We start from the raw sequence: 132,327 nt of genomic DNA, 5'->3' as shown, positions 1-132,327 counted from the left end.
GGGCATCATAGCTTTTAGCCTAAAATACCTAAATGCACTCAGAACAGTTGTATTTAGCCCACAGTTGGGCAAAATCATGTAACACAAAACCTACTTTATAGTTAAGCTCTGACTACCTCAGGCTACTGACTGAAAAGTACTGACAGTGTGAAACAGTCCATGGAGTCTCTGGAGTCCCCGTGTTTGCCCTTGTGAGGGGGTGGCTGCCTGGGAGCTGCTGCTGCTTAGCAACAAGAGTGCTTATGGTGGCCCAGGCAAAGGGAAAAATTCAAATTTGAATTATGTTTTTTACTGAATGGGCATCACTTTCACATCATAAAGTCAGAAAATTGTGAGGCTAACCTTGGCAGTTGGGGCCTACAGTAATAATAATAATGACAGCAATAAACTGAATGTTTAGCACTATAAGTAACAGGCACTGTTATAAAAGTTTTACACGTACTAGGGGAGGCTTCCAAAAAGCGCCGTGAGTTTAATTACTACCCCAGTTGTATATATAAGGATACTGAGGCAAGGAGAGGTTAAGAAACTTGCTCAAGGCTAGCGAGTAAGTGGCACTTCGGGGATTCAAACCCAGGCAGTCCAGCTCCAGCAGCCGTGCTCCTAGGCTTTCTGATGAGATTAGAGCTGGGACTGATCTTACAAGTTATCAGTAGCAATATTTCCTCATGCGCTCAGGACACCCAGCGGGCCTGGGAGGCTGCCTCGGACCACAGCGATAACCTGCCTGCGTGGGCAGCCACATGTGGGGAGGCTGTGAGGGAAGAGGGACGCAGCAGGAATCTGCCTACGTGATCAGCAACGTCCAGCTGGATGAAAGGTCACCTTAACTCTGTCCCCATCTCTCCCAGAACTGCCTGAGGCTTTCTAACATATTTGGCAAGCAAAGACCCTGAGGCACTGTGCTTGCTGCCTCTTCTCTCGGATACTTTGCTAAGGTGAAACAGCAGGGTGCAATGGGCAGAAGAGGGTTTGGATCCAGCCTGGAGAGGGTTGAAATTGAGCTCTTTGAACTTAACCTGTGAGTGAGCTAAGCAAGGGTCTAAACCTCTCTAAAGCCTCTCTAAGGCTCTTCTTCAGCGGCACAAGAGGGTAACACCCGGTGCGCACAAGCTTGCTTTATGGATGAACTAAACTAATGTACATAAAACTTCCAACTTACGAAGTCAGACGTCCCACTCCTATGTGGACTATACAGGAACAAAACAAAGAGTGAGCTGAAACCAAACCTATAATAAACCTTTGACGTATGACCGCAAACTGAGGCAGCCAGAGAAGTAGGGTGGTGGGCTGGGAGTGGGGGAGGGAGGGGACCCAATGGTGGAGGATTACTAGGGCCCTGGTGGTGGGTGTGGTATGAAAACACATGTTCGTAGAGGTTCAAACCTATAACCCACAAAGCAGGGATACGGCGCAAACCAACTTGACCTCAATAAACATAATGTGAGGGAAAAAAATCCACCATGGACATGGGGGATGCTCAATGCATTGTCATCTCTTCCTCCACCCTCCACTCTGTGACCGAGAAGCCCCAAGTGTCCTCACCGGACACATCTCATTAACTTAGTCTAAATCAGGAGGCTGGCTCATCAGGGATGACTGTAAGGATGAAGAGGAACGGCTGCCAGGGGATGATGTCAGGTCATTCCATACACATCAGCTTCTCCAAACCGGAACAGGACTGAGCCCGAGTCTATATCCAGGTTCAGTAGACATGACCTTGAGTAACACATTTCACCTCTTTAGACTCCTTTGTTCCCGTTGGTAAAGTGACATTCACGGTATGACCCGCTCTCAAGGGACTGCTAATGGATGCAGAGAGCAAATAGATGAGCTGATGGACGCAGAGAGCAGCCTAGGCGTGTGCTCACTCACTGCATCGCAGCTGCTGCTGTCACTACTCCTGTTTTTGATGTCCGGGGCTTCCCTAGCCTCACCAACTAGAAGCTTCCCTGACACCCTCCGAGCAGGTTCAAAGACACAGACTTAATACAATTAAGATGCAGGCTCTGCCTCCCACGTGCATCGCTTTAACCACGCCAGCACGGAACATGCCGTCAGCTCAAAGCTGACAGCCTTGCTGTCACCTTCCTCCTCCTCCCACCTAAATCTTGTGCCTGCGAAGCAGGAAGTGGCTAAGTCTGCTGCCTGGATTCTGCTGCTGGCTGGGCCGGAAAGCCCCCGTGGTGGGTTGCTTGCCCACAGCAGGAGCCTCGGCTCCCTCGACCCCCTTCCCAAGCAATAGAGGAAGTCTAGGATAGAGGGGGTGACTAGCTTCCACATACAAACTGTGTAAAACCTTACCATTCCTGCAACTCGGGGCTCGGACTTTTTGGGAGTTATCCCACTGAGCCCGCCAGTGTGACGATTAAAGCTCTCTCCCCCCACCTCTCCGGGTGCTGTCTGGTTTCTCTGGGAAATCGCCTTCACACTTGGGCTGCTTCTAGAGAAGCATTCATGGGAAGAATCCGGGGAGTGATGAGCAGAAGGAACTGGAAACTCTAAGAAATCTCTTGGTTTGATCCACCCACATCCACAACATCATCGCCTGAAAATAGCTTTCCCCTCAGGAGAAGCTAACTAGAGATGCCGTGTGGCATGTCACGGTGACAGAATGGGAGCTCAGACTGCAGAGAGGTCCCACGAGCTGAGCCTCCGCCCACAGCGCCCTGAACAGCCATGTCTTCGCACAGGCACAGAGACAGCCAGCAGGCCATGTCCCCCCATTTCCCAGTAAGTGCCCAATTCCCCCTCTACACCGCAGTCCTCCAAGCACGCCGTCCCATCCCTGTCGCTGCCTGCTTCTCCTCTTCACGGGTTACCCCGGCAGGAGAAAGAGAGAACCTGTTCCCTCATCCGAAAACCCCCAGCTCCTCCTGGGACCATCTCAACACCCCTAGCAGACTTGAATGATGCATAACTGGGAAGATTCTTTCTTCCATTTCTCAGTGGACTTCAGTGTGGAACCCACCCCACCCAGACTGAGCCCCCCAAACTCGAAGTGCCTTGAAGACAGGGTCGGCATCCACCCAGCCCATCCCACCCCTGGAGTCTAGCACAAGTGGCACAAAACGGGCCTCAACAGATCTTTGGTGAATGAATGAGCAAATGAGTTCAGAGAGTAGAGATAGTTTTTGGTTTCTGGAGCTTCCCTGACCTCACAAATGAGAAACTTTCCTGCCGCCCTACAAGCAGGTTCAAGGTCACAAACTTAAATACACAATTAAGATGCAGGATCTGCCTCCCAAGTGAGTCACTTACATCCCAGCACAGAATCACTGGGATAATGAACACACTCAGGAACTGTGCTGTCTGACACAATAGCCACTAGCCACATTTGGCCATTTGAATTTTAATTAACTAAATTAAACAAAATTTAGCAACAGTGTAATGTTACCACATGACCACATCACCAACCATTCCATTCCCATATATTGATCCAAGAAAAAGGAAACCGTGTGTCCCCATAGGCTTATTGATGTTCACAGCAGCCTTATGGAGGAAAAAACAAACCTTCATGCACAGACAGTTAAAAATACGGGGGGATATCCATACAACAGAATGCTAGTGAGTGACAAAAAGGAATGAACATTGATGTACAAAACATCATGGATGAGTCTCAATTATGTTGAGCAAAAGAAGCAGACAAAACCTAAATACTGTATGAGCCCAATTATATCAAATTCGAACTAATCTATTGGGACTGAAAGCAGGTCAACAGTTGCCTGGGGATGGGCGGGACAGCGAGGGGTCAAAGGAAGGGGTCACAAAGGTGCCCCTGTGGGGGTGCTGGATATGGGCACTGTCTTGATAGTGGTGACAAACACCACATCTTATAAAAACACCCTTTAAAGATGTGCAGGATATCATGGGTCAATTATATCTCATTTAAAAATTAGAGTGAAAAATTTCAATATAACTTAAAATTTAGTTCCTGGGCCTCCCCAGTGGCACAGTGGGTTGAGTGCAGCACTGTGAAGCTGTCCGCAGCCTCTGCAGCACGGGTTCAATTCCCCGCTGGCCAGGGAGAAACCCACAAGGCACAGCAGACCTCTCCTGTCTCGCCCGCTGCTCCCCTCAGCAGTGTATTTCGGTCAGTCTGCCTGTTCTGTTCCCTGCTCTGTCTCTAGTGAGACCTCTCATCCTCCCACACCTCGGGACTATACCCCAGCTCTTGTATAAATAAAAAATAAATCTATTACAAAAAACTTTTAAAAAAATAAATAAAATTTAGTTCCTAAGTCACACTAGCCACATTCCAAGCACTTAATAGCTACGCAGGACTAGTTACCATACTCTACAGCAAAGATCCAAGACATTTCCACCAGTGCTGAAAATATATTGCATAAGCACTGTGCTAGAACAAGAAAATCAGACTGGCAAGGGCCTCCGAAGCCATCTGCACAAGCCTCCACGGCAGCATAAATCTCCTCTAAAAGTCCTGGACTCACACGTACACCTCAGCCCCTGGGCAGGTTCTCTTTTCTTTTTTTTTCCACTGTCAAATGATCCTTTATTGTGATTTTCCTTGATTTTTCTTTTCTTTTTTTTTTTTAAATTTTTTTTTTTATAGAGGCATGTTTTATTTATTTATTTGTTTGTTTGTTTGTGTTGTTTATACATGCACTGGGTACAGTCAGAAGCGCGGGAGGGTGAGAGAACTCACCAGAGCCAGAGCGGGGAGCAGAGCAGGCAGAAGGACCGAAGTACACTGCTGAGGGGAGCAGCGGGCGGCAGGAGAGGTCTGCGCGCCATGTGGGACCCTCCTCTGGTGGCCGGGGAGCAGCCGGGGATCGAACTGGCGCTGCAGAGGTCGCAGGCAGCTTCCCAACCCAGCGCTCAACCGCTTCGCCACCGGGGAGGCCCTCCTTGATTTTTCTTAACTGGCAGGGCACTCCACTGTGCCGCTGTTGATGTCATTGATGATGTCGTGAGGGTGGCGGCCATCAACGTTGCAGCCCACGGACTGGGCGGTACCGAGGATATCTTCAATGGTGCCAGAGAGTTCTCGAGCTAAAGATCGGTGCCACATCTGCTGGGCTATGCTGACAATCTCGTGAATGTGATATTCCATTGTGCTTAATGTTCTTCTGCTTCTTCCGGTCCCTCGGTGGGTCCTTGAGAGCTTTGATGATGAGGGCAGAGGCTGAAGGTACCACCTCAATCTGGGCCTGTCTGTTTTGAATGGTGAGTTTCACTGTTATCCTCAGCCCCTTCCAATCACCAGTTGCCTTGGCAATATCATCACCAACTTTTTTTGGAGACAGACCCAGGGGTCCAATCTTGGGGGCCAGAGCAGACGTGGCACCGACTTCCCCACCGGTGCACCGCAGGTATACGACTTTGACTTCATTGGGATCGAACCTAGGCAGCATGGTGGAGGCGGCTGGTGTCGGATGAACCTGGATTCGGGACGACCGAAGAAAGTTGCACCTTGGCCTCCTCCCAACCGAAAGTGTAGGTTCTCTTTTCTATGCTCTGTACTCCACCTACCACCCTTATTCATCTTCTACTTTTCCTCCCCTAGAATTCCTTCCCTTTCACCCAAATAGCATTAGGTTGTTTCCATGCTGAAACAACAGCAAAGTAAACCTCCCGTCATCCTGACGGGCTTCTGGCTACTTCCCTCTTTCCCTTCACCGGCAAAGTTGTTGCTGAGCAGAAGAGTCTGTCCCCACTTCCTTTTGCCCTGTAGTTTATTAGAGTTTGGATTTCACTGCCTCCATTTGACCAAAATATCACACCTGAAGTCACCAGTGATCTTCTAAGTGACAAAGCCCCTGGACCTGTTTCCACCCTTCAAGTTACTAGGCTTTGACTTTTGTCTTTATTTCCAAAACAGAAACCATCAAATGGTTCAAAAATGAAAGCCACAGGGCAAGAGATACAGCAAGCATCTCACTCTGCAGGCCCCACTATTCTCACTGTCTGTCCTCCAATAAGTAGCCATTTCCATTCCAGAATTCACTGCATCCCCCCATTTATACCTTCCCCGCCTTACCCGTGCTGTGTGCCAGGGACTCTCCGTTCTGTTTGGCCAAACTAGTTGAGTTCTCACTGGATGTACAAGCCTGTTTGCGTGTATGTGTGTTTTTAAGACTTCGTTTTTATAGAGCAGTTTGAGGTTCACATCAAAATTGAGCAGCAGGCACAGAGAGTTCCCCAGTACTGCTTGTCCCCACATGCATGGCCTCCCGCTGACCAACATCCTCCCCCAGAGCGGGAGATGTTACTACTGATGAACGACATTGACTTGTCATCATTACCCCAACCTACTGTTCTGATGCCGTGCAGTCTATGCATCCTGACTAATGTCTAGCGACACCTATTTACCACTGCAGTATCACACAGAATATTTTCACTGCCATCAAAGTCCTCCATGCACCCCCTTCTCATCACGCCCTCTGCCCTAACCCGCAGCAACCATTGATCTTTTCACTGTCTCCATGCTTTTGTCTTTTCCAAAATGCATTATAATTGCAATCATCCAGCATGGAGCCTTTTCAGACTGGCCTCTTTCACTTAGTAATATGCATTTACACTTTCTCTGTGGCTTCTCATCTCTCTTTTTTTTTAACACTGAATAACATTTCAATGTCAGGATGCACCACAGTCCGTTTATCCATTCATTTACTGAAGGACACTTAAGAATAAAGCTACTGTAAGCATCGAGTGCTGGTTTTTGTGTGGACAATGAGCTGTCAACTCCCTGGGGAAGATGCCAAGGAGCACAATCAGGAGGGCAACTTTTGGGGTGGATGTTAAGAGTAGAGCTGCATGTTTTGACTCTTGGTCAACCCCCCGGGGGCTTCACATCCTTGGCTCTCTGCCCGCAGGCTCCTGGTTCTCCTCTCACCGCTCTGCCACCTCCTTTGGCTCCCTTACCTTCTCCTGATCCTTGAATGTTGATGTCCTCCCGAGCCCTGTCCCCCCCTCCCATGCCCCATGCTCAGCCCAAGACAGCTCAGACATTCCTGACTTCGCCCCCAGTGAGAAGTTCCTGGGGAAGCAGAAGCAGAGGAATTGAAGCTGTTTCCATCAAGTATGAGCTGTTTTGAGTAAATATGGAGTGATCTGCCTCCCTGGTAATCCCGGGGAGCATCTTCAGAGCCACCAGAAAGAGGATCTGAGAAGGGAGAAGCACAGCACCCAGTTAGTTCCCAGTTCCCACTTAGTGGGCCTTGTTCATTACCTGCATGACCCGAAGGTATGGGGAAGCACAGACTTTGCTTTTCTGCTAATCCAAACTATGAGCGCAACTAACCATACGCCAAGTAATCACGGGAGAGGAAGGAGAGACAGCCCACAAGTGAGGGTGACAGCGGTGCACTCGCGTGAGCTGGCTTGGGTCTGGATGGGCTCTGGCACTCACTTGGCAAGTTACCTGTTTCCACATTTGCACGGTGGGCTGTCGAGTAGTACCCAAGGTAAAATGTGCAGTGGGAGTGGCAGAGAATAAGTTTCCAACAACTACTAGCTACCCTCCAGTCCTCACTCTCCCCAACACCCAGACACTCCTGCTCCAGCTAGAAGGGGTCAGATGGTGGTGGCTCTGTGTCACCAGAGACTTCGTGTCCTCTGCTCTCACGTTTCTGCCTCTTGCTGACAGGTGCCAGGGAAACAGGCTTAAGGGTACCAGTTCATCTCAGCAACAATTAAAAGTGGGGAAAGTGAGCACTGTGGTCCTTTTGGGGGATACAGTTCACTCATTACAAACTCTTAGCTGAGAAACATCAACCAATGGAGCAAAACAACTATGCTGGCAAGCCCATAATTATGGAAAAATATATATTCTGTGCCTTGAGCACAACAAAACCATACAAACAGGAATCATGTAATAAATTCTGCCAAGAGATACAGGAATTAGGTAAAATGAAAGTTGATTCATACTTGTCACTTAGTGCTGTAACAAATTCTAGATCAGATATTTGGTGGAAGCGAATGAACCAACAGGAGATGTGCAAGAGTTTTGTGCTAACATATTGGAGGAAATCTGTCTACGGAGTCCTTCTGAAACACAACATACACGTGTCTCTTTGTTCACTGCTATATTCCCACTCCCAGCGCCTCATGGTCACTGCTCAAAAAAGATTTGGTGCCATGAATAAATTATCATATTTTTGGCTTAGTAAGTACTCTAATGAAGAAAGCTGTTCAGTTTTGACTAATTCATTGTTTTCCAAATTTAGTTGACCACAAAAAATACATTAACATCCAAAGAAGTAAGAGGAAACTGGTTTGGGGAAAACAGCTTGCAAGAAACATATGTTTATGGAATTCATGAAGGAATGTGTGTATCATTGACTACTGGGATAATAAAAAAAAAAAATGAGTGAAATATAGAAGGGTATAATCACAGGAACATCCAAGGATATTACAAAAGAAAATAATGAAAATAAGATTAAAGAAGCAGCAGTTAGGATGGGAGATATTGTGAGAATGGTGACAGATAAAACTTTAACATTTTTAAAAAATGTTTAGTTTCATTGATAATTAATTATGGACCTGCCCATAACTGGTATCTTCTAGAATTCCTTAGAAATATCAATGGGTCTCTGGCCAGCAGAACAATCTAATCTTACTTTACGCACTAAGGTGTGGTTCTGGGGCAACCCATGAAAACTTCTAATCTTCTGCTCCTCCACTCTGATGTACATTAAAGGGCAGGTTTTTTAAAGCCTATTGTACCCACTCTTTCAAACTATCCATGTATATCTTCTAAAATAGTATATAACTCACTTTACCAACTCTCCCTATCAAAAGGATTCAAAGCATTAAGAGGTGACAACTGACAAAGTTATGTAAACAAGGGTCCTTTTCTCTCCCCAAATCAAAAATGATTTGGAATCCTATGCAAAACGAAATGAGGCAAAAACAAAGAGGCTTTCCCAAAAAGACATTCTTAACATGATAACTGAAGTGTTACGTGCTGCAATTTTACGTGCTCAGATCAAGGGCAAATGATCACAAAGTGAACAAACTCATATAGCAATCATGAAGGTCAAGAAGTAGAACATCACCTGCCCCAGAGACTTTCGCCTTTATGGTCCCAAACTCTGCCTCCTTCTTCCACCCCTAATATCACCTAATCCTGACATTTAACACTATAAAATGCTGTGCTTGTTTTTGACCTTTGTATAATTTTACTGTTATTTTAGGCCCACTTTCCTTTGCTCAAAATTATGTTTGTAAAATTCATCTACATCATTGCTGTGTGTAGCTGTAGCAATTCATTTGCTTGCTTTTTTATACTGTAAATTATTCGTCCCGCCTATGTTTTGTGGACATTTGAATTGTTCCCATTCTTGGTTATTACCAACTATACTGTTATAATCAATCCTGTATGCCTCTTAGTGTACATGTGTACACATTTATTCTGGGTAGATACCCAAGAGTCAGGTTGCTGGGGACAGGAACCTAGTTTCAACTTTTTTTTTTTTTAATTTTTTAAATAGATTTATTTATTTTTATACAAGAACCGGGATACAGGCCAGATGTGCGGAAGGGTGAGAGGATTCACCAGAGACAGAGTGGGGAACAGAACAGGCAGACTGACGAAATACACTGCTGAGGGGAGCAGCAGGCGAGACAGGAGAGGTCTGCTACGCCATGTGGGATTCTTACCGGCCGTCCGGGATCGAACCTGCACTGCAGAGGCTGCAGAGAGCTTCACAGTGCGGCGCTCAACGGCCTGCGCCACCAGGGAGGCCTGTTCAACTTTTTAAAGGTAATTTACGCTGAACAATTTTTCAAAGCTGTATCTGTCTATGCTCCCACCAGGCACTGTGTGCGAGTACCCACTGCCCCACATTTTTGCAAATTTGGCACTGTCAGTCTTTTTATTTTAAACATTTCCAGAGGGTGGGATCTTATTGGGGTTTTCATTTATAGTTCCCTGACCCAAATTAAAATGTAGTCAAAGTACCCCCTCTAGTGGCTGAACTCTCAATTTTCCCCAGAGCATTCAGGCTTCTGCTATCCCTGGACTTCTTCTATCTCTCCACCTCTATGAGACTCTAAGCATAAAAAGTTGGCCATCTTTCATAAATTCATTGTCTACCAAATATTCCTTTCTTGAAGTGCCCCTTTAAGTTTCTTGCTCATTTTACTGAGTTTTTTAATTTTTAACTTGTAAGATTGCTTTTAGATTCTGACACAACTTTGCTAGTTACATGAATTGTTGCACATACCTTCCATCCCTTTAACTTTTAAACCAATTTTCTCTTTTCACAGGAGGCTCAGTGCAAGTTTGTCATACTAAGAGATGACCAGTAGATGGCGCCCTAGACTTTGGCTGTAACTAAATTTCGGTTAAATCTCCCAATAATTCCCGAATAAGTACTGTAAAGAGTGAGAAATTAAACTTCAAACCATTATACATCTAGATGGAATGCAACTCGAACTATATTTCTTGATGGAAACAATACATCAATCTTTTTTGCTCAGAAAAATGAAATTAAATGGTCTTTACCTACTGTCAGGCCAGGAAAGACAGGCAAGGCTATTCTGATGCAGGTGGAGCGCAGAAAATTCATGGAAATATCCTCTGAGAGTAACCTGCAGGCAGATTTAAAAAGAGAATTACTAGCATGAATGACATCTGGATGCTGTTTCCTGATTTACAAAAGGCAGGTTCCCCCCCTACCCTGTCCTCTCACCCCCACACCAGCACAAGGTCTGCAGGTGAGTAGAACAGGGGTTTGGTCAGGCTGCAATCCTCAAAGGACTTCACAGTTTCAACTAGATCCACTAGTTGTGGCGGTGATGGTATTTGTAGAGTGAACATACTTGAATCCTGAGACCTCATAGGTCACCAGCCATCTGCCTGTCTGTCTCCCCTCTGGGTGGATGCACCCAGGGGAGAACACACAGTCCTATAAGGTGACGCAGCAACTCCAAGAGGAAGCTGGGAGGGGGTCTAGTGTGATGGATTGGCTTGAGATTGGCTGTGAGTATAAACAAAGGAAAACGTCTTCAATTAATGAAAAGACATAAACCAGTGCCTAAGGCATATCTGGGGTGTGGCAAGGCGAATCCTTATTTCCAGCCGTCACAATGGTCATAAGAACATGGGGGCAGAGATTTAACTCATTTCCTGCGAGGAGCCAAAACATGATTTTACCACTACAGGTCACCACCTCTGGTGTCCCCGAGATCTAACATAAAATCTGGCACCCTTTGGAACGTGAAATGGATTCAATGGTATTTTCACTCTCCCTGTTCAGAAATGACCCCTGAAGCTCTCTTCTGTCCCACCTCCTTCCAGACCCAGCACAACCCCACTAGCTGCCCATAAAAATAAAGAGCTCCTCAGAAAAGACTTGGGTCTCTGATTTGCTTTCATTTTCTTCCTGCAGATGATTGAGCAAGGCCACTCTGAGCAATATGGAAGTTCCAACCTTCACAGGATTGCACACTCTCAAAGGTAAAGACCTGCAAAACAACACATCCTGGCACGAGGGGCTGCGAAGGTAGGCCAGGGCCTGGGCGGGCAACTGGACACCTCCCCACCCCCAGTGGGGCGCCAGGCTCTGCTTCTTCTGGGCCTGACCACAAATGGGGATACGAAGGCCTGCCGCCCAGGCCCTGCCACCCAGACTGACAGTGCCCCAGGCCCGGGCAGGGAGAGGATGCCAGATAAGAGTGCACATCAGTGTGAAAGTCCCCTAACTTTGGGGGTTTGGAGTCTCCCCCTTTTCTCGTGGCCCAGGTGAGACTTTGTGGTTTGCTGGAGCCACAGTTGTTACTACCTATAAGAGCTAACTTAAATTTCCAGGAATTTTGCAAACCGGTTGTTGAACAGCTGTTATTTTTTAAATTAAATTATAGAAACTTACAAGAAAATAAGTTATGTTTTTTTAAAAAAGTAATATTCAAAACTCACCCTTTCCTAGTTATTTTATACCTTTTGTAATCTTGCGCTCTCTGCCTGTTGTAGCTGAATGGCAGAAACAGGACGTGACAGGGCCCTATTGCACATCTCTTGCCAGTTCTGCATCCAGCAGCATGTTAGGAGCTAGAAATTGGTCACAACGGGAGTGTTGACACCACAGAAATGAATACATGCTACCAATCATGGACTCTTGTCCTGAGCACCAGTGATTCCACATTGGCTTTACCCACAGTTCACCGACCCTCGGTGTGTGGTGGCTGAGAAGACCCCTGGTCCAGCGTGGCTGCCAGTCCTGGACCTTCTCAGCCAAACCAAGGGGAGGGGAATGATGGGGAGCAGGGAGGCAGTGGAAGGAAGCTGGTAAACACCTTTAACTCCTCTCAGGGCACAGCTGGGAAGAGCCCCACTTACTGTGAGAGGCACTTTCTGGAGGAATTCAGGGATGGTGGGGTGGTGTATGAGGACAGCAAGAAATGAAGATGAGAAATGAAATGAAATGAGCTAATTGGCTAAGTTGAGGAGGAAGTGTAACAGTCCCCAGAGGCCTTGTGAAGACTCAGCAGGGAAGCCACAGAATATTGCCTCCTCTTGACCACAAAAGGGAGGTGAGCCAAAAACAGGAGGCAAGGCGGAAGTTGAACCTGGGGGATTTCAAAGGTACTCTACAGGGCGGTCTTCTCTCTGCTCTAATAATGGATTACAAGAGGTGGGAGCGGTGCTGGGAGGTTGGTGCCAACAGAGAGGGATCACAGGGCTCACAGTGCCCAGGTGGGAGCTCCTGGTGCTTCTCAGTCCTCCCTACTCTCTGCCTCCTCAGGCCTCTCCTAAAGTTCTTTTCTCTAGGATACCCCAGCCCTGCACCCACATCCTGCCACACACATACTTGCTCTGCATCTTCTCACTTACACCCAAGGCTTCCAGAGTCTTCTACGTCAGAGACAAACCAGTTTCTATCTCAACTAAATGTGCCCAGGCACCTAAACTCATCACCAAGTCCTTCAAACCTTTTCCTTCCAGAAGCTCCCAATCTCAGGGAAGGTGTCATCACTCCCCAGCTGCAACCCTAGAACCCTCTAAGACCTCCTTTGTCCAGCTACCTCTACAACTCAGGGGAACCCTGATCTTTTCCCCACATCCCTCCTCCTCCCCTCACTCACATCACAGGCCTCTGACCACTGTTTCCCACACTTACATGACTTTTTCTTTCACATGTCCCAACTTTTGAAAGATACCTGTGAAACTGCATTTATTAGATAATAATATCACCCACACTTAAAGCTGTAGCTATAACTTTCCATCAGAATTTCATCCTTAACAGCTACTGAGCAGCTATTACTTGGCAGGCAATGTGCTGGGCACAGGAACGTAAAGTTGGACAGGACCCCACCTGGCCCTCGGCCATGCCTTGTGTTTTTGGCTCACTTCCCTTTTGTGGTCAAGAGAAGGCAACCGCTCACTGTTGACTTGGGGGAGACTCATGGAAAGAGACAATAAATCTTAACAAGGGCCTCCCCAGTGGTGCAGACAGTTGAGCGCCACACTGTGGAGCTGTCACAGCATCTGCAGCGCAGGTTCCATCCCAGCATGCCGGCGAGAATCGCACATGGTGCTGCAGACCTCTCCTGACGCACCTGCTGCTCCCCTCAGCAGTGTATTTCGTCAGTCTGCCTGTTCTGTTCCCCACTTGGTCTCTGGTGAATCCTCTCACCCTCCCACGCATCTGGCCTGAACCCCAGTTCTTGTATAAATAAATAAATCTTTAAATCCTAACAAGATCCCTAGCAAAGGACAACAGTGGGATGCGCAGGGTCCTAACAGACCTCAGCAGTAAACCTGCTAGACCTAGACGCCTGGGCATCCCTTGGCCCTCAGTTGCCTTACAGTCATTGCCCAGATCGCTGGAGTGCATCTTCCTCACTCTCCAACATTTACAGTCTCCTATCCTCCACAGTCAGAGCTTGCATTCAGGTGCCATCCTCCACCACCCAGACTCTCCACCACAGCCAGTCTCCAGACAGATCCCAAAGGGCATCCTAGAGTGCAAAGCCTACCAGGTCATTCCTCTATTTAAGAGGGCCAATGGCTCGGGAACCCCTGCCCCCAAAACCTGCACAGCTGCAACATGGCCCAGGCAGCATGCAAATCTGTCTATGCCAAGGTAAGAGCACTGGGACATTTCACCTGCCAGCAACAGCTATCTGATCAATGGGTGCCACGGGAAACCCCACCTCTGAACCCACCCAGCTGCCACAGCAGCCCCAGCAGCATGGAGATCCAGTCCACTGGCCATCAGAAGGGGTCCACTTGGCAGGACCTGAGGGGAGAGCAGCAGGATCACCTGCCCCAGTCTCCACCTACTACCTGCAGCAGCCCAAGCTCCAGGTGGATCCATCCACACCCATATAAAAGCACACAGAAGTTATGCCAGCAGGCACCAGGGGCCACATGACCCTCCACCTAGAACAAACACGAAAGAAAACAATGGGGAGAAAGAAAAATATAAGTGGTCAAGCAAGCCCTCCTGGGAACAATACACCACAGAAAGAAAATCAGCTTCCAGAACCCAACAACACTGACACAGAAGAATTTCTCTGCCTGACAGATAAAGAATTCAGAATCATCTTAAATAAAAAACTAAAAGCAGAAAAGAAACAGAATGCTGTGAGAAACAGACTCAACAAACAGAAGAATGAGATTGACTCTTTAAGAAAACAAAGGAACTGGAGGATATTAAAAGATCAACACAGGGACTATAAAATTCTGAAAAAATCCACAAAAATAGAATCAATTAAATGAAAAAACAAATCAGTACTCTTGAAGATACAGATATAGGGCCTCCCCTGGTGGCACAGGCAGTTGAGCGCAGCGCTGTGAAACTGTCTGCAGCTTCTGCAGCACCGGTTTGATCCCCGGCCACTGGCGAGGGTCCCACATGGCACAGCAGACCTCTCCTGTCTCACCTGCTGCTCCCCTCAGCAGTCTATTTCGTCAGTCTGCCTGTTCTGTTCTCCACTCTGTCTCTGGTGAATCCTCTCACCCTCCCACAGATCTGGCCTGTACCCCGGTTCTTATATAAATAAATCTTTATAAAAAAAAGATACAGATATAAAAAGGGCCAAAAAAGATAAAAAAAGAGAGGTACAAAGGAAAAAGAATTAAGAGGGCCTCCCTGGTAGCTCAAGGGTTAAGTCTCAGCACTATGAAGCTATCACCAGCCACTGCAGCACGAGTTTGATCCCCAGCCAGGAAGGTGACTCACATTATACAGCAGACCTCTCCTGACTTGCCCACTGCCTCCCTCAGCAGTGTATTTCAGTCCAATCCTTCTATTCTGTTCCCCACTCTGCCTCTGGTGAATCCTCTCACCACCCTTGCACCTCTGGCCTGCACCCCAGCTCTTGCATACATAATAAAATAAATCTTTACCAAAAAAAAGAATAAAGAAACACCCTGAGAATTATCTGACACTGTGAGGAAAGGAAATATAAGAGTTACAGGAATTCTAGAAGGAAAATAGAGAGATGAGGGAACTGAGAAAGTATTCCAGGAAATAATTGAAAAGAACTTCCCAAACTTGAAGAAGGAAATGAAAATAGACATATGGGAAGCTAGAAGAACACCAAACTACCATAAAGAAAAGAAAATTACATCAAGACACATAATAAAGCTATCAAGAGTCCAAGACAAAGGAAAAAAATGAAGCTACCTAGGGAAAGAAACAAAACCTATGAAGAAAAACTAATCAGGCTGACATCAGATTTCTCTGAAGAAACACTATGGACAAGAAGAGCATGAAACAACATATTCAAAAAACTTGAAGACAAAAAATATCAGTCAAGAATACTTTATCCTGAAAAGTTCTCTTTCTTTTTTTCTTTAAAGATTTATTTATTTATGCATACAAGATCTGGGGTACAGGCCAGAGATGTGAGGGGTGAGAGGATTCACTGGAGAAATAGTGGGGAACAGAACAGGCAGACTGACTGAAATACACTGCTGAGGGGAGCAGCGGGCGACACAGGAGAGGTCTGCTCGCCATGTGGGTTGCTCTATGGCAGGCCAGGGATCAAAATGGTGCTGCAGATGCTGCGGATTGCTTCATAGTGCAGTGCTTAGCCCCTTGCGCCACAAGGGAGGCCCAAAGCTCTCTTTCTTTTATAAGGGAAAAGAAAGGACCTTCTCAAACAAAATCTTCAGAAATTCATTACTACTAACCCCACTTCAAGAAATATTACAAGAAGCCCTAAAATCTAAACCAACAGAGGAAGAAGCCAACAAGAAGCCCTAAAATCTAAACCAATGAACAGGAAGAACAGAACAAGGTAGTGAATAGAACCACAAAAAGATCACTAAAATGGCAATAACAGACTTCCATGTATCAATAATTACCTTAAATGTTAATGGACTAAACTCATCAATAAAAAGACACAAAGTAGTATACTGGATTTAAAAACAAATCCAAGCTTTGCTGCCTCCAGGAAATACACATAAGCTCTAAAGATAAGGATAGATAGAAGGTAAAGGGCTGGAAAACAATTCTACAAGCAAATGCCCCCCCCCCCCAAAGGCAGGGACAACCATACTTACAGCAGATAAAACAGACTTCAAACAAAAGAACGCAACAGGAGATACCTAAGGACACATTCTAATGACCAAGGGGACAATACACCAGAAAGACAGAACACTCATCAATGTATACACCAAATGAGAGAGCAGCAAAATACTATTGTACTGAAAACACACTGGAAAAAATGCATCTGTGGTAGGAGACTTCAACACCCCATTCTCACCAAGGGACAGATCAATAAGACAGAAATTAAACAAGGACACAACAGCCCTAAATGAAGATCTAGACCACATGGACCTATAGACCTACATACACATTTTTCTCAAGTGCACACGGATCATTGTCCAGGATTGACCAAATATGAGACCACAAGACAAACATCAACAAATACATGAAGGTTGAAATCATACCAAGTATCTTCTCTGACCATGAAGCCATTAAACTAGAAATCAACTACAAAAAGCAAGCAAGGAGACTGCCCACTACTGGAGATTGAATAACATGCTTCTGAGAGGCCATTGGGTTAATGAAGAAGTTGAAGGAGAAATTAAAAATCACTTTGAGACAAATGGCAAAGATGACACAACTTTCCAGAATGTATGATACTTGGCAAAAGTGGTATCAAGAGGAAAGTTATGTAGCAATACAGGTCCAATGCAGGCAAGAAATAACCCAAACAAACAACCTAATTTCCCATCTTGAGGAACTAGAAAAAGAAAAAAAAAAATCCAAACACCAGTAGAAGAAAGGAAATAACAAAAATTAAAGCAGAAATAAGGAAAAAAGACAATTCAAAAGATCAACAAGGGCCTCCCCTGGTGGTGCAGCAGTTGAGCGCTGGGCTGCGAAGCTGCCCGCAGCCATTGCAGCGCTGGTTCGATCCCCGGCCTCCGGACGCGGGTCCCACATGGCGCACAGACCTCTTCTGCCGTGCCCACTGCACCCCTCAGCAGTGTATTTTGTCACTCTGCCTGTTCTGTTCCCCGCTCTGTCTCTGGTGGATTCTCTCACCCTCCCACGTTTCTGACTGTACCCAGTGCTCGTATAAATTAATAAATAAATCTTTAAAAAAAAAATCAACAAAACCAAAAGCTGGTTCTTCTAAAAAAAAAATACACAAACCCCTAGCAAAGCTCACAAAGAAAAAAAAGGGAGAAAACCCAAATAAGTAGGATTATAAATGAAAGAGGAGAAATTACAACAGACACAGTAGAAATCCAGAGGATAGTTAGAGATTACTATGAACATTTGCAACAATGAACCTATACAAACAAGTTCAACAATCTAGATGAGGTGGACAAATGCTTAGAACTATACAATCACCCAAAGCTGAACAAAGAAGAAATAGGAAACTTAAACCAATTACAAGCAATGAAATTGAAACAGTAATCAAAACTCTCCCCCAAAACAAAACCTGGGCAGACCTCTCCTGTCTCAACTGCCGCTCCCCTCAGCAGCGTATTTCGTCAATCTGCCTGTTCTGTTCCCCACTCTGTCTCTGGTGAATCCTCTCACCCCCCACACATCTGGCCTATACCCCAGTTCTTATATAAATGAATAACTCTTTTAAAAAAGAAAAAAGCCTAGGACCAGATGGTTTCACAAATGAGTTCTACCAAACGTTCAAAGATGAACTAATGCCTATCCTACAAAAACTTTCCAAAAATTGAGAAAGGAGGAAAACTACCAAATATATTTTACAAGGCCAACATTACACCAATACCAAAGCCAGATGAAGACAACACAAAGAAAACTATAGACCAATCGCCCTAATGAATCCAGATGCAAAAATCCTCAATAAAATCTTAGTAAACTGAATCCAACAGTGTATCAAAAGGATTATACATCATGACCAAGTGGGATTTATCCAGGGGCACTGGGATGGTTAAACACTAAAAAATCAGGGCCTCCCTGGTGGCACAAGGGGTTAAGCATCGCACTATGAAGCAAACCACAGCCTCTGCAGCACAAGTTCCAACCCTGACCAGCCAGGGAGCAGCCCACATGGCGTAACAGACCTCTCCTGTCTCTCCCGCTGCTCCCCTCAGCAGTGGATTTCAGTCAGTCTGCCTGTTCTGTTCCCTACTCTGTCTTTGGTGAATCCTCCCACCCCTTACCCCTACCCCCAGTGTCTCTGGCCTGTACCCCAGTTCTTGTATGCATAAATAAATAAATCTTAAAAAAAAAATTTCAAAAATCAACCTAATTCACATCAAGAAAAAGAAAAGTCATGTGATCATATCAATACAGACTGAGAAAGCATTTGATAAAATCCAACATCCATTTATGACAAAGGCCCTCAGAAAACTCAAAGGAACTTATCTTAATATAATAAAAGCCACATATGACAAACCCGCAGCTAACATCATCCTGAATGGTGAAAGACTGAAAGCCTTCCCATTAAGATCTGGAGCAAGACAAGGCTGTCCACCCTCACCACTGCTTTTCAATATAATACTGGAGGTCCTAGCTAGGGCAATCAAGCAACAGAGAGACATAAAAGGAATCCAAATAAAGAAAGAAGTGAAACTATCATTATATGCAGATGATATAAGATATAGAGACATTCCTAAAAAAAAAAAATCCACAGAAAAACTAATTAAAACAATACACCAGTTCATTAAAGTAACAGGTTACAAAATCAATACAAAAAAATCAGTAGCCTTCCTAATATATATATATATATATATATATATATATAAACAATCTCAAGAGAAATAAACCTTTTAACAAAGGAGGTGAATGACCTATATAAGGAAAACAACAAAGCACTGTTAAAAAGAATAGATGACACAAAAAACAGGGAAAGATATCCCCTGCTCATGGACTGGAAGAATTAACATTATAAAAATGGTCACCCTACCAAAAGCAATGTACAGATTCAATGCAATGCCAATAAAAATCTCAATAGCATTCTTCAAAGAAATAGAACAAATATTGTCGAAATTCATATGGAACCACAAAAAAAACCTGAAGAGTTAAAGTTCTCCTAACTACAGGGGGGAAGATGGAGAATGGAGGCATTAAACAGACTTCAAACAATACCACAAGTCCATTATAATAAAAACAGCATGGTATTGGGACAAAAACAGATGCACAGACCAATGGAATTGAATTAAAAGCCTAGAAATAAAACCACACATATACAGCCAACTTATGTACAACAAGGGAGCAAAGATTATGACTGGAACAAGGAAAGCTTCTTCAAGAAAGTGTGATGGGAAAACTGGACTGCAATGTGTAAAAAAATGAAACTAGACTACTATCTCACACCATGCACAAAAATCAACTCAAAATGAAAAAAAGACTTGGATGTAAGACCTGACACCATAGAATAGATAGAAGAAAATATAGGCAAAACCCTCCATAAATCTCAGAAACATCTTTGAGGATTCTTCTCCAGAAGCAAGGAGAACAAAGGGGAAGACAAACAGCTGAGACGACCTCAAACTAAAAAGCTTCTGTACAGCAAGAAACAATAAGCAAAACATAGAGACATCCTGCTGAATGGCAGAAAATATTTGCATGCCATATAACAGATAAGGGACTTATATCAAAGATCTAAAAAGAGTTCACACAACTCAAAAAATCAAAGCAAATAACCCAGTCAAAGTGGGCAGAAGCGGGCCTCCCCGGTGGCGCAGTGGTTGAGCACTGGCTTGCGAAGCTGCCCGCAGCCTCTGCAGCGCCGGTTCGATCCCCGGCTGCTCCCCGGCCACCAGAGGAGGGTCCCACATGGCGCGCAGACCTCTCCTGCCGCCCGCTGCTCCCCTCAGCAGTGTACTTCGGTCCTTCTGCCTGCTCTGCTCCCCGCTCTGGCTCTGGTGAATTCTCTCACCCTCCTACCTTCTGACTGCACCCAGTGCTTGTATAAATAAATAAATTAAATAAATAAATCTTTAAAAAAAAAAAGAGGGCAGAAGAACTAAACAGACACTTCTCCAAAGAAATGCAAATGGCCAACAGGCACATGAAAAAATGTTCACCATCACTAGTTGTCAGGGAAATGCAAATCAAAACCCCAATGAGATACCACCTCACTCCAGTGAGAAGGGCCCACATTAAAAATAATAATAATAACGGAAACAAATTTTGGAGAGGGTGTGGAGAAAAAGAACACTTATACACTGCTGCGGGAATGTAAACTAGTCCAGCCACTAGTTTACACTCTGTGGAGTTTCCTCAGAACACTAAAAATGAGTCTACCATATTATTCAGCAATCCCACGCTTAGGAATATTCTCAAAGGACCCAAAAACATTAATTCAAAAAGAAACCTGTCTCTATATGTCGCGGGCCATGCTACCCATGCTGTCTGACAAGGTCCGGGCATGGGGGAAATTCCTGAAAACTAAGAAAGCTCCATAGCTGCTCCTGCTACTTCCTTTCATTTGTTTGTGGCAGTTATTGAAACCATGGAAATTTTCTATAAGCTTTAGACTAACACAATGAGTGCTGGCATCAATGCCAGTTTTGGTAATGCACACCTCAGTAATTTGAAAAAATGCACCTTCCAACATGATTGATAATCAGACGATTCCCACTAATTCTCTACGTCCTCCAATTTGTAATTCAGTGACCATGAGCCACACTGAGTTCTCTAACAAATCACACTTGATAGAATTGATGGAACTGAGACCAGTAAAAGTCCCCCCTAGAGAAGGCCCTGAGGCGCCCCGGGAAGCGAAATGGTCCGAAAGAAACACCCCACATATTGTTCCCATGGTACCGGGACCCCCTGGTTCTATACAGCAAATAGGAAGCCGCCTTCGATTTTACAATGCCTGCTGAGCTTTGTGTTAGTTACCTAGCTTGAACGTATAAATCACGTTGCGTGTAGCACCTGTTTCTATTTTCTGAAGAACATACATCACCTAGGGAAATATGTAACCATGTTAATGTAACCAAGTGACCAAGTGAACCATAGACTAGGAAAATTAGAAAAAAGGACTGTGCACTGTTAATGATCATTAATAATTTCTGAAACCATGTAAAAGTAAAATCAATCATGATTACATGATGTAATGATCAAATAACAATTTCTGATGTATAAATAAAGCTCAGCTGAGACCCTCAGTGGGAGATGTCTGCACCCTGATCAAGTGTCGGTGTCTCCTCACTACCTCATCTACCTCATCTCCCCCTCCCTTCATCCCTCCACTTCGCCTACCCCATCTAGTCCTTACGGAAACCCGGCCTGGGTGGGAGCTGGACTCCGGCATCTATGTTTATTGTAGCACTATTTACAATAGCTAAAATATGGAAACAACCTAATGCCCCAAAATAGACCAATGGATGAAAACGTTGTGGTATAGTTAGCCTATGGAATATTACTCGGTGATCAAAAAAGACAAACTGGTGCATTTGTGGCAACATGGGTGAAGCTGGAAGGAATTCTGCTAGCCGAGATTAGTCAGAAGGAAAAAGAAATAACGGATGGTCTCACTTACATGTGGAATGAAAACAGAGAAAACAAACAAAGGTTAAAAAAAGGGGGGTGCTCCCTGGTGGCGCAAGGGTGTTTTTTTTAGCAACGCACTATGAAGCAATCCGAAGCTTCTGCAGCACAAGTTCGATCCCCAGCCAGGGAGCAACCCACATGGCGCAGCAGACCTCTCCTGTCTCGCCTGCTGCTCCCCTCAGCAGTGTATTTCAGTCAGTCTACCTGTTCTGCTCCCCACTTTGTCTCTGGTGAATCCTCTCACCCTCCCGCATCTCTGGCCTGTACCCCAGCTCTTGTATGCATAAATAAATCCTTAAAAAAAAAAAAGGGCCAAAACTACCAGCTGACCATAGAACTGAGGCAAATCAGCAAAGGCGCGAGAGGAAGGTGCTGCAAAACAGGGGCGGGATGAACACAAGGGAATAGGGTGCTGGTTCACAGGTGAATGGTAGCAGGAGACCTATGGGGCCTACAATGATGTTAGATAAAAATTTTCATAAAATCCTACACTTGTTCACCGGCCTCGCAGGCCCCTCTCTGATGGAACCCATATTAACACAAGAATTATTTCTCATTTACATGGCGTGTTAACACCAATTTAACCAAACACTTTCTGGGTGCTAGACTGTGCACTGGGTGCCAGGATCCCGCAGACCACAGAGCGCACACAGGCATTAAACAGACACACAAACGCTTGTTACCACTGTGACCAGCACAGGAAAAGGCACATTTCTCCATCCAGCCAACCACCAGCGGGGCCTACCTTTGGGCCCTGGCCAGGCTGTCCCCACTCCTGAGGCGTCCCCTCCTCCTGTGTGTCTCCCCTGAACCCCCACGGTGGCCCTCGGCGCTTTGAGGATGCTGAGCACTGGCGAAGTTCAGGGGGGTTAGCTGGGGGGCATAATGTTTGCTGGGGACTGAGGGCCTGGTCCTCCCCTCCAGCAGGCCCCAGTGCTCCAGGGGCGGGTTCACGCTGTAGAGACTGTGTGTGTGGCATTCAGAATTGGTTGTCGCCAAGCCCAGGCTGCACAGGCTGCACCGGGCCAAGCAGTTCGGGGTCCTCGCACCCAGCCACCTGCCAGCACATCCAGCTGTTGTCCACTGGGTCGCGCCCGCGACTTGCCTCTTCTTGAGTTTTGGAATGGTTCGTTCCCTAGCCCATTCTCACCGCTGTCAGGTGGTATCCTGGTGTGGTTCATTTTTCTTTCTCTTGTAATAAAGGCTGTTGATTGTGCGTGTGCCTGCAGCCCCTCTGAAGGCCGTCTTTGAGAAGGGTGTGCTGAGGTCCTTCGTGCATTTACCATTTGGGTCACTTGTTTCTTTGCTCTTGGATTGTGGAAGTGCTTGTAAATTTTGGAGATGAACCCCCTTTTCGGGTGTGTGATAAGCAAGTGATGCTTCCCATGCTGCAGGTTGCCTTTTTGTTTTGGAGGTATGAAAGCTTTTAAAGTTTAGATAGTCCCGCTTGTTTATTTTTGCTTCTGTTTCCCTTGATGCTAGGGTCGTATTCCCAAAGTCATCTTTGTAGTAGGGGTCTGCAGTGGCAGGAAGGGCATCGTGCAGGTTTTCTATGATCCCAAGCAGATGGGTGAAGGAGGAGTCCTGGAGCCCTTGGTGGCTTTTGCGGACTTCTATTGGGATTTACCAGGTACATGGCTGGCAAGGGTGCCAGGGGACCAGGGGGCTGGCAGGCCTCCCAGCCCCAGCAAGTCTTCACTCTCTCTGGCCTCTCCAATGGTCTCTTGTGGCTTTTGCTTCTCTGCTCCTTTCGCTCTCGTTCTTCTGGCGTCCCGGGGATGCCGCCCTTAAAAGCCTAGTCTCAGCCCAGGTGCATCCACTTACGCATGCCCACACCCTACTCCAGGTGCCCTCCATCAGGCATGCATTCAGGACCGCAGGGCTCCATCATCAGTCCTGATGGCGGGAGGGCAGAAAACCTGATACTTTACTTATCCGACAGGATCCCAGATTGGGTCCCCTATATTTTCGTTCAAGTGCTTTGTGTTTCTGTTCTATGTCCAAGTTGTCAATCCACTTTGAGTGAATTTTCATTTATGGTGATATTCATTTATTTACTTTAGACAACATTTCATTTATTTAGCAAATAAAATCAATTCTGTTTGCTGATGGGACAGATTTCCTTTTGAAAAAAATGGATATATTTATTTATTTAGTGCAATTATTAATATCAATTTAATTAATCATTAATTTAATTATTTTAGGACATAGTGTGTGATTTTCTTCCAACTGGGGTGTTTTGACTTTGTGTATCATTTTTGATTCTTTTTAATTTGGTTTTTGGTTTCTCAGGTAAATCACCAATAGTTAATGTTCTTGTAGGGCAAATGATTGTCAGGCTTTTCTGCCCTCCCGCCATCAGGATTGACGATGGATCCCTGCGGTCCTGAATGCGTGCCTGAGGGTGGGCACTTGGAGTAGGGTGTGGGCATGCATAGGTGGGGTACACCTGGGCTAAGACTGTGCTTATAAGGGCTGCACCACCAGGACGCCAGCAGAGTGAAAGAGAGAGCATCAAAGGAGAATCAGCAGAGAAGCAGAGGCCAGGAGAGAACACCACAGAGCTAGAAAGAGTAAAGATTGCTTGGGGCTGGGCGGCCTGCCAGCCTCCCAACACCCCCCCACACACACACCCCTGCCCCCGTGTACCTGGTAAACTCAATAAAAGCCTGAAAAAGCCACCGAGGACCCCGGGACTCCCTTTGACCCCGTCTGCTCCAATCAGAGATCCTGCCTGTGCCCATCCAGCCGCTAACCGTTCTTTATTCCTTTTTAAAGGACAATTTTTGAAAAAAAAGTAATTTTTATGCTTCTGAAAACCAATAATGCTGTTATAACAATAATGGTAACTATTCCAATATTTTAATATTATCCAATTTAATATTATCAGGGTCAAGAAGATACAATATTAAAATCTTCCAGTGTAAAATAAAACAATTTCACATGTTTTATTCCCTTCTGCATTCTCACATAACTTTTTTTTTAAAAAACACAAATATACATCTATATGCTAACCTCTAAAAGTGTTTAATATGAGAAATTTTCACATAAATATGAATATACTCCAGGGAGTTGAAACCAAAGCATAAGAATCTTATTAAAACACTTTTTTAGTTATACATTTTCTTCTTATGAATACTTCTAACCCTAAATTGGATAGGACCGTGGTGTGCAGTTCGTGTATATGAAGAACTAAGAACAGTACCAAGCAGTTTAAACAACATTTAGAGCCGTCAGCAGTAACTGCCACTACTTTCAACACCATCATCATCATCACCATCACCACCACCACTACATTATCATTACAAATAATTCATCAACCTTGATGAGTTCTTTTTCTAGAAAAATGTCAATTTCATCAAAGATTAGAGAGCTAGATGAAGTAAATGAATAAAAACTAGTAACAATACAAAATTATTCCTACCCTAAATAACTTTAGTCAGTGCAATGTGAGTTTTTTAAGGAAAAGCTACCTTATAAATACTAACCAACATTTGAAAATAATACTGAGAATAACCTCGTTGATTTTATGAAATTATCATAAACTGTTACCAAAATCTTAAAACAATAATAACGTACAACGTTTTACTAGTTCCCCTTATCATTTGTATAACATCAAATAAAATGTTCACAAATCACATGCATTGGCGTATAAAGTCTTTGAGTCTTCAAGACAGAATAGAGTTAATTCTAGAAATATAAACTAATATTACTATTAAAAAATCAACAAATAAAATATGACACTAGATCTATTGAAAATCATTTGCTTATGTCAACATACATTAAAATTGCTAATAAGTGTTTTAAACTTACTATGATCAATTCATCCTCTATCTCAGTGAGTTCTGGAAGTCCTGGATAATTGAATTAGAATTAAGTAAGCTTTTGCGCGGAAAAGCGGCGCGCTTGGCACGCTTGAAAAGCAAGTGCAGACCGGGATCGCGGCTGCCCAGGTCCCTGCGCCTGCGACCTAGGCTTGCGGGGAGACACGCGGAGGTCCTCACTGAGGTGAAGGTCCCTCCCTGAGTAAGCAGCCAGGCACGGGAGCGGTGCAAAAGGCGCCATTCCCGCGCCACTGAACTGGGCTACAGCCCGCGTCCTGGAACTGAGGGCTTTGAACTGAGACCCGGGGCACGAAAATTCGGGGCGTGGGTTCTCCACGACGGTGGGGCACAAGGCAGACACAGCACCCCAAAGCTGTTGAGGTGTACCCTACCATTCCCGCTCTGTTCCCTGTCCCACGGGGTGGGGGGAGGCGAAAAACAGCCCCCCAAGGACAATAGGAGAGATCTCTGGCGGCACCTAGCGACCAGGAAAAAAAGTCACTAACACCCCATCGAACAGGAAATTTCTTAAGACTGCTTGAAAAGGGCAGAAGGCTTCTGGAGGACCCAGTGGCCAGCCGGGAAGTTAGCCCACGCCAGGCCCCTTCCGACCAGCAGTCTGAGCCCACAGAGGGAGCAGGCACCCACGTCCGGGGCAGACCTGGTGCGCAGAAGAGTGTGCCTGAAACCGGAGGCGCAGGGACTGCATCCCGCTTCGCCATTTTAGAACAGGGACATTTCTTCAGTAAAAACTGCCTAAAACCAGCAGAAAGCTCCCCCAGAAGACAGAGATGGCTCCTGGAAGAGCCAGAGGGAAGCGGAGAAGTTCACCCAAGATGCCAGTCAGTCCGAGCAACACAGTGTCCCAACGCATACGACAAATTAGAAAACAGACAGTAGGGAGTAGAAGAACCACACGCAACCTAACAACTCCTCAGGAAAGAAGCACACCACAAAAAGAAAACCACTCCCCAGATTGCAACGACAGCAACTTGGAAGAACTTCTGAGCCTTCCAGAAAGAGAATTTAAAATTGCCATGATTAAAAAAGTGATAGATCAGAAGAAGGAAATTGAGTCCCTAAAGAGGGAAGTAAAAGAAATGCAGGAGATCAAAGAATTAATGGAGGAACTAAAGAACTCTGGGAAAAGCAATGAAAACAGAATAGGTGAAATGGAAGAGCGAATAAGTACTCTTGAAGACACAGAAATAAAAAGAACCAAAACAGAAAAGGAAAGAGAAGTACGAAGGAAAAAGAATGAAGAAAGACTTCGGGAACTATCTGACTCCATGAGGAAAGGAAATATAAGAGTTATAGGAATTCCAGAAGGAGAGGAGAGAGATGTAGGAACAGAGAAAATATTCATGGATATAATTGAAGAGAACTTCCCAAATGCGAAGAAGGAGCTGAAAATTGATATACAAGAAGCAAGAAGAACACCAAACTTCCACGACGAAAGGAAAAACAGAGCAAGACACATAATAGTAAAGCTCCCAAGAATCCAGGACAAGGAAAAAATAATGAAGCTGACAAGAGGGAAGAAACAGATAACATTCAAAGGAAAACCAATCAGGCTGACATCAGACTTCTCTGAAGAAACACTACGGGCAAGGAGAGAGTGGAGGGACATAGTCAACAGACTCCAAGAAAACAGATGCCAACCAAGAATACTCTATCCCGCAAAGCTCTCTTTCCTCCATGAAGAAAGAATATGGACCTTCCCAGACAAAGAGAAACTCCGGAATTTCATTACGACTAAACCCCCACTCCAAAAAATACTACAAGGAATCCTAAAGCCAGAACCTCAGAGGGACGAATAACAACGAAAGAAGACCAAAAAAAAAAAAAAAAGTTATTAAGAGAATAAATAAATAAAATCAAAGGAAAGACAAACATAATGGCAAATACAGATGCTAACATATCAATATTAACTCTAAATGTAAATGGACTAAACTCTTCAATAAAAAGACACAGAGTTGCAGCCTGGATTAAGAAACAAAACCCAACCTTTTGCTGTCTCCAGGAAACACATTTAGCTACAAAAGATAAAAATAGGCTCAAAGTCAAAGGATGGAAAACAATCCTACAAGCAAATGGGCCAAAAAAGAAAGCAGGAACAGCTATACTTATATCAGATAAAACAGACTTCAAACTCAAAAAAATAAAAAGAGACCCCAATGGTCACTACATTATTATTAAGGGGACAATACTTCAAGAAGAAATAACACTCATTAACATATACTCACCAAACGAAAGAGCACCAAAATATATCAGACAACTGTTGTCCTCTCTGAAAACAGACATCAGAGAAAACACATACGTAGTGGGAGACTTCAACACACCACTATCAACAATGGATAGATCAACAAGACAAAAAATAAGTAAAGAAACTAAAGCTCTAAATAAGGACCTAGAGCATTTGGGCTTAACAGACATCTATAGAACACTAAACCCAAAAAAAACGGAGTACACATTTTTCTCAAGCGCACACGGATCATTCCCCAGGATCGATCACATACTGGGGCACAAGACAAACATCAACAGATACACCAAGATTGAAATCATACCAACCATCTTTTCTGACCATGAAGGCATCAAACTAGAAATAAATCATAAAAAGAAGGCAAGGAACTATCCTACCTCATGGAGATTAAAAGCCACACTACTGGAAGACCACTGGACTAACGAGGAGATCAAAGAAGAAATTAAAAAATTCTTTGAATTGAATGACAAGGAGGACACCAATATCCTAAATGTATGGGATGCAGCAAAAGCAGTAATAAGAGGAAAATATATAGCAATAGAAGCTCACATCAAAAAACAAGAAAGAACTCAAAGAAACAACCTAATCTCGAAGCTCAAAGATCTAGAAAAAGAACAACAAAAAAACCCCAAAACCAGGAGAAGAAAAGAAATAATAAAAACCAAAGCAGAAATAAATGAAACTGAAACTAAAAAAACAATCCAAAAGATCAATGAAACCAAGAGCTGGTTCTTTGAAAAAATAAATAAAATAGACAAACCCCTAGCCAGGCTCACAAAGGAAAAAAGGGAGAAAGCACAAATACACAGGATCATAAATGAAAGAGGAGAAATCACAACGGACACAGCAGAAATCAAAAGAATAATCAGTAACTACTATGAACACTTATATGGAAACAAGTTCAACAATCTAGAGGAGATGGACAAATTCCTACAACTCTACAATCACCCAAAGCTAGATAAAGAAGAAATAGAACACCTAAACAGACCAATTACAAGCAGCGAAATTGAAATGGTAATCAAAAACCTCCCCAAAAACAAAAGCCCAGGACCTGATGGATTTACAAATGAATTCTACCAAACATTCAGAGATGAATTAGTGCCTATCCTTCACAAACTCTTCCAAAAAATTGAGAAGGAAGGGACAATACCAAACACGTTCTATGAAGCCAACATTACACTAATACCAAAATCGAACAAGGACAACACAAAAAAGGAAAACTACAGGCCAATCTCCCTAATGAACACTGATGCAAAAATCCTCAATAAAATTTTAGCTATCAGAATCCAACAATGTATCCATAAGATAATTCACCACGACCAAGTTGGATTCATTCCAGGGGCACAAGGATGGTTTAACATCCGAAAATCAATCAACGTTATCCAACACATCAACAAAAAGAAATATAAAAACCATATGATAATATCAATAGATGCTGAGAAAGCTTTCGACAAAGTGCAACACCCATTCATGATAAAAGCCCTTGAAATTCTTGGGATACAAGGAACATACCTCAACATCATAAAGGCCATCTATGACAAACCAACAGCCAGTATCATTCTCAATGGTGAAAAGCTGAAAGCAATTCCATTAAGATCTGGAACAAGACAAGGATGTCCACTCTCACCACTGCTTTTCAATATAATACTGGAAGTCCTAGCCAGGGCAATAAGACAAGAGAAAGACATCCAAGGAATCCAAATAGGAAAAGAAGAAGTCAAACTATCACTATTTGCAGATGATATGATAATATACATAGAGAACCCCAAAATCTCCACAGAAAAACTAATTCAACTCATCAATCAATTCAGTAAAGTGGCAGGATACAAAATCAACACGCAAAAGTCAGTAGCCTTCCTATACACAAACAATAAATCTGAAGAAGAAGAAATCAAAAAAACCACCCCTTTTATTATCGAAACAAAAAAAAATCAAATATTTGGGAATAAATCTAACAAAAGAGGTAAAGGACCTATACAAAGAAAACAATAAAACACTGTTAAAAGAAATAGAAGAAGACACAAAGAAATGGAAAGATATCCCCTGCTCATGGATTGGAAGAATAAACATTATTAAAATGGCCATCCTACCAAAAGCAATATACAGATTCAATGCTATTCCAATCAAAATCTCAATGGCATTCTTCAAAGAAATAGAACAATTATTGATGAAATTCATATGGAATCACCAAAAACCCCGAATAGCCAAAGCTCTACTGAAAAAAAAAGAAGGAAATGGAGGCATCACACTCCCAGACTTCAAACTATACTACAAAGCCATAATCATCAAAACTGCATGGTATTGGAACAAGAACAGACATACAGACCAATGGAATCGAATAGAAAATCCAGAAATAAACTCACAGATTTATGGTCAACTAATCTTTGACAAAGGAGCAAAGACTATGCATTGGAGCAAAGAAAGTTTGTTCAATAAATGGTGCTGGGAAAACTGGGTCACTACATGCAAAAGAATGAAGCTTGACCACTACCTCACACCATACACAAAAATCAACTCAAAATGTATTAAAGAACTAGACATAAGACCTGAAACCATAAAATACATAGAAGGAAATATAGGCGAAACACTGCGGGATTTGCACATCAAAGATATCTTTACAGACACATCACCCAAAGCAGTGATAGTGAAGACAAAGATAAACAGCTGGGACTACATCAAATTAAAGAGCTTCTGCACAGCAAAAGAGACAATAACAAAAACAAAGAGAAACCCCACCAACTGGGAGAACATTTTTGCACCCAACACTAATGATAAAGGACTGATCACAAAAATCTGCAAAGAGCTGATGAGACTCAGCAACAACAAAGAAAATAATCCAGTCAAAAATTGGGCAGAAGAGCTAAAAAGAAACTTCTCTGAAGAGGAAATGCAAATGGCCAACAGACATATGAAAAAATGTTCAACATCACTTGTAATCAGGGAAATGCAAATCAAAACTACCATGAGATACCATCTCACACCAGTGAGAATGGCACATATTAAAAAAACTAGCAACAACAAATGTTGGCGAGGGTGTGGAGAAAAAGGAACTCTTCTGCACTGTTGATGGGAGTGCAAACTGGTCCAACCACTATGGAGAGCTGTGTGGAGATTTCTGGACCTACTAAACATAGAGCTTCCATATGATCCAGCAATTCCACTCCTAGGTATTTACCCAAAGGACACAGAAACATCAATTCCAAAGAGCACCTGCACCCCTATGTTTATATCAGCACTGTTACAATAGCTAAGCTTTGGAAACAACCCAAATGCCCAAAAATAGATGACTGGATCAAGAAGATGTGGTACATATATACCATGGAATATTACTCAGCATTCAAAAAAGATAAACACATGCAATTTGCAGCAACATGGATGGCGCTGGAAGGGATCATGCTCAGCGAAATAAGCCAAAAAGAAAAAGAAAAATACCGGATGGTCTCACTCATAGCAGGAATCTAGAAAACTTAAATAAGGGACCAGGAAAATGAATATAAGAAAGTGAAAATCAAAATTAACAAACAACTATGAACCAGAGACACTTTTTGGGGGGTGGGGGGCGGGAGGGGAAGGATTGGGGTCAGAATGGGGCGTTTGCAATTGTATGGGGGAATACAAAAATAAAATTTATTATTTAAAAAAAAATAGACCTAAAAAAAATTTTAAAAAAATAAAATAAAATAAAAATTAAAAAAAAAAGAATTAAGTAAGCTTTTAGCCTTTTCTTAAGTTGATAGAATAATTTCTGTATGTATTCATACACCAGTGGCAATTTCTTTTTCAGTTTTCACTGTTTTCCTCTGCTACTTCATGTTAGTTTCTTCCACGCAACATTCAATTTTTTTTTATTCCAGCAAAGTTATTGCATATAGAAATATAAATTGAGAGAAATTCATGAGGTGCTAAGATCATGAAATATAATTATATTAAATGACCTATTTGCAAACACTATGGCTCATGATTCAAATTTGAGGATTTTTTGTTTTGTTTTGTTTATTTATTTATTTATTTATACAAGCACTGGGCACAGTCAGAAGCGCAGGAGGGTGAGAGAATTCACCAGAGTCAGAGCAGGGAGCAGAGCAGGCAGAAGGACTGAAGTACACTGCTGAGGGGAGCAGCGGGCGGCAGGAGAGGTCTGCACGCCATGTGGGACCCTCCTCTGGTGGCCGGGGAGCAGCAGGGAATCGAACCAGCTCTGCAGAGGCTGCAGGCAGCTTCGCAACCCAGCACTCAACCGCTGCGCCACAGGAGAGGCCCTAAAATTGGAGTTTTAAAAACATTACATAGAGCAATAGTGCTTGAATGTATGGTCTATTTTACAGAACATAAATATTAAGAATGGTAAATTAAAGAACATCAATACCCACTTTGTTACCTTTGTGATCATAAAATAGTAAAATCATTTTTAAATATACATCTTAATATATTGTACATGTAATACATATTTACATGTGCATTTTAATTACATAGTTGTTGAAAAATATTCTACAATTCTTCAACAGATTTAAATATATTAATACGTTCTATCCAGATTTTCCCCAGGAAAATCACAGAGTAGTATTTAATCAGATGTTTCTTCTAGCTCCCCCAAAATCTCTTTCAATTATACTTCTGACACATGAAAGATAACTTCTCATACATAATTTTCTGTAAATCTGTACTAGTGTGTGTTAGTCCAGTTTTTAAGTGTTTATGGAAGTGTAAGTATTTAAAGGACCTGAACAGTATCAGTGAAACTAAAATTTTCTACTAAATTCTAGATATCAAATGATAGAATGTAATTCTGCATTCCATTCTTGGCAAAATCCATTCTGGAGTCAGCTGCTTATAGCAATAGAGGCTTTGCTTAAGCAATTATGAAATAAAGATGTACACTATCATATTTACATTTTCATGTCTACATTTTAAAAATCTTCAAAAGAATTAGAAAAGAAACTGATTCAATTACTCAGAATTATTCAGGCCCAGTATCCATCTGCCCTGGACTTCGTTCTCCAGGCTACTCGAGCTGGGGGAGAAAGTGGGGCAGCAGTGGGGTGATTGGGAAAGGATCGGATGCTCCGAGATTGGAGCAGCTGGACCCAAACAGCATCTTTCTTGTTGCGGGAGGACGACCCCCACCTCCCCAGCCTGTGGGGATGGAGTGAGCCTAGACAGACAGACAGACAGACACACACACACACACACACACACACACACACGCCTCCTGTCCCCTCTAAAGCAGGCTTAGCTCTGTCTGGAAGTCCCCACCCTCTGCAGTTTATCCATGAAACCCCAAGCTGCTGTCACGAGCTCCCTCCTTCCTTGGAATAAGAGAGTCCCAAGATCACCTGCTACACCTCTTTCATCACCCAGAGCCTGAGAGGGAATCTCGGCTCCTTGAATACGGGCAGGCACATCGCTGCTGGTGAGAGCAGAGACGTGATTTAAAATAAACAGGGAAGATGGTCTCCTGGGAAGACTGGTTTGAACCCGAAAGTAACAAGTGACGCCTTTCCAACTACAGAAACTTGCAGGAATCGTGCCCACGCCCACCTACATCCTCCTCCACACCCACTCTGCTCAGCTACCGGGATTACCCAGAAGCAGGGGACCAGAAGAGGGGACAGCACAATGCACACCACCCCCCACCCCCAGCACTCCCCTGGAAAGGAGTGGCTGGTGACAGCACCAAAGAAGGAAACCCAGTGCAGGTGTGCTGTTTATCTGCCTGCCTTACAGAAGCAACAGGACTCTCCCTGGATGACTGGGCAAAGCCCTAGAGCTTCCTTCAACCCTCCAGCTTCTCCCAAGGCAGCCACAGCCTGCCTGTCTGGCCTCACTTCCCACCACTGAGACCCACACTTTTTCCTGCCCTATTACCATCCTCACATTGCCCCACACCCTATGGGTCTCTGACCTTGCAGGTGCAATTCCCTCTACCTTGAATGTCTTCCCTGCTTCTCCATAAGGCACAGTCCTTCTGGTGAAGACTCGGCTCAAAGGTCATCTCCCCTTCTCTGTGCACGTGTATCCCTCCTCCCACCCCCATATGCCCACTTCTGTAGCAACTTCAGAGCATAATAAAGAACACACAAGGCCTGTGTCCCCTCTAGATTCTTAACTCCTGGTTGACAGTAATTTTGTCGTTATCTTCAAACTCCTAGTACCCAGCTTATTGGACACAATAGAGGAGGAAATTACTACATAAAATCAATATGTAGACTCTGGATTTATTCCAGAGCTACCCTGGGAAGCAAGTCTTTCTTAATTTTACACAGGGACTGTCCTCCAACCCATTTATTCAATAGCTATTTATAAAATATAAATAAATTTTAATATAAATCCTCTGAGCGCTGTGTAAACCAGGGACTGGGCACTCAAAGCTGGAGCAGACACAAGGGTCTGCTTTGGGGAGATACAATTTATTCACAGGTTGTTAAAGGCAGATTGTCACATTTGATCCTCCACTGGCTTCCCAAGGCACTTTTATCATTATTCTCACTTTACAGATGAGGCGGTTAGGCTTTCAGAAGTGAGAGACTTGTGATGTTATAATGCTAAATAGTAGAGGCAGGATTTGAACTCAGGCAGCCTCCAGTCCATACTTACCCAAGCAGAAAGATCTGGTATAAATATTTCATATCCTAAATTCTTAATTAGTGGCCTCCACCTCATCTGCACACTGCAAACACTTGGAGGAGCTTATAAAACACTAGGGGAGCTTATAAAAGCATTGGGTATCCACCCTCATCCCATCCAGAGGCTCTGACGTAGCTGGTCTGGGGTGCAGCCTGGGCATCAGGAGTTCTGCTATGCAGCCAGGGCTGAGAAGCCCTGCTCTAAGCAGAGAAGGCGGTGTCAAGGGTGTCGGGTGAGACCCACATGCAGCCTAGACACTCCCTGGATGTGTGGAGGGTCCTGTGTGTGGAGCTTTCATGTCCCCTTGGGAGGGGCCCAGACTGGTACTTCCTCCTTTCCGCAGTCTCTTGGTGTCTCATGACTTATGATCCTATTGTGTGACCTTGGAGTTGCCAAAAACAACACATTGGGGAAATTCCACGCAAGGGGGCGTGGGGTCTCCAGAAGGTCACCCAGTTTTAGTGTGACAAAGCGAAGGTCTGTGGGTAGCAGTGAAGACAATTGACGTGGGAATGCTGGGTGGGAGGCTCAAGGGCTGCAGAACTGACACTGACAGGAAGGAACTGGAAAAACATCTGTGGGCAGGCTCTGTGGACAGGAGCAACAGCTGGGAGAGCTGGCCCCAGCATCTTACTGCAGCCCCCAGGACCCCAGGTGCTCATAGGCTCTGGGGACAGTGAGAATCTTCAGTGCCAGTAGAGCCAGGCTGCCAGCATGCTGGGTTTCCCCCTTCTTGGCCCCAGGCAGTGACCTCAGGGATAATTACTGAGCCCAGACAGTGATGTCTGCCCCTTGTCCACCGGGGAACATGACCTGGCTCCAGAGCCATCTCAGGAACACAGAGAGACTGGGGTCCATTGGGACAGAGGATGGCAGCGTGGTGTACCTGTGGGGGACACAGAACCCTGCCTCGCTTCTCTGAACTTGAGGCAGCTGCATTTCTTCCCAGCTTCTCGGCTGCAGAGAGCTTGGGGCTTTCCCCTGCCGCATCACACAGTCCCTTGGTCAGCAGAGCTGGGTGCTTCCCTGGGGGTGCAGGTGAATGGACTTGGGCTATCCCCCAGATCTGTGCTTATTTTTAAGGCAGAGACTCTGTTTTGTTTTGTTTTTTAAATTTATAATCCTTCTTCCCACTTTACCCAGTACGGTATATGGCCCTCAACACACACTCCTGAACTCTTTACTCAGTGACTAAAGCCAGTGATGAATCCTTTTACAAACACTGTGCTGTCACTGATCGCTGCCATTCTTAAACTCAAGGTGTTTGAGGATTCATTCATTCCACAAATATTTATGATGCATGCCTATGATGTGCACAAACCAGCTGCTAGTGATCCAGATGGTGACTAATGAGCCTCACGGAGCTCCTTTCTTGTGGAGGAAGCGCTTCACTTCCCAAACACAGAAGATGACACTTGCGAAGGGAAGGGCCGGGAGACTTCAGGAGCACAGCAAGAGGGCCTGCTCCAGGGCCAGGGGAGGTTTCTTGGAGGAAGAGATTTGCACATCCCCCCTCCCACCCGCTGGCCATCTTCAACACATTCCCAAGTTTGCTTAGCAAGGAGCCTGGGGCACTTGGGTGGTTTAAGCAATTCCCTCTTGCTGCCTCGGAGTTCTAGGGGAGCAAGAGGAAGAACTGATGGCAGGGTTCTTCATCCCAGCCTCAAGCTTTCGGTAAGTTTTCTAGCCAAGAGGAAAGGAAATTTTCCTCCTTTTTTTTTTCTTTTTTTTTATGCAAAGCAGCTTAAACTGAAACTGACCTCACCTGGGGCGTGGAGCTTGTTCCGGTGAGCAGAGGAGGGAGTGAGCCAACTATCCAGACACCGGGAAGAGATGCACCCCAATTGCCAAATAACGTTGGGCGGTGAAGCACAGGCTCGTCCCAGGCCCCCTTCCTGCTCTAGCCCTGGGGCTCCGAGGGGGCACCTCTTCTGTGCCAGCATCTAGGAAGCCAAAGGTCTGGTGCAGTGAAATAGGACAGGCCTCTCTTCCTGCCCCAGCTGATAAGCATGCCTAGCTCTTGCATTTAACAAGTTTGCCTTCTTGCATTGTAAGGAAAAGGAAGGACATCCCTGAGAAGATAATAAGGTGCTGTTAACACCTGTTAACAGCAGGTGTTAACAAAGCAAGCTGTGCCCACCCAAAAGCTCCATATGCCTGCATCAAAAGGACATACCAACCCTTTCTGTCTCCCCTTTGCAACCCACACTGATCTCCCCCGCCTTATTTTTTTACTCCTTTGTATAAATACCCCTGCACTTTGCCAAAAAGCAGAACAGTGCTCTTTCAGACACTGGTCCGCTGCCCTCCTCAGTTTGTCACAAATTAAACTACTTTCCTTCTCCTCAAATTCTGTTTCTTTTTATTGCCTGAGGGAAACTGAGGCCAGCTTTCAGTATCTGGTCCACAAAGGAAACCCCCATATGGGACCCTCCCCAGGGCCAGCACAGGGTGAGGCCAAGGACAGGCCTGGCGGAGTGACCCTCAGAAAAAGCCGGCACAAATCAAACCAATCACCAATCAGGAGGCAGATGGCCACTCTGCCCTGGCATGTGTCTCACCTCAGCTGCCCTTCCCCCTTTACAGGGCTCCTAGCTCATAATCACATCCTTCTGGCTCTGGGCAGGCAGGATCTCCCTCACCTAGTCTTCTTTCTGCTCACTTCTTTTTCTCTCCTCACTGGCTTCTTTCCAGCTCTACTCCTCAGCAACCTGGGCTTTCAGTGGCCTTAAGAAGGCCTCTCAACCCCTACTTTTTGCAGGGGTGTTCATCTGATTGTAAGTCTTGTCAGTTGGGTCATCTCTACAGAGAGAAATGATGATGTTCTTAAATGTACACACATTTACCTCACATCTGAAATCCATGGTCCTCAGGGGGTGCCGGGATCAGAGTGAGCAGGCAGCAGGGAAGCCTTAGCTGAGAGGCACACCCCACCCCTGCTTCTCCATGCCCGAACCTCACCCTGCACTCCTGATCTAGAATATTACTGACTGGATGATAATTCCCCACTAATTACCAAGTGTTATGAGGAGCAGGGAGCTTTGGCACGATAGTTCTAAGTGTGATTCCTGGACCAGAAGCATCAGCCTCACTGGGAACTCAGCAAGACAAAAACTAGGGTCTTACCTCAGAACAACCAAAGCAGAAATTCTGGGCTTGGTGCCCAGCAATCCACATTTTAGGAGCTTCTGGTGCACAACTTGAGACAGGGCAAGCTAGGGTTATTAGGCAGTTTTAGGGATAGTGCAGGAGGGGACCTCTGAAAAATTTAGGGAGGCTTCAGAGATAAAGACAAGCAAGGGAAAGTAACCCATTCCATTAGGAAAAACAAACATGCCAGGACCAAGGACAACATTGTTAACGCTGGTCCTGGTTTCCTTCAGGTGGTAAAGGGAGGCGGAGATTGGAGAAATGGAGAATGGTTTAATTTATGGTCACATTAAAAGGGCAGCTGTTTAACTTCAATGCAGGGATGCCCATCCAGAAGACTGGGCCATAAATTTAAAGATGCAACTAATGGGGAAAAAGAAAGCTGTTAGATAAGAAACGCGAAGATCCCCACTCAGTAACAAATTAAGTAAGACAGGCGAAAACTAACCAATCACAAAAAGACTGGTGAAGTTTTAGAATAATGAGGGAAAAAAGGTATATATTCCCTGAGACACGACTCCACTTTGGCTTCCTTGCCCCTCCCAGGCCTGGTCCCCTGGCCTGGGAGTCCCACTTTATTTCTGCTCTTTTTCTCCTCAATAAACTTTTTCTTCTAAACAAACCTGCCTCTTCTCGCTTGCTTGCCTGAGCGTCTGCGAAGTTCCTGCTGCGGCTTCGTGAGACACCAACCCGTGGGGGGTCTAGCGGCTGGGGCTCAGCGCTGCCCTGCAGCCTGGGATCCGTTCCTGGCTGGGAGACTAGGCCTGACAATTCCGGTATCAAACTGAAGTTTGTGGACTGCCGTTCTTTTGAAAGAATTAGAATCCTAGGGCCTCCCCGGTGGCGCAGCAGTTGAGAGCTGGGTTGCAAAGCTGCCCGCAGCCTCTGCAGCACCGGTTCGATCCCCGGCCCCCAGATGAGGGTCCCACATGGCGCGCAAACCTCCCCTGCCACCCGCTGCTCCCCTCAGCTGTGTATTTCATCAGTCTGCCTGTTCTGCTCCCCGCTCTGGCTCTGGTGAATTCTCTCACCCTCCCGCACTTCTGACTGTACCCAGTGCTTGTATAAATAAATCTTTAAAAAAAAAATTAGAATCCTAGTGCAGCTAGGGAGGATTTGGTCTTGTGGCATGAAGGTTGCTTGCTCTCTGGGTAAACTCTGACAGACACCAGTGGTACATGAGCTGGTAAAGAACAAACTAATCCTCAAGTATAAACTTCTCCTGCCTTACCTGGTTACAGCCTTGCCTTGGAGAAGAGGTATTGCTGGGACAGTCTTGTTGCTATGGTAACTCTTACACTCTGCCTGGATCCTTCCTCTGTGGGGGGCCATATTTGCATCAGTTAATCAAGGCTGGGTAAATCCAATGTCCAAAGTCTGCTCCACACCAGACGCCAGGGGGGCTATTTGTTGTCACCGCAGGGACGGACTGAACTACAAGCCCTGGCCCAACTGCTCTGAAAAAATTAAAATGGGAGAAGTGTTCAGTGGTTGAGGTGACGAATTTGTCTCCAAAATAAGGTGCAACAATAGATGGTATTAACTCATTTCTCGTTTATATTGACAAGAATTCAGATAAGCAAAGTTAATACAACACAAGTCAGGTTAACTTGCCTGAGGCAATAAAGCCTTAATAAACACCAAGAAATACAATCAACTTCACTATTACCTACAACTAAGTAAAGAAAAACCATAGGCATTACCTGATATAAATACAAAAAAGTGTTTTTTAAACAGCATCCCCACTTTCAAATAAGCAGTAATTTATTGTATATGTGTTAGAAGCATACCAGGTAAGCAAGCAAATTAGTTTTAGCATAACAAGGGTTATGAAATTTAGGGAAATTCCTTAATTGTATTCCAATTTTCATTTTAAAACTAAGTAGTACGAGGCCTCCCCTGGTGGTACAGTTGTTGAGCGCTGGGCTGCAAAGCTGCCCACAGCCTCTGCAGCGCCAGTTCGATGCCCGGCCACCTGCGAGGGTCCCATATGGCGTGCAGACCTCTCCTGCCGCGCACCTGCTGCTCCCCTCAGCAGTGTATTTCGTCAGTCTGCCTGTTCTGTTCCCCGCTCTGTCTCTGGTGGATTCTTTCACCCTCCTGTGCTTCTGACTGTACCCAGTGCTTGTATAAATAAATAAATCTTTAAAAAAAAACACACACACAACTAAGTAGTACACACCTAGGCAAATGATGTAGTAAAACACTACCAAAACAAAAAGTCTTGTTTTCTAGAAAGAAATTATATTATTTCCTGGGGGAACTTTCTAAGTATGAGGAAATGACTTTGTAAGGGACAACCTTCAGAAAAAACGAATTCCATTCCTATTACTGTTGTAGGTATATGTACTCAACATCACCCTTCTTCCTTATTCAAACCACATACCATCATTTTTGAATGTGATAATATATGTGATGTGCTTGCGTGAATATAATGATTACTATAATATGAACCTTTGTTTCTAAGGATATACTTATATATCCCACATGTATAAGTAATTCTTTTTGCTATGTCTTTTCTAGATATGAGGTCATTTATGTGGCCACAGACACAGGGTTCTTATCTTTATGGTGTGCGCAGGCGCTGGCAAAGGTTTACAGTTGGGGTGTTGTGAACCCAAAGGTGAACCAGTCAACAGAAACAGATATGTGTGAATTTCAAACAGGCAATGTTCCCACATTGGAAGAATATAACTTTAAATACATTAAGAGCTTCCCACTTAGTGATAATCATTTTTGAAAGAGAGAGAAGGAAACATTTATTGAACAACTACTACATGTTAAAAACACCATGTTAGGTACTTTATAACTATTAATCTCACATAATCTTCACAACTAACCAAACCAGGGACAAATTAAACCAGCTTTATACATGAGGAATCTGAGGCTTGTCCAAAGCCACACGGGTAGGGAGTGGCAGAGTAATCTGATTTCTGAGCCTATAATTCCATTCTCTACTGCAAGGTTTTAACTAAAATGTGACAGAATTCCTCAAAGAAAATAAAAAATGATAATGAATGAAAACTTTGTTAGACCTCGCCCTAGCTTTTAGTGACATGGATTGATTTTTAACTTTTTTTATTCAGAAAGTTTCCACATTGCTTTTATTGCAGAAAGAATTATAGATGTTTGCTTAAGGCACTCTTTCTTCTCTGGGTTCCCTGACATGCCTCCTGGTTATCCTTCCCTAACCATTTCTCTCAGCCCCCATCCAGATCAGAGCTGATATTCTTTCTCTGCCCATGTCCTTCAGGATGATGTTCCTCTCTGCTCAGTCTCCATCTCGCTTTAGATGCACTCTGTCCTCTGTAGACAATGTCATCCAAGCCCTTGGTACCATTTTTTATGCAATCTTCAGCTCACACCTTCCTGCGGTTCTCCAGAAGTAATCTACCTAGATAAGTCACTGGGTTGTCCTAGGCAACAATTCCAAAGCCTAACCCACTTTATATCTTATCAACTCCTCCCTCAAACATTTCTCTTTTTTTTTCCCTCCTGTATTCTGTCCACCAATGCCAAGCTACTAAGGTGAGAAACTTTGAGTCATTTTGGACATCTCCCAGTTATAACCAATAAACCTTGAGGTCCTCTCACTTATTTCTTACCATTCTCAAATGTATCCTCCTTTTTTTTGGAGGGGGGCGTTTATCACGTTCCTCACCACCTGTAGCCTGGATCACTGACTGGTCTCTCACCTCCAACCATGGTCTCTTCCAGAGCACATTCATCTCTAGCTGCTATAGCCAACACCTACCCCCACAACTGTATTATCTCCCCCAACTTAAAACTCAGTGTACCTACAGGATGACAGCATAAAAAGCCCTACACATTCCATCTATCCTGCATCAATATTAAATTTCATGCATTAAACTAAGTTTCCAGAATGCCTTGCATTAAACTAAGTTGCCTTAATGCCTTGGTAAATAGGCGCCTCAACTTCAATTGCCTTGGTTTTTCAAGAAACTAGACTGATTAGTTGCTCCATCTTCTTTGGGAAGCTTTCCTTTGTACCATTTATTCATTTTCACCCTTGCTTTACCGTCACTCTATTGTTTTGACTTGTTTATAACTGCATTTCCCTTTCCTGTGTCAGATTCTTGAAGCCAGCACAATGCCTACCACACAGTGAGTGCTCAGTAACTGTACAAATTCTTAAGTATTTAAATTACATAAAAATGTGGTATTGTATCAAAAATTTTAAAAGTTTAAAGTCCACATCCAGGGCCTCCCCTGGTGGCGCAGTGGTTGAGCGCTGGGCTGCGGAGCTGCCCGCAGCCTCTGCAACACCGGTTCAATCCCCGGCCGCCAGCGAGGGCCCCACATGGCGTGACAGACCTCTCCTGCCATGTCCGCTGCTCCCCTCAGCAGTGTATTTCATCAGTCTGCCTGTTCTGCTCCCCGCTCTGGCTCTGGTGAATTCTCTCACCCTCCCGTGCTTCTGACTGTACCCAGTGCTTGTATAAATAAATACATAAATCTATGAAAAAAAATAAAGTCCACATCCAAGAGAATCTAATCCAGATCATATTCTGTAGAGAGTAGTTTTGGAGACACTTCCATGAGCACACATTTGTCAAGTACTCAGTATAGCAACCTAGCAACTAAATGCAACAAGTAAACCTTGCATTGGAATCTGGACTTAAAAATACAGCAATAAAGGAAACTATAATTTAAGAAAATGGGTTGTGTGTAAGGTGATATTACTGAATTAATGTTAATCTTCTTAGTGATGATAATAGTTTTAGTCAGATAAATGCCTTTTTTCTTAGGCATAAAAAGCTTTATGTGCCCTCCCTGGTATTACAGGGGTTAAAACACAACCTATGAAGTTATCCGCAGCCACTGCAGCACGAGTTTGTTCCCTGGCCAGGGAGCTACCCACATGGCGCAGCAGACCTCTCCTGTCTCCCCCGCTGCTCCCCTCAGGAGTATTTCAGTGAATCTGCCTGTTCTGCTCCCCACTCTGTCTTTGGTAAATCCTCTCACTTCCGGTACCTCTGGCCTACACCCCAGCTCTTGTATGCATAGATAAATAAATCTTTTAAAAATTTTTAAAAAAGCTTTTTGATGTCTAACTTATTTTCAAAGAGCTCATTTTTTAAAAAAGCATAATATACACAGAGACACAGGAAATGTGACAAAATGTTAATAAAAATGTGAGTACTCTTTGTACTAGTCTTTCAAATTTCTACAAGTTCAAAATTTTCAAACAAACATTTGGCAAAAAATGCCAACCAAAAAAGACATTAATAAATCTTTTTCTTTTTTTTTTTTCATTTCTAAATATACTTTTATTTTTTTTATAAATTTTATTGTTATATTCCCCATACAATTGCAGCCCCCCCATTCTGACCCCAATCCCTCCCCTCCCGCCCCCGCCCCCCTAAAAGTGTCTCTGGTTCATATTTTTTATGTTGATTTTGATTTTCACTTTCTTATATTCATTTTCCTGGTCCCTTATTTAAGTTTTCTAGATTCCTGCTATGAGTGAGACCATCTGGTATTTTTCTTTTTCTTTTTGGCTTATTTCGCTGAGCATGATCCCTTCCAGCGCCATCCATGTTGCTGCAAATTGCATGTGTTTATCTTTTTTGAATGCTGAGTAATATTCCATGGTGTATATGGACCACATCTTCTTGATCCAGTCATCTATTTTTGGGCATTTGGGCTGTTTCCAAAGCTTAGCTATTGTAAACAGTGCTGCTATAAACATAGGGGTGCAGGTGCTCTTTGGAATTGATGTTTCTGTGTCCTTTGGGTAAATACCTAGGAGTGGAATTGCTGGATCATATGGAAGCTCTATGTTTAGTAGGTCCAGAAATCTCCACACAGCTTTCCACAGTGGTTGGACCAGTTTGCACTCCCATCAACAGTGCAGAAGAGTTCCTTTTTCTCCACACCCTCGCCAACATTTGTTGTTGCTAGTTTTTTTAATATGTGCCATTCTCACTGGTGTAAGATGGTATCTCATGGTAGTTTTGAATAAATCTTTTTCTTTTCCTCTTTCTCCCTCCCAAACCTGCTGATGATACCTTCAATTGTCATATCCACCCCTTATTACCAAAGCTTTCCACTCAGATTGTGTTTTAAAGTCAAAAGGCATAGTCATCCCTCACAAAACCCTCAGCAATTTGCTCTTCTAGTTGGCCAACCAGCACTTAAGAAGCTTAAAGCAAGTAAAATTGGACTTCCTAATTAGTACAAGTAATTCCTTGAGATTAACCATAGATTTTCATCTGGGAAAACCTGCGGTGATAACTAACAAATGTTGGTAGAAGTAGTTGTGCTTTAATCCTTTCAGAATTGCCATCTCTCTAGCAAGAATAGCTTTTTTGGGGGGTATAATTTTTTTATTTATATATTGTTCATTTTTGTACAATGTATACTTTCTCCTCTCAGATATAGTCCCCATAAAATTCCCACCACCAATTCACCAGCGCACCATCACCATAGTCCCTTGTGATCTACCTCCCATTTTGATCCCCTCTGCCTCCCCTCCCTTGCAGAGTCTGATATATAGTTGCCTGCTCATTTTTTTATTGTTTTGTTTTTTCCTTGATCCCTTATTTGGTTCCCCTATATTTCTCCTATAAGTGAAACCATCCAATATTTGTCTTTTCCCTCCTGGCTTATTTTGCTGAGGATAATTCCTTCTAGCTCCATCCATGTTGTTGTGAATGGCATGAGTTTATTTTTTTTGATTGCTGAATAGTAAAGAAGAGTTTTATTTTTTATAGCGCTGAGAGTGATAAGAATTTAGCCCTTATCTTCAAATTTTACTATATTCAAATGGAAAATTTTAAAAAGACATTTAACACCTTTATCTGAGTTAAAAATGACCGCGGTATATACCCAAGGGAATTGGAAATGCATGCTCAACAGAGATTTGGCTGTACAATTTGTGTACGTGACTTCTCACAGCGGAATTATTCATAAGTCAAAAAGTTGACACAAATATAAATGTCCATCAACTGATGGGTAAGCAAAATATGGTATATCCATATAATAGGATATTAAACATGAGTTACTGATACATGGTACAACATGGATGGATTTTGAAAACGTTAAGTGGCCATACATAGAGGCCACATAGTGTGTGATTCCATTTATATGAATGTCCAGAATAAGCAAGTCCTTAGAGATAAGGTTTATTAGTATTTCCCTGGGGCCTGGAAACAGAGGGTTCAGGAATGGGGGAATGCATTAGTGGGTACAGGGTTTTTGGGAAGAGATGAAGATGTTCTGGAATCAGAAGGTGGAAATGGCTTCAAAACTTTGTGAAAACCACTGAATTGTGTACTTTAAATGAATACCATTGTATGTGAACTATAGCTAATTAAAAATATCTGAAAATCAAGTTTTTATTTGGTCCTGTTTTCAAGGACAGACAATCACCACCGGCCATGTGAAGAGTAGTCCCAGACTCTGGTGGATGCTGGAAAAGCTCTCCATTCCCCCCTGTCCAGTCCTCAGAGGAGCACTCTGTAAGCTTTGGCATCAGTAGGGCCAATGTTGGCAAGTCCCACATTTCTATTCACCACCAGAATCCCAGCACTTCCTCTAAGACTAAGCTTCATACATGTTTCATACTCATCACCACTTCATTTTCCTGATTGTACTTACCATCTTTTTTCATCTCTCTCCAAAATTTGGCTTATCCACCTGCATAAGAACAGTGTCTCAATAACAGTAGGTGCTAAATAAATGTCTGGTAAATGAACAGCATGGAAAAGTTTACACAGACATTTGCTTTGGATGTTAATTAAAAGATGAAGCTCCATGATTCAAAATGTGTTATTTTCCCCAAAAAAAATTTGCCTTCATTTGAGTGTGGATCTAGTCTTTAAGAAATCTTGTACAAGTAGTATCTTACTATAGACAAAATTACAAATCTTTATGCATTTTAAGGAAAACATTCAGGTATCATAAACAAAAAAAATTCAACATGCAAAATTCAAATTTACAACAACAACAACAAAAAAAACACGAAATACTTAGTTTTAGAATATGTTATTGCTATTGGTTATTGCTGCACACCTTTATTATTTATCCGCAGTCTGAAAATGTAGGCAAGCCCTAAAAATGTAGCAGAAGCATTTCCGCACACTGGTTTCCATAATCTAGTTTGTACAGAAATCTTTCCACTAGATTCATAGAGTTCTCATTAGAAGAAATGGCAAAAGTTGATCATTTGGTTGCCCTCCGAACCTTCTGCAACTCTTCAATGGGCTTCCATTGTTGGTTAATTGTGATAAGCTTTAAAAAAAGGCAAAAACAAAAATTTTTTGTTAGGACCTGTTCTTCACACCCACAACCATGTTAGGATTTGTCTACATTTCTCTTTAGAAAAAGCATCACCACAGCATCTGGAGTCAAAGAATCACCTCTTCCCATCTCTAAAACATGCACAAAATAGTAATACAGGTCGGTTTCTGTCACTCCTTCTTCTAAAAGCCTTACGGCCGGCGCCTGATTGTTTCAGGATCAGAGAGCAAGGTCATAGGCCTTTGTCCCAGATTCACTTAACAGATTCTAAATTTTTGAACTTCCCATGCCTTATGTGAACTGGAAGTTAAAAAAAATCTGGCTGCTCCCATTACTGGGTGGTATATAATGCCCCAAGGATGGGGTTTGGAACACTGTAGGCTCTTTACAAAATTTCCTCTTTGTAATATGCAATAAAGTTACAAATGAGCTAAGTTATGCAATAAAGGAAATGAGCAGAACCACAGGCAGCTCTTGATTTCCAAAGAACTCACATTCAGAGATTTTCATTTACCCTTATAAGTTTTCTATTACCCCAAGATCTAGAAATGTAGGTAATTTTAAAGATCATAAATGTTCTCAGTAGGTAAAAACCTACTATTTGAAACTTTGAAAGTTTTGTCTGAAAACATAGCTTTCCTGACAGACCTAAGTAGTATTCATTCCAATAAACGCAATGTTTCTTACTTTCAAAATAATAAAAATGTAAAAAGTCTTTAGGATAGTCATAAAAGTAGATATTAGATAACTTTGCTTAGAGGTTGCCACTCCTGTTTTCAAGAGCTCCTGTTATTATTCATGATAGACTTAGTATTTACTTTAGATAATGGGTAAAATGAGATAATATATTACAATCATGACAAAAGTTATCATTTGAGAGCTTACTAAGGGTCAGGTAATGTGCTGGGCCAGGCTCTATGTATTTTATCTTGTTTAAACCTCTTAAATCTGAGGCAAAGCCCCATTACTGTGCCCATTTAGTAAATTCTGAGAGCCTCAGAAAGGCCAACTCATCTAAAATCACCTGTGGCTAAAATCACCTAGAACAAGAATTTGATCCTTGGTCTCCAAAACTCTCTAACACTACACTAAATAGCATTACACCTATTTTGCTCACAAGGATGCTTAGTCTTATGCTAAATGAAGTCACTTTTTAGTTTAGCAATACCTTTCCAGGTACATTAGGATCCACATTTTCCCAAGGCTCTGGATTTTTTTTTCGATCAATGCTGAAAATAAAAGAAAACTGATTACATAAAAGCAAGCAAATTTAAACCAACTCGGATATTGGGTATATAAACTTGCTAGGGACTGACTGTCTGCATACTTAGCCATTCATCTAGTAGTTAACTGAAACTGATGGAAGATTCATTAAGGGAGCTTCACAGTTTGGCTTAAACATTAAGAACCAAGTCCCTTCCTAGGTAGGAGGTCTGTGGAGGTCCCTTTATTGTGCTGGACTAGAGAATGTTCCCATAAGCTGAACAGCAATGTGCGTAGAAGTCCCAGTCTAAGAGTAAGCAAAAGTGATCTTTCCCTGTTTTCTGGAGTGGGCTGAAGAGCTGGTCTTGAACTGTGTAGTAGTTGGTGATCTGCATTGTCCTAGATTCCTCTTCCAGATCTTACCAAAACCGCCCTTTCCAGCACTGACCCGGTCAAGATCATTTTCAAGTCTATCTCTTCTTCATATTCCAGGAAACACAGCATTTTACCCTTTTGTACCCAGAATGACACTATAGACAACTGAATGCATAAGCTCTACCACATTAGGAAAGACCTTTCCCATAAAACTGAAATTTGAAAATTTCATTACAATGATTTCTTTGATGATAAAAATCTCAAGAGACCATTTAAGAACTTTTCACTTCCAAAGTCAAAAAAAATCAAACCTCTGCAGAAGAGGTAGAAGGCCAGTGGATGAAAGGATATTTAAATACAAGGAACAAACTAGTGTTACCAATATCATAATTTAATAGTTCGGTAATCAGGATGCTTTCCAGCCCTGATTCTAAGTTCACAATTTGACATTCTTATCTTGGTGGTTGGGAGTGAGGACTAGGAAAATGACATGCATTTCATAAAACCGAAGACCAAACCTTGAAAAAGAGGTTTTTCTAAAAGAGGCCCCGTGGCGCAGCGGTTGAGCGCTGGGTTGCGAAGCTGCCCACAGCCTCTGCAGCGCCAGTTCGATCCCCGGCTGCTCCCCGGCCACCGGAGGAGGGTCCCACATGGAGCGCAGACCCGCTGCTCCCCTCAGCAGTGTACTTCTGTCCTTCTGCCTGTTCTGCTCCCGGCTCTGGCGAATTCTCTCACCCTCTCGCGCTTCTGACTGTACCCAGTGCTTGTATAAATAAGTAAATCTTTAAAAAAATAATAAAAGAGGCCTACTTACATCACATCGGATTTCTGAAGGGAATATACAGCAAAAGACGAAGCTCCACTCGCTGCGGCAGTCATGATCAGCACCAAAGGAATAAGCTGACAAAGAAGAGGTTGTGGGTGAACATCCATCCCCCTTAGCTACCTGTCATTTTCTACTTCGAGATCTACACCATCTTTTTTCATCTATAAAAATCAACATTTCCAGTCAAGATTGTCAATGAAAACTTACTTCCTTCTTTTTCATCAGGAGCTGGAAAAAGTTCATGATGACCTCAGCGGAGAACGCCTAATCTAGAAGTAAAATCCCAGATGCTGATCAACCTGCAGCCTCTAGAACCCAAGCTGGGGAGGGTCAAACCTCTCCACGGCCTCCAAGCGCCAACTGGGGCTGGTGCCACCGCGTCCTCACCTGGGCGGGGCGGCGCGCGCAGAGGAGGTTAACGCCCAGAATCTCGGGGGGCCGCAACCGCTCGGAGGGGCGGGGCGGGGTCGTCGGGTCACGCGGGCCGAGCTGCGGGTGGGGACCTGACTCCCCGCTCGCGGCCCGACTCCCTGGCGCCCCCTGGCGCTCCCCGCGGTTCTTACCCGCCTCGCGACAGGAGCTGAGGCTGGGCGTTGAGGGTCAAAGCTCCCAAGCTGCCTTTCCGCCCTCCAGGGGGTGGCACCTGACAACCAGGTGCTGCCGAAAAACAGCTTCTCTAAAACGGGATTCGGAAAGGGAGCCGAGGAACCGGGTACCAGGGAGGCTCCCAGGTGTAGCAGGTAAATTAGAATTGATCTAATCACATGAAAGGCTCCAAAAATGTGAGCTAGCACACAAATGCATGCAATTAAAATTAATTAAAAAAAGATTTATTTATTTATGCATACAAGAGCTGGGGTGCAGGCCAGAGATATAGGGGGGTGAGAGGATCCACCAGAGACAGAGTGGGGAACAGAACAGGCAGATTGACTGAAATAACACTGCTGAGGGGAGCAGCGGGTGAGACAGGAGAGGTCTGCTGTGCCATGTGGGTTTCTCTCTGGCGGGCCGGGGATTGAACTTGTGCTGCAAAGGCTGAGGACTGCTTCATAGTGCGGTGCTTAACCCCTTGCGCCAGCAGGGAGGCCCCTAAAATTAAATTCTAAAGTTCCTTTCAGCATTGCTCCCATGATCTCCTGATTTTTTCCATTAAAAAAAAAAAAATCAGGAGATGAGGGAGAAGAAACAGAAGGATCAGCTGGAAAGGTTTCCAAGAAAAACCTCTGAGACTACCCAAACAGAGTTCATCTTGAGCTCCCCTTTTAACTTGCCCCTAAGCTAGCAGCCTCACCTTGCACAGAGCATGCAGGCAGCTGCAAAACCACCGAAATAATGATTCAGCAACCCTGCTATGCCAGAACCTACGTGATGGACACTGTGCCAGAAGCTTCTCAACATTTTTGCAGGGTGAGTGTGTTATCTAGGCTCAGAGACACCCAAGTCAGTAAGAGGTAGAGATGTGATCAGAATCCGGGACTGTTAAGCACCCAACATCACAGGTCTTTCTGCACCTGGCTGTTAGCTACTGAATCTAGTTATTTTAAATCTAGTTATTTTAAAACAATTACATTTTTAATTTTTTTAAAGTGAAGTTGAAATCTTATTTTTTTATTTTTTTCCCCACCACCATCTCTTATATCCCTTTGCCCTTTTTTTCCCTCCCCACAAACTCCCTCTTTCTTAGCATCAGAAACCTCACTTCATTGACTAGCATCTTCCAGTTTTATAGGTATTTCGCTTCGTCCAATTGTTGGCTTTATAAATGTCCAGTGTTTGTCTTTGCTATTCTGACTTTAGGGCATAATTCCCTCCAACTCCTTCTGTTTTTGCTGTAGAGGCCAACATTTCATCTTTCCTTATGGCAGAATGATATTCCATTGTGTGGCTATACCACATTTTCTTGATCCAGTCCTCTATCAGTAGGCACTGGGTTAGTTTCCATGTGCTAGCTATTGACTTCTTTTTTAAAGGAAAAACCAAACCAAACAGAAAAAACACCCATCACCATCCATTATACCTCCTCCACACTTGTTTTCACTCACCAACACTCTTCACCTCCATTAACCTCATTTCCATTATCTGTGTTCACCGGTTTATTTTTATTTTGTTTTGTCCATTGTCTACTTTATTTTCTTACATAGCACAAACAGGTGAAATCATCCACTATTTTTTTTCTTCCTCATTTTGTTTTGTATGATCTCAAGTTCCTCTCTCTTTTTTTTTTTTATCATCCTGATTTCTGTAACTGTGCATCACTTATCATCAGATGCCTTCTCTTGGCCCTCAGCTGCAGTCTGACCCTTTCCTCCATCTCCAGCTTTTCTTTAGCTGTTCTTTTTTTAATTGATAATGGAAATACCACTTTTACTTTTCTTTCTATTACCATGTATTTGATATTTGAAGTATTTGCCTAAAGCTTCCATTTGTGGTGTTAATAAAAGTCACAATAAAACTGCTAAAAAGTAGCCCTTATTCTTAAGGCTTTTAAAAGATTCTTGAAACCAAAGGTCTAAAGATATTTAAGTCAATGGGTACAGAGGTTAGACTCAATTATCAAACAATAGCTAGAGTCTAGTATAGAAAATAATTAGTTATTTTATGAATTAGAGATCTACTTACAGGCTGAAAATTAAAGGAAAAATAATATGTTGACTTAAATAAACTGTAGGTCTTGATTTCTTATGTTAGTTTAATTGAAAGTGATGACTAAGCTCAGACCCCTGCTGTGAAAAGCAAGTGTGTGAAATTCTTACGCATTCATGAGGTCAGAAGAGTGTAATTTACTAATTAAAGCACACTAAATGGCTTTAATGAAGTCCATATACTTTTGAATCAGCTTTGTATACTCAGTTCAACATTTTATGTCATCTAATAATTGAAGTTCCTCTCATTTTTTGCTGCAAATGGCAAACTTTTATCTTTCCTTACAGCAGAATACTTTTCCATTGGATGGATGGATGGCTACATATCCTCTTAGATGGATACCCAGAAGTGGAATTGCTGTCTCATATGGTAGTTCTGTTTATTTTTTTGAGGAAGGCCCATACCACTTTCCAAAATGACTGCATCAATTTACATTCCCACAACAGTGTGTAAAAGGTTCCTCTTTCTCCACATTTTGCTAGCATTTCTTGTTAGCAATCTTTTTATTGTAAAACATTCTCACTGGTGTGACATGATATTTCATTGTGGTTTTGATTCACATTTCCCTAGTAAGTGATGTTGAACACTGTTCATATGCTATTGGTCATCTGTAGATCTTCTTTGGAAAAGTGTCTATTCAGATCTTCTCATTTTTTTAACTGAGTTGTTTGGTTATTAAATTAGAGATTGTTAAATTTGTTACTTGGCATATATACCTTGGATGGTAATTCCTTATCAGATGTGGCTTGTGCAAATACCTTTTCCTGTTCAGTGGTCTGTCTTTTTAATCTGTTGATAGCTTTTTATTTGCTGTGCAAAAGCTTTTTAATTTGATGTAGTCCCAATTGCTTATTTTTGTTTTCATTTTCCTTACTGTTGGGATCAAATTCCAAAGACATCTCTACCCTTGATGTCATGGAGTGAGGTCACCTGTCTTCTTTTGTATTTTATGGCATCAGGTTTTACATCCAAATCTTTACTCCATTTTGAATTACTTTTGTGTTTGGAGTTAAGAGTGATCCAGTTCCGTAATTTTACATGTGGCTGTCCAGTTTTGCCAGCACTCCCATATCATAAATCAAGTGCCTGTATAGGGTGAGATTCATTTCAGAGCTCTCAATTATGTTCCATTGATCCATTATCCATTTTTATTCTATGACCATACTATTTTTGTTGTTTTATTATGTTGTTTAAATTCCAGTAACATGATGCCTCGATCTTTTCCCCTCAGAATTATTTTAGCTATTTGGCATCTTTTATGGCCCCATAGAAATTTTAGTATTTTTCTGGGCATTGAAATCTGCATATTGCTTTTGGTTGGTCCTATAAAGATTCTCCCTATCCATGAACATGCCTCTGACTTGTTCTATGTTTTAACAGTGTCTTATAGTTTTTGTTATAAAGACAATTATTTTAAAATTGTTTGAAGTTCAAGCTATGAGTTAACATTAAAATAGAAACATTTTAATGGTTCTTTGGAAGGGCCAGACCCGCTATTTCACCTCCATTTTAATTTTAGACATGGCTTTACTTTCAAATAGACATGAGTTCACAACCATATTCACCACACTTTATTAGCTGACTTTGAGGGACCTACTTAACCTTTATGAGTCTCAGTTTATAAATTTGTAAAATGGGAATAAAACTAGCTCAGGGAAATGTGTGTAAGTCATTCTTGTATGTAGTAGGCATCCAAGAAATAATTATTTGCAAAGGCAGATCATGAATGCAACTTCTCCCCCGCTTATTCTTTTTTTTTTAAGATTTATTTATTTATTCATACAAGAACTGGGGTACAGGTCAGAAGTGTGGATGGTGAGAGGATTCACCAGAGACAGAGTGGGGGGCAGAACAGGCAGACCGACGAAATACACTGCTGAGGGGAGCAGCGGGCGAGACAGGAGAGGTCTGCAGCGCCATGTGCGTTGCTCCCTGGCCAGCCAGGCATCAAACTCATGCTGCAGAGGCTGCGGATAGCTTCATAGGTTGCCTCTTAACCCCTAGGGCCACCAGGAATATCCTTCCCCCACTTATTCTGACAAGGGTTCTTACCATGTATCCCAGAGCTGTAATTGCAGCTATTTGCCAATTGGTTAGATTTCCATCAGATGCTTCAAAGAAAGTTCAACATCAGTTCTCCTTGGTTTCTATTCAATAGAATCAGAGGAGCCTTTTAATGTTCCTTCTGTAGGATTTCAAGATACTTTGTGGATGTAAAAAAAAGTCTAATCTTTTTTGACAATTTAAAGATAAGTTATTCTGGGAAGGAAGGGAAGAAGGAAGAGAGGACAGAAGAAATCTTACAGGAATGTATTATGGCCTCCAAATTAAAATTAAAATGTGTAGCACTTGCCTACAAATGATCATCAACTCATCCTTGCTTCCCAATGTCATTTCTTTTCAAAATGCAATACTATGTTATCCTAGTCTGCAAGTTAAGGATGGAGGCACAGTAAGGTAAAAAGATTAATAAGACACAAATTCCCTACTTCAAGGATCTTACAATTTAGAACCTATATATAGCTAACTCCAGGCAACCTGGTGCTAAACACAGGTGACTAATTCCAACTAAGGAGTCTGAGAAAATTCACCAAATTGAAGGTATTTATTTGAACACAAAGACAACCCAATTGTAAAAAGGTATTTTGGGGGCAATTAGAGAAATCAAATACATTAAAATCAAGAACTTTAAGGGAGTGTTGTTAATTTTGTTAGGTGTGACAATGATGTTATGGTTATGTTAAAAACAAACAAAAAGCCCCCTTTTAAGAGACGGCATATTGTGGAACCAAGCATAAGTATTCTTAGCCATCACTTTGTCATTTTGTGTGTAACTGCCATTTTAGAATTTTAGGTTTTGCTGTCCCAGGAAAGACGACTGCATTCCAGAGATAGTTTCGACCCTCACTCCACCCTCGCCCTCCAGTCACCAATGAGGGCGAACTTGCTATAATTGGAGCTGCAGGCTGGAGCTGCATCTCGGGCAAGTCAGCTTAGAATTATAGCCGGGCAAAGTTGGAGAACGCATCCTTGTAGCCAATGAGTAATGATTTGTAAGGTCATTTGTAAGGTCAATGATTTGACCTTTCAAAAGACCCCTGCTTCCTTTGATCGGGGCTCTCAATATCTGCCACTGCATTGGTAGGTGCCATGAGCCCGGACTCGAGTCTGTAATAAACTCCCTTTTGTGTTTGCATCGGCCCTCTTTGGGTTCTTGGAGGCTATGCTCGCCGAGTCTGCTGATCTTGGGCACAACACATATGTGAATATTTAAGGGAGAAATAGTTCCTCTTGGATTTACTTGAAAATACTTTTTTAAAGAAAAATACCGGATGGTCTCACTCATAGCAGGAACCTAGAAAACCTAAATAAGGGACCAGGAAAAAGAATAACTATAAGAAAGAAAAAAATCAAAATCAACAAACAACTATGAACCAGAGACAAACTATGGGGGGTGGGGGGGGGAAGGAGGGGTTGGGGTCAAAATAAGGGGGTTGCAATTGTATGGGGAATATAAAAATAAAAAATAAATAAAAAATAAAAATAAATAAAAATAAAATACTTTTCTAAAAAACAAGACAAATTTGGCAAAATATTGATAATTATTCAACTTAGGTGACAAGGCATGTGGTAATTTGTTACACTACAATGTAACAAATGTTCAGAATAAATCGTTTTATAAAAAATCCACAAATTGGATATAGTTACAGGTAATGTGCCCATATAACCTTGAAGTTATGCTTATTTCTATGTGCACAAAGTCAAACCCAGAAAGCCAGCGCTTTTCCCCCCACTGGGTTAGTGCCCAGGTGTACTGAGCCTGTGGCAGAGGCAAGGATTGCAGCTTGGTCTCCCAGGACACAGGGGCACAGCCCCCACCCTTCAAACCACCACAGCCCCCAAAGGAACCTGCTCTGGCCATTTTCCAGCATCACCCCCTGTGGCTGTTCCGAAGCCCATTATTCCAATGCGGGAGCTTCCCTCCTCCCAGAACCTTCTCCAGCTGTTGCCACCCAGGATCGCAGAGACAAGGTTGCTTGGTTCCCACTACAGAGATGTTAAAGTTACCTCTTTGTCAGTCCAGCCCAGACTTTGTAAGAAAACAGGATCCAGTCTTCGCAGAGAGTCACCGTGATTTCCTGCTGTAACAGTGCTCGCCCTGAACTGGCTAGTCCTGCAAGCCTCTCCGGTGCCCTCGCAAGGTCAGCCCACCTCCACCTGCCCACAGCGCCCTGGTGGGGAGGAGGGTGAAAGGATACCCCAGCCCTGCGCAGCCACCAAGACCCCTGCACCCCACACGCTCCTCCCGGATGCTCCTGATGCTCCTCGTGCACCAAAGCTACCACCATCAACTGCCAGATTTCCCTTAAGCTCCAACCCTCCTGCCTGCCTGCCTGTCTTACTTCGACTGCAATGAAGAACTTTGCCAAGTCTTTCCTTCACCAATCTCAGGAGGAGAGGGAACATGCTGAGAAACTGATGAAGCTGCAGCACCAGCAAGGTGGCAGGATCTTCCCTCAGGATGGCAAGTCCTTCAGAATGCAACAGGATCTTCCCTCAGGATGGCAAGTCCTTTAGAATGCAACAGGATCTTCCCTCAGGATGGCAAGTCCTTCAGAATGCAACAGGATCTTCCCTCATGATGGCAAGTCCTTCAGAATGCAACAGTACGCGTTACACTCAGAAAAATAGCCTGAATCAGTCACTACTGGAATAGCTCGAACTGGCCACTGCCATAAGCCCCCATTTGGTGACTTCCTGGAGACTCAGCACCTGAATGAGCAGATGAAATCCATCAAAGAATTGGGTGACCTGACCACACAACCAAGTTGGGCAAGATGAAGGTCCCCCAATGTGGCATGAGGAGCACACTCTGGGAGAAAGTAAAGTAAACTAAGCCTAGGTTGGCTTCCCATAGCCAGGGGTGATTTCCCTAGTCACCAAGGCAGTGCATGCATGTTGAGGTTACTTTTATCTTTTTTATAAGTTGTACCAAAAGATCTACTTAAATCTTTCATTTGTACCATTCCTTCAAATAAAGTAATTTGGCACCCGACGGAAAAAACCCAAATATTACTGAATACATATATATATGTATAATTTATATGAAGACATCAGTATATTCAGTATATTCAGTATATTTATATGAAGACATTTATATATTTATATGAAGACATCCTTTAGTGACTGCCTACTTACCAGGTTTAGCAAATACTGGATTTGCTGAATTTTGCAACGTCTGGGGATGTACCATATTGCTTAAGGCTGTTAATGTGACTCAGAAAGTAATTTGAGTTTAGGGTACAGAGAAAGCTATTCATACTTCCCAGGTGCTTAGAAGCTAAAGTGTTTTAATTTTTTCACTGATTAAGAACAGTTTTTGTAACTTGCTTAGTCATCCTCAAATCACATTGAGTCAGAGAAATCCTTGATCTTGACCTCACTTCATCAATTATTATTTCAGTGACAATACATTGTTTTTGTCCTCAGGGGGCTTTCAAAATTCTGTGGAGAAGTTATAACAACATTTTCAAATCAAAACTCAGCCTCTAAAGTGTGGACACTAAATTTCCAGTCTGACCACTAGAAACTCTATTGGCGCGGGCCATGCTACTCATGCTGTCTGACAAGGTCCAGGCATGAGGAAGGTTTCTGAAAAGTCAGAAATCTCCATAGCAGGCTCCTGCTACTTTCTTTCACTTGCTTGTGGCAGTTATTGAAACCATGGAAATTTTCTATAAGTTTTAGACTAACACAATGAGTCTTGGCATCAATGCCAGTTTCGGTAATGCACACCTCAGTAGTTTGAGAAAAGTACCTTCTAACATGATTGATAGCGAAACGGTTTCCAATATTCCTCCACGTCCTCCAATTTATAATTCTGTTACTATGAGTAACACTGAGTTCTTTAGCAAGCCACGCTTAACAAAGCTCTTGGAATCGAGCCTGGCAAAAGTCCCTCACTGGAGAGGGCCCTGAGGCGCCCCGGGAGGCGAAATGGTCTGGGAGAAAGCACCCACATATTGTTCCCATGGCACCGGGACACTTTGGTTCTATATAGAAAGTAGGAAGCCGCCTTCGATTTTACAATGCCTGCTTAGCTTTATTTTATCTAGCTTGACTGCATAAATTATGTTGCGTATTGCACCTGTTTCTATTCTCTGAATAATATACATCACCTAGGGAAATATGTAACCAAGTTAATGTAACCAAGTGACCAAGTTAATCATAGACTAGGAAAAATAGAAAAAGGATTGTGCACTGTTAATGATCATTAATAATTTCTGAAACAATGTACAATTAAAATCAATCATGATTGCATGATGTAATGATCCAATAACAATTTCTGATGTTATAAATAAAGCCCCGCTGAGGCTATCAGTGGGAGATACTTGCACCCTATCAAGTGTCTGTGTCTCCTCATTCCCTCTCCCTTCATCCCTTCACTTCGCCTAGCGCCATCTCGTCCTTACGGAAACCCAGTCCCAGTCGGAGCTGGACTCCGGCACTCTATGAAAAAAACAAGAGCCCCATCAGGAGATTCCAAGTTATGAGGTTTTGGCCAGGATGCCTCAAGTCCAGAGATGGTAAAGGCTTAACAGCTGTCTTGTCTTAAAGAATCAGTAACCAAGAATAAACATGAATGAAAATTATCAAAATTCTATTATGTTTTCTAGCTATTTCTCCTAATATGCAAAAGGAGTCAGTTAGAATAATTTTGATTAAATTCTGTTAATCCCTATAAATAAAACATGTCTTTTCCCTATTTAATCCCAAATAGAGATTTTGCTTAATCAATAGTCCTGGCTCCAGTTAGAATAGCAAACTTTTCAATTGCTTACCATTTATGCCTTCACCTATTTCATGCACTACGCTCTTACCATTCACTATACTTCTTTTGAAGCATATATCCTTGTTATTAATTCATTGTATGGTATGTGTGAGGTCTGTGCTCCCAGCTGCCTACCAGTACAAATTAAGAGTTATAGTATCATGCCTTTTTGTTTTGAAAAAATATCTCCAGGGCCTCCCCTGGTGGCACAGGTGGTTGAACTCGGCGCTGTGAAGCTGTCCGCAGCCTCTGCAGCACCGGTTTGATCCTGGCCGGCTGGCGAGGGTCCCACATGGCGTGGCAGACCTCTCCTGTCGTGCCCGCTGCTCCCCTCAGCAGTGTATTTCGTCAGTCTGTCTGTTCTGTTTCCCACTCTGGCTCTGGTGAATTCTCTCACCCTCCCACACATCTGGCCTGTACCCGGGTTCTTGTATGCATAAATAAATAAATCTTTTTAAAAAATAAAATAAAATAAAAAATATCTCCATATGAGAAGAGACCAGAAAGTTAAATATGCAAGTGTTTTCTTCATATTTATTTTTTAGCATTCTAATTACCCTTGTTATAAAGGAAAAACAGACATATAATCTATCTCCTTAAAATTACTTTACACTTACAAAAGGAAAAATAGTAAACAGTGGAGAAAATGGACAATACCATAAACAAAGTCATCCAAATCAACATCACCAATATTGTGCAGATGTCACATGGGTGCCTTCAGCTGTGGTTTCTGATGACGTCTCCACTGGTGAAGGCTAACCTGCACCTATCACAAGGCAACATCACATAAACACAAATCAGGGACCAACTGTTCTAGATTCTGTATTTTTTTTAAAGTCAACAATATTCTCTTTACTGTTTTATTTAAAGATTTATTGATTGATTGCACAGAAGAACTGGGGCATAGGCCAGAGATGTAGGGAGTGAGAGGATTCACCAGAGACAGAGTGGGGAGCAAACCAGGCAGATTTACTGGAATACACTGCTGAGGGGAGAAGTGGGCTGGAGACAGGAGAAGTCTGCTAAGCCGTATGTCGGTTAGTACCCTGGCTGGGGATCTAACTCAGGCTGTGGTGATAGTGCTGAGACTTAACTCCTAGGGCAGCAGAGAGGCCCAGATTCTGTATTCTTAAAAAATGTCAAGGTCAGGAAAGAGTGAGGAACTGTTTTGGATTCAATGAAGCTATAGACATGGCAACTAAAGGGACTGTATAATCCTACACTGGATCTGTCATGGGGAAAAAAATTACTATTGGAATAATGGATGAAATTCATTGGATGACAGATTAAAATATATATCAATGTTACATTTCCTGAATTTGATAACTGCATATGGGCATATAAGAAAATAGCCTCATTTGTAAGAAATATGCATCAAAGTATTGAAGTAAAAGGGCATGATGTGTAAAATCTATTCTTAAAATAGTTCAGAAAAACACTATTGTGTATATAAGCAGAGAGACAGAAAATAGCGCAAAATGTTCAAAACTGGTAAGTTTGGATTAAGAGTACATGAGTTTTTGGTACTATTTTTGAAATTTTTCTGTAAGGATGAGATTGTTTCAATATAAAGTTTAAAAAAGCAATCAACCAAAAACTACTACTACCACCAATACAAAATCAACATACATATATATACACTTTCTTCCTAAGTTATGACACTTCAACATATCTTTTAGAAATAAGATGAAACTTAGTTTATCAAGCACAAGCTTTTTTAATTTACAGGGACTACACATGAACTCCAAAAGGGTTAAGATGCAAAACTACAGCGCAAGTTCAATTCTCAATCTGTGAGCAGGAATATAAGTTGTTTTTAAATATCCTCTAAGTTAGAAAATACTTGGTTCTGAAATAAATTTTCATATAAAGTCAAATCTTTCTGACTTAAAGATGGCTTTACAGTCTTAAGTGATTTTAGAAAATGTTCCTGTGTCACTGTGGTTGTATCTAGTCCATTTTCTTGCAGAGCCAACAAGGCAGCCTATAAGAGACAAACAACACAGAATCATTTGCTTAATATTTTTTTACAATATCGTAAAACTTTAAAATGTGAGTGCAAAATCTTAGACTTTATAGAATTCCAATATTCATGACACTAAAAAATTAAGCAAAAAAAAAATAAGTAATTTAAAGTCCTCTTAGTAGTCTATCTTCTCTTCTCCACCAAACATTAGTCTTAAATAGGAAAAAGAAAAAGCGAGCTACAAAATAGTATGTACATTGTTAGCCCATATAAAATTTTAAAGATGAGAGACCATCCTGACCTCAGAGTGGGAGTTTTAAACAGGACACAGCACTGATCATAAAGGAAAGATAAAAAAACATACTCTATGATCCAACAATCTTCATGAAGGTACATACATATAAAAATCAGACATATAGACACACATATACCAACAGACATGTAAGTTTGTTCAAGCAGTGTAATTTATAATAACAAAAAAGTAGTAAAAATGTATAAATAAATATAGTATATTCAAATTCTGAACTATTATAAAGTGACGGAAATGAACAAACTAATGTTATAAGATCAGGGATAAATTTCACAAACATAATTGAGTCAGAAAAGGAGATATGATTCCATTTATATAAAGTACAAAAGCAGGAAAACTAATCTATGGTGCTGCAAATGATGAGAGCATTTCCCTTTGGGAGGGAGATTGAGAAGGCCCCAAGGGAAGCTTCTGGGATTTTGACAGCATTCTTTTTCTTGACCCAAGTAGTGATGACTGTGTTCTTTTTATATGTTGATTCAGTGGATGTATCCTTATGATCTTTTTATTTTTCTCAATGTTTAATGTAATAAAAAGCATATGGAAAAGGAAAACCCTATCATGATTTCTTTGGCCTTCAAAATAAAATCTAAATTCCTTAAAGGTGCTTACAAGGACTTGTTTGATCTGGGCATTGTTCATGTCTTCAGTAATGTCATCTTTTATCTTGTATCATCTGCACATTTTATTCCTTCTGCCTCAAATACTCCCCTTCCCTCCCTTAGCCTAACTCCCTAATCATCCTCCCAATTTCAGTTTACACATGCCCTCCCTTGAAAAGTCTTCCTGATGCCCCCAAGTCTGGGTTGGTGTCACTCCTAGGAGCTACACAACACCATAAACTTCCCAGCCTCACTACACATTTTCAGGTGCCAATTCAGTAAGTATTACAATTTGCCTCTGTGTACCCCCTGTCCCTATAACCTATAAGCTCTATAAGGAAAAGGGCCCCATGTTTCACCTCACCTGGTGCCTGCCACACAGAAGTCTTTGACTAAACACTGACAAGAGAACAGATCTGAATGAAAAAATTTTTTGAACCACAGGTTTCTCCACTAATTGACTTACTTCTTTGCAGAGGTTTCTAAGATCAGCTCCTGAGAAAAAACAGGTTTCTGCTGCAAGGTTTTCTAAGGAAACATCAGGCCCAACTGGCATATTTTTTGTACAGACTTTCAAAATAGAAAGCCTGCCCTGGAGCAAAATAAAAAATGTTTATAAGCTTATGACATTTATGTTTGATATGATACTATATTAAAATATTTGTTTTACCACATTACAGAGAAAGTATATATATATTTAAAAATCAAATAAGAATTATTTCTGGGGAGTAAAAACATTAAAAAACATTAACTATTCAATGGCTCATATGACAGTAGTAAAAATAATGATACCCTGGTAAACTTTTAATACCTTTATAATTAATTGTTAAAGTAGCCAATCATAGATTAGCTTTTTAAAAGACATGACGAATCTCTCTTTTGGTTTCAAACAGTATCATCAGGCCTGGTTTACAAGTAAATACATGAATTATTATACACAACTGTAAAATATAATTAACATTAAAAGTTTTCTTTCATTTCTTCAAAATTTCAAAAAGTTCAAGGTAGAAAAACACTTCATTCTTTGTCTTTCACCACTTCCTGACAGTAGCTCTGGATGTGAAGAGCAAAGAATTTACTGTTTTGATACCTGTGGAGATATTACGCTATCTCTGTAATCTCAGATTTCTCCACTGCAAAATAAGGATGCTGACACAGATAATCCCCCCAAATGTTGTAAACACCTTTAACACTTTAGGTTTGTCCATTATAGTTGTAAAATAATGTTGGGTAAATGCAACAAACTCAGTATTTTGTGGCTGCCACAACACTGATAACTACTACTGTACTTTTAAGCATATGTTTCTCTGTAAACAGGGTCAGAGTATTCAGGAAAATCAGACCAAAATGATAATTTTTGAAAGGCTACCAGGCAAGGAAGAGGGCAGAACCCAGTGTAAGATGAACATAATCACACTACATCCATGTTGAGATTCAATTCTGCTGGGCTCCTTAGAGCTCAGACATTATTGTGCTATTAAGAATTCTCACAAAAGTCTGTCCCCCATTTTCCCCCCTTTTCCATAACCCCCCAGTGGATCCCTGGGGACAGTGCTAAAATTGGGGACAGTGCAAAACTGTTTGTTTTTATACACAGATATTTATGATAAGCTTCATTTACAAATTATGCTCAGTAAGACATTAACAATAACTAATAAAAGAATAATTACAACAGTATACTATAATAGCTCTATGAGTGTAGTCTCTCTCAAAATAGCTTATGGCACATAATATTTTCAGACCGAGGTTAACTAAGAATAACTGAAACCACAGAAAGCAAAACTGTGTGGGGTAAGGGGGAGCTACTGTAATGTATATGATGATTACCTTTTCATCAGGAGGTGGAATATATATAATCTTATCTAATCTTCCAGGTCGTAACAAGGCATCATCTAACACATGAGGTCTGTTTGTTGCCGCAACAATCATAACACTACGATTAAAAATTTCTTGACACTCTAACTGAGGGAAAACACATAACACAAAGGAATGTCAATAAGCTAATTATTAAAAAATTTTAAATTAAAAATCAGAAGGCTCATTTGATATTCTTTCTTTGGGACCAGAATGTTTACACCCACTATCCAAACCACCTTGATATTACCTTAGAAAAAAGTTAACTAAAAAACTACTTTGTGCACATGGTGAGGGAATAGCCACTCCTGAGGACAGATCTCGCTGTGAGAACCAAGCAAAAGCCTTAAACCACCACAGAGAACACCTACCTGGTGGCCTGAATGTACCTAAGCCCCAGTGAATGATTACAACCTAACTAAATAACTTATAAAGATAGAACCATATGCCTAACACACGGAGATGCACAGCTATAAAAAGACTTGGGGCTCATGTCCTGGAAGAGGAGATTTATTTTACTTTATATTTTTCTTTCCAAAGGCAGAAATATGATAATGTAAGTTGCAGGTATGTAAATCCTAGATGAAGATAATTAACTAAAAGCAATCATGGTCAGGCCTTGCACACATGCTAAATGCTCAAAATTATTGAATAATCAGTTCTCTAATGATTCAATACTTTGTTAGTTCTCTATATCTGCAAGTATTTTAGCAAAGATCAGGTGCATACCGGTCAAATGCTATAAGTAGAATTCCTGCATTATCAGAAGATTTGACTATGAAATCTCATGACTCCCTTCAAGTTCTAGTGCCTCATTTTCTAAGCAGCAGTAAGACTCGCTATGGAGCAATTTTTAAAATGGGAAACCAATGAGAATGAAAAAATACCTGTTGGATGATGTAAGCATACCAAACTCTCTTTGCAGAACAGAGTAGAAAGGGAGGAAGCAGACTTCCAAAGGTCTTTTAAATTTCATTATAACCAAGGAAAGCCATTCCTCAAGAAAACTGGAAATTCCAACTACTAAGATGATCGGAAATCAAAATGTGTTTTGTTCACATAAACATTTTTAGACAGGATGAACACTGGTTCTCCAGAATACGGAAGTAAGAATAAATTCCTTTTTCCATTAGTAACCTGTAAAGTTATGTTTCTAAATCTTAGGAAGTATAAAATTCACACTTTTATCTATTTAAAACAATTACTATAAAAGTTTACCTTACCTTTTCTAGCAAATCACAATTTTTACCAGCTCTATAAAAATAGAGAATCAAACTGAATTTATGTCATTCCTTCTATAAGATGAATTCAGCATAGGAAAAATTAGTGTAGTGTAGAAGCATCCCATTTAATGTTGGCTTGAGGTTTTTTTGTATATTCTCACTAATAAATACCTCTTCATTTTTTTTCAGCTCCTTATGTTTACCCTGTTGGTCTGATTTACTTCCTCTTCTCTCTGTAGTCTTAAATCCAACACCATCTAATTCATTCAGGAGGACAGAAAGAACACGATCTTGAACATTACAGTCTGTTCTGTCAACTGATCGAGATCCCAAGATTGAATCAATTTCATCCAAAAACACAATTGCAGGAGTATTTGCTCTTGCTTGTCGAAAAACCTTTTGTTAGGAAAATAAAAGTATTAAAAAGTTACATTTTACACATTATTGATGTGAATGTATGTTTTCTGCAAATTCATATTTTTTTAAAATGCAAAAAGAGAAAGAGTCTAAATGTTTAAGAATTGAGGAATAAATATATAAGTAACAACATAGAACTAATGTAGGGGTTAAGAATCCTATTTCAAATGACTGGATCAAGAAGATGTGGTCCATATATACCATGGAATATTACTCAGCATTCAAAAAAGATAAACACATGCAATTTGCAGCAACATGGATGGCGCTGGAAGGGCTCATGCTCAGCGAAATAAGCCAGAAAGAAAAAGAAAAATACTGGATGGTCTCACTCATAGCAGGAATCTAGAGAACTTAATAAGGGACCAGGAAAATGAATAACTATAAGAAAGTGAAAATCAAAATCAACAAAAAACTATGAACCAGAGACACTTTTTGGGGGTTGGGGGGCGGGAGGGGAGGGATTGGGGTCAGAATGGGGGGGTTGCAATTGTATGGGGAATATAAAAATAAAATTTATGATTTAAAAAAAAAAAGAATCCTATTTCAAGCAATATTTAATGTTATGGAATGTTTAGGTGATAATGTTAAATTCTAAAAATCACAATAAAGATGTAATCTACCCCAAATTATATTTAAAAAGGGAACACAAATGATAGTCACCAAAATATTAGCAATAGGTAGAGGGATTTCGCAGGATTTCTTATTTAGACTTTCCAATATTTTAAAAATTTTCTATAAATAAGTATAACTTTTCTAATTGGGAAATACAGTAATATTTTTAAAAATAAGGTTTATTCTTAAGACAAGACATGAAAATTCAAAAGTAAACTTAAAATGAACAAACCTGGGACAAGACTTTTTCTGAATCTCCAACAAAAGGTGAAAAGAGATCAGCTCCACTCACTGAAACAAAAGAGCAATGACAGCTTGTAGCCAGGGCCCGCACCAGTGTGGTTTTAGCACATCCAGGAGGACCGTACAGAAGAACTCCCTTTGGTTGTGTCAGGCCCATCCTAACAAATTCCCGAGGGTATTTGAGAGGCCACTCAACGCTCTGTAAGTGCACAAAAAGAGATAGCATACAGAAAGAGACAGTTGTGTTGTAATGATAAAAAACATAAAACAAGTCGGTAAAGTCATTCACTCATTGAACAACTCTAGGGTACTTATTATGAGCTGGAAATGCAGTCCACTATCCACAGAGGAGCCAGCGATCTTATACAATCTAAGTCGGGTCACTTCCCGCTTAAAATTCTTCAGTGACTTCCCATCAGAAGTGGAATAAAACCCAAATGCAAATTCCATGTTTCACCACTACTTACAAGGCCTTACATATCCTGATTATCTCTTAAACATCCCAGTTCAACCCAATCTCAGGCCCTTAACTCACTGTCCTCTCTCAGTCTGAACACTTCCTCAGATCTCTGTGTGGTTACTGCCCCTCATTCAGGTACTCAGCTCAAATGCCATTTCCTTAGAGAGGTCTTCTCTAGTTACTCTGTTACTACCCATCTTTTACTTTTGATACACTTATCTGAATTGTTTTTACATGTTAGGTTTGTCATTCTGTTCCTATCTTATGTAGGCAATGTTCACCTCTAATTTCCCAGCACCAAGAATGATACCTTCTCAAAGTAGGCACTTAGTCACAGTCAACTGAATAGTAAATAAGTTCTTACTACCTCTGAGGTGATGGTTTTATTATTATCACATTACAGAAGCAGAAATTCAGACTTAAAAATGTTGGGTAACTTGCAGAGATCTCACTGCTACTGAGGTGACAGAACTAAGACAGACCCCAAGCAGTGTAGGTCAAGGGCACGTTACTAAAATTTCTTTTCTACAAAAAAGGGATAAGACAAGACCCCTGTTCCTAAGGAACTGATATTTTGGCTGAGGACACAGGCTTGTAAACTAACAACCAGGCTGGGATAGGGCATTCCATGGAGAAGGAATAATATATAGAAAGGCACAGTAAACTGTCAAACATACCCTCCCCAAAGTGGCAGGAACAAAGGGCAGCAGGACAGGAAAAGCAAGGAGCAATGGCTTTGAACAGAGGTAGGAGTCAGATCACAATGGATTCTGACATGGTTAGTCAACATTGAGGAAGCAGTATGGGAAATGGACTAGAAGGAAATGAAACCACAGGCAGAGATTAGTAATAAGTCTCTTGTGATGATTTAGACTACCAAAATATAAGGCTGGATGTGTCACAGGCAGTGACAACACCAAAGGAATAGATGTGAAACATAAAAAGTGTGTTTTATGTAAAGACTAAGCTCTAAACCCAGAGTGGAAGTTACGAGCATGTATGACATGACCCCATGCATTTAGAAGACAGGTTTCTGGCTTAGGGGAAGGGTTGGCTGGTGATATGCACTGAGGTAAGGGATCCAGGTATAAAGGTAGAGTTGATTAGCTGAACTTGAGACATACTGAGGTTGAGATCCCAGGATTATCCAGTAGGCAGGCAGCTAAGAAGTTCTGATGATCAAAAGAAACATGCACAATGGATATTTTTGTTAAAAGCTTTCAAGAGACAGTTGAAGGCTTGGACATCAAGATTATACACTCACAGTTTAAAAAGAGGACTCCCTAGAGATTGGAGCACTAACACAGAAGGGAGAGAGAAGAGAGCTCAAAAAGGTAAGAAAGCTTAACACCTCAAGCAAGGAGAGAAATGTTTCCAAGAGGAAAGTGTAGTTAATCTTGTTCAAGTATCCTGTGAAGATCAAATGGAACTATACATATAAAAAATTAGGGCATGTTACAAATGCACTTATCCATTCACTCAAGGACTACAATGCTCACTGTAAATAGAGGTACTAGTTCAGATAAATAAATTATCATTGTTATTTATAAATCTGTCTTTTTGTCTTTGTTGTTAGAGAAGCCTCGTTCCTCAGGGTTTCTCCCCTACAGATGAATTGGCAAAATCAATTTATGAAACTGCAGTGCAATCAGAGGATCCTGTCCCTCAACCTCCACAGTGAGAGCCAGTATCAAGTCGCCATCTAGGCCATACTATTTATTACAATTTTGTGCTTTTTATCAGTCCCAATGCAAACTCAGGTCTAATACCTATATTTGTAAACTAAGAATCATTTTACATTTTTAAATGCTAAAAAAAAAAAAATCAAGAGTAATATTTTGTGATGTGAAAATTATATGATTTTAGTGTCCATAAATAGTTTCATCAGAACATAAGCACTGATTATGTATTATTTACAGCTGCTCTGATGCCATAATGGCAGTGTCAAGTGACTGCAACAGAGACTGTATGGCCCACAAAGTCTAAGATACTAACCAGTTCTTTGTTGGGAGAGATCGAGATGAGACCTCCACTGCATATAAGCTGGACTCAGGAAACTGGAGGTTCCTCACCTTCTCTCCTTTCCTTGGAATGTGTGTTTCCATTGCTGCTCCCTGAAGCTGCCCCAGAGACAGTAGTATAAGACCATCTGGAGAGTACTGTCATTGAACCAAGTTAAGGCTTCTATCTAAACTAATGTTTGGTGGAAGGGTACGGAAATCTACTCGTCTTGGGGTGTCCCAAGAAAGCTTCTTAAATTCCCTTGTTCATTAAACCCACCACCTACCAATCCTGTTTCTCTGGTCACTTTCTGCTTTCCCTGTGGCGGCTGGGAAGTGATTTCAGATTATGTTTGGAAGCTTCTGAGTTTGTGACTCAACATCTTTTATAGAAAAAGTTTGTTGATCTTTCTTCTAGTTTACAAACTCTTTAAAGTGAAAAACAAACAAAAAGAGGGTGAGGTAAGAAAGTATGAGAAAAATAGTTTTTGATGCCCACAGAAGTCTAGTTAAATTGGAATTAAAAGCAACCATTAGATTTAATGTGAGGATCATGTTGTGATGACAGCAAGAGCAGGTCCAGTGTAGCCTGTTTTCATATAAATGTATTCATCTTAAACTGTAATATTCTACTGACTTAAGTAGATTCTCTATCTCACCTGCTTTAACTTCAGTTTTACATTTTCTAGGCCACCAATCTCCTCCCAGTCAACAGGCTTAATATCCATCAGTCCAACAACACTTCGAAAAGATGAGGGTTGAATCTTTTTAAAAGCTTCAAGGAAGTCTTTTTCATCAATCACTGGATTATCCTGGTTCTGAAAAAATATACCCCAAAAAGCAAAATCAAAGTGTAAATTATGTGGGCCTTTATTTTGTGGTACACAAGCACAATCACTTTTTAAAAAAATACTCTTTTGAAATTTGTAGACCTATTTTATCATTACAAAGACATTTATACACACAGTACAAAACCATAAGATGTCTCTCCTCTAATGTCAACCATATCCGCCCCCAGAGGATGTCGACATTTTCCATATTCTCCTAGTGTTTTTTCCTCCCAGTTTTACTGAGATGTAATTGACATACAGTATGATTTGACATATATATTGGGTTGCTGGAAAAAATCGACACATTTTTGCTTAAAAAACAGAAAGAATATGTCATGACTTTTCTGACAACCCAGTAAAATCATGACAAGATTAACATAATAAGCCAATATCCATTATCTCATGTAGGTACAAAAAAAAAAAAAAGAAAAAAATGGGTTTTTTCGCTTGTGATGAGTATCTGCTCTCTTAATCACTTTCACAGATAATGTACAGCAAAGTTGATTACAGTCAGTCACCATGTTGTACATCACACACAACTGTATGAATGTATCATAATTTAATCAGGACTTTCCTGGTGGTGCAAGGGGTTAAGCACCGCACTATGAAGCAATCCACAGCCTCTGCAGCACGAGTTCTATCTCCGGCCGGCCAGGGAGAAACCCACATGGTGAGGCAGAACTCTCCTGCCTTGCCACCTCAACTGCTGCTCCCCTCAGCATTGTATTTCAGTCAGTCTGCCTGTTCTGTTCCCCACTCTGTCTCTGGTGGATCCGTTCAACCCCGCATCTCTGGCCTATGCCCCAGCTCTTGTATGCATAAATAAATAAATCTTAAAAAAATTTAATCATATCCAGTCTTCTGTTATTAAAAACTAAGTTGTAATTGAAGGTGCTTATTATGCACATGTTCACTTTTTTTTTTTTTTTAAAGATTGATTTATTTATGCATACATGAACTGGGGTATAAGCCAGGGGCGTCAGGGGTGAGAGGATTCACCAGAGACAGAATGGGGAGCAGAACAGACAGATCTACTAAAATACACTGCTGAGGGGAGCAGCAGGCAAGACAGGAGAGGTCTGCTGCGCCATGTGGATTAGCTCTCTGGCCGGCCTGGGACTGAATTCATGCTGCTGTGGCTGGTGATAGCTTGATAGCACTGTGTCTTTAACCCCTGCACCACCAGGGAGGCCCTGTTCACCTATTTTAAATAATCACGTGCTCAAAACAGAAATACTATGTTTAAGAGTATACACATTTAAAATTTGACAGCAATTATCTTAAAGTTGCACTAATAATATGAAGGAGCTGCTCTTCCCACATATCTCGGCACTGGATATTAACCAAACTTGAAAATTTTTGCCAATGTGACAGAAGAAATGGCATTCACTATTGTGCTAATTAAATTCCTTCTATCAAGAGTTATGTACAGGGAATGATGGAATTAGAAGGTCATTTTTTTTTTGCATCCATCATAGCAGAGACTTTTTGGGGCAAGAATAATCAATGGAAGTTAATTTAGGGGAGGAAAAGTTTGATGAGCTATAGGACATTTGTACCACTGTAAAGGGTTTCCCCAGAGATTTCTTATTAGTTGCAAAGGGGAGAAAATAGCAGCTGTCCATTCAATGGAGAAAGTGAGCAAAAACTGACTGGTTGTGCACATCAGTCACTATTAGGGACATCACTAACGAAGGGCTTGTGGACAACTATGCCACCACATGTGATATCCTGAAATGGACATACTACTGCTTATGCAATACTCCCAATAAACTCCTATAATCTTAATGTAACTATGAAAAAACACTACCTGTAGGAAAACCAAAGTGACTCATTACTTGTGTCAAAGCCATCTTAGCCTGTGACCCAGAGACATCCTACCCTGGGAAGACAGCCAGATTCCCCACTGTTTCCTTCACCTACGCTAACCTGTACTGTGAACCATACACAAACCTATTAATCTTAACAGCACAAAGAGGTACATAGTTTGCGGACCCCTGGTATCAATAGATTTTCACAACTCCTATCCTTTAAATACTAAGGTATACCTTCCAGCAAGGTATACGTTCCCTGCAAGGGTGGCTCCTGCCTCAACGGGAAGTCTGTCTACTGGCTCCAGCCCCAAGGATCCCTGCATGTACCTTGCCCTTAATAAACTTTAAATGGGATCAATGGATGTTCCTGCTTCATTCCTTGGACTCAAACTACTTTCTCAGTTTGCGGAGGGGAACTTAGTTGTCCCCCCACCCACACACTAGAAAACCCAAATTAAGAGACATTCTATAAATCACTGACCTGCATCTTTAAAAAACATCAATATACAACATTGTGTAACAACAAATGTGTAACCACAAAAAAGCTAGTAAGTATTCAAAATTAAAAGAAACTAAAACCAAAATGCAACATATTATCCTAGACTAGATCCTGTGCTGGAGGGGGAAAAATGCTGAAACAATCAAGACAAATACAAAATCAAAAAATGGAATGTGAATTTGGTTAACATTTCATGTTGTTGTTAAACTTTTTGCTGGCTGAATACAATTATACATAACCATATTGTGATCAGGTCTGGAAATATCCTTGTTCCTAAGATATATTAAAATATTAAGGGTTAATACCTCATGATATACATATATACATATATATACATACATATACACACACACACACACAATACCTGTTCCCAAATGGTTCAAAAAAAAATAAGACAGCAAGCTAAAGCTAATTTGGCAAAATGCTAAAAATTGGTAAACTCAGAAAAAGAATTGAGCAGTTCTCTATCCGGCAACTTTCCAATAAGTTTTAAATCATTTCAGAATAAATAGTTTTAAAAAGCTGAAAGGAGCTTATTTTTAAAGAAAGTAAACTTTAAGAATTTTATGTTTATTGGTCATTTTAATTCCTTTAATACCTGTTCATATCTCACTATCCCTGTTCTCTTGGATTGTTCAGTTTTTCTTACTAATCTGTAAGTTTTCTATAGCAAGGAAACTGATCTTTCTGTCATGAGTTAAAAATATTTTTACCAGGGCCTCCCTGGTGATGCAGGCGGTTGACCACAGTGCTGTGAAGCTGTCCACAGTCTCTGCAGTGCAGGTTCGTTCCCAGTCGGCTGCGGAGATACTCACATGGCACAGCAGACTTCTCCTGTCTCATCCCCTGCTCCCCTCCGGGGTATATTTCAGTCAGTCGGCCTGTTCTGTTCCCTGCTCTGTCTCTGGTGAATCCTCTCACCCTCCCACACATCTGGCATATACTCCGGTTCTTGTATGTATAAATAAATAAATCTTAAAAAAAAATATTTTTACCAGTCTCATGTCTTATCTTTGTTTATAGTATTGTTTTGCCATTCCCAAAGGTCAAATTAGTGAATCATTTCTTTTTTGATTATAATTAGAAAGGCTGTCTTCAATCTAAAATTATATTTTTTCCCAAATTCTTTCTTTTTTTTTGATATATCTCTAAGGAAGTTATAGACATCAGTGCACTTTTTAATTTATTTTATTTTTTTGTGCAATAGAACTGGGGTGTAGGCCAGAGGTGTATGGGGTGAGAGGATTCACCAGAGACAGAGTGGGGAGCAGACCAGGCAGATACACTGAAATACACTGCTAAGCAGAGCAGCAGACGAGATAGGAGAGGTCTGCTGCACCATGTGGGTTAGCTCCCTGGCAGGGAATCTTGAACTCAGGCCATAGGGGGGATAAGGACTTAACCCTTAGGCCATCAGGGAAGCCCCTAAGATGATATTTTGGAGACTCCTTTTTGCAATTTCCTTCATCTCTATAGTGATGCAGATTCTTTTTTGTCACAGTTAAAAAATTCTTATATTTCTATTTGTAATATTTGCATTATATTTAATTTGATCTCTTAAATCAAATTCTGAAAACTTGCTTGTATAAAATTTTTCCATTTTCAACGTTATTCTACCTATATAAAACTATACTTAATACATATGTACCCTGAACAGTACTAGTCTAAAAACATCCCAATAATTACAATTTCTTAGAGGTGAAATTTCAGGCAATTTTCATTTCCTTTGCAATTTTTTTTTCTTCTCAATTCCCCACAAACAACATTATCAAATGCTTTTTAATAGTCCCCCACTTTGTTTTTTGGCTGGCTGGCTGGCAGTATTAGACACTGGGTCTCTGAATACGAATTAATTTTCAGGTAACATCACTAACATAAAAATCCCAAGGTCACTTGTGTGTACGTTATTTCACTTGAATCTCATAAACCTTTCAGGCAGATAAAATTCTTTCCTTTCTGTGTGTATATCTTTAACTGTATATCGAATCAACAAAAAGTAAACAAACTTCCATGCATCCCTGTCATAGACAGAGGCAAAAGCAGCCCCTGAGCTGCTTAGTGGGGAAAGAAGAAAAGATGCAATCAGTACCTTCCCAGATGCCTCTGTCCCTTCTTCCTTTTTGCCTGTCTTCCTTCCACTTCCCCTGGTTGTTTATGAACTCAGCCATCACCTGTGGTAACTATACCTGGGCAGGACCCTCCTGAGGTAGCAGCTGACTGGTCCACCTAAGCCAACGAGCTTAAGGTCAAACCTGGAACTTCAAAGCAGAAGGAATCCTAAATGTAAATCTCCCATCCCTTGGTACTCTCATCCTCCCCTCAAAAGGCATGTATTCTCACACTTTTACACATGGGACTTGTCACTGACCCTTCAAGCAGTTTTGCTTCTAGATCCAGAAGATGAAGCCTTAGAAGTTTATATAATTCCTTCCTCACCTTCAGTGTTAAGAGTAAAAATGAAGAACAAGGAAATGAGGAAGAATTTTAGATTAGCTAAGGAAAAAGGTTCATTTAGGACAATGAACCATCCTTTTATAGTTTAAAAAACCCAAGAATTAGTTTTTAAAAATTGTAAGATCAAAGGGCAATTTTAAAGTTACTAAGGTTAAGAACTTTGTCTCCGAATCCTCCATGTACTGAAATTAATTGTTCTTTCTGAAGGGGTTTAGGAACTCAGGATTACTTATTACATACAAAATGTACGAATTTTCCAATTCATAATGTTGAAAACTTATGGAAATTTAAATACCCTAAATATTTTAAAGAAATCTTAAAGAAAATTTTTTAATATAAATTTTTTTATATTTTTATATTCTCCATACAATTGTTTGTTGATTTTGATTTTTACTTTCTTATAGTTATTCTTAAAGAAATTTTTTTAAGAAAGTCATGAATTAATGACTTGAATGTTAAAGACAAATCTAAATAAAATTCAAGGTTCCCAATCTACATTTAGGTTAGAAAAAGTTATTTTCCCTATGAGATATTTATTAATATCAAGGGAATATTAACAAAAGGAAAAATACTGGTTTGTCAGAAAAGTCGACGCATTTTTGCATAGGGAAAATACGTCATGAATTTTCCAACAATCCTGCACTATCTTGATAATGGGGAAATCTCAGACACCACCTTATTCAAAAAATCAAAGTTAATGCCACCAATTACAGGACACAGAGATATCATTTGCTACCTAGTCGATGCAATAAGAAGAACACAGTATGGTTTCTGTGATATTCCTGACAAAAATGCAACACCTGAATCAAATTTTGAATCAAATCCAAACAGTTAAATGTTAAAGTCAAAAAACAAGGACTGGCAAATGGTTCTAGATTAAAGATTAAGAAATCATGAAAAGTAAATACAAAGTGTAATCTTGGTCTAAGAAATGATTTCTTTTTTTTAAATTTTTACTATAAAGGAAATTAGTGGGACTAAGTGAATTCTGGATAAATCTATAGAGATTAGGTAAAAGTACTGTGTCTGAGTTAATTTCCTCATCTTGATAACTGTACTGTAGCTAAAAAACACTTAGGATTTCAAGGCTAAAGGGGCATCATCGCTATAGTATATGCTCAGGATGTTTCAGAAAATACATATATAAAGAATTCTTAGATCTCTCATTATATGTCACGTTCTCTGTATAAATATTTACACCTGAAGAGTAAAGCAAATGTGATAAAATGTCACATTTGGAGAATCTTGGTAAAGATCAACAGAAATTCTCTGTACTATTTTTGCAACTTCTTAGTCTGAAATTTCTTCATAATAAAACATTATTCAAAATTCAAAATGTCTGAGTCTTCTGGAGCCTGACCACTCTGGGTTTCAGCATTAGGGGTTATTATGGGAGTGGGGGAAATGCCTGGGTCGACCTAGAGGACTCAGCCCTCTGTCTCCACCTTCAGTCACATATGGCTTAAATGGAGCTGAGATATAAACAGCTGTTAAAGATATCAAAAATCCCAAGCAAATGTACTTACCACTTTTTTTTAAACACTAAAATTAATATGTTACAGCAATAAAAGATAACCACAGATGGTCATAAATCATTGCTTCCTACCTTCTCACTATGAAGCAAAGCATGCATGGCAGCCTCCCTACAGAGTGCTGTCAGATCGGCACCAACATAGCCAACTGTCATTTCTGCAAGGAGGCTCAAATTAACTTGACTGGAAATTGGCATCTTTGCGGTAATCACTTGCAGAATCTCCTTTCTTTGTTTAAGTGTGGGAGTTCCAATGACAACCTATAAGCAAAGCAAAAATATAAAAAAATTAAAATTTCAGTTTAAAATATTTTTATCCTGCAAAACATTTATTATGTACTCAGCATAGCTTAGATATGGATATATGCAGACTCTTACTTCCCAGAAGAATAACAACTAGAAAGTTGTACGATGGAAATTACATGCCACTGAACAATTTTTTGCTATTTTTGACAAGCTACCAAGTTCTAAGAACCAGGACCCAATAGCAAACCAGAGTCTAGGTCTCTGCCCCATGGAGATATTCAGAAGACAGGTACCAGCTGGTGCAAGGAAAAATCCACTCAAATCTGAAGCCATCATGCTATGATTGCAATTATCCTACCACTAAGTGCAAATATCACTTACATTAACCATTACTCAAACTAAATCAAAAAATAGGGACTGAAGCTTATAAAATTGTGTAGTTTTGAATACTCAAGCTTCAGTGAGCAATTGTGGGTACTTTCTCAATTGTGGTAAAGGATGCCTGGGTCCTGACAAAGAATGAATAAATCCAGAAGATTCAATGCCTTTGAGTTAGTTCTTCCCAACTTTCTCCCTTTCATTTCAATAGTTCTTTCTTTTTTTTTTTTTTAAGAGTTATTTTATTTATGCATACAAGAGCTGGGGTGTAGGCCAGAGGTTCTGGAGGTGAGAGGATTCACCAGAGACAGAGTGGGGAGCAGAACAGGCAGATCTACTGAAATACACTGCTGAGGGGGGCAGCGGGAGAGTCAGGAGAGGTCCATCTGGGTCCATCTGCTCCATCTGGGTCCATCTGCACCATCTGGGTCAGCTCCCTGGCTGGGGATGGAACTCATGCTGCAGTGGCTGCTGACAGCTTCATAGAGGAGAGATTTAACCCCTTGTGCCAACAGAGAGACCCCAATACAGTCATTTCTTGAGGATATACTACTTTAAATTCTCATTTCAAATCCGTAAGAGTTTAATATGCTTGTAGCGCACCTAATGGCCTTAAAAATTAACATTACAGATTACATACTCAAGTTTAGGACCTGTACAACAAAACCAATCCCACCTTGTTTCACAGGAACAATCTGACTCTGGGGGAAAAAAAAACAGATCCTGGTTCAAAGATCATAAATAGACAGAACACCTGTTCTGTTCTTCACCGCGCTCTAGCTTCACCGATTCAAAACCAAAAAAGTTCACTGTCTGAATTGACAAGCTGAAAGTGCAAATTATTACACCTCAGAATATGAAGATTTAGTACACAAAATGAAATGCAAAACATTATGTTAGTAACTGAAATAACATTTTGGATACACTGGCTTAAGTAAATTTATTATTTAATTAATTTTCTCTATTTTTAAAAATTGGAAAAAAAAAAGTGGCAAAGATTCGGGGCTGCCAGTCAGGACTGGAAGAGGCTGAAGCTCCAGAAGCAACAGGCCGACTAGCCGAGTCTCTTTACCTCTCGATCAAACCTCCCGGGTCTGCGCAGCGCCGGGTCCAGCGCGTCGGGCCGGTTGGTGGCCCCCACGACCACCACCTCACGGTCCCCACCGAGGCCATCCAGCAGCGTCAACACCTGGGCCACCGCGCGGCTCTCCGGGGCTCGGTGCGCGCCCCCCCGCCGGGGACACAGGGCGTCCAGCTCGTCCAGGAGGAGGAGGGCGGGTCCGCGGCGGGCCAGCTCCCGCGCGCGCTGGAAGACGCGCCGCACATTCTCCTCGGTCTCCCCGGGCCGCGCGCCCTGCAGCGCGGGGGCGCTCACCGCCAGCAGCTCAGCGCCCGTCTCCCGGGCCACGGCGCGCACTAACTGGGTCTTGCCCACTCCTGGGGGGCCGGCCAGGAGCACCCCGCGGGGCACGGGCAGCCCGAGCGCCGCCAGGGCGCGGGGGTAGCGCAGCGGCAGGCTGAGCAGCTCCCGCAGCGCGTCGGCCGCCTCCGCCAGGCCCCCCAAGGGCGCCTCCGGCAGCCGCTCGGGCTCCTCCAGAGGCGCGTCGCTGAGCGCGAGGCTGGTCTGCGGCGTCACCAGCCCCGCGGGGTCCGGGCTGGGGGCCCCGCCGAGGATGTGCAGGGCGGCCAGCGGGCCGGGGGCGCCGGGCGGGGCGGCCACCACGTGCCCGCGGCAGACCGGGCGGTTCCTGAGCAGCTCCTGCGCCGCTTCCAGCACCGCGGCGGTGTCCCGGGCGCAGGGCGCGCGCTCCGGCTCGCGAAACACCGGCCACACCGTGAGGCGCCGGAGCGGCGGGCAGGGAACCAGGCTCAGGCGGCTGAGGCTCAGGCGCCCCCGAGCGCCCCGCGCGCCCACGGCCGCCCCCGGGCTCGCGCACTGCGGGTCCAGCTGCACGAAGCCGTCCGCTCCGTCCCGCCGCGGCCAGGCGGTGCAGAGGCAGGAGCCCCCATCAGGCAGAGAGACCTTCACCGCCGAGCCCAAGTGCGCGCCCAAGGCGCGGAGGGCGGCGGGCCCCAGGCGACAGCGCTGGGTACCCCGGTCCTTAGCGTCTGGGGGTAGCAGCTGCAAGAGCGGCCCTTCAGGGCAAGGATCGGAGTCCGGAGCCATTGCGCACTGGGGCATCCAGGCCCAGAAAGCTGGGGGCGCGGGGAGTTCCACCCGGACGGGAAAGGCTGGTACACCGACCGCCTTGGCCGGAAGCAGGTGGCGCGCATGCGCCAGCCGTGACGCTGGGTTTGTCTGCTGAGTTGAGGCTAGAGGGCCCGTGGGGAAGTTGGGCAGCGTTTGAACCAGCGAGCCTAGTGGCTTGTGGTGTCGGGCCTGATGAAATCCAGTGGCCCGAAGACGAAGTTTTGGTTTCAGGTGCCTGGGAGACAGCTTAAGTGACAAAACTAGGTCATTAAGCCTGTGCTTTGGTGGTTTGTAGGACATACTTTTCCCAGTTCTGGAACTCGAGCATCATCACCTGAACTTTTTGCACATCAGCCAGTGGGCACAGTGGTTTTGTTACAGGGCAGGGAGAGGGGCAACCCAAACCCCGCAAACCTGCCTATTCTATATAGGGTTCTGCCATCCGCCGCATTAATGCAAAACATGAAACTTTAATGGGAAGGAACTTTAGTACAATTAGGAAACAATACAGGACAGGCAAAGAATCTAGTTTCTAAATGAAGCAGCCAAAGTTACCCATCCCCTCGTGGGTAAAACTCCATCCAAATGGGATTGGCCCAGAGCAAGGCCCCAAAGCCTGCCCCAAGTCTAAAGCATCTTCCAGTGGGGACCCACAAAAAAGGGTCAGAAACAAGCAGACAAGCCTGGAAGGAAAAGAGCAAAATCAAAATCAAGATAAAAGCTGCCATTGTCACCTCCCCTTGGGTCTCTCACCCACATCTGTCACCCAGTCCATGACCAAAAGACAAGTTTAGTTTCTTCACATGTCTCTAGGCTCCATGTGCCTCCTCCAGGTCTCCTTCTGGCTCCATCCTGCTTCCTTCCTTCCTCGGTCTCCTCTGCAGCCTCTTCTCTCCCTGCTCAGCTCCACTCCCCCTTTGGTGGGGCAGGGAACCTGGAGCCGCCCCCTTTCCTGGGGACTACCCTGTTACAGTTTGGAGTGCCCTGATGCCACTGTCTTAGTTGACTAGGAGTAGCCTTGGTGCCTTCGATAACCTGGCGCCAACCTTTTTGGAAGATCCGGATACTCAAACACCAGCATAGCAAGAGAGAAGCACAATGTAGTGTTTAAAATCCGTTAAAGAGGGAAAAGAAGGAAAAATAGGCAACTGATGTATTTGTGGCATACCAGTACATTCTGTTCAGACTCCAGATTTACTCCTATAATTGTTCTTTGACCACTTAATCATAACCTTTTCTATTCTTTTCATAAGTGCTTATTGTCTGCTTGGGGCACAACAGTACTACATCCTCTATTGGATGCAATGTGGTTTACTTTATTAAAATAATTACCTGCTATTCTCTTTCTGCCTTTTCTCTCTCCACTCCATGGGAAATATGCTGTTTTCTCTGTATAGGCTAAAATACATTTCCTATGTTTTAAAATTCTTGCAAAAGAATTCTTGCAAAAAATAGTTGCAGAGGGGCCTCCCTGGTAGCGCAAGGGATTAAGACACAACCTATGAAGCTATTTGCAGCCACTGCGGCACGAGTTCAATCCTTGGCCAGGGAGGTGATCCACATAGCGCAGCAGACCTTTCCTGTCTTGCCCGCTGCTCCCCTCAGCAGTGTATTTCAGTCAGTCTGCCTGTTCTGTTCCCCACTCTGTCTCTGGTGAATTCTCTCACCCCCCCACTTCTCTGGCCTGTACCCCAGTTCTTGTATGCATAAATAAATCTTTTTTAAAAAATAGCTGCAGATATTCAAAGAAAATGTCTTTTTTTTTTTGCCTTATGTCTTTCTACTTTTATTTTTCCCACCTTCACTACAACTCAAATCTGTGTGATTACAAAATTGAGATTGCATGCTTAAACCAGTGGGGTTTTCCCCTCTACTTATACAAATAATCAGTTGTAGATTCTAAAGCAATGTCCTTTCATTGGAAAGTAGTCAGACCTTGGATCTTTAAAATCAATGCCAGTTCCTGGTCTCACTCCACACAAACCTCAGCGTAGACACCATGACTGACTTCTGGATTCTACAGTCACTTATCTGGCTTCTGCTGTATATTTCCAGCTCCAGTAATGGAACAATTTAAAAGGCATTAGAAAACAGCACAGAAAGAGGGTAAGCCACTCACTACTTTCTGTTTTCTTCTTGATCGTATTGACGTTTGTTCTCTTTGGAGAATACTCTAAACTCAGAATTTCCAAGAATAGGTTTAGATTTTCTGAAATATAATGTCAATATTTCTATTGACCTCTAGAGGTGTGAATAAAATGCCCATCAAGGTATTCTATTTTGATGTCTTTACCTCACAGAGGTTCTTTTACTCTAATTCCAAGAAGCTGTATGGGTTCAAAAAAGGGAAAGAAGACTTAATGAGGATGTGATAACTGACTTAAATATATACATGAAAGAGTGTAAATTTATGCATACCTACAGTGGAGAACTGACCAAGAAGTGAAAGTTTAATGGAGAGAAAGTTAAGAGTCTTCTGCCTCATGGGCACATGGAAAAGGTTTTTTTCATAAGAGGTCTTTCTAATAAAATGGGTCTTTTTATAAGATACAGCAAGGAGCATAACAAAAGCCAACATAGGGAGGTAAATAAGGTTAAATCAGACTGAAGAGTTTCTTCATTTTGTTTAAAACAGCTGTAGCAGTTGCTGCATTAGGTTATGCTGTGACAGAAACTACCTGTTGCTCTGGGTGGGTCTAAAAGTCAAACCAGAATTCTGTGACCTTGTAGGACCCATACACCCATTCATTTTACATTCTCCTAAAAGTTCCAGTTCTCATTTAGGTTGCAAACTAAGGCAACCAGGATTCCTGTTCTTAGACCTTCAAATATTGTCTCAGCAAACTCACTCTCAGCAAAATATAAATGGTTTCTCCAACCAACCAATGAAATCTACTGCCTCTTTGGCCATTCCATTTGTGACACTATTATTTCAAACATCTTAATAACCACACTTATACCATTCAATGACATTGTCTTCTTTTCCTGGAAAACTATTCTAATAGGAGTTGTGTGTTGCTTGTTTTGCTTTCTTGTTTTTAATATGACCCCAAATTTGGTAATTCAGAGTACCAAAAGGTTGAACACTAGGGGGAGTCCAGAACCAAATCAACCTGAAAACTACAGGATTCTTGAGTTAGAGGGGTTGTCAAAGGTGTCTTCTACTAGATTTTCCCCAAGACCCACACCTTGTTGTATGAAACTGTATGTTGTCTAATAATATTTTCTCATAATTTCTACATGCCTCAGGTCATGTAGAATTCATTTTCCAGGTTATAATTTAATCACTGTATTAAATATTTGACTCTCCCGAAATCCAAAATTTAATGGTAGCACAAAATCCAAACAAACCAAATTTATCTTGTTATAGGTTAGGAATAATTCTACCTTTGAATTGTTTCAAATATACTGGCTAAACAAAACAAAACCATTTGTGAGATTTTCCTGCAAAGATGCATTTAACAAATAGTTTCTCTTGATTTTATTTGCTACATTCAAGGCTACAAGCTGTCTGATATTAAGTTAAATATAAACATTATTAAGTCTAAAATTCAAAATAAATAGTTGGAACGTCTTTCCTTTTTTGGAATAATGATTGTATATTATTTATGTGCCTTCAGCATCAATAATATTTCATTAGATGTTATATGTCAGGATATAAAACACACAATTGTGAAAAATCTAAAAAAATGAATAAACTAGTAGCTTAAGTACGTTGAACTAGTAGTTCAACCCTAATATATCTGAACAGTAGTAATGGTTATGAATTGTAATTGGTAACTATAGAGAGTCATTTAATCACACTTGAAAAGTCATGCTTGGCAAATGCTTTCATCTCAACATGTTCATACAGCTACATCAAGTGACTTATTTCCACAAATACTTAATTGCCAAGATTGTCCTATTTTAAATTATACAATGAAAATCCCCTAAAATATGACATTGTTAAAATTGTTCTTTAAATTTTTCCATCTCTATTCTTTCTCCTATATCAATGGTAGAATTATTCTTTACATAATACAGAGTCAGGGAAGGGGATTATTACAGCTTTTAGTCCATGAGCTGTAAATGACTTGCAGAATACTATTCTGAAAGTCTATTCTTGCATATTTTCAGGGAAACAGCTTGGTTCATAATTTTTTAGAAGTCCAAGATAATTATCCCCTTTGATGTTGCTTCAAATTGGTCAACTAATAAAGTTAACATTTATGTATTTATTATAATATTTATTGAACACTTTGTGCTATTTACTATATCAGAGGTTAAGCTTATAGTGATTTAAAAAAGCTCATCATGAAGTTTATATTCTAATGGGAAAGTCAGACATCAAAAGACTAAATAAGTGAATGAACCAGATAATTAAAGGTGATAAAAATTGTTATGAAGGAAAATTAACAGAAAGGTACTACTTTACATGGGAAAACTTGGAAGACTTCTCTAAGAAAGTGACATTTAAGCTGAAACATGAAGGATGAGTAGGAGCAAGGCAGAAGAACTGGGGGTGTGCAAAGGAGTAAACCAGTCAGACAGAAAGGGCCATGACATTGCCTTAAGCGTCAAACTTGCCTGATATGTTGAAGAAACTAAAAGAAGGTTTGTTTTGTCTGCACCACAGCTTTGTCACTTACATTCTATTTTTTTAAAGTGTCTTACATATAGATGGATATTTTATTTTCTGAGTAGACAGTAAGTTGTTTAAGGATAGAAACTGTCTTTTTTTTTTTTTTTTTTTTTAGCGGCATGTTTTATTTATTTATTTGTTTGTTTGTTTGTTTATACAAGCACTGGGTACAATCAGAAGCGCGGGAGGGTGAGAGAATTCACCAGAGACAGAGCGGGGAGCAGAGCAGGCAGAAGGACCGAAGTACACTGCTGAGGGGAGCAGCGGGAGGCTGGAGAGGTCTGCGCCCATGTGGGGCCCTCCTCCGGTGGCCGGGGAGCAGCCGGGGATGAACCGGCGCCGTAGAGGCTGCGGGCAGCTTCGCAACCCAGCGCTCAACCGCTGCGCCAGAAACTGTCTTCTAAAATATCTGTCATGGGCCTCCCCAGTGGTGCAGTGGTTAAGCACCACGCTGCGAAGCTGTCTACAGCATCTGGAGCGCTGGTTCGATTCCCCGCCTGCTAGGGAGAAACCCACATGGTGGGGCAGACCTCTCCTGTCTCGTCCGCTGTTCCCCTCAGCAGTGTCTTCGGTCCGTCTGCCTGTTCTGTTCCCCACTCTGTCTCTGGTGAATCCTCTCACCCTCCCATGCTTCTGACCTGTACCCCAGTTCTTGTATAAATAAATAAATAAATAAATCTTTAAAAAAATAAAACAAATAAAAATATCTGTCACTTCCCTGGTGGCGCAAGGTGTTAAGACGCAACCTATGAAGATGTCTGCAGCCTCTGCAGTACGAGTTCAATCCCCGGTCTGCCAGGGAGCAACCCACATGGTGCAGCAGACCTCTCTTGGCTTGCCTGCTGTTCCGCTCAGCAGTGTATTTCAGTAGATCTGCCTGTTCTCTTCCCCACTCTGTCTCTGGCAAATCCTCTCACCGCCACCCCCCCACACACACCTCTGACCTGTACTCCAGCTCTTGTATGCATAAATAAATAAATCTTTTAAAAATAAATAAATAAAATATCTATCTATGGTATACTTTATTATTTTTTTCCTTTGGAAGATTATGTTTATTTATCTTCAAAAGATATTTTTGAAACATTACCTTAATGCTTATTTAAAATAAAGAATATCTTTGGGAAATTTTTAAATAGTTTTTAAATCATGTGAAGTTACTTCATTAGGAGTATTTTGAGAGACCAGACATTTATATGAGAAAGATCAATAATTTTTAATTACGGAAGTAAGCATCATTACTTGTTCAAAAAAATGAAAAAATCAAATTGACACTTCATGAAAAATACAAAGATTTTTCTCACTGTATTATGGATTCAGTCTATTACTGATTTGAAATTATGAATCTACCAGGTTTTCTAATATAATTAGCAGAATAACATCATTTACCTTTAATCTTTTTTATGAAAACTATTATTGGTGTTGAATATTTACAGAAATGCCACCATTATATGGTATACTTTAAAGGAATCTATTAGTGTGATGAAATGTAGTTGTATTCAAGAAACACTTGTTAAATTGAATTTGATTGAAATTGGGGCATAGAGTCCGGTGTCCCATACTTTGTGGGTTAGAGCTCATTCTATCTAGATACATTAGACACTATTCAGGGCAGATTCAGGGAGGCCTCAAGGGTAATTTCAAGGAGGATGCCTACCTGCCACTTCTATCATTCAGCTCTCCCTCTTTTGAGATTTTTAACATTTTAATTAAATCAATCATTAAAATTCAGGACTGCCATCACAATCATTGCTTATGTTCAGATACTCTATCTAGAGGTTGACTATAACATGCAGCTGGGAATCCATGCACTGCTGACTTATCTGGACATGTGTCCTCCTCTTTCTCTTCTTGCTATCAATAGGAACACTTATCATTTTTTGGATTATTACAACAACCTTCTAAGTAAATTCCATTCCTCCAGTCTCTCTTCATATTACCTATAAAGTAATCTAGCCAGAAAACTAGAGTACTTGGACGTGTTTGGAGATCATTTCTATCCGAAAATCATAGAGCTTTCAAACACTCAAACTAGTCTAAGATGGGCCCAATATTTTGTAAGACCTGATCTTGGGGATTGAGCCAAAAGAAGCCCAGCATGCAGGGGCAGGGAGGACACTATTAGGGGATGGTTAATTCATAATGATTTCAAGGTAAGTTGATAAACTTTAGTAAACTCAAACAAAAAGTTGATTTTTAAGATTTATTTATTGAATGCTATTTAATTTTTCATTCCTTGTGTCAGGCAGCATGCTAGTGTGTCAGGGAATGACATCCAAAGCAATGTAAGGTAGTGGAGAACAGGGGTGATGGCATTCACTCCCTAAAACAAACTCTTTACTCCAGTTTTTTCATTTATAAGTAAGTCCTCAGCACAAACCTAACTTCCTCCACATCTTTGGATCAAATTGTTCTTGCCTTCATCTGAGGAGCTGTAACACTGCCCATAGATTTATGCATCTAGTTTCATTTTGTTTGTGTTGTTTGTTGTGACTTTGTATTATCTCTCTAGTGGTATTTTTAAGTGATTTCAGAATTTATTTCCCTCTTTTCTAATATTTTATAATTTTTGCTCCGCACCCTCAACATAGAGCAAAATGCGAGGTGTGTGATAACACATTTGTTCCCTCAATTACTGGAGATTTTACTTGGATTTAGGAGAATGAGTTTGAAGAATCTCATTAGGTATTATACCTGAGATATATTAAATCTGAGAATTCTTGTCTATCATAATGAAGTCTAGAGCTTCCACACTCTCAAACTTGTCTAATTAGCCTAATGTTGTACAATTATATTGTTTCTGTTCTTGTGGACTAAGCCAAAATAAGAGAAGACACCACCTGAAAATGGTTTATTCCATTGACTCAAAGGTATCTACTTCATCACAGTTTCCTCTACTGCTTTGCTACACCCCATCCAAGAATGAAGTGAAAACTTTAATTTCTATTTCCCAAGGCACCAAGAAGCTAGAGGAGACAGAAATATCTTTGCTAAAGAGGGGGTGTGGGTAAGGGATAGGGGGAGAAAAGAAGAAAGAGACTGACTTTTGCCTTCAAAAAGGGAGAACTGACTCCAAAAGAAGTTGATCCAGTGAGTTCCAAAGTAGCAAAACAGGATAAACAGGGGAAGATACATATTCTGAATCCTCTCGAGCAGATAGGGAACTTTCTTTGAAATAATCACATTGTTCACATTATCCTTGGTACTGAATACTTCATTTATCTGTTGAAAAAAAGGTCACTGTTTTCCTCCCACACCCGTAAGTGTGTGGGAGTGGCTGTGACCGCCTAGGCATTTTTCTAAGTTTTCTTTGGGCAACTTCTGTGTTGCTTTGTTACTCCCAGACCTTCAAACTTTCCTGACTTCAAATCAACTCCTCTGTTTCATTACCATGAAACAGTGTCTGACCTGCTTTGGTGATGCTGGGATAATTCTAGGCAGAATTACTACCCCCAGAGAGAATGTGGTTCTTTCTCTGACTTTCCTCAGTATATAAGCTACATTCTTCTTACAGAACATGGCTTCATTCTGCCTTAAATGAACTAGTGGTCAATGTTTATTATTATTTTATTTAATAAACCAAATAACTTCAAGACCCATTTCTCTTGTCTCAGCTAGACATTCTATTCAATCATCATTGTATCACTATTTTGTACCAGTCCCCTATTTCTATCGGAAACGTTTTTTTGTGACATTGTTCTATATATAGGATGTTGCCTTGCTATCACAGCAAACAAAATACAACAATGCAAATTTCTTTCCGGGCTAAGTAGACAAAGTGCTTTAAATGGTTACTTTTTTTTTTTTTTAAGATTTATTTTATTTATGCATACAGAGCTGGAGTGTAGGCCAGAGGTGCGGGGTGGGGGTGAGAGGACTCACCAGAGACAGAGTGGGGAGCGGAACAGGCAAAATGACTGAAATACACTGCTGAGGGGAGCTGCATGTGGTTAGCTCCCTGGCAGGGTGTAGAACTCATGCTGCAGTGGCTGCTGATAGCTTCATAGTGCTGACACTTAACCCCTTGCACCACCAGCTGCTTTTCTGATCCAAGGCCAGGTTAGGCATGCAATATGCTTACCATCAGGAATATGAAGTAAATTCCATGAATGTGACGATATAATGATAATCAAATATAATGCATTTGGGAAATGTATGATGAGGTCATCTTAGGAAACAAAATGACCCCACATTACATCTCACATGATATTTGGAGTCCAGCAACACTTCTCAGAATCTAAATAGGCACGGACGGCCTGCTGTGCTCTGCCAGGCTAGTCTGCTCTGTGCTTTACTGCTCTCTGGGTCCAACATTCTTGTGTTCATTATTATCCACATCCTGTGACAGTTTAACAGCATTTGCTAGGTTGCATAAGAGACACTATCTCCCTATATTTCTGATAATTAAATAAGATATCCATGAACTCACTTTAAAATACTAGACACACACACACACACACACAGAGTGAAGAATTTTGTGGAAGAGTGTTATAGACATGTATACAGAAGACTCAATGTAGGAACAAGTTGTGAAAAGTACTATTTCCCCCATTTCTGAACTTGCTTCCAGCATCTTTTTCTTTCTTAATATGACCAAACTTCCCCTTCTCCCTATCTCAGTTCCTAATAAAAATAACAACAGCAACTAACTCGTAGTGAGGGGTGTAAGTGCTTTACATGTATGTATTCATTTAATCATTGTAACAACTTTCTGAGCTATATACTAGTATTACCCCTATTCAGAAAGCTGAGATACAGAGGGGCAAATAACTTCACAAAGTCATAAGGCTACTAAATTGCAGAGTCAGGTCAAACCGAGAAGCATACTTCTAGAGCCCTTGCTGTTCTGTACTGTATCTCTCTGCCTAGAGCCTGCTACTGTCTTAGATACACATTTACCAAGATAAAATTTTTTTTCAGACACAGCTAGTGTTTTTTCTTTATATTTTATCATTCAGTCTATAAAATTAGAGTAATTTTGGTCAAAAATCAACCCTAATATAATATTTGTTACTCAGTCATGACGAATTCAGAATATAATCCATTGGTAATAATTCAAGCTATAAGTTGATTTTTAGTGATTATCTAGGGGAAAGGAGAATTTAACAATAACCCTGTGGAATATTAACTAAACCACTCATTAGCTTATAACCATTAAACATACCTATTCAAGAAATGAGGTCAAAATCTCAGCTATTTTTCCTCTGAAAATTATTTGGTATAGCATTGAAGCTATTATTTGCTCAAGGCTTGGCACAATCAGCTTTGCTAATGGTGTTAAAAACAGGGTGGGGACCTCCCTGGTGGCACAGCAGGTTGAGTGCAGCACTGTGAAGCTGTCCGCTGCCTCTGGAGCGCAGGTTTGATCCCCGGCCAGCCAGGGAGCTACCCACATGGCACTGCAGACCTCTCCTGCCTCACCCGCTGCTCCCCTCAGCAGCGTATTTCAGTCGATCCGCCTCTTCTGCTCCCCACTCTGTCTCTGGTGAATCATCTCACCCCCCGCACCTCTGGCCTGTACCCCAGTTCTTGTATGAATAAATAAATCTTAAAAAAAAAAAACCAAAACAGGGTGGAACATTGGAAATGTATGCAAAATATCTGAGCTTTTGGAATGCAATGGTGATAAAACAGAACTTGAAAAAAGTCTTGAGTTTGTACAGCGAGATGTAATGACTTGTCCAAATAGGTACTGTTATCAAATAGTTACAATTAGTGGTCAGGCTGAGGCTAGAATTCAGGCCTCCAGCTCAGTGTGCTTAGTGCTCTTTCCTTACCATATCTGACAAAACACTTTCAGACAGCTGTCATACATTCAACAATGTTAAAGCCTGCTCATAAAGAAATCCTTTGTTGCCTAAAAAAAGACTCTACATTTCACTCAGGAATTGCATATTTAAATCAGTAGATTCCATATGTCATTTTGGCTTAAGTTGAAGGCAGCCAAGGGTTTGGCTGCTATGACTTAGATTTTGAAGGACAGAAAAACTCCACCTTCTGTTTGTGAGAAAATAGTAGTAGAAGCAATCTAATAAAATGTACATGACTACTGTCCTAAACTCCTCAAGTGTAATTTTAGGATAAGAAACCTCAAGTTCTAGAAGTGGACTTTCTTTTTACAAAACCAATCTCTACATAATACTGGCTTATTGTCTTTTTTATGTGGTCTGGGTACTTCTTTTTTAATTTTTTCTTTTTAAGGCCAGAGGTCTTCCTGCATCCCCTTCCTGTGCACACACACCTATCATGCCATGAATTCACAGGGAATGGGCCCCAGCAACCCCTCTCCATTGGTTTGCACAAAATGTGTCCTCTGGGTGGAACAGGCTGGCCTTCAGTTGAACCCAAGTACCTTTCTCTTTGGCTTCATTCCTTTTCTGGTCATTTTCTCTCACATGTTTAAGGAAGCTATAGTGCTTAATATGCGATTTATGAACATTAATTCTCTTGGCAACGTTCTTTCCCTTTACTTGTCTCTTTATAACAATGCCAGCTTCATGCTGGGTACATTATAGAAGCTTCCAGTTTTGCTATGGTAACATCTGTAGGGCATTGCTGTTTGAACAGTGCCCATTCCCTTGATGTCTACAAAATCACTTCTCTTACAGATTCACATGTATGTGACCAAAGCAACAACTTCATGTTTCTTTTTTTAACTTTTCTTTCAGATTTCCATTCTTATTTATTGCACAGAAATACAGTAATTTGTTTATTCACCATTTGGTGGAATAATAGCCAGTTTCTGGCTATTATAATGCCACTGTGAAAATTACAATGTGTATCTTATGGTGAATATATGTACACAATTACTTTTAGCTATAATTTTTTAGTTAATTAATTAAAGCATTGTTTGAGGGAACATTGGTTTACAACACTGTATATGATTTAGAGTTATAGTCTCACACCCTTCCGGTGTATGTTAGCACACCACAACTACCACCAAGGCACACACAGTTCATGTTTTCTAAAAGACCTAAAGAACTCAAAGCAGGTACCTCTTCTCTTTCCATTTGTGTTTGTCATTTTGGTGATTTACTAGAAGATGGTGGTTCTGAACCAAAGGGTAGGTACTTCTTTTCAACATCAAAGGAACCATAGAGTAGAAGAGACATTGCCTTAAAGGTATTCCTCTTTGGAAGAGAATTCTCTGTACTTTGTTTGGCTTGGACTTAGAATGATTTCTCTATTTTCATCACCTAGTTTCTTTTTCTAAGCTTTGACTGTACTTGGTGAATGATTCATGTCTATTCAAAGCTTTTTTGCAGCATGAGAGAAAAGCTTTGTCCTGTTCTAGGAACTCCCTGGCTTCATGAAGCCCTGTGGTCAGCCAGACTACAAAGTGTGGTGAAAAGAGTTCTCTGGGTCTTTGCTACTCAAAGAATGATCTAAGAGTCAGCAATGCTGGCATCACTTGGGAGGTTGTCAGAAATACCTAATATCAGATTTGAATAAGAATCTGCCTTTTAGCAACTTCCCCTGTGATTCACAAGTGCTGTCCTGGATGCTTTTGTGTGAATACTTCTCTAGTCTAAAAGTAAGGCTGATGGGCCTCCCTGGTGGCACAAGGGGTTAAGATGCAACCTATGAAGCTATCCACAGCACTGCAGCATGAGTTTGATCCCTGGCCAGGGAGATACCCACATGGCACAGCAGACCTCTCCTGACTCACCTGCTGCTCCCCTCAGCAGTATATTTCAGAAGATCTGCTGTTCTATTCCCCACTCTGTCTCTGGTGAATTCTCTCACCCCCCACACCTCTGGCCTACACCCAGTTCTTGTATGCATAAATCAATAAATCTTTAAAAAAAAAAAAAAGAAGTAAGGCTGAGACCACTGTACTCCCACCTCAAGGTAAAAACCTTAAATTGAAAACAAGAAGTCTTCTCTTATTTGGAGATACAGCTTCATTAATTTTGTCAGATAGTTCTGAAAATTGGATTTAAAGAAAACTTAGAGATCTTCAACTATCTTCATTATTGTGAATTTCAGTACAGTGGTCAATTTTTATAAAATGGTTAAATTGTGTTCAGGATATTCTGTTAACAAGGGTAAAAGCATATGACACATCTTAATAAATCACTCATAAAAATGGGAGAAATGTATATATTAGAAAACTTTTGGTGATTAAAAGAATAAATTTCAGTTATCTGGAAGCTTTATTATATGAAATAACCCAGCCATGGTGGTATCCCCCCAAAGAGGGATAATCTCTTAAATTCACATCCTAATACTATATACTTATGTTATAGCTCTCAAAACTTGTCTTACAATCATAATTTCAGTTTAACTTCTCCCAAATTGAAGAAACTACTATTATCTATTAAACTAAAATTTCTATAAAGGGGGAGAAAAGGTAAATTTCCTAACAAAAGAATTCCAAATAATATATGGAGATACACCTCTCTCCCCTTCCAGATGGTCTGAGTGATTTATTTCCAAAGAATAAATATTGGAAAGGAAAAACACTGACTTCATAGTGGAGAAAGCTGGGAAATACCACCTTAACTAAATGAACAGGGTTAACATCACCAGTGATAGCACTGGGAGATCCTGGTATCATGTGTTGAGAAGGGCACTTCACATTTGTGGTATTCTTTCCTTAAACCCATAACCCCAGTATAATCCTAAGGAAAATATAAGACAAACTTAATTTGAGGGGCAAGCTATAAAATACCAAATCAGTACTCCTCAAAACTGTCATGATAATGAAAAACAAAGACTAAGAAACTGCCACAGGCCAGAGAAGACCTGACAATTAAATGTAATGTAGTGTCCCAGACTGGATTCTGAAACAGAAAGAGAACATTAGTGGGAAACTGGTGAAATCTGGATAGAGTCTGAAGTGTAGTGAATAGTAATCCACCAGTACCAGTTCCTTAATTTTCACAAATGTACCGTGGTAATTAATATGATAAATCTGAGGAAATTGAAACTGGGTGACAGGTATCAAGAACTCTATAACTTATCTATAAATCTAAAGTCTATCATGAAAAATAAAAATAAAATTTCCTTAAAACTCATGGAAATTGTTACAACATACTAAAGTAAGATTTGTCTTGATACATAGCTTCTGTAAGTCCAGAGGGCAGACTTGTGTGAAACACCACCTGTAATATCAACATTTAAGACCTTTCTTGGGGCCTGTAGTATCATTTTGCTAAACGTAGAAGTTAAAGGTTTACAGATTTGGATTCCCAGAGCATAAATCAAAGTCCATTTTCCTAAAGCTCATTTAACTCTTGAAACGAGAATTGCACTGAGGAGTGATCTCAGCAATGCGTGATGAATTTAGAGGAATCATTTGGCCTTGCTGAGTCATGGTTATCCCATCTACAAAAATGAGGTCCATTCCAGTTCTAAAAGTCTATAAATATAACGCTCAAATAATTTAAACAATGTTTTGCAGTATTGCATCAATTCTAGGGAGGAAATTAATCCTAAGTTAATCAAAAGTAAATTTTTATTAGGCAATCAATTCTGTATTTATTAAGTAGTAATTGCTGTGCTAGGTACAAGAGTAACAACCCTTACTCTCTCAGTCTGGTGAAAGACAAGCTGTTACAGCCATGTGCTAAGAAATGTTTTAAAAAAAGGGAAAGAAAAGAAAGGTGTTAACAAGATAGCCGGTGCACAGGGAGAATTGCTTCTCACTAGTAGGCTTTGGACCCAAGAAGCTAGGAAGACTTTAAAAATTATTGCTGTTTGATCTAATCAGACGGTCATACAGTAGTAAATTTTTATTTTAATTGGCTGTGTATGAAAATTTGGGATTGGATTTTCCCAGCCATAAATTGGTTACTGAGTCAGAAATTCAGTTGCTACAGAGCTGGGCTAGAAAAGTACAAATGTTTCATGTAGCAGATGCATTCCCTTGGAAATGTTGATATGCATGAAATCTTTCCACTGAGGTAACTTAATTACTGTCACATGAACAACATTACTTTCTAGAAAAGGCCTCATGTTGACTATCATATTCTGGTATTTCTAAATCTGGCCTTCATAAAAAATTCATGCTTCTCAGATCATTCCATTTTCATCTTACAGCTGAATATTTATTTGTGGCTCAGGCCTTGCAGTCTTCAGTCTTTGTATACAATTTTGTTTTCAAATTCTGAACAGCTTGGTAATAAGAAAAATTTAGGATTCCTAAGCAAAAGATCAAAATTGGCTCCTACATTGGTCCTCAGCTTACAATTTCAGAATAATTTTATTTGAGCAAACTTTTCCTTAGTGGGGAGAACTTGACTGTGGGAGAAATTTTTCCACTTAAGTCATGCAGATGAGTGCTTTTCCCCAGGTTGTTGCCAAAGCCAAACAGGAATACTGGAGAGAGGTACATAAAACTATCAAATGTGATTTCTCTATTTCCCAAGGCCCAACTAGAGAAGTGGCTTTTGCTGGGAGAGACAGTTCTGGAAAATTCTTGACCAGCAACAAGTGAGACAGACAGGAATGAACAGTAAGCACAGAACTGAGCAAGTGGGGCAAAGGGCACAACAGACAGAAACTAATCTCCCCATCCTACCAGATCAACTCATGTGAACTGAGGGGAGCCAGGTGGCTGTGGGACGTTTTCTCCCAGAGCAGTGGCTACAGTTTCATTGGGCAGAGCTGCAAGGGAAAACATCTGTGGCATCGGTGCTATAACCGAGATGAAAATGCATACACTGTACAAAAACAAAAATTGATATAAAAATATATAAAATAAAATAATAATTTTTTAACAAGAGAGCTTACAATAGTTACATTTATCAGACATTACTATTTCTGTTAATATTTACTTGGTGTGTATTTTTTCCATTCCTTTATTTTCAGACTCACTGTTTTAGACCCCTCTCTCACACAGTGTGTAATTGGCCTTCTTATTAAAAGGGCCATTTGGAAAGTGTTTTTATTTTAATTAATGTACTAAGTCCTTTTGCATTTATGGTGAAAAAACATTAAACTTGGACTTTTTTCCCAAAAAAATGTGACAGTAAGAGCTCTTTCCAAGCACAGACAGAATTTTTGCTTCTTTCTTTAAAAGTGGCATTGATATTTTTTCTAATCATACATATAATAATGGCTCATAGAGAAAACTATATAAGTTAATAAGAACAAGATTATAAATAATGGGCCTCCCCGGTGGCGCAGCGGTTGAGCGCTGGGTTGTGAAGCTGCCCGAAGCCTCTGCAGCGTCGGTTCGATCCCCGGCTGCTCCCCGGCCACCGGAGGAGGGTCCCGCATGGCCCTCAGCAGTGTACTTCGGTCTTTCTGCCTGCTCTGCTCCCCGCTCTGGCTCTGGTGAATTCTCTCACCCTCCCGTGCTTCTGACTGTACCTAGTGCTTGTATAAATAAATAAATAAATCTTAAAAAAAATATAAATAATACCTCATATATCTCTATCTAAAGAGAGTCACTATTTAAATTCTGGTGAACGTTTTTCCAGGACTTTATATACATGTTTTCAACATGCTTGAGAGAATACTACATACACAATTTCGTATTGTGTTCTTTTTCTCTTAATGCTATAAGAATTGTCCTAGGTTACTGAAACTCTTTGTAAATATAATTCTTAGTAGTTGCATATTTATCCTATAATGAAATTATTCTATTTCCTAAATTTATATGCTCATTTAATAACTACTTTGTAAGAAAAATGTATGATCATTTGAGATCCGGACATTTTTCCAAATGCTGAATGTGCTGTAATTTAAGTAAGTAATCTCTAGAGGTTGGCCATTCAATCCATTTCTTATTTCATTTATTTAGGATCTAGGCCAGAAATTAAAATCAGAAGTCAGCTTGAAGAAGGTTGAAAACACTGGGAGAAGAATTTGGACTGAAGGGACGAGATGAGGGAGAGGGGACATGACAGCTGCCTTCCCACCACTAAGGCATGCAAGGGATATCTGCTGCAAAACCAGGAACTGCCTATGGGCAGAGGAATAACCTCACACACCAACTTCTGCATCATTTCTAGAATTGTCCAATATGCCTTCCTCACTCTTGGGTACTGACTACATGTGATCTACTTCTAATAAGAATTACCAGTGCTAGTGACTGTTGGGTTAGGAAAAGAAAGTGCTATCTTTGGGGAAAATGTGAGGGTGGGTAGAGTTATTTTAGCCCCTGCTAAAATTCTTAAGGTTGAACTCAAGTGGGGATGAATATGCAGTCTATTTTCAGAACCATCCCCTGGGACAGACCTTTCTGGAGCATTCTCCCTTGTCTTGATAGGCTCCTTTTTGATAGCAGGGCAGGGGGCAATAGCCACACTTATGCTAAAATACCTTCTTGCCTCTGAGGCAAGTTCTTGAAAAAGCACCTAAGTCATTCCTGCACTTGTTTAGTGGCCTCATGATATGTTCTGGCTTTTATCTTTAGCATTCAGTTGAGATATCCTAAAGGATAAACGGGATCCTGTGACACAACATAAAGCCTACAGGAGAGTATCTAATGTTGGAAGTAGACTACATATATATCTTACATTATACAATGAACATTTCCTTGAGACGTTGTGAGAAAATAAAGAAGCACAGGCTTTGGAGTCTTACTGGCCTAGGTTTGAATTTGGCTCTGTCAGCCACTTGGCAGCTGGATAAGTTATTTACCCTTTCTATGGCTCAGTTTCTTCATCTAAGCCAGAAATCTTAGAGATGGGAAAATGAGCTAACTGGCACATGGTAAGCATTCAGTAAATAGTAGCTATTATTGTAGACATGCTTTGAAAATTAGGTTATCCCAAGTATTAGCACAAATATGGGGCAGGGTCATGTCATAGACTCCCCTACACATGTAAATACATTTTATCTTTTATATAAACTGAGTTATACTGAGCTATATTAAAGTGATGACTTTACATTTTCAAAAAAAGAGAAAATTTTCTTCTTAATCACTGAGCAGGTAGGTAACATTTCATAATTTTTTTTAGAAATAAAGGGTTTTTTAAACCCTAGAATCCTAAGCAATATGAAGAAGTATCCCCCTTTGTATTTTATTATTATTATTTTAAAGATTTATTTTTATTTAGTTATGCATACAAGAACTGGGGTATACATTTCACACCGGTGAGAAAGGCACATATTAAAAAAACTAGCAACAACAAATGTTGGCGAGGATGTGCAGAAAAAGGAACTCTCCTGCACTGCTTTTGGGAGTGCAAACTGGTCCAACCACTATGGAAAGCTGTGTGGAGATTCCTCAACCTACTAAAGATAGAGCTTCCATATGATCCAGCAATTCCACTCCTAGGTATTAACCCAAATGACACAGAAACATTAATTCCAAGGGGCACCTGCACCCCTATGTTTATAGCAGCACTATTTACAATAGCTAAACTTTGGAAACAACCCAAGTGCCCAAAAATAGGTGACTGGATCAAGAAGATGTGGTCCATATACACCATGGAATATTATTCAGCATTCAAAAAAGATAAACACATGCAATTTGCAGCAACATGGATGGAGCTGGAAGGGATCATGCTCTGAGGAATAAGCCAGAAAGAAAAAGAAAAATACCGGATGGTCTCACTCATAGCAGGAATCTAGAAAACCTAAATAAGGGACCAGGAAAAAGAATAATCAAAATCAACAAACAACTATGAACCAGAGACACACTGGGCGGGGTGGGGGGGGCGGCGCAGGGAAAGGAGGGATTGGGGTCAGAATAAGGGGATTGCAATTGTATGGGGAATATAAAAATAAAATTAAAAAAGAAAAAAAATGATATAGAAACCTCAAAAAAAAAAAAAGAAAGAAAGAAAGAACTGGGGTATAGGCCAGCAGTACAGGGGGTGAGAGGACTCACTAGAGACAGAGTGGGGAGCAAAACAGGCACATCTACTGAAACACACTGCTGAGAGGAGCAGTGGACCAGACAGGAGAGGTCTGCTAGCCATGTAGGTTAGCTCCCTGGCCAGGGATTGAACTCATGCTGCAGTGGCTGCCAATAGCTTGACAGTGCTGAGACTACCCATTGCGCCACCAAGGAGGCCCCCTCTTTGTATTTTTAATCAGCTATTAATTTTACCTTACCTGAAAGAAGGTTAGTTCCTGGAAGTGAGCGTTAGTTCGTCCCTGAATAAAAGTATCTAAATTTTTCCCTGTCCTAAGACTGAGGTGACTCAAAGAAGATATACAAATGGCCAATAAGTACGTGAAAAAATTATCAACATCATCAGTCATTGAGGAAAGGCAAATTAAAACTATAATGAGTCACACCCTTTGTAATATCATACCCATAATTAAAAAAGGTGGACATGCAAGAGTTGGATAGGATATAGAGAAACTGGAACCTTCATACATTGCTGGTAAGAATGTAAATCTGGTACAGCCATTGTGGAAAACAGTTTGCCAGTTCCTCCGAAGGTTAAACATGGAGTTACCATAGGTTGCGGAAATTTTACTCCTAGGTATATATCCACGAGAAATGAAAACATGCACCCACAGAGAAACCTATACATGAATATTTGCAACAGCATTATTCATAATAACCAAAATTGAAAACAATACAAATGTTCATCATCTGATGAATAAGTAAATAGCAAATAATAAATATACAGTGGAGGGCCTTCCCGGTGGCGCAGCGGTTGAGCGCTGGGTTGTGAAGCTGCCTGCAGCCTCTGCAGCTCCGGTTCGATCCCCGGCTGCTCCCCGGCCACCGGAGGAGAGTCCCACATGGCGCACAGACCCCCCCTGCCACCCGCTGCTCCTCTCAGCAGTGTACTTGGGTCCTTCTGCCTGCTCTGCTCCCTGCTCTGGCTCTGGTGAATTCTCTCACCCTCCCGCGCTTCTGACTGTACCCAGTGCTTGCATAAATAAATAAATCTTTTTTAAAAAAATAAATAAAATAAATAAATATACAGTGTAATATTATTTGGTTTTAAAAGAACAAATCACTGATACAGGCTAAATATGGATGAAACTTAAAACATGTGAAAAAGACCAGCCATGTAAGGTCACATATTGTATAGTTTCAGCTATATAAAATTCCCTGAGGAGGCAAATCAATAGATTAAAAAAGATTAGTGATTGCCAGGGGATGGCAAGGAGGAGGAAAGGGAAGAGTCTGCCAGTGGGTCCAGGATTTCTTGTGGGGGTGATGAAAATGCACTGGGGTTAGAGAGCAGTGATGGATGCACACTATGAATTTATTAAAAACCACAGGCTTGTACACTTTAAAAGTGACATTTATGCTACATGAGCTATAACCCAGTAAAGCTGTTATTAAAGAAAAGACTGGGGTGAGACTTGAACAGATGCTGTTCTTTTTCCATTAACAAAATTTGCCTGCCATAAACTCATTATAACAATACACTATCAGATACAATGAACTTTGCCTTTTTAATTTAGGTTTGCTTAGGACCTAAAAGATGAGAATTGTGCTTACTGCTTTAAACCTAGAAGAAATAAGATTCCTTGAAGGAAACTCTAGATGTTGTTTCTTCAATTTGTTAAAGTCAGATCAGTTTGAATGCTGACTTAAGCTGAGATTATTTTAAATACTTGGAGAAAGAAGAGATTTTGCAGCTGTCATGTGATGAAAGAATTCACCTCATTGGGAAATGCTGGGCAGTTATAATAGGTAGTTATAATCCAGCTATTGACAGCTGCTAAAAAGCCTAAAAGCATCTGTAAGAGAATGGTGTGAAGTCTGCCTTCATAAGATTTTGCAATTTATTGGCTATGGAGGACTACATCAGGGGGGAGGAGACAAAGATGCTAGAGAATTTCAAGGACTGGTGCAAGTGCCACCGCAGGCAGGCTGAATTTGAGGTGCTAACAAAATACCATGTAGAAGCCTAGCATTTTTAGAATTTCAAGGGGCCTCGTGGTTTTTCTGGTGATTTGTGCCTTTACTTCAGATGAGAAAATCTCAGGCTTGGTGAAGGGAGTGATTTGCCCATGATACAGCAGAAAGTTGGCATTGAAGCTCCTAGGCTAACACGCTGACCTGCAGGTAGCTGGAAATGTAGATCTGAAAGAAAGTAGACAGGAAAAAGTGGTGCTAGAAATACTTGGAGATCATCTGAATAATAGGGATAGGTGAGAGGATTTCAGGAGATTTTAAGGAGGCTGAAATCAAAGACTGTGAGATAGATCAATGAGGGAGGTCAAGTTATTCAGCTAAGCTTTCAGAGTGGCACTCCCTTCATGGAACTATAGATTGAGGATGTGTGTTGTCAGAAGTTGTGCGAGGGAGACGAAGGTGGATAACACCGGCTCTTTGCCCTTTTGGGGCCAACAGCCCAGTGAGACAGATGGGCAGGCAATTCCAGGGCTGTATGAAAAGTGCTGTGAGTTAGGATAACTTGGTACTGTGGGAACAAGCAGGTCACCCAGCACTTCAGGTCCAGCAACTGGGTTTTCTCAGAATTGAATAGGCAGGCAGGACAAGGAGAATATTAAAAAGGGGAATATACTATGAGAGCAAAGCCTGAGCTATAACAACATATGCACCAAACTCTGGAGGAAAAGTTATGTTAATTTAATACTTTACAATGTAAAGTGGCTCCCTTCTAGGCACTAGGTTGCTGAAGCTCAGTCTTCAGGGTAACCCCTTCCCCATGTCAAGCTTCCCAAGAAATGAGAAGGGTGCTTGGTAACTTCAGAAGCTGCAAGAGGTGAATAGTCTTGAAGAATATTTCATTAAAATTCATGAAATGACTCTTCCTCGATAGGTTTTACCTTCCCAGGGACCAGAATATTCTCATTCCATCCCTAGATAGAGCTGTATAAATAGATCCTAGTAGATTGTACACTCTGGCTTCCTTTTTAAAAACTTCATTTTGATAACCACACATCAGTAAGTGCTGTCTTTTAAATACTCATTTGCTTTTTTACTAGGGAACTCATTCACATATGACCCAAAAGGGCAACAGGGTATATAATGAAAAATCTCCCTTTACACCGGGCCCAAGTAACCCAGGTCCCCACCCCAGGGGATCCCACAACTCTTAAGTGTCTTGTGTATCTTTCCAGAGACATTTTATTAATGTGGTGCAAATACTACTTTAAAAAACTTGCCTCTTCTTTTATTATATTCTAGTCAAACAAGTCACCTTGTTTGAACTTATCTCTTTTCTGACTTCAGAACTATACTGTACACTAAACTAAAGGTACAATTGTCTCTTAGAATGGGTGACTTCTGTATATAGCTAAACTCCTCCAGTGTGTGTGTGTGTGTGTGTGTGTGTGTGTGTGTGTGTGATATCAATTTCTCAGAGCATGTGTATCTCTAAGTTCTAGGAAAACATTATGATTGCTTCCTACGCAGATTCTGATATCAACCATGACAGTGAATTCTTACAATAGGTTCTTTTCATTGCTCATTTTGTTGACACCAATGACTTTACTAGCTTTTTGTTTTATCTTAAACTCAGGACTCAAAAACTCTCTACTTCATTGGTGGGAACCACGAAAAGTTGGACATATCACCACAGCAATAGTGATGAGGGAGAGGCAGAAAGGCAGAATAGTTTGCCAAGTTTCTGATGTGTTTTCTATTCCTTGTCCTTGACCCTTACTCTACCCTAAATTATGCCTCCAGATCACCCTACAAGAGTATAGCAGGTCCTGCAATAAGTTTCATTCGATATCATTTTGTTACAACACTGTTGAGAAATAAACAGCCCCAACAGACATTGAATGAAACCTGTGTTATTTGAAGAACTGCTTTCCTTCACTTAAAGTTGTAGCTCCCAAGAACCTAGTAACAGTTATTTGAAGGCTTTATAACCATTAATTATGAGATCTTTGAGATCCTAAAATTACTGGCTTGATCAAAGTTTTCATGTTAACTAACCTATTGTCAGTGAGGGAGAAGTCAAAATTACACAGTGTATTTCACTTCTGGAAAAGTAACAACCAAAGACCAAGAATTTGCCTGTTAGCCCCACTGATACTTTACAAAGTTGACCCAGTATTACACAAACTGTATGGAAGAACTGTGCTTTCACTGGATGAGGCTAATCTGAAAATTGTTACAGATTTTTTTCAAGAGACATAGGAAGGAAGGCAGGAAGGCAGGAAGGCAGGAAGGCAGGAAGGCAGGAAGGAAGGAAGGAAGGAAGGAAGGAAGGAAGGAAGGAGAGGAAAGTGCTTTGATTTGCTTTCATAGCAGGACACACTTTACCTGTATCCCAAGAAATGAGCGTGTTCTGTGTCCATAATAAGAATTTTCCTTTATACAAAGCTTAATGAGGAGAAAGAGTGTCTGCTTCACTTTCAGGCACTCCCAGTTCTTACATATCCCAAATTAAAAGTGTCTTTAAATGAGTGACCTGAGGATTGTCCTCAGATGTCAGAGAGAAATAGTACAGGGTAATGCCAAGTCTTGTTACCACACTCTTAAATTCTTTTGGGAGGAGGAACACATCTCTGACCACCCTAAGTCAGTACACTGAGACAATTAGACGTTAGAGGTGCTGTATTCAATCACTGGGAGAAGGTTATTTGTAAATTTTGAGGACTGTTAGAGATTTTTCCAGATCCTTTACTAGAAGTATGGTGCCTTCATTAGAAAAGGAATTTGGTTCCGGGCCACACAGCAAGTTAGTAGCAGAGTTAAGATATGAAACTTGACCTACTCCTTCCACTGTATTATTGCATTCAGAGGTCTCTTTATTGTTGGAACTGATAAATTATCATCTCATACTAGTATAGCTTTTAGTGCCACACCAAATTCTGCAAGTACAGAATTTTGGTCTCCTTTTGGTCCTCTCAACAACTGTGTGTGAAGGACAGTAAGCTAAAAGCAATTGCTCGCCCTTTGAGGATAAGACGATTGCAATTCAAGACTCCTGAGAGCCTATAACTGAGTCAAGAAGAAAAAGCCAGTTTTCCCAAGTCTCTCTCCACGCCTCCTCCATGACATTCTACTTATCTGGTACTTTCTTTCAACAAACTCTGGAAAACAAGTTTGAGACACCAGAATTGAAAAGCTTATTAAAACTAGTTACATATTTTCTAAGTACAAAAAAGAAATACTCAAGTCTCTCTACCTTTCTACCAAAAATGTAAAGGTTAACCCGAGTTCTCTAATTTCGGGCATTTCTGCAGCAATTAAGACTTTGCTTTGTTAAGGAGCTACTTTTCTAACTACTTGTATCTGATTCAAATGGAAACAAAAAATTAAAAACATAAAATGGAAGGGAAGAATATATCTGTAGGCCTCCCTGATTTCTGCCCCACATTTATCTCTATTTTCATGATTTGAGTTTCTCACGCCAGGGGCACATGGTCAGAGTACTTGAACAGTCAGGGGCTGTTGGGTGGAAAGCCTAGCACTCTGGGGAGCAGATGACCTGAGTTCCACTTAGTTCCCTATATTATCAACGCTGGTATTGCCCTAAGAAACTGTTGTAGGACAGCCCCGATATTGAACGGGTTCCTGGCTGTGGGTCCTCACCCGCGCGCTTAAAAGGGACTTATGAATACTCCACTACAGGCACACACAAAAGGTTAATAAAAGGTTTATTTACAAGGGAAAAGGAAATAAGGAAAATGTACAACTCAGGGAGAAAATAGGGAAATAAAGTCTTTAATGCGTCCTACCCGATCCGACGACCTGGAAACCCAAAGGCACTCTCAGAGCTGGTCAGACGCTGCGAGCTGGCGGAGAGTCAAAATGGGGGACCCCCCCCCAAAGCCCACGTGTCTGCCTTTATACCAACCTGGCTGCTTAACCCCACCCTCAGGTCCCAGCCACCTTCCCTTGGTGGTGGTGGGATTTCTCTTTCCCAGTGTCTTTGGCTTTGGCCTGGGGTGGGGGTGGAGTCCACGAAGCCTGTATGGAATTAGCTTTAGGACATCCTTTGCCCCCTAACAAAACCACCTTCACTTTGGAGTGACCGAGTAGGTCGATGCACCTGCATGCATGCAGACGTGTGGCTGTACTCATGCTTTGCATATTTAAATCCATAAATTATATTTGAAACAATATATGTATCTACTCTAAAGATTACAAGTCGGGTCTTCTCCATTCCCTGAGACCCTAGTGGGTCTTCCTCAGACCCCAGCCGGCTCAGCAGAGCGCATCAGAAGCCAGTCTGTGCACTGACAAGCTAAAAAAGGGCAAAGCCGAGAGACTTGACCCCGCTTCCCCCGACAGCTCCTAATTCGGGGTGGCCCTCTGAACCGGCCCTGCCACCTGTTCCCGGCAGCCAATGGGGCGCGGGAGTGGGGAGGAGGGGGTGGGGGAGAGAGGGGAGGAGCAGCAGGGAGGAGGGAGAGGCCAGGGCGGGGCGAGGCTACAAAAGGCCGCGGGCCGCGCGCCTGCACACCGCGCTCGGGGCGCGCTCTCGGGAGGTTCTCACGGGCTTGGCCGAGCGCCGGGACGTTCCGCTCGTGGACCAGCCGGGCGCGGGGCGATGCTGCGGGTGCGGTGTCTGCGCGGCGGGAGCCGAGGCGCGGAGGCGGTGCACTACATCGGGTCTCGGGTGCGTGCCAGCCCCTGGAGCGGCTGTCGCGTGCTCACCCCTGCGTTCCCTCGCTTCCCTGCGCCAGAATTGCAGGACAAAGACCCTTCTGATCCCCCCCCCCCCCCCCCCGTGGAAGCTCGGCTTAAAGAGCCTTTGCTGGCAGCCGGGAGCTTGGCGGTGTCCCCCGAAAGGGGGTGCATGCGTTGGGGCCCCACCCCAAGGGCGCAGTTGCTCTCGGCGGGTCTGGAGCGGCGTTGGCGGTCAGCACTAGGGGTGCCGCTCTCCCCAGCTGGAGCTTGCTTTGCCCCACCGAGTTTAGGGCCCAGGGGGAGGTGGCGTGGGCAAGAGTGACCCTTCTTAGTGGGGTTACTGTGTTTCAGGGTCCTGAATGGGTATAGAGTTAGGAAGCTTTGGGGGAAATACCTGTAGGGTTGATGGGTAGGTGGGGAGGCAAAGTGGGGCGTCCGGTCGGAGAGGGAGCGAGCAGGCCACTTTTAAGTATAACATGGAGAGCTGAGTCTCGAGAAGAGTTGGAGCGAGTTCTTTCGGTACTGAGTTTCTGCCTGGTCCCCACTCTCGCCTCTCTGGTATGTAAGCATGCGCCTGCAGACCCTCCCTAGGTGCTAGAACAAGAATAGAAGGGGAGTTTGGCTCCTCTTGGCAACTGGTTCCAGCACAGCTGTCATGCTCTTGCTTTGGTTCTCACCCTGGCTCTCTCCCCTCCTCCATCCTTCCTAAGTTTTTAAGAGTAGGATAGAGATTTGGGGAGGTGGATGGGGGAGTTAGGTTGCCCAGGGAGTAAGGGACTCTCCCTGTTCTAGATTTTTATAGACCCTGCATTTTCAAAAGGCGTTTTTTAAAGTTCTTAGATCTTCTATTTGTTTAAATTTGTGCCAGGGTTAATCCTTATCTTGGCAAGGTGCTGTGGACCATCTGGAAAACAGAGGCGAGAGCACGTCCTCACTCTCAGGATTGAAATGGGAAAGAATGGGAAGTGTGTATCCGTGGTGAAAATTTTTACATGGAAGCTGACTATCCTGAAAAATAAGATCGTGTACAGCTTCTGCATTTTTCATTTGGGAAGAAAAAAAGCCTCGTATTGGTAAACTTTGATACGAAAGAGAGGCTCTCTCCTGGAGTTGGACTTGGTAGGGAGGCCTGGAGCAACTTCTCTTGATTTTCTGGGAAGAGAGTGACCCATCATCTGCAGAAAAGTTATTTAAATCTTGGCTGCAGAACACGATTCTGAGATATAAATGGGGTTGTATTGTGTTGGAGACAAGATCTTCTGAGCGGGGTTTCAAAAGTTATGCTAATTAACAGAACAGATAAAAGGATAATGTCCAAATAAACAAGGTAAAACTCACCTGTAAGCCCACCACCCACTATATACTAACCCCCTCCTAAAGAATTTTAAATGTCTGACGTTGGTGTCCTAGGTTTTCATCCTGCCTCTATTTTTTCCGCCCCCCCCCCCCAAAGTACTGTAAGTTCTACACAATAATCTTTTCTTTGTTCTTGGAAGCTTGGAGGAACTCTCACAGGCTGGGTGCAGCGAACTTTCCAGAGCACCCAGGCAGCTGCGGCTTCCTCCCAGAACTCCTGTGCAGCTGATGACAAGGCCACAGATCTTCTGCCCAAGGACTGCCCAGTCTCCTCTTACAACGAATGGGACCCCTTAGAGGAAGTGATAGTGGGCAGAGCGGAAAATGCCTGTGTTCCACCATTCACGGTGGAGGTGAAGGTAAACCAGGGGTATTCTCAGGTCTGAAGTGGGTTCATGCTTCACTTTTCTGCACTCTGGCTTCTGCTCCCACGCGCCTCTATTATTGTTTTCCCTTTAGTTTGCTCTGGACCTCACAGATCGGGTGTTTGATTTTAAGTTATCATACTTGAGAGCTCCATAGTATTTGACACCATTTACACAAATGATAACATTTTCCTTTGGATTATGAGAGGCCTTTTGTGAAGATTCTAGTTCTTTCACTATTCTTTACATCTTCTTCACTGTCCATTGTGTTGGGATTGAACAGAATTTCACTTTTGGCCCTCTTCTCTTAGCTGGTCTCACAGTTTCAGCTCTTACCCCCCCTATGGTCCACATTCATGTCCTGAACTCTGTCCAGACCAGTGTTTAACTTCTTTTTTTTTTTTTTTAATAGAGGATTGTTTTATTTATTTATTATATTTGTTTGTTTGTTTTGTTTATACATGCACTGGGCACAGTCAGAAGCGCGGGAGGGTGAGATAACTCCCCAGAGCCAGAGCGGGGAGCAGAGAAGGCAGAAGGACCGAAGTACACTGCTGAGGGGAGCAGCGGGCGGCAGGAGAGGTCTGCGCGCCCTGTGGGACCCTCCTCCGGTGGCCGGGGAGCAGCCGAGGATCGAACCGGCGCCGCAGAGGCCGCGGGCAGCTTCGCAACCCAGCGCTTAACCGCTGCGCCACCGGGGAGGCCCGCGTTTAACTTCTTAATGGATATTGCCCCACGACCTCAAATTTGGTGCATCGTGTGTTCCGTTGCCAGCTACTCTGCTGAACAGGATCCTTCTTCCTTCCTTTCAGTTTTTGGCATTCCTGTTTACTCAAGATAAAATGCCAAACAATTATCTTTTATTTTTCTTTCAGTAGCATTATCCACATCTGTTCCCCAAGACTGAACAAATCTTTTGTTAAAATGACGCTTGCCTTCATCCCGCTGCTGCTATCTTAGGTCAGGACCTCATCTACTGTCTGTATTATTGCAGTTAACTCCTGTGGTCTCCCCCATTTACGCTCTTCTTTCCAAACCACTTTCCAGTTTCTAGCAGAGTGATTTTTTTTTTTAAGCTAAAATCTGATCTTATCATCAGCCTGCTCTAGTATGTTCTCATTCTACTCTGTCTCCCACTACTTGGTTCTCAAGAGCCTTCACAATCTGGCTCATGTCTGCCTTTCTAGGACTTCCCATTTCAGTTATTGCTCATCTTAAAAATACATATTATTATGGCAGGTTAGCAAATGTTCATTCTTGTTTGAGTTCTTCTCACCTCTACTATTTCACTGGTCTTTAGCAGACTTTATGAGACAATCATATACGCAACCAAATTAGACTGTCCCCTGTTCCCCAAACAAGCCTCATGCCTGTGTTCTCACCTAGGTCTCTTCCTGCACCCCTCTTGTCTGCAGTTTAAACCTACTCCTCTTACTACCACCAAGCTCCAATGGCATCTCCAGAAAGCCTTAAGAATTTCTCTCACAACAAGTAATGTCACCCTTTTGAAACTCTTAATGTTCTTTATGTATAATATTCTTATAGCCACGGCTTCTGTGAGCTAGTATTCGGTGTATACTCCATGTGGTCCCATATCTAAAGGAGTGCTGTCCACATAGAGACACGGACTAAGCTCCATTGTAATAGTTTACAAATATATTCTTCAAGGTATTTCAATTCTTCCTATTTATATTTTTATTTATAATGTGGATTAAAGAAATAAGTTCTGTTATATCATTATCATTATCAGAAATATTGTCTACCTTGAATTAGGGCTTCAGAAATATTAGCATAAAAGATATTCATAGAAATGAAGACTGATGCTAAAGTATTTTATTTATGCCAACCAACTTGCAAGATAGTTAAATTGAAGTGTCAGGAAGCTAAGAAAAAGTAATAACCAAGTCGGGCCTCCCCGCTGACGCAGCAGGTTGAGCGCAGCGCTATGAAGCTGCCCGCAGCCTCTTCAGTGCGGGTTTGATTCCCGGCCGGCCAGGGAGATTCCCACATGGTGAGGCAGATCTCTCCTGTCGCACCTGCTGCTCCACTCAGCAGTGCTTTCGGTCTGTCTGCCTGTTCTGCTCCCCGCTGTCTCTGGTGAATCCTCTCACCCTCCCGTTTCTCTGGCCTGTACCCCAGCTATTGTATAAATAAAAAATAAATCTTTAAAAGAAAAGAAAGTAATAACCAAGTGCTGCAGAGTTCGGAAGTCTTCAAAAAAAAAAAAAAAAGATTCTTGAGTTAGACCTTTAAGACAGGGGCAAAGGAAAAGTAACAAGTTCTTCTAGTTGTTCTGCCCTTGTTTTTCATACATTTAAAATTTGATGGCAAATTATTTACCATCCACATGTTTTTAAAAGGGCATGATCTTTTAAAGTCTTTTTTGAAAAGATGCCCCATCCCCTAGCCATTTTAATTGAGTAAAATTAAATTTCAAGTTCAAGCAATAGTTTATCCTTCTACTTGTTATTAAAAACACGGACTTTTATACCATGTGGTCTTAGGAAATCAGAATTCTCAAGACATTATTTTGAGTTATTTGTCACTTGATTTATGACTTTAGACTTTGTTATTTCATGGGCTGGTATAATGTATGGCAGATGGAAGTCAGGAGACTAGGATTGAATTAGGTATTTGATAAAAGCTTGATAGCAAGTTTCAGTTAATTAGATGTTTGACCTTATGCAAGATTCCACAAATTCCTGGCTTTAGTAAAATGAAGATGTTGGGAGGTTTGCTATCAACCTCACAAGATAAAATATGAAGGTAAAAGGTTACATGTTAAATATTTTAAAGAATGAAACCCCAACTCATATTTGTAGATAGTAGTAGCATTAACAATATTGATTTCATTAATTTGTCTGATTATTTCTGCATTATGCCATGTACTAAACTAGGCACTGAGGGAAAGGAAAGTATATCTAAGACATGCATGGTCCCTAGAAGGCAAGGCCTTAGTTTCTAGTGGAAAAAAATGGTACAGAAGTATTAATCAGTTTCAGAATAATGAATGATAACTTAATATAGTAAACTATTTATAGGAAATTAGAGTAAGCATAAGCCATGTTAAAAGATGTAAGTGCTAGAAGAATTTTATGGGAATGAGCACCATAGTTGTCAGGAAGCACAATTTTTAAAATTTATGTGACTTTTTATTTTGCAAAATATAGTGAATACTTTCATCAGATACACACTTTTTGTTTTGCTTTTGTCTTTTTTTAAAACAATGCCCTTGATAAAAGACCTCTTGTAAAAATACAAAGTCAGTCAAGGTTAATACAATATAAGTTTGCAGCTGGATAAATAAGAAGTTTCTATCGAAATTTCCTAGTCTTCTAAAAACACTATTTAAAATTCATTTGACAGCTCCTCCTTAAGGATTTTAGACTCTGAAAGACTATAAAGTTTCTAAGAATGCAGCTACAACTTGGTAATAGATTATTAAAAATAGCATATGCTAAGCATTTAATGTAGTTGCAGACAGTAAATGATTGCTAACTCATTTATCAGGAAGTGTAAATAATTTCCAATTATCTCTTGGAAAGTGTAATGTGCCCTGATCATTTGGACTTTGTCCAACCTCAGCAGAGTATGAACTCTACACTTGTTCAAACAACTTTTTGTTCTCAGGAAAGTTTACTTTATATTATCAGGCAAGCTTCACTCTGCACAAATACTCAGGATGCTTTGGAATGCATCCGGCAAGATCAACATGACTATGCATCTGCTTGTAATCTAGTGTTAACTTTTCAAAGCCTTCTTGTCCCTTAGTGGATTGTAAGGGATGTGCCTGGCATGAGAAGAAGAAAGTGGTGAATGGATGAGTAGTGCCAGGAAGTGTCTGAGAGGAATATAAAGAGTGGTTATTTTCCTCTCTTTCTGATTGCGGCTGCAGGACTTCCTAGGAGTAGAAAACCGTGGAATGCATCTTGTTTGACTTTGTTTTTTAAATGAATGGAATGATCTTAAAAAGTTTTCAAATGTGTAATACTGCTAACCAAAAATTGAGCCTATTGTTTGCCTGTAGATCTTACAAAATAAAGCAACTAATAGTATGGATAGGGAGTCAGCAAACTTTTCCTGTACAGGCCCAGATATTTCAGACTTTGCATACCATAGGTCTCACCTCTGCCACTGTAATGCAAAAGTAACCATAGACAATTACAAATAGATGTGTTCCCATAAAACTTTATTTACAAAAATAGGCTGGAGACCAGGTAGACCTATGTACTTAGTTTGCAAACCCCTGTTTTAGAGCTTCTCTGGCATCCTTTGTGTTGCTAAAGATTTGTTTTTCAAATTCTTATCCCTTATTGAGCAGGCTCAGTTCCAGTTAACTACTGAACTGATAAGAGAGAGGCCTGCTTTTCTGTATCAAACAGAGGTGAAAATGCAGGTAGAGGCAGAAAATCTGGAAAAGACATTGTCTTTGACATTAAAGAACTAGGCAGCTAGTCACACTCTCTTTACTGAGTTTTCGCCTTCTGAATTTCTCTCCTTTCTCCTTTCACTTACTATCTGAAATTGATTTGGAATGAAAGTCTTCTTATATGATTGATCAAAGCTGGTAGTTGGCCAGTTAATCAACGATATAATGAAATTTTTTTTTAAATGTCTGCTTTAAATGTTTTAACTTCAAATATAGAAAGGTACATTGCTTTGCCAATCTTTTGATGACGATCCAAGGGGTTTTTTTTTTGGTTTGGTTTGGTTTGGTTTGGTTTTAACATTCAAATCTTCTGCTTAGAATTCTGCTTCGTCTAGGGCCTCCCAGGTGGCGCAGCGGTGGAGCGCTGGGTTGCGAAGCTGCCCACGCCTCTGTGGCGCCGGTTCGATCCCGGCTGCTCCCCGCGCTTCTGACTGTACCCAGTGCATGTATAAACAAAACAAACAAATAAATAAATAAAAACATGCCTCTATTAAAAAAAAAAAAGAATTCTGCTTCATCTATCTTGATTCATGTATGCATATGAATACATCCATACGCATCATGTACATTTCCCAGTGCATTTCTTTAAATTGACTGAGAACTTAGGCATATGCAAAACAATCTGATCGAAGAATTCTACATTTTCACCCTTTCAATTAATTTAGTTGTTGTTAAGTCATTTTTAGCAAACTGATTGAACATTCAACTATTTTCCATGCATCATCTTTTAAAATGCATATAATTCATCTTAGATACTTGCTAAATGTTAAACTTTTCTCTGGCTACTGAAAATTGTGTATTCATTTACCTGATCACTTTCTTCTATGACAAAAGGACTTGAAGCAGTATGAGAGCTTGTCTGGATTTGGGGTGAGAGGTGTGGTTATGAGACACGTTGACAGAGAAGGGTGGGAAGCACAAAGGCCAACCTGCACCACCAACCCTGCTCAGTGCTGGGAATAACATGGGATAAGACATGCTCATATATTATACAAATCAGTGTTCACTGACTATGAATCTATTGCATGTTATATTTTTTTTCCCTGTAACTATTTCATTTACATTTCTTCTGCTTCTAGGCCAACACATATGAAAAGTATTGGCCATTTTACCAAAAGCATGGAGGCCATTATTTTCCCAAAGATCACCTGACGAAGGCTGTTGCTGAAATTGAAGAAATGTGCAATATTTTAAAAATGGAAGGCGTGACAGTGAGGAGACCTGACCCCATTGACTGGTCATTGAAGTATAAAACTCCTGATTTTGAGTCTACGGGTAAGCAATACCAGATACCTAAACTGCTAGTGTCTGAATTTTTAATTTTTTTAATGTGTAAGGAGATAACCTGGATGCTTTGTGAGCTCTATTTCTTTTCTTTAATAGCCCTTCAGAACTTTAAAGATTATTTAGGAACAGTTTGGTTCTTTTTGACATGGTAAAGGTGTACACATGGTTCATTTGCAGTCTCCTTGAAAGAAGCACTTTTTTTTTTCAATCTAAGTAAGTTTTATTCTTAATACACAGCCTTTACTTCATAGTTTTCTATAAATAATGGCATTAGCAAAGACAAAGATTGGATCAAAATTCTATTTCTGGACTTCTTGGACTGACTAATTTTTTTGTGTTTGTTTTCTCTTTTTTAATTTTTGTAATTTTATACATTTTTATATCATTTTTCATTTTTGCACAATGTATGCATTTTCATCTTGGTTATAGTCCCCATACAATTCCCACCCCCCCCTTGTTTTGATCCTACTCCTTCCTTCCCCCCCATAGTGTGTCACTAGTTTATAGTTGCTTGTTGATTTTGATTTTTACTTTATTATAATTAGGTTTTTTTCCTGGTCCCTTATTTAGGTTTTCTAGATTCCTGCTATGAGTGAGACCATCTGGTATTTTTCTTTTTCTTTCTGGCTTGTTTCACTGAGCATGATCCCTTCCAGCTCCATCCATGTTGCTGCAAATTGCATGAGTTTATCCTTTTTGATTGCTGAGTAATATTCCATTGTGTATATGTACCACTCTTCTTGATCCAGTCATCTATTTTTTGGGCATTTGGGTTGCTTCCATAGCTTACCTATTGTAAACAGTACTGCTATAAACATAGGGGTGCAGGTGCCCTTTTGTGTGTGTGGTTTTTTTTTAAAGATTTATTTATTTATTTATACAAGCTCTGGGTAGAGTCAGAAGTGTGGGAGGGTGAGAGAATTCACCAGAGCCAAAGCGGGGAACAGAACAGACAGACAGATGAAATACACTGCTGAGGGAAGCAGCAGGCGCCACAGGAGAGGTCTGTTGAGCCATGTGGGAGCCAGCTGGAATCAAACTGGCACTGCAGAGGCTGTGGACAGCTTCATAGCATGGTGCCCAACCCGCTGTGCCACTAGGGAGGCCCGGTTTTCTTGATTTCTTCTTCAGATTTATTGTTTGTGTATAGGAAGGTTATTGATTTTAGTGTGTTGATTTTGTATCCTGCCACTTTACTGAACTGATTGATGAGTTGAATTAGTTTTTCTGTGGAGTTTTTGGGGTTCTCTATGTATATTATCATATCATCTGCAAATAGTGATAGTTTGACTTCTTCTTTTCCTATTTGGATTCCTTGTATGTCTTTCTCTTGTCTTATTGCTCTGGCTAGGACTTCCAGTATTATATTGAAAAGCACTGGTGAGTGGACATCCTTGTCTTGTTCCAGATCTTAATGGAAATGCTTTTTAACTTTTCACCATTGAGAATGATATTGGCTATGGGCTTGTCATATATGGCCTTTATGATGTTGAGGTATGTTCCTTGTATCCTGAGAATTTCAAGGTCCTTTATCATAAATGGGTGTTGTACTTTGTCAAAAGCTTTCTCAGCATCTACTGATACTGTCATATGGTTTTTATATTGCATTTTGTTGATGTGTTGGATTACACTGATTGATTTTCAGATGTTGAACCATCCTTGTGTCCCTGGAATGAATCCTACTTGGTCGTGATTAATTATCTTATGGATACACAGTTGGCTTCTGTTAGCTAAAATTTTATTGAGGATTTTTGCATCCGTGTTCATTAGATTGGACTGTGGTTTTCTTCTTTTGTGTTGTCCTTGTTCGGTTTTGGTATTAGTGTAATGTTGGCTTCATAGAACGTGTTTGTTATTATCCCTTCCTTCTCAATTTTTGGAAAGAGTTTGTGAAGGATAGGCACTAGTTCATTTCTGAATTTTTGGTAGAATTCATTTGTAAATCCATCTGGTCCTGGGCTTTTGTTTTGGGGGAGGGTTTTTATTACCATTTCAATTTCACTGCTTGTAATTGGTCTGTTTAGGTGTTCTATTTCTTTATCTAGCTTTGGGTGATTGTAAAGTTGTAGGAATTTGTCCATCTCTTCCAGATTGTGGAACTTGTTTGCATATAACTGTTCATAGTAGTTTCTGATTATTCTTTGGATTTCTACTGTGTCTGTTGTGAGTTCTCCTCTTTCATTTGGATGAAAGATGTCTGTTAAGCCCATGAGGTCTAGATCCTTATTTAGAGCTTTAGTGTCCTTACTTATTTTTTGTTTCATTGATCTATCCATAGTTGATAGTGGTGTGTTGAAGTCTCCTACTGCATATTGGCTATGGGCTTGTCATTTATGGCCTTTCTCTGATGTCTGTTTTCGGAGATGATATTAGTTGTCTGATAGATTTTGGTGCTCCTTCATTTGGTGAGTATATGTTAATGAGTGTTATGTCTTTTTGATATATTGTCCCTTTGATCATAATGTAGTGACCATCTGGGTCTCTTTTTATCTTTTTGAGTTTGAAATCTGTTTTATCTGATGTAAGTATAGCTGTTCCTGCCTTCTTTTTTGGTCCATTTGCTTGTAGTATTGTTTTCCATCCTTTTACTTTCTGTCTGTTTTTATCTTTTGTAGTTAAATGTGTTTCCTGGAGACAGCAAAAGGGTGGGTTTTGTTTCTTAATCCAGCCTATGACTCTGTGTCTTTTTATTGAAGAGTTTAGTCCATTTACATTTAGAGTTAATATTGATATGTCAGCATCTGTATTTGCCATTTTGTTTGTCTTTTCTCTGGTTTTATTTATTTAATTTTTTATTTTTGTCTTGTTTCATTCTTATTCATCCCTCTGTTGGTTCTGGCTTTAGGGCTCCTTGTAGTATTTTTTGGAGTTGGGGCTTAGTTGTAATGAAATTCCAGAGTTTCTGTTTGTCTGGGAAGGTCCTTATTCTTTCTTCATAGAGGAAGGAAAGCTTTGTGGGATAGAGTATACTTGGTTGGCATTTGTTGTCTTCGAGTTTGTTGACTATGTCCCTCCACTCTCTCCTTGCCCGTAGTGTTTCTTCGGATAAGTCTGACGTCAGCCTGCTTGGTGTTCCTTTGTATATTATCTGTTTCTTCCCTCTTGTCAGCTTCATTATTTTTTCCTTGTCTTGGATTCGTGGGAGCTTTAATATTATGTGTCTTGCTGTATTTTTCCTTTCATCATGAAAGTTTAGTGTTCTTCTTGCTTCTTGTATGTCCATTTTCAGCTCCTTCTTCATGTTTGGGAAGTCCTCTTCAATTATTTCCTTGAATATTTTCTCTGTTCCTATGTCTTTCTCCTCTCCTTCTGGGATTCATATAACTCTTATATTTCCTCTCCTCATGGAGTCAGATAGTTCCCGAATCTTTCTTCATTCTTTTTCCTTCATACTTCTCTTTCTTTTTCTGTTTTGGTTCTTTTTATTTCTGTGTCTTCAGAAGTACTTATTCATTCTTCCATTTCATCTATGCCACTTTCATTGCTTTTCCCAGAGTTCTTTAGCACCTCCATTAATCCTTTGGTTTCCTGCATTTCTTTCACTTCCCTCTTTAGGGATTCAATTTCATTCTTCTGATCGTTGATTATTTTTTCCATATCATTTTCAACTTCTTTCAGTTTTTTAATCATGGTGATTTTAAACTCTCTATTGGGAATACTCATAAGTTCCTCTAAGTCACTGGTATTTGATTGAATTTTTGTGGTGTGTCTTTTCCCTGGGGACGTGCTTGGCTGCTTATAATTTTTCTTTTCCCTGCTGCTTGTTTTGTAATTTGTCCTATGCATTGGGACACTGTGTCACTGGTACTGGCCGGCATCTCTTTGGTGTGCTCTTTCTGGGATGTTGGGAACTGGTGGTCCAATCGAGTCCAATACCGTTATACCAGAAGTCCAGTAGGGCAGTGGTATTATGGATATGTTAATGGTCGCTGTCCCTGAAAATCTCCTCCTTCTGTATTTGTTTAATTCCAGAGGTGGGTCTTGAAGTCCCACAGACTACCCTGGCGGTGGCTGGATCGCCTGCTGGGCACCAAATTGCTGGATCCCCCTCTGGGCTCCAACTCGTTGCCAGGCAGAGCTTGGCTGGTGGGGACCTTCAGCTCACTTCTGACTGTGTAGACAGCCCTTTCTCAGTTCCACACAAGAGCTTTGGTGAGGTCCAGACGGGCGCAGAATTTCCTGTTTAAATATGGCGTGTCTCGAAGAAGCGCTTTTTCTAAACCTTATGGACATTTCCTTATGTTAGAACAGTTCTTTGATTTTCCTCAAGAACAGAAGTTAGGAGGGGAACAGAGACTTTCCCATTTTATTATTAATTGACAGTGCTACAAGATTGATTTTGTGCCTGAGTTTAGTTTTAATTTATTGCTCTAGAATTGATCCCTGGCCCAATTTCTATCTTGTGATACTGACATTCTCTGAAGAACTCTATTTCTGTGTTTCAAGGAAGGAGCTTACTAAAAGAGAAAACCTGGTGGTTCAAGACCTCTTTTGAACAAAACTTTATTGCTTCTTTTTTTTTGATTCATCATCCCTACACTGAGGTTGCTATGGATATTTTTGGCTCTGACAGGTTTATATGGGGCAATGCCTCGAGACATCCTGATTGTTGTGGGGAATGAGATTATTGAAGCTCCCATGGCGTGGCGCGCTCGCTTCTTTGAGTACCGTGCATATCGATCCATTATCAAAGACTACTTCCACCGTGGAGCCAAGTGGACAACAGCTCCTAAGCCCACAATGGCTGATGAGCTTTATGACCAGGTAAGTTTCTAATTAGTAATTTCCTAAATAAAGTTTGAGATATTCTCTGATACCTTGTATTTGTTATATATTCAGAAACTGAGAACATTACCTACTTCTAAGAAAATGATTGTTTTGGGCCTCCCCAGTGGCACAGAGGGTTGAGCACAGTGCTGTGAAGCTGTCAACAGCCTCTGTAGTGCGGGTTTGATTCCTGGTCAGCCAAGGAGATACCCACATGGCGTGGCAGACCTCTCCTATCTCGCCCACTGCTCCCCTCAGCAGTGTATTTTGGTCCATCTGCCCGTTCTGCTCCCTGCTCTGTCTCTGGTGAATCCTCTCACCCTCCCACGCCTCTGGCCTGTACCTCAGCTCTTGTATAAATAAATAAATCCTTAAAAAAAAGAAAATGATTGTTTTATGATTAAAATAAGAGTAAATAATACTGTGATAATAATAAATAGTAATAATAGCTAACATTTTATTTGGTGCCACCTTGTGCCAGGTGTTGAGCTAAGTGCTTTATTTATATCCTCAGCCTTGTTTATTTCTCACAACAACCCCATGAGGCAGCAATATCATTTTATTCCAGGGAGAAAAACTTGCCTAAAGGCACACAGCTATTCATTGATGGACACAGCAAAGTATCAGGAAATTGCTATCATGCCTACTATTAAAAATATTTTTTTATTGTTGGTCTACTCTTTCCTATGTGTGTCTAAGTCTAGGACAGGATAGTAGTATTTTGAGAAGTGATGATGTTGAACTAATTTTCTTAGTAATGAATCTCCTGTAGAATTTCCTTACAACCAGTGCATTGTGTGTGCTCATTCTTTTTCCAATTAGGATTACCCCATCCATTCTGTAGAAGATAGACACAAATTGGCTGCTCAGGGAAAATTTGTGACGACTGAGTTTGAGCCATGCTTTGATGCTGCTGACTTTATTCGAGCTGGAAGAGATATTTTTGCCCAGAGAAGCCAGGTTTGATAAAGGCTGCTTTTGAAAATGATTTTGAAAAAATAACATTCTGGGTTTTTTTTTAAATATTCCAGTTAAAATACTTTCATCCTAAATATTTTTAGTTTTCTAAAATAGAACCAAATCTTTATAGATTTGTGTCTTCCTTTTACTTGCAGGTTACAAACTACCTGGGCATTGAATGGATGCGTAGACATCTTGCTCCAGACTATAGAGTGCATATCATCTCTTTTAAAGATCCCAACCCAATGCATATTGATGCCACCTTCAACATCATTGGACCTGGTCTTGTTCTTTCCAACCCTGATCGACCATGTCATCAGGTAAGAGAATTCTTAGAAATCTCTTAAAGCAACTGCAATAATTGCCACTTATATTTTAAATATTTCCATAGTTCTTTATTGTACTGAATGGTTCAAAATGACAAATTCAGCAGTGTCAGCAGTGTCAGAATCATTATAATCAAACATTGGATTGCTTATTTACAAGATGCCCCACATTTGCAAATATACATTGTAGCCATGAGAATTAGTATGGTGTCATCAGACTTTGACTACTTCTCACTATTAAAGCCTCACATTTGTGTGTATGTACCTGTTTTTAATCACAGTGGTATTATCTTATCTCTTGTAGTTGAGGTTCCACATCAGCTAAATTGCAAATAAGATGAATGCTGCATGCATAGGGCAATACCACTGGGCAGTGGGTATCTCTCCTTCTCCACAGGGTCAAGCCTCCTGTGGCCAGCCCTTTCCTGCAGGGAAGAACAGAGCTGCTGCACTACAGCTTGTCTGTCTCTGTCACCTGCAACCTCCTACTCCTGCCCACTGCCCCTACTTCCTGTTGGGGAGTGAGTATTTTGTGTTGTTTTCTAGGCCCCAGTATACTTTTTAAAAATCTCTTTTCTGCCATGGCACCATTCATTTGTATCTCATATAGTAGACCCAGTACCAAGATGATTTACTCATATTTTATACAGTTTATTGATATACTAAATGGGTATGTGAAAATAGAGATGGTTGAATTCTATTGAATTCTAATGATCTATTTTGAAATTTTAATTTTTTTTTAATTCTAGCAGTTCAGAAGACAGCATCTCAAAAAGAATTACTAATCATAAGGGATATAATTACAAGAATGATAACTACAATACTTGCAGGTTTAACCCTCTTTGAGCTTTTGCTTTGCTTTGTTTTGGTCATGCAGATCGATCTTTTCAAGAAAGCAGGATGGACCATAGTTACTCCTCCAATACCAGTCATCCCAGATGGTATGTTTTCTTTCATATGCTCACAGACTAAAGTGATTATTTCAGTCACTGAGAACCTTTCACCCATAGACAGCAGCCAAATATTTAGTAATTTAGATGTAATGTGTCCCCAGTCAGGAGTAATCTAGTACTTGGGACTGTACTAGAATAAGGCTAAACTTGTGTTTGCAACCTCTCCTTCCATAGAAAATGAAAGTGAGAATATGGGGGAAATCAGTATAAAATGACATCCCATAGCAAGAATTGACTTTTTAAAAAAGAAATAAGATGAAATCCAATAGTGTAATGAGTATGTATTGATTTATAACATATACAGATCAGTCATCTTAAGATAAAATAAAGTCCTGGGCCTCCCTGGTGGTGTTAGGGGTTAAGACACAGCACTATGAGGCAATCAGCAGCCACTGCAGCACAAGTTTGATCCCCGACCAGGGAGCTACCCACATGGTACAGCAGACCACTCCTGACTCACCCACTGCTCCCCTCAGCACTGTATTTCAGTAAATCCACCTGTTCTGCTCCCCACTCTGTGTCTGGTGAATCCTCTCACCCTCCCACACCTCTGGCCTGTACCCCAGTTCTTGTATGCATAAATAAAAATAAAATTTGTTAATATTTTTTAAGAAGTGGGTTACAGGCCAGAGTCATGGGGGAGTGAGAAGATTCACCAGAGAGAGTGGGGAGCAGAACAGGCAGATGTACCGAAACACACTGCTGAGGGGAGCAGCTGGCGAGACAGAAGAGGTCTGCCGCGCCATGTGGGTTGCTCCCGGCTGGGGATTGAACTTGCACTGCAAAGGCCGCAGACAGCCTCACAGCGTTGTGCTCAACCCCCTGCGCCACCAGGAAGTTCCTAAATCTTAAAAAAAAAATAAAAATAAAATAAAGTTCCACAGGGAAAGTGAACCACTGAAAGAACTGAGTTGTCACTTCAGTGTAGGTATTTCTCCACTTTCAAATCCTTGCTTTAAACAAAATTGATAGCAGACATGGTTTATGATTGTTGCTGTTTTTAGATCACCCACTCTGGATGTCATCCAAATGGCTTTCTATGAATGTCTTAATGCTAGATGAAAAGCGTGTTATGGTGGATGCCAATGAAGTCCCAATTCAAAAGATGTTTGAAAAGCTGGGTATGTACAATACTGAAACATGTTGTTATACACGAAAACGTTGAATGAGAAGAACTGAAGAAATAATGTGCTAGTTCTCATGTATGACTTATCTAATTCAATTTCTATTCCTTTCCGAGATACTAAGCTATTATTGATATTTTATAATGGGTAACATTTTCATTTTCAACAGTCATACTCTCAAAAGGTTGGAGATGCACCCAGTCTTCTTAGACACCCCCTAAGCAATAACTTTATCAATCTTCTGTGGCATACCTGACCTCCTGGTGCCCATGTATGAACTACCCTTTTGCAGATGAGCACACAGGTTATTAGCCCTTCCCCAAGTAAAATTATTGAGGGTCTTTTAAAGGTAACTTAATTGTCATTACATATTTTAAAGGACTTATCAAGGTATAGATAAAGAAGTGACGTGTGCTAAGTATAGTCAACAGAGTCATGAATGTAATACTGGATTGTTAGTAAGTTATTTAACATTAAACTAAAAGGCAAATTGTTTTTCATTTGGGTGGGTATTTGCTTATGCTGATATTAAAACTTTAGACCAGTTACTCTAATACTGAGGGAAATATTGAAAGAAAGAATTTTCACATGACTTTTCTAGTCAGAAGTATGTATATTTATCACTCTTAACATACTTAACATATGCTAAGTATCAAATAAATCTAGGCATTATACTTGTTGAAATGGAGTCATGTTTTGATTTATGTCTTATATTCTGGGTGTACTACCCAGAAGAAATTATTTGCCCTTTGACACATCCTTCCTTAATGTAGAATCAGTTTAAAAGGATTGGCCTGTCAGCTTTAAAATGAGCCCCCCCTCCAAAAAAGATAAAATAAAATAAAAAATAAAATGAGCCCAGTCTGCTGATTTGACCCCTAATACTATCTTAAATTTTTTCTGGCTTCTGTTAAATATTAATCCAATTGCTTAGGTTGATGTTCTTTGACCATTAATATTTTATTGTTTCTCAACTTCAAATATCATTATCAAATATCTGATTTATAATTTTATTTTTAATAGTCTTTTTAGACACAGGGAATTTATCAATCAATTCAGGATTAATAAAACTCTAAACATCTGACTAAGACAGATACATCTTTCTATCAGGAAATATATGCTTATGTCTAAAAGTCCACTCTTTACCCCAAGCCCACCCCTTACCTGTGTCCGAACCCTACTCCTGCTTTTCATAGCTCTGCTTACTCTCACCTTCTCAGGAAGGCTTTCCCAGTGGCTCCTGCTGCCTCTCACTCCTTGGCCATACCTGCGGATCCTTTAGTGACTTGGTAGCTTATCTTTCCCCTCAAAACAATGAGTTCCTTAAGGGATGAGACTAGATTTTCTAAAGTCCCACTGTGCCAAACAGTAGACCCTTCCTAATACCATTGGTTGATTAGACTACGCATATAACTGTCACATAAGTACAAAATGGTACCTGATTAAACTAATGGTCTGAGTAGCTATGGTACCTGTATGACCACACAAAACAGATTATTAAAATACAAGTTATGTTCCATTGTTTTCTTAGGTGGTCTAGTAATGTGAATCCTGACAGATAAACTCTGCTTATACTTGAGTAGGTAAAGTCAACTTTTTAGTTTGGCTAAATTATAGTTTTCTACTACACTACATTGACAATGTTGAAATTAAAAATAGTCTGACAAAGTAGTTAAAGCAAAATCCTAAAAGGGCTTGAAATTTTAGTATTTGATCATTTTTGAACATTTGGCAGAAATATCTGCTCATCTAACCTATTGGCTTATGACTAATCAGTAGCACAAAATAGACTTCGGATTAAATAAAATGTAATTGGGGGCCTCCCTGGTGGCACAAGGGGTTAAGACGCAACCTGTGAAGCTGTCTGAACCTCTGCAGCATGAGTTTGATCCCCCAGCCAGCTAGAGAGGTGACCCACATGGCGCAGCAGACCTCTCCTGACTCTCCCACTGCTCCGCTCAGCAGTGTACTTGAATCAATCTGCCTGTTCTGTTCCCCACTCTGTCTCTGGTGAATCCTCTCACTCTACCACACCTCTGGCCTGTACCCCAGCTCTTGTATACATAAATAAATAAATCTTTAAAAAAATAAATAAAATGTAATGGGCAAAAATAAAACTAAAGACAGCCCTGGGTTGGGTGAGACTTAAGAATTCCTACCCATCTTTAGACTGATTTTCTGTAGGAGAATCTTCTTGTGAGTTCATCTAACCGGCCATGTCTCTCTTTCATTGCAGGTATCAGTACCATTAAGGTTAACATTCGTAATGCCAATTCCCTGGGAGGAGGCTTCCACTGCTGGACCTGTGATATCCGGCGCCGAGGCACTCTACAGTCCTACTTTGATTGACCAGGCCTGCTGGAGCTTGTGGCTTGGCCACAGATAAACCTAGGAAGCTTAGGGACAGGTTCATTCTCTCGCTTTAAAACATGCATGAACTGTAGTGCTTTAAACAATCATATTCTTAACAGGGGTCTTAAGCCTGGTTTATTTTTATTACTTTTCTTTGATATATGAAAATAACTTGTGCTAGGTCTCACTCTGTATTCCTAAATTTATTTACTATTTGGCTTCAGCTGTAAAATTTAGTGAATATATTTACCAAGCCAGAAATTAGACATTTGTATAACTTGGCCGCTAATATTTAACCATCTACCTCTGTTTTTAATTTTCTTTCCAAAAGGCAGCTTGAAATGTTGGTCCTAATCTTCATTTTTTTCCCTGTTTACTGGATTTGTGAATGTTGTATCACTTCTTTTTTTCTGAATGAGAAAAAGACTTAGAACGTATGCAGATCTTGAGTAGAACCAGCTAATTGTCTCTTTTTCTAATAAAGAATTTTGGTAATTTTTAATTATTTTTGTTTTATAAAAACAACTTAGACTATGCAAACATTTAAGTGAAATTTGCTTGAATGTTTTTAATATTCTCATCTGAACATTTCGTGATACTCGCCACTAAAAATTTTTTCATGCAGTTTACCCTAGTTCAATTGATATATTTTAATCTCTCTTCTTTTTCCAAAAATTCACAGAAATATTTAGTGCAGTAGATAGAACCATCACTTCCCATCCCTTAATTTTGATGTTCATTGTCTGATAGATACATTGCATCATTGGTAATCTAAGGTTTGTTAACAGATATGCAAATTATTTAAAATGCAGACTTTAAAAGTATTAAAAAAACTAATGGAGATACAACCCACATGCAATGAGAAATAATCTTAATGTTGGATACATGTATTTTTATTCTAATAAACTTTTGTGTTACATAAATGACTTTATCAGAGTCCGGCATCAGTTGAATTAACTTAATTATAGGAATGTAGCTGTTGGGACAGAATTTTAATGCTCTGAAATAACCGATATATTCATCCCTAGTAGATAAAAGCTTAAATTTAGAAATTGTATTCAGAAATGTGTAGCAGTTAGACTTTACTTAATTGATTCACTCATTCAGGAATATCTTCTGAATATAAGAGATTAATTCCAGACCCCAGAACAGAAAGAGTCTCTGTTTCTAGCAAAATGTTTTAACCTGAAAAATAGAGGGGAAGGGTGAGTGGAGGGAGATGCGCATTGAAGTAAGTCATAGCTTTCGGTCATTTCACTCCTTTGTATTGTGGTGTCCTTTTCTGTCCACCACAGAAACACCTATCAGTTCTACACGTGCACTGAATCCTGCTTAAGGAATCTATACAGTTGTGTGGGTTAGTACACACACTTGGGTTATATATCCCCAGGCTAATAACAGGTCAACAATTCTGTTATATACTCCTCTACATTCTCCTCAGTGGCAATTCCAAATCTTCGCTCTGTTCTCTTATCTGGTGATATTGGGGTTTTTTTTTCCCCACAGGGAAAATAGAGGCCGCTATGTGTCTGTCCTCTTAGCTTTTCAGCTCCAATCCCCTATAGATTTATCTGCATTTGCATTTTCTGGTTCAAGTCTTTTCTCTCCTTGCCTTTAGCTAAGCTTCTAAAGAGAAAAGCCAGACTTGATCGCATCACTTGTCTTTACTTCTCAACCCTCTTCAAAGGGACACTTCCCTCACTGCTGCAGAAACAGGTGAGCTTCTGATCAGGTCTAATCCACACAACTGTCCTTTGATTCTAATCCTTCTCTCTTTGAGGAACTTGCTATATCAATTATCATCTTGCTTATAACTCCAGCCTCTGTGTGTCTGAGTGTGTAGCTTCCTCCCTCCCCCAGCAAACAGTCATGCTTAAAACCATGTTTGAAATAAAACTTTAGAGCTAACTTTCTAGGAAGAATGCATCTACCTCTACTTTTTACCTTTTATTTTACTCCCCAGTCTCCTGCTATCTGTTTTTCAGTGTATCCCTGAAATGTACTGATGATATCCCTGATCTGAGTCATTTACAATGGATACTTGGGTCTTACCATTCCTTTGAAGATCTCTCTTGGGTTTCTGTCATCCTCTTACTAATTTTTCAAGTTCCTTCACTGGATTGTCTCTTTCTTACCCTTAAAGGTGAATGTTCATAGGGTCCTGTCCTTGGGCCTTTTCTGTTCCAAAATCTGGGGTGATCTTGTCTGTGCAGGTCCTCCCCTCCCACATGTCCACTAATAATTCCCAGGGGATATATATGGCCAGACCTTCTAGGCCTTATCCTGAGCTCCAAGTGTCTGTGACATCTGTGTAAAGGCATTGTGGGTTCAACACAGTATCACAGTTTAACGCTGTTGGCAAAGCCATGCTAGACACCTTTGCTACTTTGTCCTTTTCACTGGTCTTTTGCATTGTTACTAAACAAGACAATTATTTCAACAAAGAGAGCTCACTGTGACACCGCTGTGGGAATGCACTTTTGTCAAGGTTGTGAAGACACATGCAGCCTTGTTTACGATGCTTTTGATTTTCTATCTGTCCTCTACCACTCACTGCAATCTAGTGGCTTCTTCTGTGATCTGTGGCAGGCAGAGGGCTGCTATCTGCTGTTATCTGCAGATGTCAGGTATCCAGATCATACCAACAAGTTCAGATTACCACTCTTCCTAGGGAACACCAATCCCTTTGTAACTTACTGTCTAGAGGAAACAGCTATGCATATTAGGAAAAAACCAATGCCAGCAAAAAGAATTTAATTTTATCTGAAAAGTCTAATATTGACATTATAGGGAAGGTGTCTACTTCCTAGTAAAAATCAAGATGTTTCTTCAGTAATAATCACCTTTTAAAAATAAAGCTCAAAGGTTGGGTGTGGTAATGTACATCTGAGTAAGTATATAAACCTATTCTTCTGAATCATATACCGTGAAGTAAACCAATGTTACCTTTAAAAATAAATTTAAAAAATAAAGTTCATGGATCGGAAGAGCATAGCAACTTGTAACTATGTAAGTATACCACCCAACAGTCCAGGAAAATAACCTCAGATTTTGTCAATGTATAGGATTTTCTATGAGATAGAATCACATTAAAAAAAAAAAAAACAAATTCCCATCACTTAGTGCACTAACAGAAACAGTTAAATGAGGTTGATTGATAAAGAAGACTGGAAGGACTCGAAATGACAATGCTTATTAATCTACGGTTCGTGGCAGGAAAGGGACACTATAGCAATAGTATTAAAGTAAGGCTAGGCACCACAGCAAGTGGACCAGGGCAGCCAAGATTGAGCTCCATTTGTTATATCTCTCTAAGGGCCATCTAGACATACTGTCTCCTGAATCAGGGGCCACCAGTATGAACATGGACCATCGTAGAACAAAGGAACCAGATATGGTTTCTTGACCAGTGTTTCTCAAGTATATTACTTGTCACCTTCAATGACAAAATCCTTTTGAGTCTCAGACTGGATATAACTCATTCATTTCACTGTTAGCAACAAACAATACCAACAATACCAAGAAGCTTGCCCTGAAACTTCTCCACTCATGGTTAAAAAACAGTAATCATGTTTTCTACTACTAATAATCAGCAGACTTTATGCCTTAACCAGAGGTCATTGTCATACAGGCACATTTCTTACTAAAGTAAAATAAGCTCAGACCAATTTCAGACCGGAAGAAGTTAACCCTCACAGCAGACTTTATACCCCAGATCCATAGCAAGGTGTTTTAGGACAAAATGCTTATTCTTAGTTTGAGAGCCATTAGTTAACCAGTGTTGTATTGGAGATCTACCTTTAGCCCCACTCACTTAAGTAACAAAGCACAATGCTGTAATTTTGTGGACCAGCCTTTTAATCACTTAGTACCACTCACTTTTTAAAACAGACATTATAATTGTCTCTTACAATTTTTTAACCCATTACTTTGAGGGTAAAGTATATATAAGTATATATACATACACTTATGATATAAGCAAATATAAGCCTATTGAATGTGATGTTTCTTTGCCTGTTGTTTCACTGTATAAGCAATGTAGTGAATGAGTCCACAGTCTGATCTGATGAACTGTAATTAGAAAAGCCAAATTTGTTGCTATTGTTACAATTTTCTGATAGTACTGTTATAGGACAGGGAGAGGGGCAGCCCAAACCCCGCAAACCTGCCTATTCTAAATGGGTTCTGCCATCCGCCGCATCAACACAAAACACATGAGACTAATGGGAAGGATCTTTAATAAAACTAGGAAACAATACAGGTAAGGCAAAGAGTCTAGTTTCTAAATGAAGCACCCAAAGTTACCCGTCCCCTCGTGGGTAAAAGTCCATCCATATGGGATCGGCCCAGAACAAGGCCCCAAAGCCTGCCACAAGTCTAAAGCATCTTCCAGTGGGGACCCACAGAAAAGGGTCACAAACAACCGGGTAAGCCCCGAAGGAAAAGAGCAAAATCAACATCAAGATAAAAGCTGCCATTGTCACCTCCCCACAGGTCTCACCCACATCTGTGTCACTCAGTCCACGACCAAAAGACAAGCGCAGTTTCTTTACGTGTCTCTAGGCTCCATGCGCCTCCTCCAGGTCTCCTGGCTCCATCCTGCTTCCTTCCTCAGTCTCTTCTTCAGCTTCAACTCTTCCTGCTCAGCTCCACCCTCCCTTGGGTGGGGCAGGGAACCTCCCCCTTTCCTGGGGACCACCCTGTTACAGTACTAGCAGCATTGGATTTATCCATTGTGAAGCTAAACCTAGAATATGAAGCCAATCCTGCCAAAGTTTAAGTTCTCCAAATAATAGGTAAAGGGACAATGTAATCTACTTACCAGATATTTGAAGACCTCCTCTCCTGGGAATAGTTCTCCAAAAGAAGTTAAAATCCTGCCTTTCCTGTTGGCAAATATGGCAATTTTTTATGTGTTTGAGCATCAGCAGAAGTTCACATAAGAGAAGGCAAATCTTCCTCAGGAGGCTCTGTAGTAAGCCCCAGGGGAAAACAAACTATTTGCTTGTTAATACATTGAGTTCCTCCCACAGAAATTCTCAGTGGCATACTCCCAAATATCCATTTAAGGATGGAACGTCTTTGGACATTATCCTTCTTGAAATCAACTTTTCTAAAATCACCATTAACATGCTGGATATTTTAGGTCTTAAAATAATCTTACATCCTTTAGATACTGGGCTATTTCATAGATGCTTAATAGCAAGTCTGTAATTGTCTTTCAAAAGGACTCTACTGGAAAGTAGCATTTGGTACTTTTCTAGCTCAAAAGCTCAGAGGTCGCCATTGAGCAGTGACTATGAGCTTTTGCCAGGCTCCAGTTGGCATGAGTGCAGGCAGCCAGCCTTCTGATTTTATTTCATCATAAGATTCATGTGGTCTTAATGGAATAATTTGGGCTACAACCTCTGTAGTTCTAAGTAGCCTTGTGGCTGTTCAGAATCTCAATAAAATATAGACTTTTAATAGATATTTTATGGGTTGAAACTAATAGTATTCCAAAGTGAGGATGTGAAAATAAAATGAATATCTAAAGCAGAGTCTGAATCATGATGTACATCAACCATGCCGGGCCCATTATTAACTCCAGTTTATGATCATAGAAATACCTGAACAAACCAGCATTTTGGCACTTGGATTGGGGAGTTTGGAGGGACCAGTGCCAAGGCTTCTCACAAATACTGATAAATGCTATTAGACCTAAGCCTCCAAGAGAAAATCTATCATGCAGGCATCCCTCCTTTTTCCATATTTTTCTTTCCCTATTGTATCAGTTTACTGATAAGATGCAACTCTGTGTATAAACTTTGTGTTAACCACTCCTGCTACACACACACACACACACACACACACTGGAACACTTACATGGCCTTACTAAGGGGAACTCTAAGGATCCCAAACATAAGTCTTGTTTCCATTTATAGATAATGTTCTGACTCGTGACTCAGTGAAATCTAACAAGGGATCTCATTTTTCTAAACGCCAAATAGGCCCACTAGGTGCTGAGTTCCTAGTGTAGTCTGAGAAATGGGAAGCAACATTGATTTATAATTGTTTACATCTCACGCAGTCTCCCCAAACAGTCTATGACCCCAGTAAAGTTACTTTTAGCTTGATCCTCAGTTTTGGAGATTATCATCATATCAATTTAGGATATTGTCCAGTTGTATTAGATCTAGATCCTGCCTCTCCAGACTGTAACAATACAAAGGAGAGTTCAGATATCCTTCAGGTACTAATGTAAAGGCATATTATAGACCATTACAATGAATGCAAATCATTGCTACCTCTCCCTGGTAACTGATAATAACGTATTTTCCATGGGATTCTTTGGGGTGAATTGGCTTACTTCTCATTATCTGTATGTGTAGGCACTAGGTTTCTACTTCCTGACTCTGCTCTCTAAAACAGAGAGCATTCCTCCATCAGTTGTCTTATCTTCCAAAAATTTGTGGACAGCTCTCATTCACTGTTCTTTCTTCCTTCTCTTAGTCCTTGTGAGTTTTACCTCTTACAACAATTTCAGGACAGTTTCAGGCGGAAAGCAAAGATAAATGTTTATCTTTAATCCGCTCAGATCCTAACTGTATGGGAGTCTTTAGATAGTTAATTCTAAGTAGCATGATAAAGGAGGGAATGCTCCCAAAATCTTTATGGAATTTTATAGGAAGTTTGGGGAGGCACAATTGTGTTTCTTCAAACTCTCCAGGATGTAAAACTCCCTAATCTGGGAGGAGGGTGAGGTATTAAAGTACTCACCTTGGGCATAACATGTACAGGGACCAAAAAATTTAGTAATCTAGATAAATAATATTTTAATGTAGCATTATTAATTAAAAATAATAAAATTAGCAAAAAACTCAGGGCAAACAAAATATGAAATTTTAAAATAAAGACAGGATCAGTATTACTTAGGTTCCACATGTCTTCGCAGGCTGTGGATTGCACACTAGTAATTCAGCTGAAGTGGAAGTAAATCAGTCCTTGCACTATCTGCAGCTCAGCTTCAAATCCTATGAGTAACCCAGAAAAGTTCTAGCCTGTAATTGGATTAAGATGATACTTGATAGCTGGCACTACCAGGTGCCTGAAAAAAGCAATCCAAATTCTTCTGTGAAGAAAGATAACATCCATCTAGGCCTCAAATTATTTCTAAAATTAGATTTTTATGTACAAAGTCCCCCACACAAGGAAAGATAGATGCAGGAGGAAAAAAGGCCCCCTTCAGCAAAACATTCAATAGAGTCATACCCCCAGGGACTCCAGATATTAGATTATCAGACAGACTATAAAGTATCACTTCACAAAGAAAGGCCATACTTCTAGCTATTTCACTCCCTGGTTCTCTCCTAAGCCTTAGGATATTACTAATCTACTTTCTGTCTTCACAGATTTGTCTATTCTGGACATTTCACATCAATGGAATTACACGAAATGTCATCTTTTGTTATGGGCTTCTTTCAGTTAGCAACATGTCTTCAAATTTCACCCATTTTTGTAGCTCATATCAGTATTTCTTTTTTCCTTATGGCTGAAAAAAATTCCATTGTAAATATATTCCACATTTTATTTTTCCATTAATCAATTGGTGAATATGTGGGTTATTTCCATTTTTTTTGAAATTATGAATAAATTTGTCATTACTGCTTATCTATAAGCTTTGATGTGGATGTATGCTTTCATTTTCTTGGGTAACTACCTAGCAGTAAAGTTGCTGGATCATATGGTAACTCTATGTGTGACAGTGAAAAAAAAAACTATATTAAAAACATAATAAAAATAAATCCACAAATGGGGTCTCCCTGGTGGCACAGGGGGTTAAATCTCAAACCTATGAAGCTAAAAAAATTAAAAATAAAACACTGTGAAGCTATAAGCAGCCCTGCAGCATGAGTCTGATCCCCAGCCAGGGAGCTAACCCACATGGCACAGCAGACCTCTCCAGTCTTACCCGCTGCTCCCATCAGCAGCAGATTTCAGTAGACCCACCTATTCTGTTCCCCACTCTGTCTCTGGTGAATTATCTCATCACCCCCACCACCACCTCCATACCTCTGGCCTACACCCCAGCTCTTATATGCATGAAGAAATAAGTCTTAAAAAATAAATAAACCCACAAAATCAGTGTATGGCTTGTATGATTCACTTTTACAATTATTTGTATGATTGTAGTATGGTTAAAAAGAGACAATGAAAATTACCTAAGGGACAAAGTGGCTCCCATGTGAAGACAGATTTTGAAAGGGATTAGAACTCAGTTCAGAAGCAAGAAAGTTGAGGAAGTTACAAATATTGACCAATCAATTAACAATTTTCAAAAACCTCAGCGGGAGGGTACAACCTTGATTTTAAATAAGATAGTTCAAGAACTTTGTTACTAAATAACATGGGAGGCAATAAACTGTTGTTTTTCACAAAGCAAATAGCATATGTGAAAATTAATACCTAATTATTGAGAAACTACCACTGCTAGAGATCATCCTGAATACAAAATAAACTTTATCTCATTTGAGTTTCTCAAACATCAAGACAGCTGTGGGTTTCTATGAGGTGACTGCTAGCTGGCCACTCATGGGCAACTGTGACCTATTTGCTATCTACAAATTACAGCAGAGAATTCCTTGACTCCCTATGGAATATAGCCCGTATCACCAGGCAGGCCAGGTAGGCCTAAGCTGCTGTTCACCTGATTGCGTGATTATCAACATGGTGGTCTCAGAATAACTCTGCCTGTGATAACATTGAATACTTCGCTGATGCAAATGGCTCTTGACATATAGTCACGATGTCCCGTTCTCTGTCCCTCATAAAACTTTGTCCCCTATTCCTATCCTACCCTCCAGACTTTATTCCTCATGCCATTGTCGCATGATTAGCTTTTACTAGCCTGTATGTTTTCAATAAGTGGCACAAGAACTTCTGCTCAAGTAGCAGAGTCTTGCCTTGCAAACCCGCTCCACCACTGCTATGTCCCTCATTGAGTTTCCACTGCAAAGCAGAAACAAAGTTCCTATCACAACAGATAGCTATTATTTTCCTTATTAAAAATGAGAGAAAAAGTAAGGGTTAAGTGCTTATGCACAAGTTGCTCCTATTTTAATGAAAACTACTCTTAAATCACATCTGTTTCCAACTACCTCTCATTTCTTTCCCCATTTTCAGAGCCAAAAGAAATACTTAGACTTCCTATATCCATTTGCTATCCACTTCAATTCATTTATATCTGAAGTTCTTTGAAGGAATAAACTTTATACATTTTATAAAATTCTGCAATGAATTCATAACTCACTTTTGACTAGTTGGGATTTTGAGAATATTGTTACTTAAAATTTGAAATGTTCAGTGACAGGATTTACCTGACAGAAAGAAACTATGAGTTCATTAAATAAAGGTGTCAGTGTAGTTTTGTTATTTAGTGAATCTCACACAAAAGTTAGAGTTCAAATGAAAGAGCCTGTATTTATTTTACATCTGGTTGCTGCTATTTACATGACTTTGTTGAACCTACACATTTCTGTGTCATGAAATTTTTATCAGATACTATAAGAGGTTTCAAGTCCTATGGAGAGTTGAACCCAGATCTGGGGGCCTGAAATACCTCACACACACACACACAAAAAAAACCCAAATGGAGTGACTTCAGTTCAACACATACTTATTGAGTAAACATGAATCAGCCATTATGTGGGAATTCAGACTATATCCTCAGAGTCAAGAGATGACGTTTTCATCTCTGTCATCCCAGAATTACACCCATGAGCTTACCTGTGCATGGCAATTCCAAAGACGCTATCAAAACAACTGGTCTTGTATTTTTCAGAAGCTTCTTGTCTTTGAGATTGTGTGCTCCTTCTGAATAGAGAACAAAAAATAAGATATAAATGGTGCTCTGGCCTGTCCTCTTTAACTCTGAAATACACTCCTCAGAAAGAAAACACTGCAAATTTAAGCTGGTTTTGCTATTGCTTTGTAAGAAGCTGAATTAAGAGCAATTTTTCACTTCATGAATGTAATCTGTGAGCAAAATTAACCCAAATATGCCAGATCACCCCTTTCTATTGGGCAGTAGATCAGAGCAAACCCCCATCCTAGTCTAGATCAATGATATCCCCCAGAATCCAAATGCCTGGAGAGAAAGATCAATTTAATTAACAATTCTCATTGAATTCTTGATGTTATCCACCATCCCCCTCCTCCACAACCTTTCTCCCCAAGCTTTTCCCATCTGATAAAATGGCAACCCATTCTCCTAACCAAGTCCTTACAACTCTACCTGTAATATATCTTGAATTTATCTACATCTTTTTCTCCCACCATTACCCTAATCCAAGTCATCTCCCACCTGGACAACTGTAATAGCTTCTAACTAGTCTGTTAATTCCACCCTGATCTCTAGATCAAGTTCCTCAGATACATAATTTAACTTGTTCACTGGCTATTTTTCCTTCTGAAACAGAAGTTCCAAGAAGACAAAGACCATTTCTGATGCTTTCACTGGTGCCTAGCACAGTACCTGGCATACTATAGGCATCAATCACACTTGTTGAGGCAATGAATGAATGAGTGAATGCTTCGTAGAATCCCTGCATGATAGAATCCTCCTTGTCACATAGAACATTAGAGCTCAGGGGCTGTTCTGGAAAGGCTTTGCTGTCCTTGAAGTCACATGAACTAGTTCCTCAAAGAGAATCGAGTACTTTTTTCTTCTTTCAGGCTAAGTTTATAGTGACTTTTCTTTCTTACATTGTTATTCATTCTTGTGCAAAAAAAAAAAAAAAGAATAAATCCCTATAAATCCTCCCACCACCACCTCATCACCTGTGAACCCTACAGTGACTCTTTTAAGAAAAAATGAAAGTCAGAGTATGATAGAACATAACTACATCGAAAGTACAAATTAACCTTGCCTCTTTCTAATGCTTTGGAAAGAAATGAAGAAACTTAATGAAGAGATTAAAAAAAAAAATCTTAGTAGTAGTCTCTAAGGCATTACTGCCATCTGGTGGCAATAATCTTAATCCACAGCCACCCAGAACTTGGCTCCACTTTCAATATGAGAAAGTGTTTACATGATTTTAAAAAATCTTGACATAGAGCAGATAAAAATATATTAACTAAATTTTAAGAGCAGCAGGGGTAGAAAAAAAAAGCATAGGTCTAGGGAGACTGTAACAACCTCTTCTTGACTCAGAGTGTAACAGATACCTACCATTAGGTCTTCAGTAGTGAGATGATATTAGAGTCAGAGAAGGGAATTAATTATAAAACAGAAAGCTGTAAGCATAAATTGAGGGAAGAGAAAATACTAAGAAAACATAAGTTTTAAAAAAAAGAAATGGAGGGTCTCCCCTGTTGGCGCAGCGGTTGAACTCTGGGCTGTGAAGCTGCTCGCAGCCTCTGCAGCGCCAGTTCGAACTCTGGCTGCAGGGGAGGGTCCCACATAGCACGCAGATCTCTCCTGCCGTGCCTGCTGCTCCCCTCAGCAGTGTACTTCGTCAGTCTGCCTGTTCTGCTCCCAGCTCTGGCTTTGGTGAATTCTCTCACCCTCCCGTGCTTCTGACTGTACCAAGTGCTTGTATAAATAAATAATAAATCTTTAAAAAAAAAAAAAAGAAATGGAAAAGGTAATCCCCTAAAATTCATAGGAAATTCAAAGAAATCCTGACTGGCCAAAACAATATTGAGAAAGAACAAAGTTGGATTTCTCAAGTTCAAAACTTAATTGTCAGGCTAATGTAATCTAAAAACAATATGGTACTTACATAAGAGAGACATACAAACCAATGGAATATAATTGAGAATCC

General features: G+C 41.0%; 3 protein-coding genes and 1 pseudogene across 5 annotated transcripts; 1 reads left to right on the top strand and 3 right to left on the bottom strand.

Annotated features, from left to right (window-relative positions):
* Positions 1 to 4,879: 4,879 nt before the first annotated feature.
* On the bottom strand, positions 4,880 to 5,375 carry LOC311175694 (large ribosomal subunit protein uL11-like; annotated as a pseudogene). The gene has a single exon. The product of its transcript is annotated as a large ribosomal subunit protein uL11-like (transcript).
* Positions 5,376 to 45,968: 40,593 nt separating this feature from the next.
* LOC311175028 (normal mucosa of esophagus-specific gene 1 protein) lies at positions 45,969 to 48,693 on the bottom strand (the record flags this gene model as incomplete). Its single annotated transcript, XM_084239891.1, has 4 exons — positions 45,969 to 46,037; positions 47,215 to 47,275; positions 48,439 to 48,524; positions 48,658 to 48,693. The coding sequence occupies 4 exons, from the start codon at positions 48,691 to 48,693 to the stop codon at positions 45,969 to 45,971; spliced, it is 252 nt and encodes an 83-aa protein (XP_084096017.1).
* An 11,048-nt stretch (positions 48,694 to 59,741) lies between these two features.
* Positions 59,742 to 77,531, bottom strand: AFG2B (AFG2 AAA ATPase homolog B; the record flags this gene model as incomplete). 2 transcript variants are annotated; one of them, XM_084240610.1, is made up of 8 exons in its annotated part: positions 59,742 to 59,909; positions 61,270 to 61,395; positions 62,631 to 62,765; positions 64,052 to 64,276; positions 65,142 to 65,351; positions 68,272 to 68,430; positions 74,816 to 75,001; positions 76,437 to 77,531. In XM_084240610.1, the coding sequence occupies 8 exons, from the start codon at positions 77,529 to 77,531 to the stop codon at positions 59,742 to 59,744; spliced, it is 2,304 nt and encodes a 767-aa protein (XP_084096736.1). The 2 variants fall into 2 exon arrangements, with proteins under 2 accessions (XP_084096736.1, XP_084096737.1); XM_084240611.1 differs by having other exon boundaries at positions 62,631 to 62,761; positions 64,084 to 64,276.
* A 24,993-nt stretch (positions 77,532 to 102,524) lies between these two features.
* GATM (glycine amidinotransferase) lies at positions 102,525 to 120,520 on the top strand (the record flags this gene model as incomplete). The annotated part of the gene is made up of 9 exons (XM_084240831.1): positions 102,525 to 102,593; positions 104,101 to 104,319; positions 109,834 to 110,029; positions 114,615 to 114,805; positions 115,631 to 115,768; positions 115,924 to 116,088; positions 116,972 to 117,035; positions 118,052 to 118,168; positions 120,408 to 120,520. 9 exons carry the CDS (start codon positions 102,525 to 102,527, stop codon positions 120,518 to 120,520), a joined length of 1,272 nt encoding a protein of 423 aa, XP_084096957.1.
* Positions 120,521 to 132,327: the final 11,807 nt, after the last annotated feature.

The sequence above is a fragment of the Talpa europaea genome (genome assembly GCF_964194135.1).
Source record: "Talpa europaea genome assembly, chromosome: 8".
NCBI lineage: Eukaryota > Metazoa > Chordata > Mammalia > Eulipotyphla > Talpidae > Talpa > Talpa europaea.
The sequence above is the reverse complement of the archived record's forward strand: the minus strand, read 5'-3'. Positions and strand labels throughout refer to the sequence as shown.